This window comes from Syngnathoides biaculeatus, chromosome 7, assembly GCF_019802595.1.
Source record: "Syngnathoides biaculeatus isolate LvHL_M chromosome 7, ASM1980259v1, whole genome shotgun sequence".
Taxonomy (NCBI): Eukaryota; Metazoa; Chordata; class Actinopteri; order Syngnathiformes; family Syngnathidae; genus Syngnathoides; species Syngnathoides biaculeatus.
The window spans coordinates 26043601-26177730 of NC_084646.1; the positions used below are offsets into that span (position 1 = coordinate 26043601).

General features: G+C 41.5%; 2 protein-coding genes, 1 non-coding gene and 1 pseudogene across 11 annotated transcripts; 1 reads left to right on the top strand and 3 right to left on the bottom strand.

Moving 5' to 3' along the window:
• Window positions 1-276: 276 nt before the first annotated feature.
• Window positions 277-68694, bottom strand: LOC133504019 (glypican-5-like). Of its 7 annotated transcripts, XR_009795883.1 has the most exons (12): window positions 68407-68694; window positions 61015-61176; window positions 51206-51756; window positions 48605-48787; window positions 46395-46573; window positions 46159-46218; window positions 45918-46040; window positions 36821-36941; window positions 29716-29857; window positions 7090-7199; window positions 5277-6756; window positions 5057-5134 (listed from the first exon to the last, which is right to left on the bottom strand). XR_009795883.1 is itself a non-coding variant. In XM_061826132.1 (11 exons), the coding sequence occupies exons 1-11, from the start codon at window positions 68573-68575 to the stop codon at window positions 915-917; spliced, it is 1863 nt and encodes a 620-aa protein (XP_061682116.1). In that variant the 5' UTR covers window positions 68576-68694; the 3' UTR covers window positions 277-914. The 7 variants fall into 7 exon arrangements, 6 of the variants coding, with proteins under 6 accessions (XP_061682116.1, XP_061682113.1, XP_061682114.1 ...); XM_061826132.1 differs by lacking the exons at window positions 5057-5134; window positions 5277-6756 and adding an exon at window positions 277-977; XM_061826129.1 differs by lacking the exon at window positions 5277-6756 and having other exon boundaries at window positions 2926-5134.
• An 881-nt stretch (window positions 68695-69575) lies between these two features.
• On the bottom strand, window positions 69576-69648 carry trnam-cau (transfer RNA methionine (anticodon CAU)). Its single transcript has one exon. It is a non-coding gene; the product is annotated as a tRNA-Met (tRNA).
• Window positions 69649-70589: 941 nt separating this feature from the next.
• Window positions 70590-79529, top strand: LOC133503832 (histone-binding protein N1/N2-like). Of its 3 annotated transcripts, XM_061825787.1 has the most exons (15): window positions 70592-70773; window positions 71075-71125; window positions 71232-71345; window positions 73361-73441; window positions 73598-73704; window positions 74737-75069; window positions 75263-75294; window positions 75386-75450; window positions 75523-75596; window positions 77775-77963; window positions 78088-78260; window positions 78351-78416; window positions 78490-78561; window positions 78885-79010; window positions 79364-79529. In XM_061825787.1, the coding sequence occupies exons 1-15, from the start codon at window positions 70736-70738 to the stop codon at window positions 79400-79402; spliced, it is 1560 nt and encodes a 519-aa protein (XP_061681771.1). In that variant the 5' UTR covers window positions 70592-70735; the 3' UTR covers window positions 79403-79529. The 3 variants fall into 3 exon arrangements, with proteins under 3 accessions (XP_061681773.1, XP_061681771.1, XP_061681772.1); XM_061825789.1 differs by lacking the exon at window positions 74737-75069 and having other exon boundaries at window positions 70590-70773; XM_061825788.1 differs by lacking the exon at window positions 78885-79010.
• A 41312-nt stretch (window positions 79530-120841) lies between these two features.
• LOC133504153 (5S ribosomal RNA) lies at window positions 120842-120960 on the bottom strand (annotated as a pseudogene).
• Window positions 120961-134130: the final 13170 nt, after the last annotated feature.

A 134130-nucleotide genomic window follows, 5' to 3' on the forward strand; every position in this document is an offset into this window, starting at 1 on the left:
GCCAGTGGGGAGAAAAGCTCCTTTCTCCTCCCCGGCAGCGGTGTGACAGCACGGGCCAGCCAGCCTCCTGCCCCAACCCACCTCCACGTCAGGTGACACGGTGGCTAACTGCGCCAACCAGCGATATGTCGCGGATCTTTTGTCACGTTCTGAGAGAAGAATTATGTCGTCTGATGCGGATGGAGCTTTTAATTTTTCCTGCTTTCGGAGAAGATGTTTGAGTTTTGTGACAATAGGTCTAGTTAGCTAACATTAAGAATCACAGCACACATTACATGCAGATAAATGTATTCTTTATATTGGACAAAAGATCACAGAGTGAAATAAAAATTCAAATGTGCACAGAAAAAAATGTACAGTACAGTTTGATTTGATACCCCAATATTATTGCATGTAGCTGAAAATGTCTGTGCACAAATCCACTTGGCTGAACCCGCCACATAGTCCAGAAGAAACCACTCTAAATATGTATGCCGCTTTACACAGCAGCGAGCAATATCTGCAAGATCGACAGTGTTCTCTAGAAAAAGTACAGGACATCAAAACAAATATGTATACTTACCAGCTCAAGTCATTCACTGTGAAAGGAATTAGTACTCCAGCGTACAATGATTTACACAAAAGTAGAACTGGTTGACAGGGTAAAATTACTGGCGCAGACATTAGATGAGAAACTGCTACAGACTACACCCAATAACGAATTTGACTTTTAGCGATCCATATTGACCATTTCGAGTCTGTAATTAAACTTTTGTGCCTATTTTTTAAATTAAGCGTCAACCGTTAGGAATGCTCTGGTATGGTCTAATTTTGACAAGTGCTTAATGTTTTGGTCTGGTGCTTTTAAGAAAAATATTAACAAGCTCCAACTTGTACGAAGTAGGTGCTTCTTCATTGCTTGACGAAGGCATGTGTTACTGGCATGCATAATTGACTTCACTTCTGGAGGACTGAGGGGAAGCTGCACTGTCTTGTTCCTAGAAGGTGAATGTCAACCAAACCATGTAATTATTAGTCGAGGAGGTGCATGATTGATATACAGTACTTCCTTCTGTGACTGTACATGTTTTTATGCAGAAATCAGTTTTGTGAACTAATGTATAATTTTCAAAAACAGTATTTGGAAAAGAATTTTTAAAATTATGTCCGTCAGCCAATTATCTTTTGTTCTTTTTTGTTTGACCTCTTCCACATTTCTATTACGATTTGACTTATTACAGTTAGTATTTAGCTGACATTGGATCATCCCCTCTCAAAGACGAAAACAAATGCTAAGTCTCCTATCGATTGTGTTATCAGCACCAGCTTTACAACAACACTATGCATAAATAAACGGTAAACTTTAACGCATCATAACAACAGAGCTCACACAGAAGTTGTAAGGAATTTCAACTATTTCAGGGTGGGCGTAATAATCAGAGTGTTTCAGTGAGTTGGGATGATTCAAGATGGTCACACAGAAACTGATGCATTGCCCTTCAGCAAAACATGTCTGATTGTTTCAGTAGATCCTGTATATTTCTCTTACATGCAGGCAGATGGTGGACTGACAAATTCTTTCAACTTGATTTGCCCTCAGGGTTGAAGGACTAAAATGAGCGAGTGTTATGGGTAATTACCGTTACCAACAGTATCTTGTGCACTCAGGGATGAGAATGATACACAGCAGTAGGGTATTGTGTTTTCTCGAATGTTAAAGCTGTTTAATACTCTTGTAGTTTTAGTTATCTCTTCTTTTAAAACCATGAGGGTGAGCTTGAACCTTTGAGTGAGTGAGTGAGTGAGTGAGTGAGTGAGTGAGTGAGTGAGTGAGTGAGTGAGTGAGTGAGTGAGTGAGTGAGTGAGTGTGAGTGAGTGAGTGAGTGAGTGAGTGAGTGAGTGAGTGAGTGAGTGAGTGACTAGGTACGCCTAGGACTGCTCATCATTCAATTGCAAGGTACACATAGACAACCACTCACACTCACATTCTATGATATATCTATCTAATTTATAGTTTTAAGTTTAACTTTTTGGATTGTGAGAGGCAAAAGCCACTGAACAAAGACCTGAGGTTCGAACCTGGGACCTCTCAAGTGTGAGACAGGCATACTAACCACCATTCTATATGGATACACTTTTCTCTTGCTCTCTCTCTCCAGCACCCTCTGAAAGGATACACCCTAAAATAATCATTAGACAACTGCAGCGTACATGTGAACAAACAACCGCTGGCATTGACTGAGCATTTACATACAGCCAATTTAGAGTCTTCAATTAGGCTCCCGTGTGTGTTTTAGGGTTGTGGGAGGAAACCCAAGTAAAAACCACGAAGGCACAGGGAGATTATGTAAACCCCATGAACGTGAGGCTGCATTAGAACTGTGAGGCAGATGTGCTTCCCAGTCAGCCATGTGAGATAGTTTGTTCCTCAATTTACCTTAAACTCACAAGGAATGACATTAAAATCATGAAACTGTGAGGCTTAATTTACCAGGAGCTCTAATTTCATGTGTGATGTGATGTCATGCTGCAATGCTGACTTCCTTCTCAACTCTTAACTGCATTCGTCCTTGTTTCTTATATACCTTCTTCAACTCCCAGCCCTCCTTCTATCAACCTTTGTCTTCTCTTATTCAGCAGGATAATGTTCCTTTGTTCTTTTGCATCAGGTTTTTTCTTCTCAGAGTTTGAACGAAGGCACTGTCATTAATGAATATAAATACAGGAAAGGACATTTGAGATCATAACTCGGTCACATTCACCAATACGTTTTATAGTTTTACTTGGGTTTTTATAAAAAAGCAAGTCACAGTGAGCTTTACTCATTGTTTTTAATTTGTTCTGCACTTACAGTGAAGAAAACAAGTATTTGAACACCCTGCTATATTGCAAGTTCTCCTGCTTAGAAATCATGAATCATGAAATTTGCATCGTAAGTGCATGTCCACTGTGAGAGAGATAATCTAAAAAGAAAAATCCAGAAATCACAATGTATGATTTTTTAACGATTTATTTATGTGATTCAGCTGCAAATAAGTATTTGAAGACCTGAGAAAACCAATGTTAATATTTGGTACATTAGCCTTTGTTTGCAATTACAGAGGTCAAATGCTTCCTGTAGTTGTTCACCAGGTTTGCACACACTGCAGGAGGGATTTTGGCCCACTCCTCCACACAGATCTTCTGTACATCCGACAGGTTTCTGGGCTGTCGCTGAAAAACACGGAGTTTCAGCTCCCTCCAAAGATTTTCTATTGGGTTTAGGTCAGGAGACTGCCTAGGCCATGCCAGAACCTTGATATGCTTCTTACGGAGCCACTCCTTGGTTTTCCTGGCTGTGTGCTTCAGGTCATTGTCATGTTGAAAGACCCAGACACGACCCATCTTCAATGTTCTGACTGAGGGAAAGAGGTTGTTCCCCAAAATCTCACACTACATGGCCACGGTCATCCTCTCCTTCATAAAGTACAATCGTCCTGTCCCATGTGCAGAAAAACACCCCCAAAGCATGATGCTACCACCCCCTTGCTTCACTGTAGGGATGGTGTTCTTGGGATGGAACTCATCATTCGTTCGAAATTATGACCAAAAAGTTCAGTTTTGGTCTCATCTGACCACAAAACCTTCTCCCATGACTCCTCTGTATCATCCAACTGGTCATTGGCAAACTTAAGATGGGCCTTGACATGTGCTGGGTTAAGCAGGGGAACCTTCTGTGCCATGCATGATTTAAAACCATGAGATCTTAGTGTATTACAGTCACCTTGAAAACGGCGGTCCTGGCTCTTTTCGGGTCATTAAAGTCCTTTCATGTAGTCCTGGGCTGATTCTAAGGCTCATTGAGACCCCATGAGGTGATGTCATGCATGGGACTCCACTCTGATTGAGATGTTTAGCTTCTTCCATTTTGTCATGACTGCTCCAACAGTGGACCTTTTTTCACCAAGCTGGTTGGCAATTTCTCCGTAGCCCTTTCCAGCTATGTGGAGTTGTACAATTTTGTCTCTGGTGTCTTTGAACGGCTCTTTGGTCTTGGCCATGTGTCAAGTTTGAGTCTTACTGATTGTTTGGGGTGGACAGTTGTCTTTATGCCGCTAATGACCTCACACAGGTGCATCTGATTCAGGATAATACACGGAGTGGAGGTGTACTTTCAAAGGCGGACCAACAGGACTTTGAGGGTCAGAATGCTAGCTGATACAGGTGTTCAAATACTTATTTGCAGCTGTATCACACAAATAAATCGTTAAAAATCCTACATTGTGATTTCTGGATTTTTCTTTTTAGATTATCTCTCTCACAGTGGATATGCACCTGTGATAAAAATTTCAGACCTCTCTATGATTTCTTAGTGGGAGAACTTGCAATATAGCAGGGTGTTCAAATACTTATTTTCTTCACTGTACCATGTCTTCATAATATTTTTGAATTGAGAACCAAAAAGCACCGCTTTTCGATAAATTACAAGGGGTGTAGCCTAGGAATCATTCAAATAAACGATTACATTGTGTTGATCATCATTGATTATCACAAGATCATTACATGTTGTTGTTCATTATTCATAATCATTCCAGAGGTTCAAAAAGACTTCAAGAGAATGAGTGGCAAAGGGCAGCCTTGGCCAAAGCCCAGTGAAAATGAATTTAACTTAGTGATGACAATGCAGACCACACTCATTGAAGAACAATCGAAATTCCCAAATCAGGGGGTCTGGTACCCTACACTCCCAAAGCATCCTCCATAGGTCTCCCCGATGGAGATGGTCAAATGCCATCTCCAGGTCTACAAAGCACACATAGACTGTTGGACGAACTCGCGTGCACCCTCTAGAACTGTGGTGAGTGTGTAGAGCCAGTCCACTGCACCATGGCTGGATGAAAACCACACTGGACCTCCAGAATGTAATTGGAACCCACCGATTGGGCCCCCTTCTTAATAATAGGCTCCTCCATCCCCGGAAAGCCAAGACAGTTGCACTAAAGAGACAACAGGAAACAGAGCTGGTGGAAATGAAGATGTTGAGGTTCTTTCTCGGAGTGAGCAGGTTGAGAAGGTTGATGGATTTTGTGAGGGAAGACGTGAGGGCTGTTGATGTTAGAGAGGAAGATGTTGGAGATAGTTTCACATGGAAAAAGGTGACAAGCAGTGGTAACCCCTAACAGGAAAAGCCAAAAATAAGAAGTTTTCAGGCAGAGCAACCAATTGGTGCAGAAATGATTCTACATGCATCTCTGGTAAATCATTCATAGTCATGTTAGTACTCCCACTACGCTAATACATGCTGAACAGTGTGACACCTTTAAGAAGAAGGTCAGTCACCCACTGACAGATATGCAAAGTGTCCTTCAGTTGCTTAGCCTTTTGAATATTTTCATCAGCGATCCACTTGTCTGCCTTGGTATTTGTGGATAGTTTTCGGACAGGCTGGGAACATAACAAAAACCCAGAAGGGTGGAATAATTCTTATTAATGTGAATTACATTCAGTTTATCTTATCATATATTGATTCAGTGTGACTTCAATTATGCTCCATCGTATTCAGGAAAACTAGGACAATCTGATAAAGTTCAGCAAATTTGAAGAAAAACCTGATTATGCTGGATGAGTCCAACAAATATAATCTCTCTATAGTGTTTTATTAATTCATTTGGGAAATCAGCCAACCATTGAAATAAAAAACAAACATGACTGTGATTCAGACATATTTGTCAGTCACGTTGCTGTATTTTACCTTGAATAGCTACTTGTCCTAATTAATTAATGTTATCTAATTTAATTAATTTTATGCATATTTTCAACTCCTTGATAAAGTGGGGTGTTAAGTTGTCATCTTCATGTACAGTACATAGGTCCATATAAAACTGAGAAGAAAATAGTCACTTTTTATGACTAGAAAAATAAAACGTCTGAGAGATTTTTCCACACACTATTAATGAGCCATTCATTGGAGGAGGTCCAATTTTGTGGCTTAATTTAAGTATAACACCCTTGTGAGGATAACTGGCTTGGAAAATTGATTAATGGAAAACGAATTAATCAACTAGCATTTTACTAAAATTTATTATGCTTGTCAAGAAAATTGTAGTTGGAATTGCCTGGACAGACAAATACTTAAATTATTTGATATGAGTACAAGTATAAAAGCACTGTCAATGGATGTTTTCGCTATTTTGAAAACATTTTCCACACCTTTTCAAAGCAATATCTGGGACTCAGTTTTCTTTTGCATTAATCAGTCGATAAATCATCAATGCCGTGAAAATCGTGACTGTACTAGTACGACAACTAACAATAGCTGGGGTCATAAAAAAAAGAACAATTAATATCTACAAATCAGTCTGCTCTCCTCTATACTAAGCATTACTCACAAAAAAAAATTATATAAATATATAATATATAGATTTGTATTTACACCTCTTGAAAAATAGTAGTAGTGCCGTCTATGCTATGAAAGTTAAATATAAGTGAGTACACATAGAGGTCAGTGCAGGGAATATAAAATGCTCACGGTCAGTCAATCGTCCATCATCATCATCATCATCATCATCTTCACCTATCGTTGTTATCCACAAAGAATCGATGAGTGGCTGAACTGTGCTCAAAGATTTTTTTTTAAACACTAAACAAATCCAGACAGAACATGGTAGTTTCTCAGTCCCTGAATCTGTCACTCAGATGTCAACGGGGTTACCACAGTGACGGCAGCAAGAGGAGAGTCGCCAGGCTCAAAGGTAGTAGCTCAACAGTTAGCACGCTGGCTGAACTTGTGACAGACACCTGATGAAGTCGAAGTAAAATGGAGAGAAAGGAAGGTAATAATGGATGAATGGCATAAATATATATATATATATATATATATATTATATATATATATATATATATGTGTGTGTGTGTGTGTGTGTGTGTGTGTGTGTGTGTGTGTGTGTGTGTGTGTGCGCGCATGAAATACTATACATATATCCCCTGCTTACCCTACCTACCAAATTTACATGAAAATAATGAAGGAGACAGTTTTAAAGGGTCCAACATGACTGACTGCAGCTGAAGTCCAGGGTCAAAATCCATAGTTGCATATTCTCTATTATGATGAGGATGTGAGGGATGGCCTACCAATGTTGGAGAGTTGAGATGAGGAGGAATGCGGTGATGAGGAGGATGAAGAACCACTCTGCCTTTCATCACTGGACTGTGACCACTGGATAAATCATCAGTGTCAATACCTAAGCACATAAATAGCCAAGGTGGACATAATTATCTGTCTGTTTAAGCAACTTCTTAGGTGTTTGTTCACTTGTACCACAAGGATGAAGAAAATAAGCATAAGCGTTTAAGGTCAGACATACAACAAAGTATACAACTCAGCTGACAACACAGCAAACATAAGCAAGTCCAAACCACTCCTCGTCTGCTGATTACAGTCATTTTCTTCACAAGTACAGTGTTCCATTTGTTCACCTCTGAAGGAGTGGAATACAAGAGATGCACTGTATATAAAAAGGCATTTTCCAGTAGTCAATTTTGATTGACTGTGTGGGTGATGTATTAATGTATTCAAAATTGTTTTTTGTATTAATAGATTAGTGGGCTTTGATAATGTAGAGGTTGACAGAGCCGGCACTCAGTCATTTTTTTTCTGAAGAGTGAAAATATTCGAGTCTGTCCTCAAAAAGGGACGACATAAACATTTCTAAAGTTTTTTTTTTCATACAAAAATACATTCCTGCTCCAAGATATGTAAGTTGGATGCAAAATTGTGTTACTCATTTTATCTTTATTTTGTTTCGTAGTATTGAACTGAAAATTCAATAAAAAGGGGCATGTGCAAGTCAATAAATTAAAATGTAAATATTTGTCCTCAAGGTCAATTGATGTTTTGCCTGAGCTCTCAGATGCTTGTCCTGAAATCTTTCCCATTCTTGTTTGATGTGGAGCTTCAGGTGTTCAACCGTCTGGTGTCTCTTTTGTCGTATGATACACTTCATGTGCCACAACATTTCAATGGGACACAGTTCTGGACTGCAGACAGGCCAGTCTTATACTCATACTCTTTTACTACAAACCCATGCTGTCTTGCTGAAATAAACAGGGGTTTCCATGAAAAGATGTTGCTTGGATTACCTGTATGTACCTTTCAGCATTAATGGTGGCTTCACAGATGTGTAAATCACCCATGGCATTGGCACTAACACAGACCCATAATATTACGGATGCTGGCTTTTGAACTTTACCTCCATAACAGTCTAGATCAGCAGTCGGCAACCCGCGGCTCCGGAGCCTCATGCGGCTCTTTCATCCTTATAATGCGGCTCTGATTGGCTTGGGAAAATAAATTACTAAAAAATTTTTTTTTGTATTTAATTGAAGTGCGTTTTATTTGTGTTAGTTTTTATATTATTTTAGTTCTAAATTTGAAGATTGTGATCTTGAAATATTAAAATATTAATTAAATTATTTGATATTATTTTTTCGTCGCTCAAAATAGACGTCACACTGCGGAAGCGGGTATACCCGCTGAAACGCCGTCTATTTTGAGCGACTTTCAAGCCCGGCAAAGCCAATGGAGAAACATGCTGCGGTAAAGTAGTAAAAGTTTTTTTTTTCTTCATTTTAGATGTGCGGCTCCCAGTGTTTTCTTTTCCGTGGAAACCGGGTTCAAATGGCTCTTTCGGTGTCAAAGGTTGCCGACCGCTGGTCTAGATGGTTCTTTTCCTCTTTGGTTCGCCGCATGCAATGTCCACAATCTCCAAAAACTATTTCAAATGTGGGATCGCCGGACTACAGAACAATTTTTCACTTTGCATCAGTCCATCTTAGCTCGGGCCCAGTGAAGCCGTTGGCTTTTTGGGTGTTGTTGACGAATGTCTTTTGCCTTGCATAGTAGACTTTTAAGTTGCATTTGCTGATATAGCTTCAAACTTTATTTAGTGACATTGGTTTTATAAAGTCTTCCTGAGCCCGAGTGGTGATATTCTTTACACATTGATGTTCGTTTTTGATGCAGTGCCACTCGAGGCAACAATGGTCATAGGCATTCAGTGTTGGTTTTGGCCTTGATTTCTCCAGATTCTCTGAACCTTTTTATGATATGATGGACTGTAGATGGTGAAATCCCTAAATTCTTTGCAGATGTACATTGAGGAACATTGTCCTCAAACTTTTGGACTATTTTCACATGCACTTGTTGACAGAGGTGAACCTTGCCTGGTCTTTGCTTGTGAATGACTGAGCAATTCAGGGAAGCTCTTTTTGTCCCAAGTCATGGCATCTACCTGTTCCCAATTTGCCTGTTCACCTGTGGGATGTTCCAAACAGGTCTTTGAAGAGAATTCCTCAACTTTCTCAAACTTTGCCCACCTGTCCCAGCTGTTTCGGAAAGTGTTGCAGCCATAAAATTTCACACATGGCTGTCACACATCTGTTTCAAACTTTCAAATTTCAAGGTAATGATTATTTGCTACAAACAAAGTTGATCACTTTGAACATTAAATATTTTGTCTTTGTAGTGTTATTGATTAGATATTGGTTGAATATGATTTGAAAGTCATTGTATTCGTTTTTTTTATTTATGTTTAACACAACATCCCAACTTCATTGGAATTGGGTTTGGATAAATTTACTGTATTTTAAACCCAATACAAGAGATGGAGGATTTTTTTTTAGTCTTGGTAAGAGATATTCTTTATTTAGAAAAAAATATTATAGCAAGTACAATCAACTGGCTCAGTTGAGCACAAACCTCTCCCAAGGTGGAAAAGTGTCCATCAGTCTAGCACATTTGCACTATCGCTCTTTAAACAAAGGTGCTTGGATTAAACAAATATTGTACTCTACGAAGAGTGTCACGATACGGGCCCAAATGCACGACTCCAGAGACAGCAGACAGTACAGAGGAAACCTTTATTCGGTCCGAGGTCTGAGATCAGGTAGACAGTCCAAACAATCCGAAGTACCAGTACGGATGGGCTTACGAGGGTGGTCAGTGGACAGGCGTGGGTCGGTGCACAGAGATCAGAAGTCAGGAAAGCAGGAGTGCGGGAACGAGGCATCAAAAGCAACGATCTAGCAGAGTATTAGTCGTCCCCCGGGTCCTATATGTACTGGGTCTAATCCATGGTCATGAGGCGCAGGTGTGCGCCTTCTGATTAGCTGGCCACGCCCAGCCCGGGCTGGAATCCAGGAGCATGACAGTACCCCCCCCTCAACGGCCGGCTCGGGACGGCCCAGGAGCATCAGGGTGAGCCGCGTGAAAGTCCCTGATGAGGGAGCGGTCCACGACGAAGCGGGAGGGGATCCAGGAGCGCTCCTCCGGGCCATATCCCTCCCACTCCACCAAGTACTGGACCCCCCTTCCTCTGCGGCGGGAAGACAACAACCGGCGCACAGTATACACCAACCCACCGTCGACCATGCGGGGGGGTGGGGGGGACTTGAGCGGAGGAGCCAGCGACGACGTGCGATTCGGGCGAAGTCTGCTGACGTGGAACGTCGGGTGCACCCTCATCGACCTGGGCAGTTTCAACGAGACGGCGACCGGGTTAATAACTTTGGAAACCGGGAACGGGCCAACGAACCTGGGAGCAAGTTTGCGGGATTCCGTCCGCAGCGGGAGATCTTTGGTGGAGAGCCACACTCGCTGTCCCACTCTGAGCTCAGGTGCGGCCCTCCTCATGCAGTCTGCTGCGGCCTTGTAGGCGCTGCTCATGCGCAGCAGTGTCCTCCGAGCTGCTTCCCAGGTCCGTTTGCAACGTCGCACCACAGCCAGGGCCGACGGAACTGTGGATTCTCTGACCAGTGGAGGAAACAGGGACGGAGGATACCCATGCACGACATGGAGTGGAGCCATACCTGTTGAAGCAGAGGGTAGAGAATTGTGGGCATACTCCACCCACTTGATGTGCTGGCTCCACGTGCTCTGGTCCCTGGATGCCAGACATCGAAGACCGGTCTCTAATTCCTGGTTAATCCTCTCAGTCTGGCCGTTAGACTCTGGGTGATGACCCGATGTCCGACTTGCTGAAGCGCCGATGAGGTTGTAGAACTCCTTCCAGAAACGGGCGCTGAATTGCGGACCCCTGTCCGAAACGATGTCCTGGGGTAGGCCGTGGTAACGGACGACCTCATCTAATACCAACTGGGCTGTCTGCTTGGCCGACGGGATCTTCGGAAGCGGCACGAAGTGGACCATTTTGGAAAAACGGTCCACTATGGACAGCACCACTGTGTTCCCTTGAGAAGGCGGCAGGCCGGTGACGAAGTCCAGCGCGATGTGTGACCACGGACGAAAGGGGATGGACAGGGGTTGCAACTCACCAACAGGCCGTAGGCGGGAAGTCTTATTGGCAGCACACACCGGGCAGGCGTTGACGAACTCCCTTACGTCCTTGATGAGGTTAGGCCACCAGAACCTTTGTTCGACCACTGAACGTGTCTTCGCCATACCCGGGTGGCAGACCGTCTTGTTGGTATGGGCCCAGTTGATGACGTCTCCCCGCAGAGATGGGATGACGAACAGGTGGCCCGACGGACAATCCGCGGGTGACGGTGTCTCTCCCAAAGCCTCCTTCACCCGCGACTCGATCGCCCAGGTGAAACCGGCCACGAAGCACCCCGCTGGCAGGATAGTAGCGGCGTCTGAATCCGTGCGCCCTCCCTCGTGGATCCGCGAGAGTGCATCCGGCTTGCCGTTTTTGGAGCCTGGGCGGAAACACACCTTAAAGTGGAAGCGGGTGAAAAATAGGGCCCACCTGGCCTGACTGGCGTTCAACCGCTTCGCGGTCCTCAGGTATTCCAAGTTCTTGTGGTCCGTGTAGACCACGAACGGAACTTGCGAGCCCTCCAGCCAGTGCCGCCACTCCTCCAAAGCGCTCTTGACCGCCAGCAGTTCCCGATCTCCCACATCGTAGTTGCTCTCTGCCGGGGTCAGCTTCCGAGACAGAAACGCGCACGGGTGGATCCGACCGTCTCTGGGATTCCTCTGAGACAGGACTGCCCCGATTCCTGAATTAGATGCATCCACCTCCACCAGAAACTGGTTATCTGGGTCCGGAACAATTAGAACGGGCGCAGCAGTGAAACTTGCCTTTAGTCTGCTGAAGGCCTCCTGGCAGATCCCGGACCACGAGAAAGTGGTGTGTGGAGAGGTGAGCACATGCAGAGGAGCGGCCACGGAACTGAAGTTCCTTATGAACTTCCTATAAAAATTAGCAAATCCCAAAAACCTCTGTACTTCCCTCCTGTTGGCGGGGGTGGGCCAATGCCGCTCCGCATCGACCTTCCCGGGGTCCATGTGTATCTCTCCCTCGGCCAGGACGAAGCCCAGGAGGGACACTGATGCCCGATGGAACTCACACTTCTCCACATTAACGTACAATTGGTGCTGTAGAAGACGCTGGAGCACTTCTCTGACCTGTCGAATGTGAGAGGTTAGATCTGCCGAGAAGATGAGAATGTCATCCAGGTATACAAAGACTGATCTATTCAAAAACTCCCGAAGCACGTCATTAATGAAGTTTTGAAACACAGCCGGGGCGTTGGTCAGTCCGAAGGGCATAATTTGATACTCGTAATGCCCCGTGGGAGTGTTGAAAGCAGTCTTCCATTCGTCACCCTCCCGAATCCGCACCAGATGATATGCGTTGCGCAAGTCCAACTTGGTGAAGATCCGGGCTCCTTGAAGGAGTTCGAAGGCTGTAGCTATCAAGGGCAAGGGATACCTGTTCTTGACCGTGATGTCATTCAATCCCCTGTAGTCGATGCAGGGTTGCAAGGTGGAATCCTTCTTCTTAATGAAAAAGAACCCCGCGCCGGCTGGTGAGGATGACGGTCGAATAAGTCCTGTTGCCATGGACTTCTCGATGTACTCCCTCATCGCCTGGTGCTCCGGTCCTGTCAACGAGAACAGTTTCCCTCTGGGGGGTGAGGTACCCGGGAGGTGTTCGATGGCACAGTCGTAAGGCCGAGCTCGTGCTCTAGACTCTGAGAAAACCTCCCTCAAATCATGATAGCACGAGGGTACTGTGGCTAATTCAGCCGCGGTGCTAAGCTCGGCCACTTGGATCGCTCTATCCTCCCCGGCGACGCCACACTGCTTGTGACAGTCCTCACTCCAAGCCCTAATCCGACCCGTGACCCAATCAATGTGCAGATTCTGTCTCTTGAGCCACGGGCTCCCCAAGATTATGTCACAGTTACATGAATTGAAGACGTGGAAACTTATACGCTCTGTGTGCCCCTCCGGAAAGTCCATACGTATAGTTTGCGTGCGGTGTGTTACACGGCAGAGGAACTTGCCGTTGGCGGCATACGCAACCCGAGGACGCTGCGTGGGGAAGGTTGCCACCCGCAACGCTTCGACTATCCGCGGGTGTATGAGGTTCGCCTCCGAACCAGAGTCAATGAACACGGTCACTTCGCAGGAATAAGCCTCTGTCCCGACTGTGAGGTGCAACAGTGATCGCTCCGTCTTAGCGCCAGTATACCGCACACTCACCGGCGTCGAGATCCCACTGTGCGTTTCGGCCGGGTCGGACAGCGGGCGATTAGATGTCCCAAACGGCCGCAGTAAAAACAGCGTCCCTCTCGTCGCCGACGTGAGCGCTCCTCCGCTGAGCCGCCAAGCCCCTCCACTTGCATGGATTCCGATGAAGCCGACAACACGGGTGGCCGGGAAGCAGAAGCAACCGGACTGAGACTCTCCCTCTCCTCCTCCCTCAGGCCCTCCATCTGCCTCTGCACGGTGAGGCGCTGGTCCACCTTGAGGGCCAATGCGATGAGGGAGTTAAGCGAAGGCGGAAGATCCATGGCAACGAGGTGGCAGCGGATCTGTGGGGACAGTCCCTCGTAAAACGCGTCATGGAGGGCTTCCTCATTCCAACGGCAGCCCGAATCCGGAACTCAATGGCGTAGTCGGACGCGCGGCGACGTCCCTGGCGAATTGTCATGACCGAGGACGCCGCCTGGCGTTCCGGAGCCGCGTACAGGAACACCTGGGTGAGCGCGCAGACGAAGCTCGCCCATGAGCGGCAGGTCTCCGAGTTACGGCTCCACTCGGCGGTGGCCCATGCCTCCGCCCTCCCTGTCATGTGGGAAATGACGAAGGCGATCCGGGAGCGGTCCGTGGGAAATGCGGACGCTTGCAGCTCAAAGTGGAGATCGCACTGCGCCAGGAAGGGCTTGACGTTACCGACGTCGCCTGAGAACCGCTCTGGTCGAGAGAGCGGAGTGATGGCGGCACGGGGAGGCACAGGAGCGGCCGTGCTAGCTTGGGAGGCTAGCCACGGTTCCAGCTGGGCGCAGAGCTCCTGGATCTGGTGAGTCATACCCTGGAGAGCAGCCTCTTGCTCACCCAGGCATTTGCCCTGCACTTGCAGCACACGGCGAATGGCTTCAGAGTCAGCTGGGTCCATGTTCTGGCTAGATCGTTCTGTCACGATACGGGGCTCAAGGGTGGACCCAAATGCATGACTCCAGAGACAGCAGACAGTACAGAGGAAACCTTTATTCGGTCCGAGGTCTGAGATCAGGTAGACAGTCCAAACAATCCGAAGTACCAGTACGGATGGGCTTACGAGGGTGGTCAGTGGACAGGCGTGGGTCGGTGCACAGAGATCAGAAGTCAGGAAAGCAGGAGTGCGGGAACGAGGCATCAAAAGCAACGATCTAGCAGAGTATTAGTCGTCCCCCGGGTCCTATATGTACTGGGTCTAATCCGTGGTCATGAGGCGCAGGTGTGCGCCTTCTGATTAGCTGGCCACGCCCAGCCCGGGCTGGAATCCAGGAGCATGACAAAGAGTACTGTTACGTGATAAAAACATAGCAAGTAAATTAAAATGTAATCATCCAAGGAATTACTCAAAAGTAAGAAAGAACACTGTAAAAAATGGTTTATTACACAACTTTTGAGAAACAAAAAAAATCACAAAATAAAATTCATTAAAACAAGTATGATTCAGAGATTGCTGAATAATATCACTTGATCTCAATTGGTAAATTGTATCTTTGTAAAATAAATTATGAATAATATCTTTATAGAATCAAAAAAATGCCACATTGTTGAATTATCTCACAAATTGATCTGATCTGAAAAACGTATGAATAAATGCTGGAGCATCATTATTAGGGGTCATACATAAACTAATGTGTTTATTTTTAAAAAAGAGTCAAATTAACAATTACATGTATCGGCCTTCTGGGTCAATTCTTGTGGTATTGCAAGGTGCACTTGCCGGACTTTGGTGCAGGCACAGTGGTTTCAGTTCCCACCAATGGTCATCTGTGTCTGTATGTGCCTTGCGACTGACTGGCAACTAGTATTCTTTATCCCTTATGTAACAACAAACCAACATTGAAAAACATTACTTTCAAGTGAGACATGCACCAGTGTAATAAGAATTCTAATTACAGTAGTAATCATATATTATCTTTTGTGTTTGCACCAAACCAGGTGGTAACGTTGAATCTCTTTGAATAAACCCTCTCACTGGTTTAGATCTTAGCAACAAGCTTGTAAAAGCCACATGTAGCAGACAAAAATGACTTTAGATGAGTTGATGAACACTGTCACAGATCACACATGATGTAGTTAAGAATGTCACTACAAGAGTAATGAGAAAGGAGGAACTTCAACATTGAGAAAATAACTGAAGCAATTGAGTTCATTTTATTTGTCGACTACAGCCTCCAGGTGACTTTAGTTCGCGCCAGCCAAGTTTCTGACTTGCATATTAGTTAACACCTTCATTCTGGCACAGCTGGCATCCCCAGGGGAGCTGGCATGAAGGTTCAAATGAAGGACAGCAGTACTTGCTACAAAATTTATTCGGATTCAAGAGGACAGATGGTGGGAAGAAGAAAACACCTATCCAGCAACTTGGCTGTTCCAAACAAATGATTATTTACTCTTCACTAGTGATTTTTAATGAAGATTCCCCAATACTGAAAAAAAAAAAAAATGGAAAGACAATGCTCTGGTGAAAGCAAGGCTTCCAGGTTGGTGAAACATGGCCATTTATCAGAAATTTAGTGACTCACACGAAATATAGTAATCCTTTACAAAGACACATTTAAAAGTTTGAAGAAATAAGCTTGGTTGCTGAAAGAGAAAGTAATACTGGCAAAAGTGAAATGTGATGTTCAGATTATATAAAACACAAACAGAACCGCTTACAACGTTATGACCACGTGTACATTATAATAATATCCAACACAACAGTTTTCATTGTTTTTCAAAACAATAAATTTCTATTCCATTTTGAACTAAAATGTTTGATCTATAAATTATATCTCATTAAAAATAGTCAGTGATGGTAGAGTAGTAGCCTGACTTAGAGCAGGCAGTGTGGGTTCACTTCCTAGTATATGAGTCTTCATATTTTGGGGTAACTCATTCACTGCGGCCACCATTCATGTATACATAGCAACTGAGTGAGTCCATAAGATGCGTTCAGGACACTCTATAAATGGGAGGGAACGTGTTCTATGGTTCCATCCATCCATCGTGGGGCGTGCCCAGAAAACCTTACAGGGGAGGCGTCCGGGAGGCACCCGGAACAAATGCCCAGCCACCTCATCTGACTCCTCTCAATGAGGAAAGAGCAGCGGCTCAACCGAGCTTCCCAACCTATCTCTATTGGAGAACTCGGACACCTTGCAGAGGAAACTCATTTCAGCCACATGTATCCAGGATCTTGTTCTTTCGGTCACGAGCTGAGGAACGTGGATCAACTAGTAAATTAAGAGCTTTGCCTTTCGACTTAGCTCCCTCTTTACCACAATGGACTATTACAAAGTACGCATCACTGCAGACGCAATGTACAGGCGCCAAGCCGAGGGACAATCAGTATAATCACACCTGCTCGGTGCCTCTCGCCATGGTTGACTCCGGAGTGGAAAAAAAGTCCAACCTCTCTCAAGAGGACTGGTACCAGAGCCCAAGCAGTGTATAGGGCGAGTCCAACTATATCTTTGAAACTGTCATAATATGGAATTGATTTTACTCTTTAATCATCATATAGAATAAATAAAATATTGTGTTAATATAGTCAGTCAACCAGAGCTTTGAGAAAATAATTATCAATGTCCTTTCACCATTATTCCTGTGTTGCATGTTTTCGTTTGAAGATAAAGGACAAAACTCCTCTTTGTTCTTGTTAGTTTATTTGCTCTTTGTTCTGAATGTCGTACCAGGGTAGCACCGACTGCCGGAGACAAATTCCTTGTGTGTTGTTAGATACTTGGCCATTAAATTTGATTCTAATTCTGGACTGAATGAGTGCGAACAATGGGGATATGAAAGTATCTTTGAAGGAAATACCCCATCAGCAACATCCATCCATCCATTTTCTGAGCTGCTTATCCTCATAAGAGTCACGGGAGGGCTGGAGCCTAACTCAACTATATTCAGGCAGGAGGCAGGGTTCACCCTGAACTGCTTGCCAGCCAATTGCAGGGTACATGGAGACAAACAACCATCCACACTCACAATCACACCTATTGGCAATTTAGACTTTACAATTAGTGCACATTTTTGGGATGGAAACCAAATTCACACAGGCACGGAGAGAACATGCAAACTCCACACTTACAATTGGAAATAATTAAGGCCTTGCATGAATAAAGATTCTATACACTACATTTTCTTTTAAAATTTGTACACTCAAAAATGCGATGGCCAATACTGTCACGACCCATCGATACGGAGGTAGGACCCAAATGCAGGAGTCGGGATAGGTAATTCGGGAAAAACGTTTATTATTCCAAGGTCGGGGATCAGGCAGACGCTCAGGTGCTGCAGCGGTAGTCAGGACGTCGGGCATGGAAAGCAGGTCCGCGGGCAGGCAGGAGTCGGTACACGGAAGATCGATCAAAGAAGGCAGAAGTGTCAAAGGAATCAGGCTTACGGGGTCGGTCGGAGAACAGGCAGAGGTCAGTACACACGGGTTGTCGATCAGAGATACGGGAGTGCAGGAACGGGGCATGAGTTGCAACGATCTGGCGCTGGACCAGTCGTCCCCATGGTCCTATGTACACCGGGGGAACCCGCACGGCCAGGGCTGGACTAACAGGACCATGACAAATACAACTAAAGTTGCTGCAATAATTGTGGAATAAATCTTTTGTTAAAACTGTCCTGGAAATGTTCTGATACACCTCAAACATGAAGATATACAATCGGGCATTGATCCAGGTAAAGATTATGCACAGAGCGCTACAGTCTACCGAGTGTCATTCTAGTTGATGGACCGAAAGTTAAAATGAAAAATGATAGCTGGGGTGTCTGTAACTGTGTGCAGGATTGAGTACATCTATCCATTAATGCTTGATATCAAATGGATGTGGAGTTTTGTCCAATAGAGGACTAATTATATCCCGATTTTGCTCTCAATTCATACGTTGGGCATTATCTTGCTTTTCCTAAAACCCAGACATCAACAAACCTCACAAACATACACTCAAAGCTGACCTTGAAAGGTGTCTGAATAGGCTAGCATATGGTTTTGTGAAAGTGTGTGTGTGTGTGTGTGTGTGTTTGTGTAAGTGCATGTGTGCGTGCGTGTGCGTGTATGCCTCTGTGTATGCATGTGTGTATGTGCAAGCTTGTGTGGTGTGTGTTGTTTTGTAAATGTATCCCGAGGATTTCTCGCTGAATCAGTGATGGGCATTTCATTACTCAAGCCTCAGTTCCTCTGAGAGGAAGTACATTTGGACGAATGCACACACTCACCAACATAAATAGAGCAGGCGGTAGTTGCAGATGATAGGGCATTTTACGTTCTTGAGTAATGGTCAGAATGAAGGATTTTAAAAGGGCAACAAGAGAAAGAGGTAGAGAAAGAAGGAAAGAAAGAGAAAACTGAAATGTAAGAATGTTAAGTAACTACTACTTCACTGCTTGGACTTTGGACATGAATTGTCCTCTGAATTTCAATTTATGGTACATATATTCTTGCTGTGATATTTCTGTGTTGCTGTTCATCAAATTAATTCAACCAAACAAACATGGACCACTAGAAATCTAAAACTTCTGGAGTTTTAGGCTCAATTCAATTTAGATGGTGTCTTGAATGTTTCTCTTTTGCAGAATAATTAAGAAAACTGTCTTGCCTTTGTGGGATTATACTTCATCGATCCCACTTTTACTGGACAAGGTATGTACAGATGATGGGAGGGGGGGTGCATTCTTATTAGGAGGTAGACCAAACAAAGAACTTGCTTCTTATACACAGCAATCCTAAAGCAAAGTGAGCACACTTCAGTGAGTTATGGAATAAGGAGAGAATACACATTTAAAAAATACATAAAGCCCTAGAATGGTTAATATAAAAAATGTTGTCAATTCAATGAGTTGGATTAATCATAGGTTTCCAAAATAATAACTTATTTGCAGAAAAAAATACATAGTTTTCTTCTAAGAACGTCCATTTCAATTAAAGTTTGGTGTGGTCAGCACACTCACTGTTGTATTATGTATCCCAAAATTAGATCATGTGAAGGTCATACAGTTATGACACACTGTCCCCACTTATTAATTAACTTGAATGAAGAAGAAAGATGAAACATGCAATTAGCATTATGAGCCCTATTTTCATGAACAGTGGAAACTCGATGCTATGGACAGTACAACTGTGCACCAGAGGTGGGTAAGACTGGTTTTGATAATGCATGCATGAATTTTTTATCAACTTTCAGTCACCAAATTGACACTCCGTCGGTGCATCTCCAAGAACATTTTCATTTTTCCTGCAATGTGCCTTGATTTGAGGATTTTTTTCTCAAGAAATGTGTTTATTCCATTCCTACGGTGACTGAGAAGTGCAAACACAAATACAAAAGCCAGTGGTAGTGAAACAATGAATGTCTGTCAACCAACCAACAAATCTGCCCTAGCAGTAAGATGCCAACAAGCTGGTTAAACCAGGGCTTGGCAACCTGTGGCACTTTAGCACCACCCAAGTGACTCCTTGGAGCTTTTTCAAAAATGTATGGAAATGGAAAACGATGGGAAAGAAAAACAGATTTGTTTGATTTAATGTGACTGTAGGATTACAAACATGACACAAACATTATGAATATTTTCCAATCCTATAAAAATCTGGGGAATATATGTGTCATAGCCTGCCACCTGCACTTCTTTGAGCTCGCTGTGGCGGGCGCCTGTCGCATATAAACCAATGGGTGTGTGATGGGCCATGGATCGCAAAGGGAAAAGAGAAATCTAGCTGAGGAGAACAGAGGATTCAACAGTTCTCGAACCTAGTCATTTGCTTTCTGTCATGATCCTGCCGCTCCAGCACGAGCTGTGCGGGTGCCTGCCTGGGTGCGCTGATTGGGGCGCACACCTGCGTCTCATGCGGGCTGATTAGACTGTGTATTTATATCACCCCGATGACGATTGGTCCCCGCCAGTTCGTTGATCTTCATGTCCCGTTCGTGTGCTCCGGTATCCCTGATCGAACCTGTGTGTACCGACCTTCGCCCATTCTCCAACCACCCTTGTAAGCCTGACTCCTTTGATACTTCTGCCTGCTTTGATTGTTCCCCTGTGTACCGACACCTGTCTGCCCGCTCACCTGCTCTCTTCGCCCGACGTACCAACTACCGCTGCTGCACCGGACTGCCTGCTCGATCCCCGACCTCGGCATATAATAAACGTTTCTCCTTGAACTACCTTGCATCGTCCGAGTCCTGCATTTGGGTCCTACTCTCGTTCCGATGGGACGTGACACTTTCATTCCCAGCGCGGAAGGTTTGCCTACATGTCTGCTTTGTCATGAGAAGTTGTCTAATATCATAAAGAGCAATATGGAAATATATCTCTAAGGAAGGCATGTTAAATTTGCTCCCGACTACCCAATTGGGAGTGAAAAAGTCACTCACCAGAAAGCCCAGCTTTCCAAAAACCACAAATGGAGCAAAACTGAAAGCATTGCAACACCTGAGAAACTTGTTTGAAACATGGAATGCTCTTCCTGACAGTAATGTGCACATTTCGAAAAATATGCATTTTGGACTTGTAGCTATCTTTGACATTCAGATATTCGCAGACATGAACTACGGTACATTAAATCCAAATACTGTACAACAACCGCCATAGATGATCACAGATGAGAGCTTGCAGTAATATTTCAAGATTAAAGTTACATCGTGCCCAATATTGAGAAACTGTCCAGTGATGTCTAAAAACAGAAGTCACATTCACTGGGTAGCAATGCAATTCTGTCATAGGCACATATTTAGCAACAAAGTCTCAGTGTTTATAAAGTGATTTCTTTTGTTCAGTATACAGTATTTGGAATAACAGAGGGATGTTCAGTTTTTTTGCCCAGGTCTGAGGATGGCTGCAATGTTTTGTGCGTGACAAAAGACAACGCGATGCTGCTTTTTACCCTGCTTTAAGTTACTTGGCATTTATTGAAAACCAAAGCGGATAGGACACAGAAATAAAAATTAAACAATTTTTAATAATGTACTTTACTTTTTCAAAAGACTGGTATTTATTAATTAAGCAGGTTGCGTTATAATTGCAGACTCATTTATCATAGTCATGAGCAATTGTAGCCCATTCATTTGTCTGTTACCGCCATTAAGGAGAAAGACTGCATTATTTTATTTTATTAATTGAAATGAAACTGGCTTATTTTCATAGTACTGTACTTAACTTTTCAAACGACTGCTGTTTATTTTTTCTAACTGGAGACTGTTTTATTACACTGTTCCCCAGAAAAGAGAAAAAAGAGGACCATTTTATTTCCATGTGGTCTGAAATTAGAGGAGGCATATTCCATTTTTTTTTTATCTTCAAAATAAATATGACAATATGATGCTGCAGGAAAAATTAACACTTAATCATGAATGCTCATTATGTCATGTGGATAGTGGGTTAATATACAGTGAAGAAAATAAGTATTTGAACAACCTGCTGTGCTGCAAGTTGTCCCACTTGGAAATCATGGAGCAGTCTGAAATTTTCATTGTAGGTGCATGTCCACTATGAAAGAGATAATCTAAAAAGAAAAATCCAGAAATCACAATGTATGATTTTTTTAAAATGATTTATTTGTATGAAACAGCGCAAATAAATATTTGCCTGTCTATCAGCTAGAATTCTGACCCTCAAAGACCTGTTAGTCTGCCTTTAAAAGTCCACCTCCACTCCATGTATTATCCTGAATCAGATGCACCTGTGTGAGGCCGTTAGCTGCATAAAGACACCTGTCCACCCCATACAATCAGTAAGACTCAAACTTGTAACATGGCTTAGACCAAAGAGCTGTCCAAAGACACCAGAGACAAAATTGTACAACTCCACATAGCTGGAAAGGGCTACGGAGAAATTGCCAAGCAGCTTGGTGAAAAAAAGGTCCACTGTTAAAACAATCATTAGAAAATGGAAGAAGGTAAACATGACGATCATTCTCAATCGGAGTGGAGCCCCATGCAAGACATCACCTCGTGGGGTCTCAATGATCCTGAGAAAGGTGAGGAATCAGCCCAGGACTACACAAAAGGACTTAGTCAATGACCTGAAAAGAGCTGAGACTACCATTTCCAAGGTGACTGTTGGTAATACACTAAGACGCCATGGTTTGAAATCATGCATGGCACGGAAGGTTCGCCTGCTTAAACCAGCACATGTCAAGGCCCGTCTTAAGTTCACTAATGACCATTTTGATGATAAAGAGGAGTCATGGGAGAAAGTTTCGTGGTTAGATGAGCCCAAAATGGAACTTTTTGGTCATAACTCCACTAACCGCGTTTGGAGGAAGACGAATGATGAGTTCCATCTCAAGAACACCATCCGTACTGTGACGCATGGGGGTGGTAGCATCATGCTTTGGGGGTGTTTTTGTGCACATGGGACATGATGACTGCACTGTATTAAGGAGAGGATGATCGTGGCCGTGTAGTGTGAGATTTTGGGGAACAACCTCTTTCTCTCAGTCAGAGCATTGAAGATGGATCGTGGGTGGGTCTTTCAACATGACAATGACCTGAAGCACACAGCCAGGAAAACCAAGGAGTGGCTCCGTAGGAAGCATATCAAGGTTCTGGCATGTTCTAGCCAGTCTCCAGACCTAAATCCAATGGAAAATCTTTGGAGGGAGCTGAAACTCAGCGACAGCCCAGAAACCTGTCTGATCTAGAGAAGATTTGTGTGGAGGAGTGGGCCAAAATCCCCCCTGCAGTGTGTGCAAATCTGGTGAACAACTATAGGAAGCATTTGACCTCTGTAATTGCAAACAAAGGCTAATGTACCAAATATTAACATTGGTTTTCTCAGGTGTTCAAATACTTATTTGCAGCTGAATCACACAAATAGATCATTAAAAAAATCATACATTGTGATTTCTGGATTTTTCTTTTTAGATTATCTCTCTCACAGTGGGCATGCACTTACGACGAAAATTTCAGACCCCTCCATGATTTCTAAGTGGGAGAACTTGCAATATAGTAGGGTGTTAAAATACGTATTTTCTTCACAGTTGACACAGCATGTGTTGCCTTCATCATAAAGCTCAAATAAGAGTTTAGATTTTTCTTTTTGCGGCTCTAGCCAGATGAGGTTTTTTGTTTTTTGCTCCTATATGGCTCTTTCAACACTTTGGGTTGACGACCCCTGGATTAAACAGTTACTTTGCTACCCATTACAGTTGTTGTCAATGGAAATACAAACAAATTACCTAACATAGTCGACGTAACAAAACTGTTCACATAGAAATAGGGCGGAAATTAAGAACATTCACAGTATCCAGTAGTGTGCTCTCAGTTGACAGTCACTCACTGTGTTGAGACTTTTTTGTTTAGCTATATATTTAAACCACAGAACCTTTTACTTAAAGGTCTAGTGTCATCCCTATAAACATTCTAAAATAGATATTGTAATGAAAAATACATATAACGTTATTCATTTCAATGTCTATACAAAAAAATAAATATGAGCGGAGAGGGCGTCATCCATGCGCAAAATTGAAGAAGTGTCATTCTACGACATCCAAGTGGTCTGTGACGTCACCCCTGACATTCGCCAGTGAAAACACCCGGTGGACCCTACTATGGGAGATGAACACGCCCCTTCTGACATGAAAGCTCTTTTTGAAGAAGAGAACGTCACACAACTGAGTGAAGTTACCGGGGCAACATTACCCTATTGTTTCGAGCCATATTCAGATGATATGAATCACGGCCAAACCCGTCGCTTTACAGCATTGTGGTTGCACGCGGCTGAGTGCTGCATTGTCGGCAGTGTTGTTCAAAGACGCCACCGTCTGCGAGCCCGACGTGCAGCCTTCGCCGAAGCCATGACCCGCGGATGCGGCACCTCGGTCGGTGTGGCTCATTTTTGGCGCCGAGGTGGCTTATCACAGAGTCGAGCTTGGCTGCTTTAGGGCATTGTTCATAGCCGCCGCCGTCCGTGATGAACAACACCGTCAAGCCGGGGTGCTTTATGGCATTGTTGTCGCACGCGGCTGAGTGCTGCATTTTTGGTAGCGTTGTCCAGAGCCGCCGCTGTCTGCGAGCCCGACGCGCAGCTTTCGCCGAAGCCGTGACTGGCGGATTTGGCGCCTCGGCCGGTGTGGCTCATTTTCGGTGCTGAGGTGGCTTATCACGGAGCAGAGCCGGGCTGCTTTAGGGCGTTGTTCACAGCCCCCGCCAGTGATGAACAACACCATCGAGTCGGGGCGCTTTACTGCGTTGTTATCGCACACAGCTGAGTGGTGCATTGTTGGCAGCGTTGTTCAGGGCCATCGCCATCCGCGAGCCCAATGAGCAGCCTTCATTGGTGAAGCGATGCAGCAGCCGTCGCCGGCGAGTTCGCACATCGACACATTTAGCACGCCTGTCATACGTACGCGGATCTTTTGTTAGAGTTATGAGAGACTGATTACGTGGTCTGCCCCAAACTATTATTTTTTTTAGTAGCTGTATTCACACCTACCTGTTATTTGGAACCCACGAAACTCTCGTCCTCTGCACCCGTGCAATCAATTTTTCACAACGAACCGGGTCTTTTGCAAAACTTATGAAGGGTAAATCCATTCTCCCGAGTGTTCAAGCAATGTCCAGCAATGCAACGAGGCTAACACGAAGGAACAACAAGCTACCTTCAGAGGTAAAACTAATAGAAACAAACAAGTTCACTTAAGGGCGGTCCTGCCCTGTATCTCACTTCCTGCTTCTTCTCGAAAACAAATCCCGAGAGAGGATTTTCATGGCGGGAGTTAAAAAAAGCCATATAAGTCAAAATCTTGTGTTGTGGTTAAAAATCGCCATGTGAGCTGCCGTTTTTTCATTAATAACATCCTAAAAATCATACATTTCATGACAGTGCCCTTTTAAGTTATGCAATTTTGGAAACAAAACCAAAATGTATTAAAAATATGTCCCTGAAAATATACCAAAAAACAGCGCCAGGCCGCTGTCACACAAGAATTAAAATGGAAGTGTTTTCGAAATTTAGGACTGCCCTGTAACTCAACTTCAAATATTGATGGAAATGTTTTCAAATGTAGCGTTCCTGTCCACAAAACCTACTCTTTGGATGTTCAACTGCAGAACATCTAAAATCTATATTTTTAGTTCTTCAGTGAAAATGAATAGATCACAAATACAAGCAGTTACACATCAACTGAAATGTTTTCATTTGTAACAACAACTGCTGATTTCTACCTACTAACATTCAAATTCACATTCCGAGGATCTATACATCTCATCCCCGTTTCTGTAGAGCAATTTATCTACAAGGTAAGACATTTTATGGCTATTGCTCACCTTCACAAGACTGTACCAAGTGTTTTATTTAATGTTGTGAGTTTTAAAACTGAAACTCATTCAGGTCACGCTCCTCAAGGTTAATCACACCCTACAGTGAAATCATTGTGGAGACTCGTTCATTGAAGCTGTGCATCAACGCGCAGTAGCAAGGATATTGTCTCCCGGGTATGGAAAGACTTCCAATTGCATATAACATATGTGTGAAACAGACCTCTTTTAAAATGTTTAAAATCTGTTTTAGAACCTCCTTAATAGTTGCTATCTGTTTAAATCTGCATGAGTACACACACACTCAGGTGGGAAGGCAGTGGTTTTCAAAATGGGGGGCTACCAGTAACTACCATCAACACTTTTCATTATTAAATTACACCCAGCTGTTCATGTTTTTGTTGATTCCCAAGGAATAATGTTTGAAGCGGGAAGGGGGATAGCGGGAGGAGGGTGTGGGCGCTGAAAATTAATCTCCTAAAGGGGGACAGTGCTGTGTTAGGTCATGTAACATGTACCCTATTTTGACAATGTGTTGTGAAATCCTCTCTCATCGTATTTTGAGAAGATTTTTATCAACAATGACGAATTTTCAGGGGTGCTGCCATTTTCGCGAGTCACGTGATCTACGTCGGCATATGTGACGTGTACCGTGCGGATCCAAACACTGGATTACATGGGACATCATTATGCCCAGCGCTGATTTCTCTGATTTATCCTCATATGATGAAGAAATGGGAGTATTGGTTGATCGGGAAGATGGAGGAATACTTCCATACAGATTTGAACCTGTGGCTGGAATCAATGTTGAATATTCGCATGGTTCATCGGGAGGAATGACTCGGAGTCTGACTACTCAGAGGCCTATGCACGACATAAGCGCGTAAACAAAAGCCCCCAGGAGCTCTGGGCTGGCAGCCAGGAATGATTCTTCAGACAGGAATGACACAGAGTCTGACGAGCGAGCCGAGGTTCCAGCCGGTGGAGGCCATTAACCCTGCACGCCGAAGCTAGGCTAAAGGCCTCTGCCACCACCGAAGACACAAGCTCCAGCGGCAGCCCCGAACGAGCTTCCAGGCGGCGGAGGCTGTTAGCCCCAGACGCCGAAGCTAGGCTAAAGTTCTCCGCCACCACCGAAGACAGGCCACAAGATCCGGCGGCCGCTGCGAGCGGGCTTCCAGGCGGCTGAGGCCATTAGCACAGACCCCAAAGGTAGGCTAAAGGCCTCTGCCACCACCAAAGGTGGGCCACAAGCTTCGGCGGCAGCCGCGAGCGAGATTCCAGGCGGTGGAGGCCGTTAGCCCCGAACGCCGAAGCTAGGGTAAAGGCCTCCGCCACCATCGAAGCTCAGCTAAAGGCCTCCACTACCACCGAAGCTCGGCTAAAGGCCTACGCCACCCGAAAGCTTGGCTTGTGGCCCACTAGCGGAGTTCGCTCGTCAGACTCCGCGTCATTCCGCCCAAAGAACCATCCGAATATTCAACATTAATTACAGCCACAGGTTCAAATCTGTATGGAAATATTCATCCATCTTCCCGATCAACCAATACTGCCCACGTTTCCCAGTTCACCTTCCGGAGTCCCCTGTACACTCTGCCCACTCCTACCAAGCATTGATGGCAGCAGGAGGTGCCTGCTGACCTAGAGTCGCCTCTCGCTCATGTCTCAGCAGTGCCTGACCTCCAGTCACCACTTGCTCATGCCTCAATGGAGCCTGACCCCTAGCCGCCTCTCAACCATTCCTTGGCAGTGCTCGACCAGCTGCAGCCACATCCTCTCGACCATGTCTTGGTGGTTTTTGACTAGTAGCAGCCGCCACCTCTCTCTTCTGGCTTGGCAGTGCTTCGTCTGCAGCTGTCACCTGCTCGTGTTTAGTTCCTGCTTTGCCATTGTAACCCTCCTCACGGATGTCCACCTGAGTGGCCCCATAGAGACCCCACTGATTGTCTTCCCAGCCAACTTCCTAAACTACTTAGCTCCTTGCTTTGGATGGATGGCCACCATACAGACGGGTGGGCGTTTGTTTGGGGAAATATCTGTCACCACTCCATTACATTCAGGACCCTGTCAATAATGGCTTCTAATGGAGCGACAACTACACAAATTTTCTTTCAAAACCCAACCATTTTTTTGGAAAACCATTGCTTCCTTTTATTATTATCAATACATTAGCTGTTCAGTGCACATAAAGTAATTGCATTGTTGAACTTTGAATCAGACAGAAATGAGAGGACATTGTGACCATTTATATGTGGAAAAACACTTTTGTCCTTGTTGAGCCAAATCCTAATTCATTAACTCCCTATGACTATGCAACACTTTGGGATTTCCAGCACGGCTCTGCTTGATAAGCACACTGATCCTGATTCTGTATATGTTTTCGGCCTCAATATTACAGAGTTTCAATTGGACAAAAAGCCATTTTGATTTTATAGCACTGATCTATCTGAACCAAAGGCTCGGTCTGGGAACTTTTATAGTCACTTGAGAAGATTAGATCTTGCTAGATTCTACTGTTATCCAGTTAAACAGACATGGATGCTTACTAATGTAGATTAAATTTAGCAGCAAATAAGAACTGGAAAATACTGGCATTTCCCTTGAAATACATCATTTAGGTTTTTTAAAGCTTGAGGCATGGACCTGAACTGTAGCTCAGTCCTTGATACTAGAGGGAAGATGTATTTAGTATGCCAATAAGCAGAAAACGTTTCTGCAAGGTATTTTTGAGTATGTCTTGTGATTAGGGACATTTAAAGTATATGAGTCTAACAAAATTAATTACTTTCCAGATATGGCAGAAAATCAATGTTCCCATCTCTTCTTTACTCATGATCATCAAAAAGATCCCACAAGAGCAAAGACCACGTTACAAAGATTCAAACCTTTGTACAAACAATGTCTTTTGAATTTTAAAGACACAGAATCGGTGTGATATGTTCTATTATATAAGATGAGCTGGTGTGTTGAGAAAAAAATGAGAAAAATAACTTTAAAGACTAAGTGACTAAAGTGATGTTACATTTTAAACAACAACATAATAGGTCATGGCTCCACAGAGAATATTAGACAGGAGCGAAGTAGCTGCAATTTCATTTACATTATTGACTTATAGAAAACATCTGGAGAGGGAGAAGGATTGATGAGCGCATCATTTAGGTCTGAGTAGGGAAAAAAATTGATCAGTTTAATCTCTATGAATTCCTGAGGTAGGGCAAATGAGAACTGACAAAAAACCGACAGACATCCTAATGTCATTATTATGGCTAATAAAGCAAACCCTCAAATTACATATGTAGTGGGTCATGAAATTAACAATGGCAAGAAAGAGCAGATTGTGCTGGTGGTAATGTTTACATTGAATATATGATGTATTACTTACTTTTTTATGATTTATAATAGTTATAGTGCTTTAGATTTGCATTTGAAAAGACATTGGAAATGTTGCATTCCTTGTAATTCTAGCTGACTGTTTTGACAAAATATTTTATCATGTAATCTAATATTGCAAAAACTAATTCAATTTTATTAGTGTGATTGAGCAGCATTTTGACTGAATGATCCATCCATCCATCCATTTTCTACACTGCCTATCTTCACTAGGGTCACAGGAGCCTATCCCGGCTAACTGCCAGTCACTGGACACATAAATAACCATTCACACTCACATTCACACCTATGAGCAATTTAGAGTCACCAATCAGAATCATCTTTATTTGGTCCAGTATGTCAAAAACACAAGAAATTTGTCTCTGGTAGTTGGAGCTGCTCTAGTATGACAGAGAGTCAATTAAAAGAGAACACTTTTGAGACAATGAAAACGTAACACTGAGCACAAAAGGTGGCTAGTAATCTGGCAATGACGGTACTTTATTTTATTTTACTTTATTTTGACAAAAGAATTGCACGTCAAGTAGATTAAGTGAATTAAGTTTGCTGATGTGTCTATGTAAAAAGGCACTTCTTAGTGGGACGTACCTTTCACCTCACCAGATGCTTCACAGCCATCTTCATCATCACAATCATATCCACTGCCTGCGTCCGTTTCTGCACTCCCTCCGTCCTCTTCCTCATCCTTTCTTATGGCTGTGCGTGCCCATCCAAGCTCCAGTAAAAGTTCCTAAACATACAAAAATACAACTGCGTATTTTTATTTGGTTCATTATTTGATAGTCCTCCAGTGACGTCACTAGTTTTTATGAATAGAGTTATTAGGCCCCCAAGACATGGAATATTTAGCGTATCTACATGTATATTTCTAGATAGTCTAACCTATTACCATATATAATCATTTCATGAACTGTAATGGCAGTAAGTAAGTCTTTTTCTCCCCTGTAAAAAAAAATAATAAATGGAACTGCTTATTCACAAAATGATGTCAAAACCTCAGCGTATATAAAGTATTTACATTAAATATTTAAACTGTCACAATATAAGACATTAAACACTATTTCCAATGAGAGAGATGTTCTAGTTGTGATTGTGATGGTTTTGTTTTGAAAAAATAAGGATAGAAACAAGAAAAACGTGTGCACTCTCCAGAGAGGATAGTTTGGGCCGTCTTTTCTTCAAGGAGCGGTTGAGGTATTATGTACGTTTAGTTCCAGTAGAAATCAGACATTTTTTCTTGTTTTGATGCGGGGATGATAATCATCACACCCAACATTAAAAGTACAGGGGTGCTGTTGTCATGGGTGCACTAGCTTTTATTCATTTCATTTTTCCAATCTTCACCTGCTTGTGAGAGAGAACATGGCTGGGAGACAACATGTAATGACTACAAGACAAATTTGCTCTTTCACAAGTACACTATGTCAGACTACTGCAATATAATCATTGGACTTTATCTTGTCAACTCAGATGCGACTGGATACACTTGTTACCATGGGGATGAGAACTCAAATGGATCTCACCGACTATGTTATAAGAAAAAATGGGGGGAGTGCATTGGTGGTCATCGGTGCTCAGGACAGGAGAGGACATTCATGTAAGGCTTGCTTGAGGTATGTTCACATGCGATTAATATGATACAGCTCGCAAGCAGACAACAAAATGTTTCGTACCCTATGTGTAGAGAGACTGGGTTAGACTAGTAATGAAGCTATTACTGGCCAAGTTGTCATAACCTGTCATTTAAAAAAAAAGATGTATGCACAGCCAAAAAGCCACTACCCTTTTCTATGTAAGCGTGGCTCTCATAAGGTTGATTATGCATGTTCTGATTGACTGAGCATGTACACACAAATTTTAATTACAAGGATAACGAGTGACTAAACTAGTGGAATTCCATGAAACTGCAAAGCTTGCATGAAACTGAGCCCACTTCTCCAAAGTCTAATTAACAGACACCAGAGAAGAGGTCTAGTGGAAGATGAGAAAGGTGAGGTGAAAGATTGAGAGAGCCACAAACCTCTCAATTAATATTCCACAAATGCATCTTTGTCATATTTAATTCTTATACTCATCCTAGTAATGCAGGTTTGGGATAAGTAGAAATGACAGTCATGAATATTAATGAATTAAATGTTTGAATTAATAACTATGTCTCTCGACTGGGCAAGTACTTGGGGGGAGGATTTTGATTAGAAGGTAACCTCAGAGTTGTTTCTCTCAAAGCTTGTGGCCATGGTGTCCGCTTCCATCTCGTCAGTCTTAAAAAAAACAATAAAAAGACTTGGAAATGTGGAAACTACAATAAAAACCTTTATACTCTGACTCATCTTACACCTCTTACAATTTACTAACAGCTCTTTTTTTGGCATGTATTAATATGGATGAAGTTAATGTTTTCTTATATTTACATTGTTCTTGAATATCTTCCAAGGATTATACTTTCAGATACAAACCAAATACCAGTGAAGTGGAGACATTGTGTTAAACAAAATAACAGAATGCAGTGCTGTGAAAGAGTATTTGCCCCCCTCCTGATTTTTTTTCTGAAGGTTTTAAAAGAAACCAACTTTTACTTCACTCAGAGACAACCCAAGGAAATGGAAAATGCAGTTTTCAAATGACAATTCCATTTATTAAGGCATGAAAAAATCCAAACCTTTCTGACCCTCTCTGAAATGTAATTGCTGTCACGACCCATCAGAACGGAGGTAGGACCCAAATGCAGGAGTACACGGAAGATGCAGAGGTAATTCGGGAAAAACATTTATTGTTCCAAGGTCGGGATTGGGCAGGCAGTCAGGTGCAGCAGCGGTAGTGAGGACGTCAGCCGTAGAGAGCAGGTCAGCGGGCAGGCAGGAGCCGGTACACGGGGGATCGATCAAGGAAGGCAGAAGTGTCAAAGGAGTCAAGCTTACGGTGTTGGTCGGAGGACAGGCGGAGGTCGGTACACATGAGAATATGATCAGAGATACGGGAGTGCTGGAACGGGGCATGAACCGCAGCGATCTGGCCCCGGAGCAGTCGTCCCCATGGTCCTATATACACTGGGGCCAATCAGCCAGCATGAGGCGCAGGTGTGTGCCTCCCAATCAGTGCGACCGCGCGGGCAACCTCGCAGCCAGGGCTGGACCGGCAGGATCATGACAATTGCCCCTTGAACTTAGCAATGGGTTGTTCCACCCTCTGCAGCAATAACTGAAATCAATTGATAATTGGTGATGAGTCTTTCAAATTGATCTTATTTGCAGAATTGTTTCAACTCCGCGACATTAGAAGGTTTTCCAACATGAACTGCTTGTTTAAGCTCACACCACCGCATCTCAATTGGATTTAAATCCAGATTTTGACTTGGCCACTCCAAAATCTTTTTTTTGTTTGTTTTTTGTGACCCATTCCAAGGTGGACTTGCAGTTGTGCTTTGGATCATTGTCCTGCTGCATGATCCAAGAGTGCTTGAATTTGAGGGCACGAAATGATGGCTGGACAGTCTCCTTCAGGATTCTCTAGTACAGTGGAGAATTCATTGTTGCATCAATCACAGCAAGTTTTCCTGGCCAGAGGTAGAAAAGCAACCTGAGACCATCACACTGCCACCACCATGCTTCAGTGTTATGGAAGTAAATATGTGTCACCAGGATTTGAATTAAAAATGCCACTGAAAATTTTATGTTGTAAAATTCACATTGTTATTTCACAGTGATCATATTTTCAATAGCTGTATTTCAGTTTAACTTTTAATTGTTAACAAATTCACCATATAAAAAAAAATTCAACCTTTAAAATTCAAGTCTCCTGAGATTGAACTGGCTACAATTCGCTGTCTGAAATTCACCGTCTAAATTCAGTGTTAAGAAGGCAGGGTTACTTCAGGTCAGAAGCCAACACCCGGCCAATCCAGTTAAGGTTTCTTAGCGTTTGACATCATGTGAATTAATGTCAAACTGTTCATCAAATAGTTAGCTTTGAATTATATGGCTGATACGCGTTTCAAAAAAAGCTGGGACAGGTGGCAAAAAAGACAGAAATTTGAGGAATGCTCTTCAAACACCTGCTTGGAACAGACTAATTGGGAACAGGTGGGTGCTGTGATTGAACATCCATCTCAGGCTAGAGGGGGAAAAATGTAAAATACTTTAACTCAGCTAAGTTGACTACAAAATTTGATTGATGCAAACTTTCTGCCTCAAAGCTCCGCTGGAAACATGTTTGGGTTGCTATTCATGTTTTCCACAGCAAACGTTGTGCAGACACACGCAGTGTTGGATGAATGGCAAAAGTGTGGGATTATCATTTTAAATTAAAAAGCGGCGCACATAAATTCCCATGTAATTAATACAAAATGGAGCTTGCATAGTATTTCTAATGTGATCCGGAATCCAACCAGAAAACACCCACATCAGACTCCAGCTTGCGTGCAGGTAGGTGTTTGTTAGTTTGTTGTTTTTCTTTCTTAGCACATTTTCATACAGTGGACCCCTGCTTTGCAACAGAGGAGGTGATAGGGACTGAGCCTAATGACGTTGCTGTGCCTTTTCTGCTTATCCTCTCAGAAGTTGCCACAGCAACTCATATTACTCCATCTTACAGTAGTCATATTTGTGTTTCATTATCAAATCTATGTGTACTATGTGTGAATGTTAAAAAGAACTCCTGGTGCCCAACACACACAAACAAAAAGGAGTGGCATATTTCCCATTGAAATGATGGATGAAATTATGATGAAAGAACAGTTTCATTGTTCACCATCCATGAAATGATTTTTATGTAAATAATTTTTGTCTTTTTTTTTTTTGGGGGGGGGGCAATGAATGACACTTCGATTCTTTTCAATGAGGAAAATTGATTTGAAAGTTAGAATTATAGCCACTGTAAGAATTCAACTCAACTCAAGGTGCCACTCTTCATCAGCTTGACAGCTGTTCAGCTGAGTCACTGTCAATTAAGAGTCTTGAACTCAACCGATATCATTGTAAATGACCTTGATGGATGATTTATGAGTAATCACCGCAAATCCTGTCAGCATATTACCAACCTGTCAAATGCTTCGAGAGTGCCGCATAAATCTGTTGTAATTGCTGAATTAATGTATTACTGAACGTCATTATCAACATATGCTTGGAATGGTGACATTTAAATGTATTGCATTAAGCAGCACTTCACTCAAGTGGTGATAACACATGATTGAAAGCCAAATGAGGGTGAAGACACATTACACATTTACAGACACATTTCTCCTTCTAAAGTTGCGAGGACTTTTTTGGCATAAAGCATTTCTGGAATCACACTCCTCAGAACTAAAGGCCCATTTATGAGTCCTTATGAGTTCAAAATAAAACTAGTCGATGATCATCATGGGTAAAGGAAATTATCTCTTTGTTGTAAAGGGTGATGTAACGATAAAAACGTGGATGGATTGCAGCACTTGTGAGTTACATTCTTGACTGATGATGATACTGCAGAGGTGGTTAGGGAATCCCTGATGTTATAACAAAACCACTATATATTTGAAGATACCTCCATCCATTCATTTTCTGAGCCCCTTATCCTCACAAGTGTCACACGAGTGCTGGAGCCTATCCCAGCTGTCAACGGACAGGAGGCGGGGTACACCCTGAACTGGTTGCCAGGCAATCGCAGGCCGCAAAGAGACAGACAACAGTGGCACTCACAATCACACCTAGGGGCAATTTAGGGTGTCCAATTAATGTTGCATGTTTTGGGGATGTGGGAGGAAACCGTAGTGCCCGGGCAACAGCCACACAGGCACGGGGAGAACATGCAAACTCCACACTGGGAGGGCCGGGATCGAATCCGGGACCTCAGAACTATGAACCCAACGCTTTACAGCTGACCCATCATGCTGCCATTTGGAGATACATTTTTCCTCAAATCACAATTCATTTTGACCAAGTCATTGATGGTGTACTCCAAGGGTGCCCAAACATTTTTGCCTCAAGATCGACTTTTTAAGCAGCCAACCTTTTGTGATGTACCTTTTTTGGTAGCAGGGACCATAGATTAGATGAATGTGAAAGTGAATGGTTGTTTTTATTTGTGCCCTGTAATAATGGGCTCCATGTTTGTACGGTAAATCAAAGCTGTGCAAAGAAAATATATTTTTATAGTGTTGTCATTGTCTGTGTTTTAGTTTAGATTAGATTTTGTTTAGTTTCAGGTCTTTTTATATCATATATTGTTCATGCCTTGTGTGCTCATTTATTGATGGTGTCCACCTGTTCTTGTCAACCTTCTACCACTTCAAAAAAAGTAACATCTAACCAAACCTGCCCCCTAGTCTTCTCATCCCGTGGCTATTTCAAATCCTCATCTCATGCCACCCATGTTTCCTGGAGCACCTTTGCACATTCCTGTGCACTCTGTTTCTCTTGTTTACTGTGTTCCCAAACCTCTCAGCGGCTGGCTGACGAACCAATTGTAGATCCCGTGCGATGCTCCTTGGCAACGTATAAAGGCTCCCGTGCCACAGTCATCCACAGCCAACACCTGACTTCACTCCAGTGGTGGTGATTGGGTGATGACCACCCAAACCTGCTCTGATGTCGCGTGCCCTGCAAACACCACCTAACCTTTTTTTCTGGCCCCTTTATTACCATTCGGTCCAGCATCATGGCCGTCCACATGAACACCATGTTAGAAACCCTTGTGCTAGGTGTCCTGGCGGACCTCCTGAATGACCCAGCCAAGCACTACAAATCTGGTGGCCTGGACAGCCACCAGACTCGCTTTGAAGGGTCGTTTGCGATTTAGCCAGTGACACATAGTGTACCTCAATAGAATTGTGGTCACCAGGAAACATTGCTCGATATGTCATCTGCATCTATGACAGTTCACATTATGGTTCTGAAGAATTTGACTCAATGGTTGCATATACAGGCTGAACAGGAGAGGTCCAAGAACGGATTTGTAAGGGACCCAATATGTCATTGCCATTTGGTGAGATTGACAAGTCCAGTGCTTATGGAATAGCATTCCTCCAGTTATTGATGCAGTTATTCCAGGTAAGGTTTATGCCACCAAATATTAAAAGTTATTCACTTGAAATTCATTTAATGTTTTCTCAAATAACTTGAAAAGTGGGTGGATTCAAACAAAAGATGCACCGTTGTGAGTTGTTTCACACATCTACATATAAATACTATGAAATAAAACCTGGAGTTCTCAACTTTTTGCGTCATTTGTAATGTCCTGCCCACAGTAGGCTTTTGCGTGCGCTCTCCTTCTCACTCTCTCTCTCTCTCTCTCCTCTCTCTCTCCCTCTCTCTGAGCACTTCCCAATCAGCCATCATCACCACTGCTATTTAAGCATCCCTGTTTCCAGCGATCTCTTCAATCCTAGTCCTCCCCAGTGTTCCTGACACAGGATCTTACTGTACCTGCCAACAAGCCAGCATCTTGTCACCTGCCTTCCAACTGTCCATGCCGCTCGCTGCCTAGACATGCAGAACGTTTCCAAAATGAACTCTTCATTATATTATTATCTCCGGGTTCCCATTTCAAGATACAGATATTTGTGATCTCCTCCCAATCCAATATCAGATCATCTGGGATAGACTCCAGCTGCCCACACCCAAATGAAGAAGCAGTATGAAAAAATGGATGTATAGATGTTTCATACAAATGTATTTCATTTTAATTCATTTTGTCTTGCTCACAATGATCTTGTGTTTACCTGTGTTATCTGCTCCAATCGTTGTTTGGCCGCCCTTAGGACAGGATCCATATTACGGACAGTCATTTCTGGATTCTCCCTCTGGGCTTTTAAAGTGCTGCCAACCACACGACCTGCATAACTGCAGAACATGGGAGAGAGATACAGTAACCAGCGTTATATTAATTAGGTCATATCTTATATCATAAGTATATTAATTTCTGCTCAGATTAGCTAGAGACTAGCTATATTGTATTTTCTTTAAAACATCAGTTTCAGTCACATTAACGGCAAATCAAGTACAGATTGAGCACACAATGCGTCGCTGGGTATTCCGAGTAGAAGGACTGCTTGAAGTTGCGCCTTTGAGAACAGATGATTGTGGCGTGCAAATTCTTAGAGCAGACACCAAATAATCACATTTTTACAAGTCAAGGAAAACAACAGATCAACATATTTTGCAAAGGCAGTTTAGAGTTTATACAATTAGCATGGGCCCCTTGCATGTCAAGTGGAACTTCAGCTCATGACCTTTTTTTGCTCCAAGACTGTTCGCGAACAACCGTTCACAAACTAAAACAATTTTACCATGTAAATTAGGAATAGAATTCTAGTAATCAGCTCGAGGACCAAGTTGCATTTATCTTTTTCTATTTATTAAGTTAGATTGCCTCTTTGTTCTTAAGAATGGTGCAGAGCCATTTCCCCTAATCTGGATGCACAGTGTCACAGTTTGGCTAATTTATTCAAAATGGCTACTCGTCAAATTTATTTCCCCATGATTTGGCAGCTACGCTGGACAAACATTCACAATTTTCAAGCTATGCTCAGAGTCGCCGAACAGAGAAATTTTTCACACACAATAATATCAAACCCAGAATGGTGAGCACAGTTGGAATGCAGCCAGAGTTTAGCGTTAGATAACCGTGGTTTTAACATTAGCTTCAGTGAAGTGACACTTGGGCAACTAAAATGTTTGGTGAAGTTGTCAACATGTTGCGAGGAGGTTTGTTCTTAACCGGTTTAGGGCATACGCCGCCTCCTTTCCGATGATAGCTGGGATAGGCCCCAGCACTCCCGTGACCCCTGTGAGGATAAGATGTTCAAAAAATGGATGGATGGTTGATGAGTTATGGTTTCCCTGTCATAACTGAGGGAATTTGAAATGACAATGTGGCCCACGACAACAATGAGTTTGACACTCCTATGCTACACAAATCAAAATAGTGTAATTTCACGGCTTAATGTTGAAGTATTTCCACCATGAGTAACAAAAAAATGTTTTGGTTTGGCTTCCAGACAAAGACTGGTAAAGAACAAGCTGCCACTTTGGGTTATTGCTATGGCTGAACTTCACTCCTGGTTGTCATGGCAATAAAAGCCACGTTCCACATTGGCCCCTTTTTAAAGGGGTATAGCGTGAGCAGTGGTTCATTTACATGAAACAGGAGCACCCTTCTCAAAATAGACTAATTTTAACAATTGTAAGTTGTGTGACAAGTGCTAAGTATGCTAAGCTCCTGTAGAAAATCCACCCATCCATCCATTTTCATTTCTACCAAGGATAGCGGGAGTGCTTGAGCCTATCTCAGCTATCATTGAGCAGGAGGCAGGATACACCCTGAAGTGGTTGCCAGCCAATCCTAGGGCACATAGAGATTTGCACTCACAATCACACACACACCTAAGGGCAATTTAGAGTCTCTAATGAATGCATGTTTTTGGGATGTGGGAGGAAACCGGAGTGTCCGGAGAAAACCCACACAAGCATGGGGAGAACATACAAACTCCACACAGGTGGGGCCGGGATTTGAACCCTGGCCCCAGAACTGTGAGGCCAACGCTCTAACCGGTTGCTCCACTGTACTGCCGTGTATAGTTTTTGTTGTTGTGATTAATTATTTCCTGTTGTGTTTTTTTTTTATTTGCTCTTGTGTTTTGCACTTCAGGGCCACTATATCAGCGCCCTTTAGATCAACTGCAGATTTTGCACAATTCATTTTCAAATATTGATTGTAATGTGCATTTTGTTTTCTTGTCTTCTTCCAATACCACTCCTGGCATTTCAAACCAAAGTACGGATTTTCTTCTTGCCCATTAACAGACCACAGGCTGTCTCAACCTTAGAGAACCCAAGACATCCAAATTCTCTTTTAAATATGTGACCCCATGGGTTCTCTTGGGTTAAGTACAGTATACAGTGGATGTGTTTCTTTGGTACCATTCAAAACTTTTGACAATGGTAATTTAGTATGAACAAAATAGAACTAAAGGTGAAAATGTATGAGAAATTACTTTTTTTCCCCAAATTTATTTCACTATTTAATCATTTGAAAATTTCAAATCAGCAATCATTGATGCTTTTACAATTTTAAATTAACCTCCATATGTACTTTTTTTAAACTGTCCATTCAATGTGTATTCTTGTTAAGAAATAAGCAGGAAATCCAGATGAATTACAAATATCCTCACACTATGCCAATGGGACAAACAGCTCTGGAGCCGTTTATAGGCATCCTTTCCAAAGAGAGCAGACAAACAACACAGCAGAAAAAAACTACATTTCCCATGTAAACTGCTTATGATGTACTTGAACCACACAAGACAAAATGGCTAAATTGGGACTAAGATTGGCTGTAGAACTAGAGCACTAGGGAATCTTCCAAAACGTTTGACTTGAGCTATTATTGATTAGCAATTCAATGGAAGAGACAGATAGGGCAGCCAGTAAATTGGAGAACCGTGACTCGGGTCACAGCAATCTGCAATTTAAAGCAGACAAACCACAATCAATTTACACGATTTTCACTATGAAAGATGGAATGCAAATGTAAATAAATTATGCAACCCAGTCTAAAAAACGATAATTGTTCTCCTCTCATGGTTTGGGCGCCTTAAGGTGTTCTACAATAAGGAAAAGCCCAACGATGAAGCAGGTTTGGCTCTGAATCAAATTGCTCTTTGCCCGAGCGGCGGGATAGGAGCAAAATGCCTGCTTATTGCTGTCAGCAAGTCCATGCAGAAAAAAAATTGAAGCACACTGTACAAAATCGCTGGCTCTCGGGTGACATTTTGTTATATGCGTCACAATGGTAGTTACACAACAATCAAATTCAACTGCATCATTTGTCGAATTGAGAAAGTTTTGAATAGAACATCTAATTTACCCGTAGCATGCATTTAACCTCTTTTGGTATTGATATCTGTCTCTGGAAGTGCTCTTTGAATGATCCCGTGACCCACAATCAATCCAGAGTGTAGTCCACACCGAACAGGATCTACAAATAGTGTTATACAGATTTATCTATTTGTATTCAATGGACATGTGATAGCCTGCTGGAACCTTGTCAGGATTGTGATTATTTTTCTTGTTTCAGAATGTTGGTAAATGATCATGCTGCAGTGTAACAGTATACTTGACAAGAGCCCAAGAATGAGGTACAAAATACTGTATCATCTGTCGTGTAATCGAATGAGATTGTGTCACTGAGATATCTGGGCTTCAGTTATTGCAGGTTGCTTAACAGTAACACACACACAAAGAAGCAGTCTTTTGCTTCATTCCCTGGAGCAAGTATTTGAAGTGTTGACGTTCATAGATACACAAACAAGCACACACAAGTAGAATGGAAATACTGTAATGACATTTTAGATAGAGATCTGCTTCAATGCAGTGTGATTTTAAGTTGTGCATTGTAGATATACTTACATACACACTATACTTAACACTTGAGGGGAGAAACAACGATACATTGGGTGTGGCATGTGAACGGCTCGTATAACTGTTTTGCTCCAACCAAAATCATGATTAGGCTTCCCTCTTGTGGAGTAAAGTTGCTATTACACTGAAATTGTATGGGGGGGGGGTCTTGATAACAGATATAACACGATGAGTAGCGAAACACACTCATGGGACTCATTTTGATTCAAACCGAAAAATAAGAAGCGCTAAAGCTGTCTCACTTTTGTCACTTTTTCATATACTTTCTCATCAATATTTCAGTGTCATCGGCGATTTACACTCGCTTTGCTCTAGACAAACCCCTGACACAAGTGAATTGGGTCAGAGGCTGGATGGGATGAATGGTGGTCTGACTAGAAGGATGGAAAGATGAATGGCTGGTTAAATACAGAGATGAATAGGTGGCTTGATGGATGAAAGACGGAAGACGGAAAGAGGTCAGAGGGCTACTAACTAGAAACTCCCCCCAGAAGCTGCCTTCCTAGTAAGCTTAAAACAGATTTAGAATGACACATTTTCATTGTTTTTTGTTTCTATTCTGAAACTTGATATGCTAAAATCAACTGTATTTATGTACAGTATGTAACATCCTGCTCACAAGCTTGATGAGACGCCCTGCTTGATAATCATAATTAATTTTGGTTGATCAAAATTTAATAAGATCTGCTTTATCATGGGTGGTCTTTGCAGTTGTGCACTGCACTGTTTCATATGGAGAGCTGGTATTTTGGTTTTCTTGTTTATCTAGATGAGAAGGGGATAATTATGAAACATCCTTCTTTTTTAAGTGTAAGTTACTCTGGAGTAGGAACAGATTTTTTTCAAAAAGGACAGTGCAACGTGTTGGAACGGTGAGCAACTAATCAGCACGTCCGCCTCACAGTTCTGCGGACTGGGGTTCAAATCTGGCCTCGCCTGTGTGCCCATAGCATGTTTTTCTCATGCCTGCGTGGTTTTTTTTCTCGGTAGGTTGTTTACATCCTATAACCCTAAAACTTGTGTGATGGGTTGATTGAAGATTTTAAATTTCATGTAGTTTCATGCAAATGGTTGTTTGTTTGTATTCCGGGTGTACCCTGCCTCTTGACCGATGATAGCTAGGATAGGCTCCAGCATGCCCGTGACCCTAGTGGTGATAAACTGTAGGGAAAATGGATGGATGGATTTATCATACCGACCTGTCATGCAAAAAATGAAAAATACATTTGTTTTTTTATTTAAAATAATAACAATAAAAAAAAGACAAAGGATCATAAAAAAGGAAGTAAGATGTCTCCAGGCGGTGCACATTTAATGTGGCAAGGTAAAGAGACGTGTTTGTGTTCTTGTTAGAGAACACAGACTCATATTCTGATTGATTTGGTTGTTTATTATGTTCCTTTGGCATCTACACACTAGCAAAAATGTATGGGAATGGATGCTGAGTTGGGAAAACCAAAAGGAAAGTGCAGAGTAGGACATTTCAAATTCAGAAAGAAATCTCTCTTAAATTAACTAAACGCTAATTGTTAGAAATATTTAAATATCATGGGCCTTTTAAAAATGGTTATTATAAGAACGTAATTTATGGTGTGACTCATGACCCACAGACCCTAATTGTAAACTTGTTAAATCATTAAGTAACTGTAGCAAATACATATTTTCTTGGAAAACTCAGTTAATTTTCACCGACCACACCCAAATCTGATTACCTCCAGACCTCTTCAATCAAGAAATAATTTCGACAGAACCTGTCTGGGAAAAAAAAAACAAGTTTGTCAAACAAATCTCCAAAATGTGCTACAAAATTCCACAGTCCAGGGAGACTAAAGAAATTATGAGAAATAAAGTAATGGACATCTATCAGTTTGGAAATGGTTACAAACCCATTTCTAAATCTGAAGGACTCTAGTGAACCACATTTTGAACCCATAGTGAACCTCCCCTGGAGTGGCTGACTCATCCAGGATGAAGCCTAGGACAACCTTTAAATAACTCCACTACACAGCCTACATTCATAGTTCGATAACGACGTGGTTGTGCACCATACCAACCATGTGCCTTTACCATCTTTATGCTAGCCAGCGGCTAATCCAAACTATAGCTTCTATATTATTGCCCAACCTTGCTGCTTCATGCTACTAAAGTAATATGCTTGTTGCATTGTTACGTATGTGCGGCACCCAAGCTTTCTATGAGCTACAACTAACATGGTTAAATATGATGGCGAACCATGGAGGCAAATGCGGAAAAATGCTCCTCCTGTAGACTGTCGAAATGATTGTGGACTTCAGGAGACATCCTTCACCACAGCTGCCCCTCACGTTTTCAAACTGTGTTGTGTCAACCGACAAGACCTTCAAGTTCTTGGGAATTACAGTCTCATAGGACATTCAAGTGGGAGATGAACATCAACACCATCCTAAAAAAAACAGCAAAGGAAGCACAGCCTGTCTCAAGAGCTGCTGAGACAGTTCTACACAGCAGTCATCGAATCAGTACTGTGTACCTCCATCACAGTCTGGTTTGGGGCTGCCACAAAAAAGGACAAACTCCGACTGCAATGGACAATCAAAACCGCTGAACGGATTGTCCACCTCCTTCCATCGGGTAGGCATTACCGATCAATGCAAAATTTTTGCCTCTTGTAATTAGGTCATTAAATTCTTGATCACCGACCCTACTAGTTTCTGGCTTGTACCATTATTGGGACACACCCTAACATCTTGACTGTCCAATCGCTATTAGTCTTCTTCTTTTCCTTTCGGATTGTCCCGCTAGGGGTCGTCACAGCGTGTCATCTTTTTCCATCTAAGCCTATCTCGTGCATGTTATTCTCGAACACCCACTGTCCTCATGTCCTCCCTCACAACATCCATCAACCTTTTCTTTGGTCTTCCTCTTGCTCTTTTGCCTGGCAGCTCCATCCTCAGCACCCTTCTACCAATATACTCACTCTCATCTATGAACATGTCCAAACCATCTACCCTGTAAGTCTACTCTCTCTAACCTTGTCTCCAAAACGTCCAACTTTGGCTGTCCCTCAAATGAGTTCGTTTCTAATCCTATCCAAACTGTTCACTCCAAGCGAAAACCTCAGCATCTTCATTTCTGCTACCTCCAGTTCTGCTTCCTGTTGTCTCTTCAGTGCCACCATCTCTAATCCGTACATCATGGCCGGCCTCACCGCTTTTTTTTTAAATTTGCCTTTCATTCTAGCGGAGACTCTTCTGTCGCGTAGAACACCAGACAACTTCCGCCAACCATTCCACCCCGCTTGGACCCATTTCTTCACTTCTTCACCACACTCTCCATTGCTCTGTATTGTAGACCCAAGTATTTGAAGTCATCCACCCTCGCTATCTCTTCTGCCTGGAGCTTCACTCCTCATCCACCGCCCATCACATTCATGCGCATATATTCTGTTTTACTTCAGCTAATCTTCATTCCTCTCCTTCCCAGTGCATGCCTCCATCTTTTTAATTGTTCCTCCGCCTGCTCCCTGGTTTCAATGCAGATCCCAATATCATCTGCGAACATCATTGTCCTAGGGGATTCCAGTCTAACCTCATCTGTCAGCCTATCCATTACTACTGCAAACAGGAAGGGGCTCAGCGTGGATCCCTGATGCACTCCCACCTCCACCTTAAATTCTTCTGACACACAAATGGCACACCTCCCCGCTGTTCTGCTGCCCTCATACATGTTCTGTACTATCCTGACATATTTCTCCGCCACACCAGACTTGTGCATGCAGTACCACAGGTCCGCTCTTGGTACTCTGTCGTAGGCTTTCTCTAGATCCACAAAGACACAATGTAGCTCCTTCTGACCTTCTCTGTACTTTTCCACTGGCATCCTTAAGGCAAATAATGCATCTGTGGTACTCTTTCTAGGCATGAAACCATACTGTTGCAGCAGATACTTACTTCTGTCCAGAGTCTAGCCTCCACTACTCTTTCCCATAACTTCATTGTGTATAGTAATGTATACTATAGACTATCGCACTGTAAACTGCTCCCTTCGCAAAATTGTCATGTCACTGGACTATAACGGTGAACCGCAAATGGGGAAAAAGCTTAACATAATGTGGTGCGTTGACCCACTCAACTGCTCTAAATGCTAGAAAACTGTATCTTCGAACAACTGTGACTCTTGTAAGGAATAGTTTCCTATTAATTGAATGTCTATTGTTCTTCATTCTTGTTAGTTTGTTTATTCTTCTTCTCAGTACTCAGCATGAATGTCGTACCAGGGCGGCACAGACTTGTGAATGTGTTCCTTGTGTGTTGTTACATATTTGGCCATGTGTTGTTACATATTTGGCCATTAAATCCCATTCTGATTCTGAAAATATGATGCCAAGCATGCGGAGGCAAAAGAACGTGTCGTGTCTGTTGTCATCACAGCGTAAGTCACTTATCATTAAGTAGATAAGAGTGAAAGAAAGTATTTTGAATATTATTGTTATCACGGAGTGCAGATGGAGCATATGACAAAAGACAGACAGACAGTAGGGAAGCCAGTTGCTAAGCTAAAATGAACTGAAGAAGTCAAAAGACAGTAAAATAAGTGACTGTGTGGTACTGTACCACTTGTCACACTGGTATGGCTGGAATAGTGTTATAGCAGAAATTAGCCAACTTTGAAGAGCAAAATAGCAGGCAAATTGGAATGTGTATCATACTGAAATAATGTGTATGATAATACGAGACAGCTGCATAGAAACAGGAAATGAATAAATACATCACCGCTGCTATGTCACTTGAGCAAATGGACCTATAAATTTAAAAGTACAGTACATTAAATAAATATTTATATCATAATATTTCACCCTCACATTAGCAGCAATAGCGGATAAAAGAATTACAAAGCAGATGGAGAATTATTTTCATCATACTACATAACGTACTGGAATAACTGCACCATGGTAATATCCTTATCATATTTTTAAAAATATGTAAATCAAAACAAAATCTTTTGGAAGTTAATTTCTATAGGTTGTCAGTCATAGCTATAAATACAATTTTACTTATGATTGTCAGTTTTATCATTTTAAAAACTGTTTTGATTCATTGTAAAATTTTAATGAGAGTGCTTTTTTGTATGAAAAGCACTTACAAATGCAGTGTCATTGATTAGTTTCAATGTTCAGGTTTAGGGCTTTCAGTTTTGGTCAAGAATTTTCATTTCAGTACACCATTAACCACCATCAAACCTTTCCTCAATGATGACTGGTCCCAAACAAAAAAAATCCAAAAAGCAAAATTCAATGCTTAGATACTCACTTAGCTGTATTGCATCTTGGAAAAGGTTTGTTAAGTGTTATGTCACACACAATGTGGCCTCCACCGCTAAGTTATCAAAATGTTTTGAATTTTTGAAACACATACTCACCTCTCTACAACATCTTGACCACTCCAACATGTGTGCTGCTCTACCGCCATTTCACTTTCACAAAGCATCTCTGGTAGCTCTGAGAAAAACAATTGGTATCGCTGGATAGAGCCTTCAAACTCCCTACAACATAAAACATGCAGATGTGTTTTCAAAGCAAGCTTTTCTGTTAAGGAAAAGAAAAATCCCCTTCATTATCTGATAGAATTTCACTTATGGAAATGAATGGAGATGGGTTTACCTTGATAATTTCTTCAGACTACGGCTCTTGTCACCTCTGGATCCTTTGAGAGGGAATGACCTTCAGACAATTACATGTGCAAATTGTTAGGTTTCTCACATTTTCAATGACTGAAATGCTGTTTAGTGAATTTTGGTCAATGTTGGCTTTGAATCTTGAATTTATGATTTAACTCCCAACACAACTCACTACAAATATTGACAACAATATTACCAACATACACATGTACTCCTCACCTCTGAGACTGTAGCTGAACATTTGAATAAGCACCAGAACCCATTGAGAAAGATGTCAAGGCCACCCTCTTTGGGATTCTTTGCGTTAGCCGGGCAGTCGGTGTTGTAGCATGTGAGGAATTAGGATGCCCGCTTACCATCCTAGGATGAGCTACCTGTGGCCCACACACCTTCTCTACCTGAAGAGACCAACAAGAGTGGAAAAATATAAATGATTCACTAGATTCTTTGTGAGTTGGGAAAGGAACATACAGTACTGTGCAGCGCTAGATTTTGCAGTAGATACCCCCACTAATTCATCCCAGTATCACCTGGGATAGCAGAGGCTGGACAGTTCAGCCGAAATATATACAACAGAAACTGTTGGCAATACTGTTCAGAAATGTGTCCTGGGCACGTTACATTTCTGAATACTTGCATGTCTAGTTCCTCAAGCATTGGTCAGTGGTGCTTATTTAGCAGAGAGCATCACGCGTTTGTTTGGCATATTTATTTGAAAGAAATCTGCACTGCAGCATAGATGTTACCACTTCTGCCTCACAGTCAAGAGGTCCAAGTTTGGGTCTTGGCTCAGGCCGTCCCCGTGTGGGGTTTCCATGTTTTCCATGTGGACTTTGAGTTCTCCTCACAGTCCAAAAACATGCATAATTCAAAATTGCCAATATGTGTGACTGTGAGTGTAAATTGTTGCTTGTCTCCATGCACCCTGTGATTGAGTGCAGGCCAGTCCAGAATGTACACCGCCTCTAACCCAAAGTCAGCTGGCATCGGGTGTAGCTCATCGGGAAGGACAAAATGGGCTTTGGATGGATGGAATAGTATGACAAATAAGTGATTTACAACCTGGTGGAGTGCTGGAGCCAATCCCAGCTGTCATCAGGCAGGAAGCATGGTACACCCTGAACAGTTTGCCGGCCAATCACAGGGCACATGGAGACAGACTACAGTCACACTCACAATTACAGCTAGGAGCAATTTAGAGTCTCCAATCAATGGATGTGTTTAGGGGGTGGGAGGAAACCGGAGTATCCGGAGGAAACCCACGCAGGCACAGGAAGAACATGCAAATTCCACACAAGGAGGGCCGGGATTGAATCCTGGTCCTCTGCAATGTGAGGCCAATGCTCTACGGCTCCTCCACCGTGGCACCTCTGAAATACTGTATGTAGCAAATATAGCAAATGGATCTACAGTACAGTGTATATTTTTCAAAATCCTATCTTTTTACAGTTTCTGTTCCTGAAATGTCATACAGGAAAAAAATGTAAAGTATTATACAGGTTATATGTTACCATTGGTTTGATGTGTAATGAATGAAAAAGCTAATAAAACATTTAATGAAGTGGTATTCTCTTATTAGCACGATTACGTCTCTGTGTTTGTTTACTCCCCCGGAATCTACTCCACTAAGTCCACCGTGTTCTCGCAAATGTTGGCCAGCTTCTCTATTGCTTCCTGCAGCAGTGTGTGAGGGCTGTTTGTGTCTCGTCTGTTTGTCCAGAGATTAGCCACAGAAACGTTCTCATCGCTCAGAACTAAGCAGCATTCTTGGTATCGGTTGTCCTGCCAACCAGAGCCTTTGTTTGACGCCGGATTTGAATTCACACGCACATTCGCACAAAGACTGAACGAAAGCCCAGATTCTCTAAAGAGTGACTCTGTTTTTAGCCCATCTAGGTGTGAAGCTTTTGTGAGGAGGTCCAACTGACAAGCTGAAAGAGATCCGGAACTTCAGTGATTCTGTGTCCAAAATTCTAATGACTGGATTTTATATGGTTGTGAGCATGATTCAGTTCTCTCATGACCATGTACTTTAACTGTCCTTAATCAAGTTATGACTAAAAACATGCCAACTTTGATAAATGAATAATAATTTCACTCTCAATAGGAATGGGTAAAATTACTTCCCAGAATCTTGTTATATTTATCTAGTGAATAATCAATTTATAAATTTAACTATGGGTGAACATTTTAATAATAATTCTCATTCAAATTTGAAGGAAATGTTTGGTCAGAAGCTGCGATGTCAAAACAGTCATTTGAATGTAACGAGTTTGGATCCCTCTATATAGCTGTGACATTCCATCAGATCACCTCTAATTCATTGTGCTTATTTTGATACTTAGGAGTAAAAAGAGTTTGTGTCAGTTATTCTGAAATTAAGAGAACACATTTAAACATTACTAAAAGACTTGACATTGTCTCCTTACAATTGCAGTGATACGTGGACCATGCAGCTGGGCGTGCAGAATGGCATCATTCACGTGGTTCCGGACCGCTAACAGTGCTAGCTCCATGCTGTTGTGGTTGCTGCTGGTGGCTAAGGTAGATGCTAACCGTTGGAGAAATACAACCAAATTTCTCCAGGGTGCCGCAAGCTCTGATATCCCAACCTAAACAAAAATCATATAGAGAAATTGAGGTTCATCAGATGAGGAAAATTGGGAGAACATCAAAATCACATTGTACAATGTAATTTCCAGGAACAGAAAGTCCTGACACTGTCCAAATGGAGTGAGAACCATGCCGATCCATGTTTCAAACTGTGTTTAAGTATCAAACAAACATTAGTTTTAGTTTGAATACGTGAAATGTTAGTGCTAAAAATAACACGGGCATCTTCCTTCACTTACCATTTGTGCCTTGATATAGGACGAAAAAGAGAATACAGACAAACAACACTGTCCTAATACACAAAAACTGATTCTCCTTTCTTCCATTCACTTTTTTGACAACCACTACCCCTGGCGCTGTCATCCTATCAGAGATTAGGATTACACATTCACAGCTATGGCAGTGTGCCGCTTGAATTTGAGCAATTAAATTCCTAGTTCTCCTATTTCAATTCCTGCCCAAACGATTCTCAATTCAGATACTTTTAGGGGGAAGGGTCTAAAACGTTTGCACTGTTCAAATAAAGAGTGCCCAAATTCTGAACATCCATTTTCTTTATAAATCAGTAACAATATAAAATCTATGAACTAATGGGCAATGTGTGTGGAAGTAAACCAATTGACTTAGTATTTAATAATGTTTCAGATCAAAGTTAAATATAGCATTGTGGATATTCATTATTTGGGACCTTTGTCACATCAAATGGTCATATGAACAAGTTTTAATCACTGCCTGTTTTACGCTTGTTTCATTCTAAAGAGAAAACACTGGAACTTAGCATGCAGATTTTCTCCGGGCATTCCGGTTTCCTCCCACATCCCAAAAACATGCAATATTAATGATTGTGAGTGCAGCTGTTTGCCTCTATATGCTATGTGATTGGCTGGCAACCAGTTCAGGGTGTATCCTGCCTCCTGCCCGTTGACAGCTGGGATAGGCTCTAGCACTACCGCGGACCCTCGTGAGGGTAAGTGGCTCATAAAAAATGGAGGGATGGATGTGTGTGTGTTTGTTGGGAAAGACTGACATTTTAGTCTTATGATCAGTAAAAATACATTTTATCAGTCCAATCCATGTTTTTGAGCAGGAATGTATGATTTAACATTTGCTTGACCCAAGTGATAACTTGTCATGATTGAAAGGGAATGTACATACATGTCCTAGTACCTTTACACAGCTGTCCTCACCTATGGTCCCACATTATTTTTTCCATAAACTGTATATCTTCGCAAATGAAAATGTAGCAAACATATCATTGGGATATTTCAATTGAAAGCCCAAAACACTTGAACAAAATTATTATTTTTTTTCAATTCATTGTAACTTTATAGAAAAAAAAATCCACCATGTGTAACAATATTGGCAAACCTCTTTATTTGGTTGCACACCCTTTGGCGGAGATGACAGCCTCCAAATGTTTCTTAATTCCATCTATAAGCTTTCTCCACTTCTCAGGTGGGATTTCCTCCAACTCTTCCTTGACAATTTTTCAAGCTCTTGAGTATTGGCAAGGTTCTTTCCCCAAATGGTATATTTCAGATTCCCCCCCAAAGATCTTCAATTGGATTAAGGTCACGACTCATTGCTGGCCATTTTAAAACAGTCTTTTTTTCCTCCCTTTTCAACCATTCCTGTGAACTTTTAGATGTGTTTTTGGGGTCTTTATCTTGTTGGAGTACCAATGCTCTTTGTCTCAAGCTAAATTTTCTTATACTGGTTAATAAATTTCCTTCTAAAATGTTTTGATAATTTTCTAATTTCATGATACCTGTGAATCACTCTTATTCGGTACCAGATGCAGCAATGCAGCCGCACAGCATTATTTGACATTAAGGTTGACTATAGGTTGGGTGTCTTTTTCTTCAAGAGCTATATTGCACAGTCTGTAAACATACGGTTTGTGTGCATTGCGAAAACGCGTTATTTTTGTTTCATCTGTCCGTAACATTGTATCTTATTTGCTCTTTTGTATCAAACAAGTTCACTACAGAAAAAACGTTTTTTTGTTTATTTTTTCAGCAGCTTTTCCTTAGTACTTAAAATTCATGGACGCCAGTGACGGTGTGCATGACTATGTCACTCGCCTCTGGCCTCTAATCACTGCTACATTTGCAGTGGTCATTTATGGATTCATACCCTGTTGCCAACGTTGTCTCCCTTGCCTGTGCATCATCGCCAACTTTTTTCAGCAATCTTTAATGAATGAATAACTCAAACTATTTGTATTAATGAAAGGTGCCTGTGTACATTTTAATGAAAGATGTCTCCCTCAACAGGACCATGAACATCTCTCAGGGTGGAGCTACTGTATGCAAGACCCAATACAGAATTTAAAACTAATCAATTTGGTTATTAGCACTTGCATAAATTAATGACCCCAGGTTAAAAAAAAATAATAAATAGAAGGGTAAACTTACCAGACATCCTCTCATAACATTAACACAGAGTCCAATACAGGGCCTGATCAACGTCAGACCCCTGCAATGGGAACAATACTGCATCCTTACTAAGCCCCGTCCACAATCTCTGGATAGTGTTGCCTTTTCGGTTGCATCCACGACATCCCCAGCCAATCTTAGCAATCGACTCACTGTTCGGCCTACGCCAAGCGCATGAGAAAGGCTGGAGACCAGGAGTTGAGGATGGGGCCCAAATGGACTGATGTCCTGCCGTGTCATTCGTAGGCAATCTTTGTAACTGGTTGAGGAAGAAGAAGAAAAAGATTTGGGTGTCGTGTGGCCAATACCAGGGTTGAGAAGTTGGCGGTAGACAAGTGGGAAGAGATCATTGAAGAAACTCCCAACTCCTTTTTCCAGAAAGGAGTTAGGATCCCCCGAAAGATGACCATTAATGTCATTGAAAAGCTGAAGCACATGGGGTCGACAGTCTGATGCGAGACTGGAGTAGGCGCTATCGAGCAAGGCGCTGGTCAAATTAGATGTAAAGGACACGAGCGAATCAAAGGTGTCTGGAGAAAAGAGAAGAGAAAGCAATTGCAAGCTGTTAAATTATCTACAGCATCTACTAACTCCTCATTCTAATTACATATACAGTACAGTAGTGTCATATATAGTACATATTTGGTCATATGTATTACTTATGTTTACTTCATTAATACACCATCCATTTTCCATATCACTTATCCTCACTAGGGTTGTAGGCATGCTGGAACTGATTCCAGCTGACTGTGGGCGAGAGGCGTTGCACACCCTGAAGTTGCCAGCCAGTCGCAGGACACATAAAAAAAACAAAAATTCACACTTACATTTTCACCTACAGGCAAACTGGAGTTTTCAGTTACCCTACCATGCATGTTTTTGGAATGTGGGAGGAAATCAACCAAAGTCCAGACAGGTGAAGCGATATTTGAATCCTGGTCTGCAAAAATGTGGGGCAGATGTGCTAACCAGTTGTCTACTGTGTGTCTGATGCAGGGGTCTCAAACTCAATTTACCTTGGGACAGCTGGAGGCAGAGTGTGGTTCACGCTGGGCCACACCCTCGGTGCAAATCAATGCGTGTAGTCTAAATTAGACATTTTTTAAAACCCCAATCTTCAAAAACACGTTTTTTAAATTTCGAAACACAAAAGATAAACAGGGAGGACAGCGGTGCAACTGGTTACAGCGTTGGCCTCACAGTTCTGAGGACATGGGTTCAAATTCCGGGCCCACCTGTGTGGGGTTTGTATGTTCTCCCGTGCCTCTGTGGATTTTTCCGGACACTCCAGTTTCCTCCCACATCCCAAAAACATGCATTAATTGGAGAGTCTAAATTGCCCTTAGGTTTGATTGTGAGTGTAAATGAAGAGTTTGTTTTCAAAACGAGACATAGCAATTTTTTTCAGATTTACGAAACTCGCGCCAAAATTATCCAGCTCCGAATGGATAATTTTGGCGCGAGTTTCGTAAATCTGAAAAAAATGCCTATGTCTCGTTTTGAAAACAAACTCTTCAAATGTTTGTTCGTCTCCATGAGCCCTGCGATTGGCAGGCCAGCATTTCATGGTGTACCATGCCTCTTGCCCGAAGATAGCTATGATAGGCTCCAACACCCCCACCATCCTTGTGAGGATAAGAGGAACGGAAGATGACTGAATAAGATGCTGATGAACATGGATGCTGGTGTAAGCAAGTTGTGTACAAAACTACTGATAAAATGCTCCAGAGCAACACTGCAATAACCTGCAGTCATTGAAACATCTTTGTCTGATTGCGTCAACCCAGTCAATATCATGCCCCCAAGAGCTCTATACCCCATCGCGATTGGTAGGTTCATCAGTAAAAGTGCCATTCATATAAAACTCGAACCTTTTTCCCCTCAATATTGGTTAGTGTGCATCTAATTAATTTTGGCAAGTACAGATCATGGAAGTAAATACCCACATAGCCATCTAATTATTTTCTATACATCTTTTCCTCATTTGGCTCATGGGTGACTTTTTGAGGCTGACTTTGGGGTAGATGCCAGTCAATAGCCGGGCAGAGAGAAAAAAGCAATCACTCACATTTATAGTCACACTTTTGGGGAAAGTCTAGCCTTCAATTAACCTAACATGCATGATTTTGCTATGTGGGAGGGAGGAAATGCTCCAAGAATGGAAAAAGATGCAACACAGGTGCAAACTCCACACATCAGGGGCTGAGCCAACAATTGATATGAGACCCACTACATCACCATGATGCCTAGAAGTGATGAGTCAATATGTACTGTACCTTAGGAAATCAATGACATTTTATAGATCAGTTGGGTTTCTGCTCCCAGGCTCCTCCCACAGTTGTGAACAGCAATTTGCAATTTAACATCCATGTTTTCTTAATTGAAGACTGTAAAATAAGTGTAGGCGGTGTGAGTTTGAATATTTTTGTGTTTGTTTCGTCAATATGTGTCATTTAATGACTTGCTGACCAGTCCAGGTTGTAATCCGTCTTTTTCTCTTTCCTAATGTTGCAGTGACCGCATACAATTACTGTTTCGAACATGGGACAAATGCAGGACTCCGAGGCAGTGACATGATGTCGAGGGTGGTTTTATTCTAGGCAGATGTCATACACAGGTGAGCAGTCTAACAAAGGAAAAGGCCCAAAATCAGGTGGCAAAAGGCAAGGTCCAAAAACATTTAAATAGTGGTCAAATAATTACTAAGGAAAAACAAGACTTAACTAGACTTGGCCCTGGTGGTACAGGAACGACGGACTGTGGCAACAAGCCAAATACACTACAAGAAGGTTGTATACTCGTGCAGACTCATGCAGTCTCATACAACGAACTGACAACTAGTAGCACAGCACACAAGGCTTAATTAGAGCCAATGAGACACAGGTGATGAGCTGTTGCAGGAGGCAGCCGTGCACAGGGCAGTGGGCTGGCCATTCTAAATTTTTCAGTAATCCAAAATAGCTTCCCGATTAATCCATCAAGTTGCTAATTTCCGCAACATAGCAATATGTACAAAAAGATGGTAATCGGCCCAATCACAGGATCTGTTGTAGTAGAGTGAACTGTTCCCTCCCATCTGCAGTGACAGTACGTCAGTGGTGTGTGTCTATGTTTGAAATTTGCCATTTGAACATGGTGATGTCAATCTATTGGCATTCTGGCACCCCTCCAGCCCCCAGCCCCATGCACACACAGACAACTGTGTGGGTATAAGGGAGAGAGAGACCCCTATTTACAGTGCTGTGAAAATTTTACCCCCTCCAAATTTCTTTTTTTCTTTTCTTTGTTTTTTTGTATCTGTTGCAAAGGGTCACTGATGGTATAGTGGTACACATGCCTGTCTTTGGCGTGGGCAGCGTGGGATTGATTCCTGCTCAGTGATGGTGTCATTATCTGCCCTGTGACTGATTGGTAAATAGTTCAGGGTGTAGTTTGCCTTTTGCGCGACGCTAGCTGGGATAGGTTCCAGCTTTCCTGTGACCCTTGTGAGGATAAGCGGACTGGATAATGGATTGATGGATTCCACACAAAGGTTTCAAATCATCAAACAAATTGTAATCACTCACAGACAACGAAAGGATGCAAAATGCTGTTTTCAAATGACAATTCCATTTGTAAAAGTACACAGAAAAAAAATCCAAACTTTTCTGAACCTCCATGAAAAAGTAATTGCCCGCAGAACCTAATAACAGGTTGTGCTATCTTTGGAAGCAATAACTGAAATCAAGTGTTTAAGACAATTGGTGATGTGTCTTTTACATCAATCTGGAGGAATTTTGTCCCACTCTTCTTTCCAGAATTGTTTCAACTCCACCATATTGGAGGTTTTTCTTGCATGAACTACCCTTTAAGGTCACACCACAGCATTTCACAGTCACTCACATTTGACGAGCGTGTTCGCACCCGCGCGCCATCGCACTCGCAAATCTGCACAGTCGAACATGAAAAATCACGTGTAAAATTTATGAGTAGAAAAAATAGGTATTGAAAGACGTTGCTTATTTTGTGTAGTCTGAACATTAATTAATTTGTATGTTTCAAAAACGTTAACAAAACAAGCCTGCTCCGAAACAATCAGCTCCGAAACACCCAGAAACAAGATATGCAAGTTAACCATACTGAGCATGTACGGAAGTGATGCCAAAAGCACAGGTTCCGAGGTGCTTCATGTACTGCAAGCGCATTTACGTCGAAACTCATCAACATCATGAGGCATGTCAAAGGAAATTCAGTTACATCAGGGGTGCTCAATGCGTCGATCGCGAGGCAGTTTTGTTTCATCGTGTGACGGCGTGCCCCCCGAAAACAAAAGACGTTCGACGATCATCCACCTCATTGCTTGATTCAGGTGTGGCCAATACGTCGAACGCACGCACATAAAGGCGTATTCTAGCAAGCCGGCCTCCTATTTACGGCAGTCGCGGCAATGCGCGCGTGCACAATGCACCCTGTCACCCCCACCCCGCCGGTCGATCGTGAGAGGCTGGCTACTGAAAAAGTAGATCTTGAAGGGAAAAAATCTGGGCACCCCTGAGTTACACTGAAAATATTTCTGGAATACAACACAGATAATGTTTCACTATATAACTATAATAAGTATGAGATTGTGATTTACTTTGACTTGATCTAAGTTCTAATGTTAAATTATTATTATTATTATATTATTATATTATTATTATTAGTCCATATCATTTTCCCCTGTGGTACCGCGTTATCTTGACATTGAAAACTTTTACCCTCTATAATCTACTGCTATCTTTCATCAATGGATTGACAATAGATAGTGCCATAAATTACGTGAGTTTATAACACTACATCATGATAAAATAAAATGATTTGATTTTATGAATATCAGGTTTGAAATTGAATGTCTATTGACCTGTTTAAAAATATCTGTCTCAGTCTGTGTAGTGGTATTAAATTATGATTATGGTATTGGGTAACAATTACATACTCAGGTGTAACAACTCGGTGAATTATTTTAAGGTCTTGAAATTCCATCCCTAATCACAAGTTGTGGAACTTAATATCTGCGGGCATGACTGGTGGACCACACCCGTAACATTATATCTGTGGCATGACTGACGATACCTGTGCATTTTTCAAATGTGAGTGACTGATTTCAATTGGGTTTTTTATATGGACTTTGAGTTGGCCACTCCAAAACCTTTTTTTTTTTTTTTAGCCACACAGAGATGGACTTGCTGGTGTGTTTCATTGTCCTGCTTCATGATCCAAGAGCGCTTGATTTTGAGGGCACAAAATGATGGCCTGACGTTTTCCTTCATTTTTTTCTTGTACATAATGGAATTCAATGTTCCATCAATCACAGCATGTTTTCCTGTGCCTTAGGCACAAAAGCAGCCCCAGACCTCTGCCACCACTCTGCTTCACTGATGGCATAACGTTCTTTTTATCAAATGCTTTTCCATTTCTACGCCAGATCTAACCGCAAACCTTCCAGAAACTTAATTTTTCACTTGTTAGTCCACAGAATGTTTCTTCAAAAGTATTGAGGATCATCAAGATGTTTTTGGGCAAGTGAGCCTTTGTATTCTTTGCTCACAGCAAGGGTTTTTGCCTGGGAACTCTCCCATGGATGCTATTTTAGGCCAGTATCTTTCCTAGGGTATAGTCATGAACGCTGACCTTAACTGAGGCCAGCGAGGCCTGCAGGTCTTTAAATGTTGTTTGAGGCTCTTTTGTGATCTCGGGGATGAGTCGTCATCGCACTATTGGAAAAATTTTAGTTGGTCATCCACTCCTGGGAAGGTTCGCCACTATTCCCAGTTTTCTCCATTTGTGGACAATGGCTCTGATAGTGGTTTGCTGGAGACCCAAAGCATTGGAAATGGCTGTGTAAGCTTTTCCAGACTCACCTTTGCCAAATTTGTGGTTAGTCACAGTGACTTAGCAAAAATGTGTGGAAGGTAACAATTACATTTTCACAGAGTGTCATAAAGGTTTAGATTTTTTTGGGTGCCGTAATATATTGAATTGTCATTTGAAAACTATATTTTGTATTTCCTTGAGTTGTGTCTCAGTGATATTAAAATTGGTTTGATTATCTGAAACCTTTGTGTTGTGATCGATATGCAAAACAAAAAAACAAAAATCAGGATACTTTTAATACTTTTTGACGGCCCTGTATCTGTGACTTGCACTACTTCATTGTTCAGTTAACATACATCTCGTTGTACAGCTGCACCAACCAAGCTATCCACATAATAAGAGATTTGTTATGCCAAAAGACAAATCATTGGATTTCAAAGACAGTACATTAATTATAAGTTTGTACATTATTCATCTTATGTTCATGAATTACCTGCACAGATGGGTTTATCTCAAAAGAAGTGGCTATTAATGAAGACCAAACTGCGACTTCAGGGGCAAGGATCAAAGCCCACGCACTCGGTGTGAACGTCTGGCCTTTATTTGTTTGCATGCCCACATCTTGGCAATAGTTACTCAAACACAAACAGCATCAAGTGACAAGGCTAAAACTCCTCCAGACATCTGACCTTCTCTCCTGTCTTGGTGATTGGATGACAGCTGTGATGTGGAAGACAGGGCAATGGGGTTTCACAGCGCTAGATAAAAGACATGCAGACGGCATATTCACAAGCACACCCATGAATGCCTACACAACAGGGATTTGGATCTGGAGAGAGTGTAAACGGGCCTGACTATAACTGCTGTGGGCATGTCTCAGTTACTTAGTGGGCTATGAGTGTGTTTAAGAGAGAGGTTCCTTTGTGATTCAGCTAATCGGTTGAAGAAAACTGGGATGACTCCATATTCATTGAATCAATTAAAAGCCAAATTCTGATTTTTAACCAGGCATTTCCAGCCACATCAACAAGATACAGTACAATCAAATGTGAAAGTCTTTGAGTTAAAGTCCATGTTACAAATGTAAATTGTATTCCATTTAGAACCCTTAGCAGACCCTTTGTTTAGGGCACTGGTGTCAAACTCAAGGCCTAGGGGCCACATCCGGCCCGCCGCATTATTTTATGAGGCCGGCGGGGGCAAAACATGTGTATCAACTTCCATGACTTTTTGTTCAAATCTGTACCAAAATTTCAGATTGTCATATCATAAATGATAATGTTGAGATATTACAAGCATTTTTATGTTACCAGACAAGAATTGTTGGAAAAACCCATTACCCTTGATTTCTGTTTCCAAAACTAGTTAAAAAATTTAATGTGTAAATATGATGAGGCAGTTAAGGATTTTTATGGTTTCACAGCCATAACAGCCTTCTAAGGGAAACCACAAGTAAGAATGTGACCCGTGACAAAAATGAGTTTGACACCAATGGTTTAGGGCAACGGTCACGAACATGGTCCCCATACCCAGGTTGACCCCATGGATCACGATTAAAACAATAGCTCACCATGATCGGCATTGTAATTTTCTATAAGAAATTACAATGTACAGCTTTTCTTCTCTATAGGATGACAGGTGCCCTTTGTCAGCAATTGTGTTTGTAACTATGGACAGAATTTGTAGGAGCAGCTGAGGCATTGGGTGGATCTGGTTTGGTGGCCTCAGTATTCCATCTCTTGTTTTGGTAGCTGATGTGCTTCTGAGTGCCATCTGTGGTTCTCAGCCGAGTGTGAAGTGGCTGGGATGAAAATTATTAGCACCTCCAAATCTGAGACCATGGTCCTCAGTCAGAAAAGGTTGGAGTCTCCTCTCCAGGTCGGGGATGCGATCCTGTGGCAAGTTTAGGCGAACAAGTGTCTTGTGGTCTTGATAACGACTGAGGGAAGAATGGAACGACAGGTGGACAGGTGGATTGGTGCAGCGTCCGCAGTGATGCGGACTTTATATTAGTCCATTGAAGGAGCTAAGCTGATAGCGGATGCAAGCACCCAAAATCAGTTTCCTCCGCAGGGTGTCTGTATACACACGTTTCTATATGCCCTGCGATTGGCTGGCAACCAGTTCCGAATGTACCCCGCCTCCTCGCCAAAGATAGCTGGGAAAGGCTGAGATAAGTGGCTCAGAAAATAAATGGATATTTTTACATAGCTCCAACATAACTATTTACAATTGAATCGAAATATGTAAAACAAAAGTTTAAAAATCTCAATTCAGATCACTTACTGATGTTATAGATAACAAACCATTGAGAAAGCAAGTGTCACAGATTTGAGGCGCGGATCTCTCGTTTTAGAGGAGGTTCTCTCAGAAAGGACTGGCACTGCTACCATGTACAATAGTTGGATTAGATACACAGGAATTGTCTTTAATATAAGGTTCAAATCCTTGTCTTTATCTTTGTCATTGCACAGATGCGTGTCTGTCGTGGTTGTTTGTGTAGCCAGCTCGATTTTACACTGCCTTTGCATTATCAATGAAGTTCAACAATCTACACTCTTTGTAACTAATTATGTGTAAGATTCCAACTTACACTTACTTTACTTTGGTAAAAAAAAAAAAAAAAAGTATCCAGGTTCCCAAGCTGTAAACGTGTCAACAGAACAAAAGTAGAGACCTTTTCCACTCCATGGCCAGACAGAACTTCACATCTCAATGTATACTTCAGTTTGTGTGGTAATAGTGTTGTTGCTTATTGGCAGTGAAAACATGAACTAGTGGGGCTTTTGCTGGAAATATATGCGAGTAGCCAATTAAGAAATTAGCAGTACTGCTAACAACTGCCTTGTGTCTGAGCATGTCTGTCATGTCATGACCATTTGCCATCGATAGTTTCATTCTAAGAAAGAGCTGAGACTAGCAGTCAAAATAATAATATTTTTTTAAAAGACAACAGCGAGTAGAACATGCTTACCATGTCTGAGTCTCATCAACTCTAACCCTCTAATAATGTGTGCACCCCATGCATATCTCTCACAAACACTCACACTCAGTGGTGAATAGTGCTGAGAGACAAGTGGACAAGCAAAGTATTCTCTCTCCGATTCAAAGCAGGCAGTTAGAGACCGACTGTTGCCCGTGACAACAACACTTTGGTGGGGATACGCACTGAATGTAAACATTCTTTGGCCGTTGCACTCTCATCGGTCACGAACAAAACCTGATTATTGCAGCCTGAGATGCGAATTGACATATAAAGCACAGAAAGATAGTAACAAAGTTTTCTTCTTCGCTTCTCCCTGAGAGTTTGCTCAGTCAGACCGTCGGGCATCAGTTGTTTGTTTGGCATGTCACTGTGGCGCCTCACTAAATAAACTGGCCTCACAACATAAACCTGAAACTATTTCATGACGTACACACAAAGGGAGAAGGGCACAGGGCTTGTAAGCACTTGACAGAATTGGTCAAGCACCAAAATCCACTGTCACTGAGGTCACTTGACACATGATTTGTGGTTTCAGGTGTCATCAATTCAAACAAAAATATGCTTATGTTTATTCAAAGGATGAAAAAAAATCCTGATAATTAATATATCTTATTCATTCATTGTTTTGTGCAACTTGCTATCCTATTGGTTAGCATGTCTGCCTCACAGTTCTGATGTTGGCTGTTGATATCTTAGCTCTTGGTTTCCTGTATGGAGTTTGAATATTCTCCCCCCATTGGCTGGGTTTTCTCCAGGTACTGAGGTTTCCTCTCCCTTTGCTCCAACGATTGAAGACTATAAACTGTCAACTAGTGTGGCTGTGCGTGTGAATGGTTGTTTGTTTTCTTGTTTTGTCACCAAATTAGTTAGGTTAGGCTCCAACTCACTCATGGCCAGAATGAGGACAAGCACTATAGAACAATTATAGAACGATATTTGATTTATCACTGACTCCAAAAGTCAGTCTCACCTTGGTAGGCTTTTCTGTGTCCAGCAATCAGATATTTCAGCTCAAAGCTGTAGGAACGAATCTTTTGCTGGGTCTCACTGCGAACAGCAGCCATGTAACTGTCCTCCATCTTACTGGTGCAGCAGCCCGGCCCAGAGTGGATACACACTTGGAGGGAGTTATCTGAGTAGATGAAGAAACAGATGTATTATTCCATTTTTTTTTGTAGTCACAAAAATACCACGAATGCTAAATATTGATACAGGATATTAGGCTCAACAAAAAAATTGTGTTTGGTGTTTTTGTTCATGGAGATTTGTCATTCTGTGGAATTACAGAGCAATGTCAGGCTCTAGATCTTGAGTCACCATTCACAGATCATAGTAAAATTATGCTTTTATTACTGTATTTATGCATTGTAGATCTGATTACATAAATTCTTTGTGAACCATTTACTTCAGCTGCTATGGCTTTTGCCTCTTATAAAAGCGAGGTAGTAAAATATTATTAAACTTATGAACTTCTGTGTTTACTATAAATACAAATAATAATGAATACTAAACATCTGTTTAGTCTAGTCTGACAAGATTTTAGTAATCCATCTGTCCATCTTCTTTGCTTATCTGGGATCAGTCACACGGGGAGCAGACTAAGCAGGGAAGCCCAGACTTCCCTCTTCCCAGTCACTTTTCCCAGCTCTCCCAGGTGTGTCCCAAGGTGTTCACAAGTCAGTCAATTTACGCATACATTCCAAATACAAGATGCAAAATTGTGTGTTTACTCTAACAGATTGTGGATGCTGTCGGTGGTCACATCGCGCATGCTTAACTAAGATTGTGATCTTTAACTAAGATCCCAAGTAATGGCAATTAGTAATCGTTGCAAACATCGAAATTTTTTAAAAATATAGAGGGGGTTGCGCTTTAGTTAGAATTGATAGCTTTCACCATGGAAAATTTGAGAGGACTCTGCAATAGCAAAATAAAGTAACAAGTGATGGAATTAGAAGCATTAGTGGAAGAGGAAAACAAATATTAAAGGGGAAGTAAATCCAAAGCATTTTTTGCAAGAACACATTGTATGTGCACCCACTAGTCCAAACATAATGTCCATTTTCCAAGCCGCTTATCCTCACTAAGGTTGTGGGAGCATATCCCAGCTAACTTTGAGCGAAAGGCGGACTATACTATGAACTGGTCACCAGTCAGTCGCAGGGCACATATTGACACCATCATTGAGCAGGAATCAATCTCATGCTGCCCCCAACAAAGTCAGGCGTGTGTACCACTACACCATCAGTGTCTCTCCAGACATAATATTCTAATTAATTATGAGCTTGTAGAATAACGATTCAGTAGTCGGCGAAGGATCAATGATGAGCCAGAGTCAGGCAGCGCCATGCAGGCAGGGTGGGGACTTAAGTGAGCTTTGGGATTCATTCAGTGAACTGGTGTACTAGTGAACTGAGGCAATGAGGAACTGAAGAGTTATTCTTTGATTTGTGACCCGCTATGGATGAGGGAACCTTTGTTGAAGGAACAACGTACTACGCAGTGACCATACTCAAACGTGATTTTAACCGGATGTCCTGACGTCCTTGCGGGGATAGCTTTCACTAGCAGCCGTTTCTTCAAGCTAATTGCTAATTTTGAGTCAGCCAAATATGAAAACAAGCACACATATTTAAAATAATTGATTAAATTAATAATAAATGTACATATGTATGCATACATATTGTTCACATCTGTCGCTAATATGATTATTAAAGCATTTTTCTTTCATTATAATAATAATACATTAAACTTATGTAGCTCTTCTCAAAACTCAAAGACATTTTCCACTAATCAGATGACAATAACGCTAAGGTGAGTGAGCAGTAAGCCCAGGTGTCAGATGCTGTTACCAGCGATGCTGTCCATCGGTGGAATGCAAAAAAAGTCACGCCAGCTGGCAAGGGCCTAGCTGGACGTCAGGGAATCGCATTATGGTTGGTAGCTGAGCTTGCTGTGCATAAATGTTCAACGAGTCACAACAAAAACCAGGCGTTCAAGAACTTGCTAAGAGAGAGCGTCATAAGTAGGTGATAATCCATCTGTAGTTTTTTGTTTTTAATCTCCTGGCCATTCTTACTCTACAATACATGAATAAAACAATGCATATTCCTTTGGTGAACATGTTGAGTGAACGTGAACCTCAGGGATGGATCAATAATGGAATGAGGAAGCACGTGGATGAATTAATAAAAAGAACTGAGCGATTTTGGGAATAAATCTTTTGAACGAATCTTTTAAAAGAACTTATTCAAGTGATGCAATAAACTCAATAGAAGTGTTGTGCCCATCACTAATTCAAACAATCATCTCATCAACTTTTAGTTATGCTGGTTGCAAAAAGTTGGGGGCAGTAGTTCCCCTTTAATTACTGAACTACAGAGATGAAAGTTATGCTCCAATAAATAGTCAGCAACCACATGAAAACGAGGGTTTTTTTTATTGAGTTTGTGTGAATTTCTGTCACAATCCTGCCCATCCTGATTGCATTGGACTCAAAACCTGGAACAGCAACAACCCTGTGAGGGGCCTGTGCCAGTTTAAAGGAGTTTTGTCACAGCCAAATAAGCCCTTAGAGCATTCAACCTTATACATCAGCTAAGGCTCCTTCCCTGCCAGACAACTGACATTACATCCCCCGACACACACACACACACACACACACACACACAAAAAATACTGCATATGACCCCATGGAAATCAGGACCAAAGTTCTCTCTTAGAACGATGGGCCTACCGTAAGGCGCTCGCAATCAAGCCCTCCCTCCAGGATGGAAGGTCCCAGTGACCAGTGTCCGGGGAAGGGAAAATGTATTCCTCTGTTTTTGACACATCATAACGGGTATCAAACTAGTCTTTGTTGAGTCCCTCACTTCGGACCTATTTGTCATGAGTGACCCTACCACGGCAAAAAGACCCTGACACCTTACCTGCAAAGGTCATTAGGACACACAAACCTCCACCACAGTAACTTCACATGCCTCAGGATGGGGGAGCACATTTACAAGAATAGTAAACTTTCATTCCCATGTAATTACAGAATGTCTCATAGGCTGATAAAAAAGGAATGTATTCATTTGTACTTTTTAAACCTCTCTGAGTAAAATCAGAACCACAGTCCGAGCCAATTGTTTAGACATGACAACAGGACATGTCAAAAATTCGGAAACTTGACTCAATGTGATATAGCGGTAACAGAAATCTATTACCACAATCACATTACCGTATATGGAGTCAGCCTCCTTTTTGGGATGCACACTGATGACCTCATTCCTCAGTGAACACGGAAGATAAAGGCAACAGTCGCACTGTCTTAGATTACGGTTGCAGTCAGCGTAGCTCTGCAGGAAATTAAAGTAAATAAGCAGTGTCCTCAGAGGCGTGTGGTTGTGTATGTGTGTGCGTGTGTGTGTGCGTGTGTGCGTGTGGTTGTATGCACGTGTGCATGTGCGTGTGCCTATGTGTGCGTGCACGTGCGTGTGCATGTGTGCTCGTGTGCATGCCTGTCTGTGTGTGCCCTTGCCAAAGTATCAGGCAGCTGACTAAGATCAAGGGAGAGAGTGATGAGAGGAATGGACTGGTAACCAATGTATGACCTAACACACATGCACCATGCAAACACACGAGCGCAGACACACAATCTTCAGCTATTCAGTGACATAATGCAGTCCACATCCTTGGTTTCATAATCACTATCAAATCACTTCATTTTTCCTTTGAATGTTTATTAGACAATGTAAATAAACAGAATTTCATTTTTATAGTATGCTACAGTATGAATCATTAACTGAAAAATAATTCAAAGAGATGACTCAGCTTTCATACTGTTCATGTTACTATAGGTATATATATATATATATATATATATAGAGAGAGAGAGAGAGAGAGAGAGAGAGAGAGTATTCCTTTGTATTCTTTGCAGGAGTTATATAGTATTATTATATAATTACAGAGTGTATCTCAATGAGCAGAATCATTTATGAACCTGTATTAATGATTTAATGAGACATGATGTCTTTTGCCTCATTGACTAAGGCCGTCAGTTACTACGAGTATTGTATTTGATGATTAGGTTTTGGGATTTTAATGAGTTTTCAAATGCATATTCAAAAATATATTACATTACATATGTAAGCTTTTTATCCAGGAGTAGTCCACTGATATATAAAAATATAATTTTCTCCAATCGTACTACTATGTACAGTATAGTAAATATTTATAACAGTGGAATGCTGACGTAACATGGGCACTGGCACCTGCACAAACACACGCACACAAAATGGAGAAAGGGACATACTTAAAAAAATTGAATATATAAAATCAAACACACTGTTCTGGACATATGTTCATTTTAACAAAATCAAAATTTAAAATCTCAAATTGTCCCAATAAATGAAATGAAAAGGCATCCATCAGCAATTTATTGAAAATGGCAAACAAATTCTCATGTCATATAAAAAAATATAAATACAATTATACAAAAAAACTCTTGCGTATTGTAAACATACAAGACTTATCTCAACAAAAAAATGAACTTTTATTTCATTGCAGTTGTAATGTTTTTTTTATATATCTGATTATTTTAATTGGGTGATCAAAAGTCTCCATCTGGATCATTTTGCAATTGAATATAGCAGTGCAAAGTTCTTTTTTCCCACAATTACCATATATATGTATGTTCTTCTTTTCCTTTCGGCTTGTCCCGTAAGGGGTCGCCACAGCGTGTCATCTGAGATGAACGCAAATTTGTTTGGCACAGTTTTTACGCCGGATGCCCTTCCTGACGCAACCCCTCTGCGTTTAGCTGGGGAGAGAAGCTTATAGCACCTGGTATTCCCAGGCGGTCTCCCATCCATGTACTAACCAGGGCCAAACCCCCTTAGCTTGCGAGATCTGACGAGATCTGGCATTCTCAGGGTAGCATGGCTTACAAGGTTAACTAAGCCTCTTGAATACCACAACAATATTCCTGGTTTTTACACCAAAAAATTTAATCTGGACCTTTTTAAATTTTAGTTGAATACTCCTGGCCTACATCAATGACACAAGTCCAAACAGTCATTGCAATGACACGTGTTTCATAACTCTAATGGAATATGTATATACAGTGAAGAAAAGAAGTATTTGAACACCCTGCTACATTCCAAGTTCTCCCGCTTAGAAATCATGGAGTGGTCAAATTTTTTCATCATTGGTGCATGTCCAATGTGAGAGAGATAATCTGAAAAAACAAAAACAGAAATCACAATGAATGATTTTTTTTTAATGATTTAATTGTGTGATAGAGCTGCAAAAAAAATATTTGAACACCTATCAGCTAGAATTTTGACCCTCAAAGACCTATTAGTCCACCTTTAAAAGTCCACCTCCACTCCATGTATGAATCAGATGCACCTGTGTGAGGTCGTTAGCTGCACCTGTCCACTCCATACAATCAGTAAGACTCAAACTTGTAACATGGCCAAGACCAAAGAGCTGTCCAAAGACACCACAGAAAAAATTGTACAACTCCACATGGCTGGAAAGGGCTAAGCAGCTTGGTGAAAAAAGGTCCACTGTTGGAGCAATCATTAGAAAATGGAAGAAGCTAAACATGACGGTCAATCTCAATCGGAGTGGAGCCCCATGCAAGATATCACCTCATCTCACTGATCCTTAGACAGATGAGGAATCAGCCCAGGACTACACAACAGTACTTGGTCAGGACTACACAACAGTACTTGGTCAATGACCTGAAAAGAGTTGGGACCACCGTTTCCAAGGTGACTGTTGACTGACACTAAGACGTCATGGTTTGACGCATGCATTGCACGGACGGTTCCCCTGCTTAAACCGGCACATGTCAAGGCTCGTCTTAAGTTTGTCAATGACCATTTGGATGACACAGGGGAGTCATGGGAGAAAGTTTTGTTGTCAGATGACACCAAAATTGAACTTTTTTGTCATAATTCCACGAACTGTGTTTGGAGGAAGACGAATGATGAGTTCCATCCCAAGAACACCATCCCTACTGTGAAGCATGGGGGTGGTAGCATCATGTTTGGGGGTGTTTTTTCTGCACATGGGACAGGACGACTGCGTTGTATTAAGGAGAGGATGACCGCGGCAATATATTGTGAGATTTTGGGAAACAACCTCTTTCCCTCTGTCAGAGCATTGAAGATGGGTTAAGATGGGTCTTTCAACATGACAATGACCCAAAGCACACAGCCAGGAAAACCAAAGAGTGGCTCTGTAAAAAGCATATCAAGGTTCTGACATGGCCTAACCAGTCTCCAGACCTAAACCCAATAGAAAATCTTTGAAGGGAGCTGAAACTCCATGTTTCTCAGCGACATACCAGAAACCTGTCTGATCTGGAGAAGATCTGCATGGAGGAGTGGGCCAACATCCTTCATGGACTGTGTGCAAACCTGGTGAACAACTACAGGAAATGTTTGACCTCTGTAATTGCAAACAAAGCCAACTGTACCTAATATTAACATTGGTTTTCTCAGGTGTTGAAATACTTATTTGCAGCTGTACCACACAAATAAATTGTGAAAAAATCATACATTGTGATTTCTGTTTTTTTCTTTTTAGATTATCTCTCTCACAGTGGACGTGCACCTCCGATGAAAATTTCAGACCCCGCCATGATTTCGAAGTGGGAGAAATTGCAATATAGCATAGTTTTCAAATACTTATTTTCTTCACTGTATATATATATATATATATATATATATATATATATATATATATATATATATATGTGTGTGTGTGTGTGGTGTGTGTGTGTGTGTGTGTGGTGTGTGTGTGTGTGTGTGTGTGTGTGTGTGTGTGTGTGTATTTATGTATGCATTATATCTATACAGTCTATATATGAAGAGTTCAAACGCAAAAGCAGATATATCCATTTATATATCATATAAATCAAAGAATCTACAGAAACAACAAAAATTTATATCTGCTTTTATGTCTGAACTCTTCATATACAGAATATATACAAATAATACAAATCAGATGATATCTGATCGGTTAAGAACTTGATATATAAACTTGGTTCTGAAAAGTGAGAAAACCACTTCACCACAAGCAATGTGTCCTTTCTATATGGCCCAGGCTATTTACGGTATGTCCATTTTCAACCAAAATAGCTTCTCGCTTTGAAGTTCTGCCCTCTCAGCACAGTGATGATACCCTCAATTTGGAAAATTGTAAACTCTGAGTTGGTTTTCATTCTCATTTTCACTGCAAGATTATCTTAAAAAGAATGAGTAGTATTTATAAGGAATACATTTATGCTGTGTCAAGATAAAATGATGAAAGCCTACACAGCATTATGTTGACCTAATAATTGCTATGATAAAAGAGACACACTGACCTGTTTGGGGATTCTCTGGCACCAGTTCCACCTGGCCTATTTGGCGCATCATGTATGCAGTCTTTACCTCATGACAGCCGTCTGCATTGGCTGATCCACAACCAGATGTAAGAACTAAGTAGAAAATCACCCGACACAAATCCGCGTTTTGTAAGACAGCTCGGAACATTGCAACATCTCAGTAAGAAATAAAGAAAAAACAAGCAAGAGAAAGGTGGCCACCACACAAGGTTTCGCTGTGCGCACAACTATGATTGAAAACTGTAAGTGAAGCCTGACACCGCCTGGAGTCAGTTTCTCTCTCTCTCTCTCTCTCTCTCTCTCTCTCTCTCTCTCTCTCTCTCTCTCTCTCTCTCTCTCTCTCTCTCTCTCTCAAACTTACCCACTACTTGATTGCATAATTGACATGCACGTTCAAAATGTCGTTCTGCAATTGCATGTGGCTTAAATTATTAGAAATCTAAGGAAAACGCAACTGTGAATGTTTTTAATAATGTAAGACAGTAGGCCCTACAGTAGCATAGTTCCTACTTTTGTTCAGAGAAAATTATATCATGTATGAAAGGAGCGCATATGATTAAAAAGTAATTAAACCATCTGATTAACTTCACACATCGACCCTTCTCAGTTTTTTTCAATAGAAACACTAATAAGGAGACATTTGAGCATGACACCACCTACTGTTTACTTTGAGGCATAGCATTATTTTATGTACCTACTATGACTTGGATTATTTCATGGTTATCCATCCATTTTATTAGACGCTTATCCTCACGAGGGTCACGGGAGTGCTGGAACCTATCCCAGCTGTCAACGGGCAGGAGGCGGGGTACACCCTGAACTGGTTGTCAGCCAGTCGCAGAGGACATCGAGACAAACAGCCGCACTCACAATCACACTAAGAGGCAATTTATGACAATGAACTTTCCATCTGATCCACCATGCCTCCCTATTTCATGATTACTAATTCAGAAATTCGCATTATTCTTCACAAAATGACTTGGGAAAAAGCAGTAAAAAAACGGACATATCACAATAAGTATTTCTTGAATTCTTTCTCACGTTTGCATTGTATTGTTTTAGCAGGACACAATTTAATGAATTTGGCAGCTAAACCAGTCACAGTGTCTAACGCTTTGAATCGCTCATACCGTAAGTAAGAAAAGACATGCCCCGAGTGAGGATCGAACTCACGACCTTCAGATTATGAGACTGACGCGCTGCCTACTGCGCTATCGAGGCATGTGGCGTGTTTGTCGGACATACTATTACATAGCTTTGTTTAAGACGTAAAACCATACACTGGGTTACATTTTCAGTAGCCTCGCTGATCGAAGGTTTCACTCAAAACCTCACGATACATGGCCATAGTCATTTTTTTTTTTCAACATGGATCAGTAGTTCTGGTTCCCTTGCAGGAAACCAGCCCAAAACATGTTTCCACCGCCATGTTTCACAGTAGCTGTAGTGTGTCATTGGTTCATGGCCTTTCATTTATTCTTTGGATTCTAAAATATATTTTAGAGTACTGTATGGGGGAAACATCTGCATATTGTATTGTAATGACGGTATAATCTCTATTTGGTATGAATGAACAAAACACTTGAATAACCGGTTTTGTTAAATTTTATTGCTTTCATAGGAAGCCAGTGCTTTAGTTTAGGGGATCTCTTTAGAGGTTGCTATGTTTAGTTGTCCACCAGATGTCACAACCACTGAACTATTCCGTAGTTTGAGCTCTCGTTGTTCGGATAGCGACCTGACGCCATAATATTTCCAGCTTGGTGCAGGCCTCCAATCTCTTTTCTGGCTTTGGTCTTGGCCATCGTGACGTTGGGAGTGTGAATGTATGAGGTTGTGGACAGGGTTCTTTTATATTCATATCGAGTTCAAACAGTTGGCATTATTACAGGTAAGGAGTGGAGGACAGAGGAGCCTCTTAAAGAAGTTACAGCTCCGTGAGAGCGAGAAATTGTTTGCTTATAGATGAACAAATACTAATTTGCTAATGAATGTTATAAATATCAGACAATGTAATTTTCCGGATTCACCCACTCATTTTTTTTTACACCGGGGATAGATGTCACTTGTGATACTTATTTTTTTCCAACGCCCTTGAACGCATCACGAGCTGTGTTGCGGCCCCTTTAAAGACATCTCCCGCGTTCCTAGCTGAGCGGAAACAGAAAGATTGCTTTTCCTGTATTTAAGCGCGCCAACAAAGACTTCGCCACAGGACTTGAATCCGTGTCCTATATTTGACACGGCTTGCGGCTTTTTTTTTTGTTTGTTTTTTTCTATCCGTGTCGTCCTTCCGAGCGTCGGAAAGATGCCTGAGGAAACGTCCGTCGCGTCCAACTCTGGGAGGTAAATCTCGTCGTTTGGCGTTTTGGCACGATAATAGCGAAAGCTGATAGCCTCGCATTGTTACCATGGTTTCGGTTTATTTGTTAGTTTGTGGTCTTGCAAAGAAACTGGCTTCCCAAATGCACTCGTTAGCCGGTAGAGCGCTAACAATTAACTAGCCATGAAGCTAACAACAACCTTGGCTACCGTGCCACGGCGTGATCCAGTTAGGTTAACGCCGCCGTTAAGTTGAGGCTACGTCATGTTGAGGGGCATTGGCGAATAAAGTACTGACTAAACTTGTGCTGAACACGATTTACAGCAGCTTGGACGAGAAGCCCTGCTCGTCGTCGTCAGCAGCTGCGACAGACAGGTGAGTCTCTTAACGTCCTCGGTCCTTGCAGGGCCTTTTACGGCCTCTCGATGTTTAGCTGTACACATACAGTGTTTGTATGTTTTGTTTTATTGTTTTTAAACAGTTCTGTGGACGTCATGGAGGAGGCAAAGAAGCTCATCGGCACTGGGAACAGACATCTCGTGATGGGCGACGTCGTCTCTGCAGTCGGTGTCTTCCAGGACGCATGCAGCATGTTGTGAGTACATGTTGGTCACGAAATGGGGCTTTCTTCACATTAATTCGCTGCGGTGCTTCAAAGAAAGAACTGCTTTTGTTCCATAAATTTTAATCTGTCAACTTCACTATAAGACAGTGAAAAAGCATAAAAAATACTTTTTTTTTTTATCTTTTAACTATCCCACATCCTTTTCAACAAGTTTGTACACAAATGTATTGAAACATACACAAACATATTTTACCCATAAACAACTTGGAGGCTATCAAATTGCTTTGAGATAATGGATACTTAGAGCTTCTTTGAATAAGAGGCAGTGTCACTTGCATTTAGTTTATAACGACACAATGTTAAACTCTGTGGTTCCCAAACTTTGTTTTCCAGGCCTCTTGTTTTTGGAGGTGAAATTTTCACCCCCAATCACTGCAAATTGTCAGTGCTCCTGCTCCCCATAGCTTGCATAATTATTCCTTGCAAATCAACAAAAACATGAACAGCTGGCTGTTACCCAATAGTGTTCATGGTGCCCCCGTTTTGAAAACCATGGGTTAAAACTATTTTGTCCACTGTCATAGCTTAAAGCTCAGGCATGAGGATTTCGGCAAGTATGGTAACCGATCTTTCGGTTCCGTGGATTTTTGTCCTGGGAAACGATTTTTCGGTTCCCATTGATGATGCTCATGGGAACCGGTTTTTTCATGTACTTCAAAATAAAGCCTTAGCAGGCTTTTGTCTTTTACGCTTAGCAACCGACATGTTTGACTAGCGTTTGAGTGACCCGGATATGAATAACTCGACCTTGCGCATGCGTAACGCAGAAGTCGAAAATGTTTGTAAACCACGCTGACAAAGCTGAGCGTTGTAATCATTAAATATAAAGGGGTTCATGTAGGTTTGTTTTATACAGATTGTTGTATTTCGTTGAGAACTTGTTTTACATTCCACACATGGGTGAATTTTATTAAAAGTAAGCCCTGAGATCTGGGAAACGGACTTTCGGTTCCGTGTTTTCTCAGGCTGAGTAACGGAACGATCGTTCCCGTGAAATGCGCATGCCTGAAGCTGACATCACATAATGTGATAGTTGGAACTAAAGCGAATTAGTACAGGCATTATGGTAAATGTAGACTGTCAAACAGCTGCTACTTCAATGTCGGTGTGTAGCAAGACATGGAGCAGGGTCTCAAATTCAATGTGCCTTGGGGCCGCTGGAGGCTGGGCCAGAGTACAAGTTAAATTACAAATAAAATCTTCTCAAATGTCTTTTGCAAAACCACTAAACAAAAACTTTGAGGCAACTGTGCTGTAACATTCACTCATTGAAAAATGTTTGTGCTTGCATCAAGCCCTGTTGATGTCACATCCCCAAGAGCCATCATGATTGGTAGGTTCATCTCTGCACACAATACTGCAAAAGTCATTCATATTGAACTCAGGGGCCTCACTAACATTTAAAGCGGGAGCCGCAAAATCTTTTTACAGGCCGCCAGTTTGAGCCCTCTGACGTAGCGCAAACGGCAGTACTCTAGCCATCCATTTTCTTTGCCGCTTAGCTTCGTGGGGAGTGCTGGAGGCTTTCCCAGCTGTAATCGAGCAGGAGGCAGGGCACACCCTGAACTGGTTGCCAGCCAATCACAGGGCCCATGGAGACAGACAACAGTTGCACTCATCACATTTTAAGGGCAATTTAGAGTCTCCAATTAATGCATGTTTTGGGAGTGTGGGAGAAAATCCGCACTGGGAGAACATGCAAACGCCACACAGACGAGGCCAGGGTTGAACCCTGGAACTCAGAACTGTGAGGTCAGTGTTTTACAACTGCTCCACTCTGTTGCCCTGTGGGAACAAACATGGAAAGGACATCTGGTCATGCGCCATAACATAATATTTTCAAAATAACCTTACTGGTGCCTTGTGTGTTGTGGTGGTAAACTGAAAGAGAGCAATGCTAATCTTTTTTTGTTTTTTGTGTGAATGGTAAAAACACAATTACAGATTAGCAGTGTGACAGGTTTGATTCAGTTTGTGCATTTCAGAGCTGCCAGGTATGGAGATACTGCAGATGAGTGTGGCGAGGCATTTTTTCTATGTGGGAAGTCTCTTCTTGAGCTTGCCAGGTAACTCGGGCGGAAAAACATTTATTCTGTTGTTGATTTGAAGTTAATCTTGCAGTGATTGTTTAGCTACCATTGCTTGCTGTCAGACCAGTATCGATTGTGGCCACTAGGAAAAATATTTGTCTTCCTACTATTGTCTTTTTTTGTGTGTGTGAGGATGGAGAATGCTGTCCTTGGCAATGCCCTTGACGGAGTCCCTGAAGAATCTGAAGAGGAGGAGCAGCCTTGTAACTCAAATATTGAAAGTGCCAATAACCTTGATGGTAAGGATTTCAGATTAGTCTATAGATTAAAAATTTAGACTACAGTCAAGTGTCAGACGTTCTTAAACTAATCAATCACACGTTGAGTAAGATCCCCGGAGGAAAATTGTATTCATCCCATGACTTGAGAAATTCCCATGAATAGCAATGCTCTGTAAAGTCTTAGTCATACAGCAGCAAAAGAAAGGGAACCAAAACTTTTTTTTGCTTGTCTGTATTTTGTATCATATAGAATACTGTGCACATGACTGTGGTTGAAAGTGACTGAAATGGAGATTGCAATAAAGTTGCGGACTCTCCTTTACACATCATGCAATTAACCCTCAGTTACATTCGCGCAGACCACTGGCTTTTTCCGGGCATTTATTGAGGTTCCACATACACTGTTTGAAACAGAATGCATGGTGCAATTCTCAAGGGAGAAATTTTTATTCGGGCCAAAGCTTGAGCTATACGATTCCAAATGGGTGAGGGGTTGTGGAAACTGATACTCTTAAGTAGATATTTGAGGCCTTTGTGCCCTTTCTTGACTCCACTCATTCATTTGTGATGAACTCTCCAGCTTGGTCCCACCCCCCTTCCATCCACAGGTACCTATAGTTGTTGTAACCTGTTTTTGTTGTAAAAGTTTACCTGATGATGAACAAAATATTTGCTTGGCTCTTACAGCTGCAATGTTGTGATGTCCTTTTCATTTTGACTCTCTGCAAAAACTGTGGCTGACTGTCTGCCATGTTTAGTCTAGTTGCCGAGCCCCGCACACTGTGCACCCGTTTAGTCATGAGCCGGTCTAAATAATTGTAAATAATAAATCTGTGCACAAAAGTCACATCTGCATTTTTATGGTTGCATAACTAATAAATGTTTTGGGCTGTAATAGTTGCTCCCTAAAGCTTGTCCAATATCTGGCCTCAAAATGCTGCACAACTTCCCCGCCAATGAACATTGTCAAAAGTTAAAGCAAGCTATCAGGTAAATAGAATTCTTAGAAAAATGAGCCAAACTAATCTCCTTCATGCCACTCTGGTGCAGAAAATATTCACGATGAGCTACGAAAGCAGGTGTATGATGCCATGGCAGCGAAACCTGAGGCGGTAGAACCCAAACAGCAGTCAGAGGATGGTCAGAGCAGCATTGAGGTGAAGCCGGAAGGTGGTGTTGCAGAGTCTCCAACCAAGCCAGCTAAGGGTGACTTTGGAAACTACTCGACTTCACAATTAAATGGAGTGGAGAAGAGTCTGGCTGTGGAAGTGCATTTGAATGGTGCTGAGGAAAGCCTTTCAGACTCTCCTGGCAAAGACCCTGTGGTAAAGACTGAGAGTGATGAAGAAAGTGGCAACTCCAAACCTGAGGAAGAAGCTGAGGGCAGGCAGTAGACCTTTTGATACAAAGCAAAAACTAGTTGCATGATGGGTGCTGCACAATTTTATTTTAATCCATTCACATGGTGGTGTTAATAGGAACTAGAATATGTAAACTACATTTGGGAAACTTAATTTATTTTTTTGGGTTGTGGTTTTGTAAACTGCTTGTCACAGTATGAACTGCTTTCACCCAGATGATGATGGTGGTGATGATGATGATGATGACGACGAAGATAAGGACGGTGACAAGGTAATTTCTGTGTTGGGAATGTCTCCATTTAAGTGTCTGACTTTATGTATTCCACACTGGCCAGGATGATGATGTTGGCAATTTGCAACTGGCTTGGGAAATGTTAGAAGTGGCAAAGGTCATCTATAAGAGGTGAGCACAAGATGCCGTTGATACACTGTTTTGTCTCATCCTTTTTAATGCTGGTTGTCTGAATTCCTTTAGAAAGGAAGGCAAAGAAGACCAGCTCATGGCAGCCCAGGCTTTCTTGAAGCTAGGAGAAGTTGGTGCAGAAACTGGTCTGATTTTTTTACTTTAACATTTGCGTTATTCTTGTGAATGGATACCTTTGATTTAAAACCAGTAATTCATCATGCAAAATCCTCCCCAAAAATAATTATAGTGTATAGTAAACCTTTAAGAATATACGATAGTAAACATTTAGTAAAGTAAAACAAAAATTCTTCATAATGAAATGGTTGTATTAGTGAATGTTTAGAAAAGATACAATTTAGTTTTGTAGAATCATTAAAATGTTTCAATTCTAGCTACATTTAATAGGACTGTTAAAAAAAAAAAAAGGCAGAGTAATCACACTTTTGGATTTTGATTAATCACGAGTGCCAAATACCAGTATACCCTTTTTAAATAAATCTTGCACCAAGGCTCAAAATGTCATCGGGGAGCTTGACTTTGTTTTACAGTACATTGTACAAGATGGCTCATGTGCCACTGGCCACGTAGGAGTTGAGAAACAGTATTCCTCACAGAGTTGGGGTTACCTCACACATTATAAACTTTTCAAACGGGCATTAACAATTTTTCTCATTTAAACTCTTAAAGTTCCAAACCTTTGTAGAATGGGGGGACTGTCTTCTGGAATGAACTAAAGATCAAAACCTGTTTCAGGCCCAAACATTTGAGAATTATATAAACGTCCTACCATCCATTTTTGTTTTGGTTTTTTTAAATATAAAGAAATAATCATGATCTGAGGTTGGAATTATTTAAAAAAAAAAAAAAAAATCAAATTATCACCTCGGGTATATTTTACAGTTGCTCCCGCCTGGGGTGGCTCTGCTGAAGCACCTTGATGCAGGTGTTTGCAAGTGGAAAAACAGCTATGGGTTGTTTTTGGTGTTCTTCTGGGTGAGAATATTCTTTAGAAACAGACATTCAGTGTTTGAGAACTGAAGCTACATCAAACCGTTGTGTGGCAGGTTTGCTGCTACCTGTACATAGGGTGGGCGATCGCACAGGAGCTACAAGGCACATTTTACAATTCCAAAATAATAAGTGGATACATTAATTACTGCAAGTACTTTCTGCCATCTAATACAATTTATTTGTTCATGACCTCTCACTGCCACAATAGAGGAATAAAGAGTAATTATTTCTTGTAAATGATTTTATTTTTGGGGTGCAATAACTTATTTGGTCATTTACCATGGCACACTAATGTGCCCCGACACGGCGGTTGGAAATTGCTGCCTTAGCCGGTCAGGATGTGGTACATGAGTTTCCCATGATGAATTAGGATACAGAACACGGTGTGCATTCATGCACTCTTAAAAAAAAAAAAAAAAAAAAATTAAATCTGTGTAATAGCGAGGTCGCGTGAACTGCGTAGTAGTGAGGGAAGCCTAACTCAAAGCTGCAGTCTCAAGACCAAACACTAGGGTGTGAGTATTTAAAGAAAAAGAAAAAAAATCCAGCACTTTTTGAGTCGCTTGTCATAAGGATTGTGGTAAGATTATATAAAACTGTTCAGTTGATGAGAATAGCCATTTATTGTGTATGATAAAACATTCAATTTTTGGTAATACTTACCCTCACTGGGGGTGAGGGTATGCTGGAGCCTATCATCAATGGAGAGCAAATTATTGCTGTCAAATTACATGGATCATGGAGTTTTCTTGGCTTTGGTGGTCAATGTTGGACTGTTTTGTACTTGACATAATTAATTGGTATTTAGAATGACTGTCCTAGTCCTATGATGCATGGAAAATTGTTTTCCTAGCAGCCAAATCTTAGGCATCAATAACAGAGTTGCTTGCTCACAATCCCGTTTTTGAAAAGAGCAGCTCAAAACATTGGCGCTTGTAATTTCCCACTTGATGAATGGTGACTCCTTACGGGGACTACTCTGTAAGAAATTAAAATTATTTTTTTGTTCAAATTAAACCTGTCTACTTCTCCCTCAACAGTGATACCAGTTTATGTGGGGTTTCTACACCCACATGTGATAGAGCACTGAACACTGAAATGTATTGCATATTCACTCCTCTGTGGGAACGAGTATTACTAAATGTGATTCACTGAATAGGTCAAAATTACCTCTACTGCATTAAAGATGTTGAAGCTTTATTTCTTGATGGGGGGGGGGGGGGGGTTAAGTTTGACGTTGACAAAGGTGTTTTTGATGAAACTGTCATTGCGTTATGCAAACTGTTTTTTCTCTGTACTTTGTCCTACAGGCAACTATCCTCAGGCACTAGAAGACTTCCAGGAGTGTTTGACCCTGCAGCTCAAGCACCTTCCTCCACACAATCGTCTGCTGGCTGAAACTCATTACCATGTTGCCACAACGCTGTGCTACATGGATCAGTACAGCCAAGCCATCCAGCACTACAACAGCTCCATAAAAGTGATTGAAACCCGTCTGGGTGAGACTAGTCATCTTTGTCAGTGTTTATGTGGTTAACATTACATACATTTAAGGTCAAATACTAACCTGATTTCAAATGCTATTGCATTAGTGTTTCAGTGCTGACCCCTGTGTTTGTGTAGCCATGTTGCAGGACTTGATTGACTCTGCAGAGGGCACCGAAGGGGTGACTGAGGCGACAACTGAGCTGGAAGAACTGAAACAGCTTCTGCCTGAGATTCGAGAAAAAATAGAAGATGCTGAAGAGACCCAGAAAACAGCCAGTGCTGCCTCCCAGGCCATCAAACAGGCACTCGTAGGTCCACAGTAAAATTTATGAAAATGCTTGACATTTTGTTTTTATATTGAGGGGTCTCATTCAACTCTGGTAAATAACTTTTTGCAGAGTGGTGAGTCAACCTCGTCAGCATCCCTAAGTGAAAATGGGTCACCTTCTGCTCCCCCCACAGAGGTGAGGATGTGGTTTTCAGCATCCAATGGTAAAATTAATTCCAATTTACAGCTAAATTAAATTCAAATTTCAGGTCCTGTCTAAATCAACTGGTGGGATGTCTTCCAAGGTGGCCTCAGACATCTCTCACCTAGTCAGGAAAAAGGTGAGACAAGCTTACAATTCTCCCCGTGCTAAAGTGTGACATGGCATGTTTTTCTATGAAGTGAAATGCTGAGAACTGGGTACGCGCACCTGCTGGCTGTGTTTTATGATCTAAAGCCCCTTAAGGTTCAGAGCAATAAGATTATCAACTGCTGTTTGGAGTGACTCTGTTTAGGGAAATGCTGAGTGCATGTTTTGTAGCTGTGCTTTGAGCTGTTGTGCATGTGATGCATTAAATGGTTGTGGTGTTATTTTGCCCCTGGAATATAGTTGTGAGGCTTTATTTCAGTTTTGTCTTCTTTCCATACTTTTATTTCTACACAGCGGAAACCAGAAGAGAACAGCCCAGTAAAGGACACTGATGCTAAGCAGGCCAAACAGGAAGCTACGGTTAATGGCAGTGGAAACTCTAGTACCAACAATGGAGTTGAGGAGCAAAATACACAGGAGGCGAGTGTTAGGCTTAGGCTTGTATTGTTCCACAATACACTGCAGCTTCTGCTAATCTCTGGGTGTGGATGGTGCCACTTTGTTAGATTGAGTCTCACTTAGAAATTTCTGCTTCTTGGTGAGGACTTTTTTTTTTTTTTTTTTTTTTTTTGGGGGGGGGTTATGGTGGTGTAAACTCAACTGGTTTACTTGGTACAAGTTTCATACAACTGAATGTTGCCATGTTGTGCGACGCAATTCTATGCCACAGTTAAATCGTCCTGGTAATAGTGGCAGAATGCAAAGAAATATGAAACAAACGTTAAGACATGAAGCTGCAAATGTGCTTAAAGATTTGTATTCCTTTCCTGCAGCCCCCTGTCCAGTCAGCCTCTGCCCAATCTTCAACGTGAGGAGTTGATCGTTCAAGACCGGCATGCTTACCCAACTGGGTTATTCAAGCACTTGTAAATAAGATCCATTTTCATAGATTTGTCTGTCCAGTTTTGTATACTTGCAATAAAACGTTTTGCAATTGCATGTTTATCATTTTTCTTCAAACCTCCGTGTTAGGTTTAATTGACATACAGGGTTGCAGCCCCTGTGAGCCAAAAGACTGTTATGGATCTATTTGCAATATCTAATTACTAAACATGTTCTTTAGGGTCTGATGGGTTGCACCCTACAGTTTGAGAAGCACTGCCTTAAGAGTTAATTTAAAGCCTTGCTCACTGGGGCCTCTACTCACCAAGAGTGGTTGCGTCAGGAAGGGCATCCAGCGCAAAAAGTGTGCCAAATATGATGTTGCGACCCCTAAGCCGAAAGTGTGTGTGTGTGTTTGTGTGTGTGTGTAAGAAATTAAGTATATCAACACCCTGCTGTATTGCAAGTTCTCCCACTTAGAAATCATGGAGGGGTCTGAAATTTATCATAGGTAAATGTCCACTGTGGGAGAATAGAAAGGAAAAATCCACAAATCTATTTTTTTTTTTTTTTTTTTTTAAATGGATTGTTTGTACAGAGCTCCTAAAAGGACATTGGAGGAAGGGGGGAACTTTACTCATTGCAATGAGTAGCTGGTCCATTAAATGTGTGCATGTATAAAAGACCCTTTTTCATTTCAGTTTACGTTTCTACACAATGACAATACAGGAGTTCAGTTATATTTCGATCTAGGACTTTAGTATGAAGACATTGCTGCTTTACTTGCAAGTCGTCACCATGATGTGTCTGAAAGACACTTAAGAATTTTGGAGTCTTTTAATCTGGTTCGGCGCAAAGAATACACCACTTTGGATCGTGTAGTTCATTTTATCCAAGAACGTTTACAAACCTCTGGTCAGCTCTGTGGGTACAGGTGGATGAACACAAAATGCAAGGAGGATGGATTACATGTCAAGAAAGAACAGGTGCGCTTAATTTTAAAAGAACTTGATCCAAGAAATGTTGAACTCAGAAGGAGACTCCTCTATCGCCGAAGCTATTTCGCAAAAGGTCCCGATTACATTGGCATTTCGACTCATACGATAAACTGAAACCATTTGTGTTATGTATTAACGGCTGCATTGATGGGTTTTCCCAGAAAATCATCTGGATGAATGCGTTCACAACCAGCAGTGACCCAAAAATCGTCGGTTACTACATGGAGGCAGTCCACAGGATTGCAAGAGGCGACCGCGGCACAGAGAACGTGAAAGTCAGAGACTTTCAGCGATATCTCTGTCGCAACATTCACGATGGCACCAGTATTGATAAATACACCGAAGGCGCAAGCACAGCTAATCAGCGCATAGAGAGTTGGTGGGGCTTCCTCAGAAGGGAATCAATTGAATTCCACATCTCTCTCTTTACTGACCTGTAAGACCGTGGTTTGTTCGACGGGACATATTTGGACAGAAATCTCATTCAGTTCTGCTACCTGGGAATAATTCAGGTAAGATGTCTAATTTAATGTTCAATTTTCAAACAATGAAAATGCTTACCCATTCATCCCGGATCCACAGCAGAAAGTTACATTAACAAAGTAGTTGCTCTTGTATTTAACTATGAGTGGATATATTCATTTAAAGTAGAGTAGTAAATCAGATGCATTTACAATTGATTCAATGATTATGACCTTCTGTGTTACCTAACTAAAGGGTTCAGTGACTTTTGGCCAGCAATATTTTTGCCCCAATAGTTGTTTTCACATCAGGTCCAGAGCGCTACACGGTAGTGACACATCTAAAGCTATGCATCTATTTCTCAGCTCTTGGACATTTTATTTCATGTTATTCCGCCCCTTTATTTGCTTAATAAATTAGCAACTTTTAAAATGATTTGGTTCAATATATCCTATCACCAAAATGCCAGACATAATATGAATAGTAAACTGTTACTATCTATAATGCAGTATCAATACCCTTCCCCAGGATAAATTAGATGAGACCATCCGTGTGTGGGATGCACACATCATCAGACCGTCGAAGAATCCCAGCGTATCCAGTGGCCGTCCCCAAATCATGTAAGCGTTCCCAGAACTCTACTCAACTTGTGACTGCATATCCCCAGTTGACAAAACAGATGTAGAGTTGTGTTGGAGTGACTGCAGATTTCGTCCAGCAGTCCCATGTGACACAGACATCTACATCTGCAATATTGTGATGGTGGAGTCACAGATGCATCTTACAGCTGATCCTTATCAGGCATTGGATCTATACCTCCATTTGCGGCATGAGATATTAACTGCCCTCTAATTTGAGACCTAACTACCTTTAGACTCCTTAACTGAACATTTGTTTGAACAGGTATTCACAATCCACTATGGTTTATTACAGGGGTGTCAACTTTTTTGTTGTTGTTGCAGGCCACACTGTGGTTGTGGTTTCTTCTCAAAACATCATTCTCATTGTGAATCCCCATTAATGTATTATACCTATTTTAAAATATATATACTGGCCCAGCAATTGTTTTTGCTTCATGTCTATGTAGATTCTCATGCATCCGGTCAGGATAACCCACAAAATGTTTTATTGAAACAACTGGGTTCCTCTGATTTTCTAAACATCTAATGACCCGAGCAGTATTCCATTCAGCGAGCATCTGTGAGAGTAACAAAAAAAAACAGCTATTAATAGCATTTTTGAAAAAAAAAGCTGCCATTGTATGTGTATCAAACATTTATTTTAACTGCCTTTAAACCAAGTGAACAATTGAATAAAAGGAGCAATAAAAACGTGCTAAATGTGCAAATGGTGCTTGAAAGAAGTTAACATCACTTTTTGAAAGCCTTTCACCTTCTTTTAAACCTGAGCAAATTGTCAATTACAGTACTCTGTTGTAAGAAAGTTTATGTAAACAATTTGAAAACAAAAACCATTGTCCCATATGAATGAATAAAGTGCTTTGAGTAACAACCATAAGAACTTCTTGACATGTATCCCTTGCATTCATTACAAAATACCTATTGTGTAGGAACGCAACAACACACGTAGTTAACAATGTAAACAGTTTGAAAGAAAAAAAACCGTCACATATAAATGAACAAAGTGCTTCGAGTAACAACCATAACAACTTCATATGATATGGATCCGTGGCATTCATTACAAAATATCCATCGTGTAGCAATCACCAGAGTGGCATTCATTACAAAATATCCCTCGTGTAGCAATCACCAGACAGGACATTGTCAAACTGCCATTTTTGGGGAGAATAGTCTGGCCTTAGTCTGGGAACTCGTTCATCCTCCCCCTTACACTGTTCCAAAAAATCTTCCCAGAATGCAGAATATGCCTCTCTGGATAACCATTAATGTCCACCGCTTTTTCACTTGTGAACTCTATTCTCAAGTCACTATTTAGGACTTCTGGTGCCATAAAGACACTAAGAAAATCGTCAACTATGATTGCACGTCTTAAGTTTACAATGACTTGGCTCTTATTGGCATTTGATGATGCTGCACCATTGCTCGATGACAGAGACTCATCATTTGGTGTAGAGTACTGTAAGATATTGGAAAAAAAAACATACTTATCAGTTCATCCAATAGTGAACAATATATTAGTAAAGAAAAAAAAATATTGTCCCCGTTCCAAATTATTGTATTTTTGCATTGTTTCATCACTTAAATCATCCAAGAATGTAAGTCGACCAATGTAACCGGTAAATTAAAATGCTGTTTTCAATGGTGATTTTATTTATTAGACAAAAATGTATCTTGGGCCTGTGTGTAAAGTAAATAAAATAACTGACATCTACAAGTTTGGAAAGGGTTTCAAAGGCCATTTCTAAATCTTTCCAGTGAACCAAAGCAAGAGTGACTATCCTCAAATGGAGAAAAAAATGGAACAGTGGTGAACATTCCCAGAAGTGACCGGCCTATGAAGATTACCAATAAAAATGGCAATTGCGATCGAGGATGCCACAAAGAAACTCAAGAAAACTTCTAAAGAACTGCACTGTATTAGAGACGGTGGCACTGAAGAAACAACAGGAAGCAGAACTGGAGGTGGCAGAAATGAAGATGTTGAGGTTCTCGCTCGGAGTGAGTAAATTGGATAGGATTAGAAATGAGCTCATTAGAGGGACAGCCAAAGTTGGATGTTTTGGAGACAAGATTCGAGAGAGCAGACTTCGATGGTTTGAACATGTTCAGAGGCGAGAGAGTGAGTATATTGGTGGAAGGTTGCTGAGGATGGAGCTGCCAGGCAAAAGAGCGAGAGTAAGACCAAAGAAAAGGTTTATGGATGTGGTGAGGGAAGACATGAGGGCAGTTGGAGTAAGAGAGGAAGGTGCAGGAGATAGGCTAAGATGGAAAAAGATGACACGCTGTGGCGACCCCTAACGGGACAAGCCGGAAGGAAAAGAAGAAGAACTTCACTCGGGTGTGGTGTTGTATCTCTGTTGTTCGGCTTCCATAGTAGCAGGCACTGCACGTTTTCAACAGCGGAAGTGACGATAACGTCAAGGACAGAGGACGCGACTAATATGGCAACCACTTGGATGTAGCGGGACACTCAATTGCGCAACTTCGCGCATGGTTTACACATGATCCGATCACATACATTTTTTCGTATAGACATTGAAGTGAATACTGTTATATGTATTTTTCATTACAATATCTATTTTAAAATGTTTGTAGGGATGACAGTCCCACTTTGAGATCACTGTTTATAACAACAAGAAAGAGACTGAACAAAAAGGAACCCATGGCAGAGTTCGAAGGCCAAAACCATTGATGCTCAGGAAGAACATAAATGCTTCTTTTACTTTGACAGAAAAACAAAGGATCTGAATGATTCCCAAGACTTTTGTGAGAATATATGGGGTGATGAGGTGAAAATTTAGCTTTTTAAAAAGGTATTTCATATCCGATGTACAGGTAGCATATCATGTCAAAAAAATATACTATCAGGAGTCAAACATGGAGATGGTAGTGCAATGGGCTGCTTTTCTCCTTCAGGACTTTGGAAAACTTTATGTGATTGATGGGACCATGAATTCCACTCTTTACAAGAAAAGGCTGGTGGTGAATATTCAGCCATCAGTTTGTGATCTCAAGTTGAAGCGTACTTGGATTCTGTAGCAGGAAAATGGTCCAAAATAAACAAGCAAATCGACTTCTGAATGGCAAAAAAAAAAAAAGGAAATTAAATGTATTGCCATGATCTTAAAAAAAGCTGTTCATGTTGAACTAAGACAATTCTGCAAGTTAGAACAAAAATATATTCACAGAGATGTAAATACTGATTGTCAGTTATAGAAAATGCTTGATTTCAGTTGTTGCTGCCAACTAGTTTTAGGTTTACGGGGCATTACTTTGTCACACAGCTTCAAGTAACTTTGAAGATTTTTTTTCATCTAATACATGAAATCAGCATTTAAAAATAGCAATTTAAGTTCACTTTGGTTATATTTGATTAATATATGGGGAAAATGCTTCTCCTAAAAAGTGTGAGGGTTTGAGAAGAGGACCAATATTTTTTCACAGCACTATAGGCAATATATTTCTTTTTTTTTTTTTTAGCAATGTTATGACTTCATTCAACACCTACTATACCTGCATCCTGTTTACCTCATATGGATTCCAGGGAAGGGTGGAGTCTTGGTCATCGTCATCGCCAGTAATTGTTCCAAACTGTACATCATCATCAGGGCATGCTTCTATGGCAAGGGCAAGTGGTGGCTCGAAAATTTCACCGAACCATTGTTCACCATCTTCATTTGACACAGTCATTAATTGGCCTCCCTCATAACCATGCATGCCTCCTGACTGTCCGACAGCTACAGAAGATAGAGGATGAAGGGCTTCTGTGTCGGTCATCTCAGACGCTGAACTTGAGTGATTCATTTGCTCTCCTCTCTGTTATTGATTACAAGAAAAATACCAAAAAGCATATCAAAAGTGAAGTGACATGAAAAAAAAAATTCCTCACAAAATCCAATCCCATGGAAGTTTTGCAATGAACTCAAATTTATTCCAAGAACAAGCACATTTTTTTCTTCTTTTTTCCCATGTCACATTATGGGCTCCAATTTGCTCATGTGTAGTGTAGATGTAACCTAAATGTCACTACACGAAACTGAAACTTTTGATTCATTTTTGTTGAAATTTTAAAAAATATTGCTTCAACAATTTGGCAAGAATTATTACAATACCCGTTCCATACTCAGTATGTCACAGACTATTCCATGGTTTACCTGCATTGAGCAAGTGGGTGCTGGATCTACAGCAAAGGAGCTTTCTGAGTGAGTAACTTGGTTGTTTCTAGTCCTGCTGTGCCGATGTCTGTAAGATCGTCTCCTCAAAGATCGTCTCTGCATTGGCAACAATAAAAAAAGTTGTTAGCAGATCAAGGTGACGGGACAGTCAACGACAGATTAGAGCATCTGCCTCAGAGTTGTGTAGACTGGGGTTCAAACCACTGTAATTCATGCCCCAAACGCCAAACTTAAAATGGTATCTTTACTATTTTAATATGTGCAAAAAATTGGTGGATCATCTGTGGGCTCGAAGTTCGAGGATAAATCAGAGAGCTGTATTACTTTAGTTTTGGAGGTTGTGTAAATGTGCAGCATGGCTAGTTTACTTTGCTCGTATAGCTGACCGACAGTGACATCGCGAGCCACTAAATTATGACTATAATCACGTATATCAAAAAAGTCTTCACATGGTCCTTTGAGCAAACGTCCATTTGGAAAAAACAAGTCTTTGCCTGTTTCCAGCAGCTCCGCCATAGTCACTGTTTTGTCAACGGACAAGTGCAGTGTTCCACCTCCACCTCTTGCTCTGACTTGATGATACGCGCCGTTCTGAAAGTGAAGCCACCCCATTACAACACGGCGCGTGACTTTGACGGCACCTTTATTTCTAATAGTGCCGCGGTTGGTCGTAGCTCTTCGTTCGTTCCCGAATCCTTCTCTGATACGTTCCATAAGCGTGTATTTCACACCCTCCATTCCACCCTGGTTTTCGTCTGTCACGGTTCTCCGACGACAAAATGCTCTGAGTGCAAGTCGGTCTCCATCTTCTTCTTTTCCTTTCGGCTTGTCCCGTTAGGGGTCGCCACAGCGTGTCATCTTTTGCCATCTTAGCCTATCTCCTGCATCTTCCTCTCTAACCCCAACTGCCCTCATGTCTTCCCTCACCACATCCATAAACCTTCTCTTTGGTCTTCCTCTCGCTCTTTTGCCTGGCAGCTCCATCCTCAGCATCCTTCTACCAATATACTCACTCTCTCGCCTCTGAACATGTCCAAACCATCGAAGTCTGTTCTCTCGAATCTTGTCTCCAAAACATCCAGCTTTGGCTGTCCCTCTAATGAGCTCATTTCTAATCCTATCCAATTTACTCACTCCGAGCGAGAACCTCAACATCTTCATTTCTGCCACCTCCAGTTCAGCTTCCTGTTGTTTCTTCAGTGCCACCGTCTCTAATCCGTACATCATGGCCGGCCTCACCACTGTTTTGTAAACTTTGACAAGTCGGTCTCCATATCTGACGAAATATCGTTCTAACTCTTCATCTGTCATAACACATATGACGTTAATATCGATCTGTAAGAAGAAAGACGCGGGTTACAAATGTCAATCATTCTAGCCTAGCGAGCAGAAGTGATCCCTATACTGCTATATTTGTGTGATAAACGTTTACTGTTATACTCACCTTATCTTCTTTGAGTTGATCAATGACGCTGTCAGGTATATGCCTTGTTTTGAGGAAAGAGACCAAGTCCTTTTCTGTTGCCATTCTCTCAGCTTGTGTGCTCAAAGCAAGTTGTAATTTAGGGCTACCTAAACTCAGGAAGTTACCGCTAGCTAGCAGGTCAATAAGCTACGACCCATATGTACACGTTTCTGACACTTACTCATTGCTATGAGTAAGTTACTCATTGCATTGAGTAAGTTACTCATTGCATTGAGTAAGTTACTCATTACAATGAGAAAAACAAGTAAGTTTTTTTTTTCAATACGTTTTTTTTTCAATGTCCCTTTAGGGGCTTCGTATTTGGGTGATACAACTGCAAATTTAAGTATTTGAACATCTGAGAAAACAATATTGCTTGGTACAGTAGCCTTTGTTTGCAATTTACAGAGGTCAAACATTTCCTGGAGTTCACCAGGTTTGCGCACAGTGCAGGAGGGATTTTGGCCCACTGCTCCACACAGATCTTCTCTAGGTCAGGCAGGTTTCTGGGCTGTTGCTGAGATACACGGAGTTTCAGCTCTCTCCAAAGATTTTCTATTGGGCTTAGTTCTGGAGACTGGCTAGGCCACGGCAGAACCGTGATATGCTTCTTATGGACCCACTGCTTGGTTTTCCTGGCTGTGGGCTTTGGGTCATTGTAACATTGAAACACCAAGCCATGACCCATATTCAATGGTCTGAAAAGGTTCTCACAATACGTGGCTGCGATCATCCTCTCCTCACAATACATGGCTGCGATCATCCTCTCCTTAATATAGTGCAGTCATCCTGTCCCATGTGCAGAAAAACGCCCCCAAAGCATGATGCTACCACCCCCATACTTCACAGTAGGGATGGTGTTCTTGGGATGGAACTCATCATTCGTCTTCCTCCAAACATGATTAGTGGAATTATGACCAAAAAAAGTTCAATTTTGGTCTCATCTGACTGTAACACTTTCTGCCATGACTCATCTGTATCATCCAAATGGTCATTTGCAAACTTAAGACGGGCCTTGACATCTGCTGGTTTAAGCAGGGGAACATTCCGTGCTATGCATGATTTCAAATTGACGTCTTAGTGAATTTTCAACAGTCACCGTGGAGACTGTGGTCTCAGCTCTTTTCAGGTCATTGACCAAGTCCTGTCGTGTAGTCCTCGGCTGATTCCTGACCTTTTTAAGGCTCATTGAGACCCCACAAGGTGATATTGCATGGGGCTCTTCTCCGATTGAGATTGACCGTCATGTTTAGTTTATTCCATTTTCTAATGATTGCTACAACAGTGGACTTTTCTTCACAAAACTGCTTGACAATTTGTCCATAGCCCTTTCCAGCTGTGTGGAGTTGTACAATTGTGTCTTTGGACAGCACTTTGGTCTTGGCCATGTTCAAGTTTTAGTCTTACTGATTGTATGGGGTGGATAGTTGTGTTTATGCCGCTTATGACCTCACACAGGTGCATCTGATTCAGGATAATACATGGAGTGGAGGTGGGCTTTTAAAGGCGGACTAACAAGTCAACCAGAATTCTAGCTGGTAGACAGCTGTTCAAATACTTATTTGCAGCTGTATTACACAAATCATTAAAAAAATCACACATTGTGATTTCTGGATTTGTCTTTTTAGATTATTTCTCTTTCACAGTGGACTTGCACCTACGATGAAAAATTCAGACCCCTCCGTGATATGTGTGTGTGTGTGTGTGTATATATATATATATATATATATATATATATATATATATATATATATATATATATATATATATATATATATATATATATGTGTGTGTGTATATATATTACTAATATTGATTGGACCAGCAGGATGTGAGTCCATGTCCTAACATGGCACAAAGGCAGAAAAATAGTCGGTTCGCTGAGCAAAAATTTAATGACTTAAGTGCCAGAGGGAAAAAAACTATTCGAATGCCTGCTACTTTTGACTTTCATTGATCTGTAGCGTTTTCCCGACGGAAGGAGCTGGAAGAGCTGGTGGCCAGGATGTGGAGGGTATGAAAGGATCCTCCCTGCTCTGGACCTTGTTCGACAGTGGGTACCGTTGGGGCAACAATCCGTTCAGAGGTTTTAATTGTCGGTTGCAGTCTGAGTTCGTCCTTTTTTGTGGCGGCCCCAAACCAGACTGGGATGGAGTTCACAGTACTGATTGGATAACCGCTGTGTAGAACTGTCTCAGTAGCTCTTGTGACAGGCCGGCCGTGCTTCCTCAGAAGCCGCATGAAATACTGTGCTTTAATGCATTAAACTCCACCACATACAATCGCTGTAGACGAGAGTGATAATGGTTGCCTCACCTGCTCCCGGCTGGTTGTCAGGTTGTGCAGCGGTGGGGGCCCGCCCCCACCCGCACTTTTTGGGTGCCACATTCGTCCCGGCTCTCTTTGTGCCCCTGCCCGTCAATTTGTCAGTGGCATCCCCCTGTTTGAATCCTCTGCTGGACGGGGCTCACTTCATTTCATTAAACATCATTTCAGTCGCCGGTGTGGAATGCAGCCCTATGGGGGCACAAGCCAGTGCAGGTCCCAAGCCCGGATAAATGCAGAGGGTTGCGTCAGGAAGACCATCCTGCATAAAACTATGCCAAACAAATATGAGCGTTCATCTAAAGAATCCTATACTGGATCCGTTGTGGCCTGGGTTAATAACGCCCGCTGCTGGCACCGCTAACCAGCAGGGCGTTGGTGGAAATTCAGCTACTGTGGGTCGAAGACAAAGAAGAGGAGGAAACCAGATTCGTCAGCAGAAGAAGAGGAATACACAGAGCCTACAACTGAGTGTAGGGACTTTGAATGTTGGGACTATGACAGGAAAAGCTCAGGGGTTGGTTGACATGATGATGAGAAAGGTTGATATATTGTGCATCCAAGAGAGCAGGTGGTAAGGTAGTAAGGCAAGAAGTTTAGGAGCATGGTTTAAATTATTTTACCATGGAGTAGATGGAAAAGGAAATGGAGTAGGTGTTATTTTAAAGTAATAGCTGGCTAAGAATGTCTTAGAGAAAAGAGTATCAGATCGACTGATGAAGCTGAAATTTGAAATGGAGGGTGTTCTGTATAATGTGTTTAGTGGCTATGCACTACAGGTAGAATGTGACCAAGAGATGAAAGAGAAATTCTGGAAGGAACTAGATGAAGTAATTCTATGCATCCCAGACAAAGAGAGAGTTGTTATTGGTGCAGATTGTAATGGACATGTTGGTGAAGGAAATAAGGGCAATGAAGAAGTGATGGGTAAGTACGGCATCCAGGAAAGGAACTTTGAGGGACGGATGGTGGTGGACTTTGCATAAAGGATGGAAATGGCTGTAGTGAACACTTTCTTCCAGATGAGGGAGGAACATAGAGTAACCTACAAGAGTGGAGGTAGAAACACGCAGGTGGATCATATTTTGCACAGACAATGTCACCTGAAAGAAGTTACTGACTGTAAGGTAGTGGTAGGGGAGAGTTTAGCTCGACACCATAGGATGGTGGTGTGTAGGATGACTCTGGTGGTGGGTAGGAAGATTAAGAAGGAAAAGGTAGAGCAGAGAACCAGGTGGTGGAAGCTAAGAAAGGAAGTATGTTGTGCGGGCTTTCGGAAAGAGGTGAGACAAGGTTTCAATGGACAGGTGGAGCTCCCAGAAAACTGGACGACAATAGCTAAGGTGATCAGAGAGACAGGCAGGAGAGTACTTGGTGTGTCTTCTGGTAGGAAAGCGGAGAAGGAAACTTGGTGGTGGAACCCCAAAATAGAGGAAGTCATACAAGGAAAGAGACTAGCGAAGAAGAAGTGGGACAGAGAGAGGACTGAGGAGAGGCGAAAGGAATACATTGAGATCCAACGTAGGGCAAAGGTAGAGGTGGCAAAGGCTAAACAAGAGGCATATGATGACATGTACACCAGGTTGGAGATGAAAGGAGAAAATGATATCTATAGGTTGGCCAGACGGAGGGACAGAAATGAGAAGTATGTGCAGCAGGTAAAGGTGATTAAGGATAGAGATGAAAATGTGTTGACTGGTGCCAATAGTATGCTAAATAGAATGAAAGAATATGTTGTCAAGTTGAATGAAGAAAATGAGAGAAAAAGAAGAATAGAAGAGGCAAGTGTGGAGGACCAGGAAGTGGCAATGATTAGTTAGGGGGAAGTTAGAAAGGCATTACAATAATGAAAAATGAAAGGCAGTTGGTCCTGATGACATCCCTGTGGAGGTATGGCAGCAATTTGGAGATGTGGCTGTGGAGTTTTTGACTAACTTATTCAAAAGAATACTAGCGGGCGAGAAGATGCCTGATGAATGGAGGTAAAGTGTCCTTGTTCCCATTTTTAAGAGCAAAGTCGATGTTCAGAGCTGTGGGAACTTTCGAAGAATAAAGTTGATGAGCCACACAATGAGGATATGAGAAAGATAATGGAGGCCAGACTCACGACAGGAATAACTATCTGCAAGCAACAGTATGGTTTCATCCCTAGAAAGAGTATGACAGATGCAATATTTGCCTTCAGGATGCTAGTGGAAAAGTACAGAGAAGGTCAGAAGGAGCTACATTGTGGATCTCGAGAAAGCCTATGACAGCGTACCAAGGGAGGAACTGTGGAACTGCGTGCGAAAGTCTGGTGTGGCGGAGAAATATGTTAGAATAGTACAGGACAAGTATGATGGCAGCAGAACAGCGGTGAGGTGTGCCATAGGTGTGACAGAAGAATTTCAGGTGGAGGTGGGACTACATCAGGGATCAGGTCTGAGCCCCTTCCTGTTTGCAGTAGTAATGGATAGGCTGACAGATGAGGTTAGACTGGAATCCCCTAGGACTATGATGTTCGCAGATGATATTGGGATCTGCAGTGAAAGCATGGAGCAGGTAGAGGAACAATTAGAAAGATAGAGGCATGCACTGGAAAGGAGAGGAATGAAGATTAGCCGAAGTAAAACAGAGTATATGTGCATGAATGAGGGGGGTGGTGGGGGAAGAGTGAAGCTTCAGGCAGAAGAGAGAACGTGGGTGGACAACTTCAAATACTTAGTAAACATTTCAGAGCAATGGTGAGTGTGGTAAGAAAGTGAAGAAACGGGTCCAAGTAGGTTGGAACAGCTGGCGGAAAGTGTCTGGTGTGTTATGTGACTGAAGAGTCTCTGCTAGAATGAAGTACAAGGTTTATAAAACAGTGGTGAGGCCGCCCATGATGTACGGATTAGAAACGGTGACACTGAAGACACAACAGGAAGCACAACTGGAGGCGGACGAAATGAAGATGTTGAGGTTCTCGCTCGGAGTGAGCAGGTTGGATCGGATTAGAAATTAGCTCATTAGAGGGACAGCCAAAATTGGATGTTTTAAAGTCAAAGTGAGAGAGAGCAGACTTCAATGGTTTGGTGTCCAGAGGTGAGAGAGTGAGTATATCGGTAGAAGGGTGCTGAGGATGGAGCTGCCAGGCAAAAGAGCAAGAGGAAGACCAAAGAGAAGGTTGATGGATGTTGTGAGGGAAGACATGAGGGCAGTTGGGGCTAGAAGATGCAGGAGAAAGATGGAAAAAGATGACACGTTCTGGTGACCCCTAACAGGACACTCCGAAATTAAAAGAATAAGTCAGTCACTGGTTAAGAGCTTGTGTTCTCAGTGCTTAGCTCCATCTGCTGCTGTGTATTTTAATAATGAAGTATTCATGGTAGCCCCACACCCCATTGTTATAACGCCATGCCCCCCAGTTTGAAAATCACTGGCTTCTACTAACAGATCCACTCACAGGTTCTTAGTTTTTTAGACAGTAAAAAAAAGAATCCCATCGCACCAGTTGCTGATTTCCCACCTCCTGTCCTTCCCTTTTTGTCCTCTCTTTCACTTGGTTAATTATTGCATGTTCTCACCAAGTCTCCATTCCAAATTGACAAATGACTGTTGTAATGTTACTCATGTTCAAATATCTAGACGTTCTGACTATTGTTCTGTTGTGGTTTTCACCCCTCGTCCCCTTGTCCACTCTGTCCCTCTGTTTGTCCCCTAAAAGCGTTTTCTGTCTGGCTGAATTCTCAATAAATATCAGAATAATTAAAATATTGCAAAATACTCCTTTTACAATATTTGAATATGGTTAACCATATGGAGTATTTCAAAGTACCCTGTTGCACAGCAAAACTGATACAGAGCTACCTTTCTGCAAGGCCATGAAGCTGAACAGAACAGGTTAAAATAAAAATAGCTGAACAAAATACTTTGACTTGTGGTATCAAAATGAGCTATCCATAAATGTGTTCTGTATGTAAAGGTAATATGATGACCCAATTAAACATTTATTTCCAGTCATAAAGGCCATCTGGGGGAAATCAGAACTACAATGTGGCCTGTTATATTTTTAATACCCCTACGTGTAAATGTATCTGTACAAGAATTAAAACAAAAACTAACAGTACCGTACTGTATTCAGTATTTTTTAATGGGTATCAGGGAATATTTTTTAAATACTTGCTTAAATAGCTTTTACACTATGTGTGGACAGCAGAAAGAACTGAATATATATAATATATCCAATAGATTGCCAATTTTGCAAACACAAAATCTAATCACCATAATGACTTGCTGAACAGGAGAAAGTTGACAGATAGTTCAAAGTACTCATAAATTACGATAAAGACATTTCTGCAATGTTACACCAGCTCATCTGATTCTTCAGCCCCAGATGAACAAATTTGTGTCTGCCCTGACTGCAGACTCATGACAGCCCTCAAGGACAAGTTGATCTTGAACAAGGGAGTTTTACACCTAGCTAGACGGGTGTGGCATCCAGAAAGCTGATGACCTTTTTCACCACGGAGAGAGCAACAGACATTTCTGTCAAGGTCATCTATAGCCAGTCGGTAACGTGGAAAATCCCCAAGGACATTATATAACAATCAGACAACGCAGGACCATGTTTCACATGTTATAGTCATCCATTTTCTTAGCCGCTTATCCTTACGAGGTTCGAGGGATTGCTGGAGGCTATCCAAGCTGTCAACGGGCAAGAGGCAGGGTACACCCTGAACTGGGTGCCAGCCAATCGCAGGCCACTTGGAGACAGACAAGAGTCGCACTCAAAATCACCTCTAGGGGCAATTTAGAGTGTCCAATTAATGTTGCACATTTTTTAATGTAAGAGGAAACTGGAGTGCCCAGAGAAAACCCACACAGGCCCAGGGAGAACATGCAAACTCCACACAGGCGGGTCTAGGATTGAACCCGGGACCTCAGAACTGGCAGGCCAACGCTTTCCAGTTGATTCAGCTTGTCGCCACATGTTATATTACTTTATAAATACATGTAGATGAATTTGCGCCTTTTTTTGTTTTAATTTCCTTCAAGGAATGTCTGTTCATTTACCTCAACCATTTTGAAGTTTTTCAAGTGTTTTACTGTAAATGAAAAACTAAATGAAAAATGTTGTCTAGACAATTCCTACTTAAATATGAAAGTGTTACATTTTGTATCTCCTTCTAGTTTATAACAATCAATGCCATATATTATGCTTGTTCATGGATTGTATGTTTAAAACAAGAAATATCAAACAAATTCATGTATTTGAAAATTGTATTCATTCGATGTATGCTTTGTTAATTTACATCATTCTAAGAGGTATGTCCGGTTTCCCGCGCTGGCTCGTGTCACTTTAATCTTGATCGGCCAGTGTCCTTCTGAAAGAATCTCCCATTCTCACGGCATTAAATACCTTTCAGATGCAACTCCAAAATAATAATATTCAGGTTGTTGTTGTGTATGATGACATTGTACATATTTTATATTATCATTTCTTCTAGACAGGCATAAGATTGAAGTAAAAACTCTCCTTGGCCTCTGCTGAGTTGATTTTGCAACAACTGAGTAGATCATCAGGCCTTAGCTGTTGTAATCTGCAGCAGGTCACTGGTGACAGACAACCTGTGGGTCCATTTTATTTTTATTGGTTTAGTTGTAAGGGACAAGAACAGAAGGGAAATTGACAGTTGCAGAGGTTGTATGAGTTGGACCTTATGTTTTGCTCATAATGGTACTTGATATTTGTGAGCTATATGGCAACAATTCCAGCTCTGCAGTGGACCTGAGAAAAAATGGAGACAAAGAGGAAAGTAGTTTGGCCATATTGATTGGCAACGGTTATTCAAATAACGCAGAGACGAAGTCACGAGTGTAGGTAAAAAAAACAACTCAACAAGTCAAGGTTGAAAATCTGTTGAAAAAATATTTTGGGTCAGTGAATAAGTTTGCTGCCTTTCTCTTATAGCACTAATCCACAGCAAACCTCTGTATTTTTTTTTCTTTTTTGTCTGTTGGAAAAAGTAATACATTATGTGATGGGATACCCATCAACTCTCACTCAAAGGCAGATGTTTATGAATTTTATTTTGATGCTGGCGAGGCAGTTTTGGATGTATTTTAGAAAATGGAGTTTAGTATGTCATGGAATTCCCTGTTCTTTACATCCCTCAACACAAGAAAATAATCAGTTCAACAGGCTGGGGCAGAAAGGACATTTTAGAAAAAGGCACAAACTAATATATGGTAGCTGCAAACAAATGAATGTGTTTATATTGAAATACCATTCGACACAATCAACTGTGGAAAACAACATTCATCATGTGCATTTCTGAAGGCGTTGATGGAAGTTGACTTCCACTCTCTCCAACAGTGCTCTGATGATTTAGATGACTTTTTTCAGTTGCTATAAACCAGGGGTCTGAAAGTCACAACTCGCGGGCCATTTGCTGCCCCCAAGATGATATTTTGTGGCCCCCACCTTACTATGAAAATTAAATAGTGCGGACCTGAAGTTTTATATGAATGCCACTTTTACAGTGTTGTGTGTGGAGATGACAAACCTGCCAATCACAGAGGGGTTGTGGCTCTCAGGGACATGACAGCGACCAGGCTTGATGCAGAGAAACATTTTTCACTGAGTGAAAGTTACAGTGGTGTTGTTGCCATAGAGAGTTTCATGAGCAGTTGGTCTGTATTCTCTATCATGGAGACTTTTCAAATTCATCCATCCATTTTTTTTTTTCTGCTTAGTTGTGGGGGCAGTATCGTTCGCAGGGAAGCCCAGACAGCCCAAGATGTTTCAACTCCAAGAGGGGAAAGATCTCCTCCCCGACCTGGCAAGGGCACTCCAACTTTTTCCAACTAAGGACCATGGTCTCAGATTTGGAGGTGCTGATTCTCATCCCAGCCTCATCACACTCGGCTGCAAAGAACTGGTCTTGTGAGAGTTGGAGATCACAACCTGTTAAAGCCAGCAGAAGCACATCATCTGCTAAAAGCAGAGATGCAATACCGAGGCAACCAGACCAGACACCCTCATTGCCTTGGCTGTACCTAGAAATCCTGCCCATAAAAGTTAAGAACAGAATTGGTGACAGAGCGTCCTTGGCAGAGTCTAATCCTCACCGGAAACGAGTCCGGCTTACTGCTGGCAATGAGGATCAAACTCTGAATCTGTATTTAATTAAAGGGGAAAGAATTGCAATGCATTGAAAGCTAAGCATTTGTGAGAAAACAGGATGAGAAAGATGTTCCTGCCAGTTGTAGTGTTTTCTGGCAATTGTTCTCTGCCTGTGATTACAGGCTCCACTTGTGGATGTTGGCCATGGTCAATTTGCAGTCTTTGTCAGCAAATAGAGCTCCTGCTACTACAGTAAATCTTGTTTCCTTCAAAATCCCACGTACACCTTTCAAGGTGTCTCCTGGTGTTTCTTCAATGCTCCTTAGACTGTGCTAGGAGAACCAGCAAACCAGGTGGCCAAGGCACCTATGGATGAGCTGTCGTGGAAACGATGAGGAGGGGGAAATGCAAAAAACATTCCTTGCTAAAAGCATCTCCTCTCCACCTAATTTCCATTTATTTCTATAGTAGCAACTTAATAGTTGGGCAGGTTCCTATCGAGGTTAAGTAGGCTATAATTGATTTGGATTTGATAAAGTGTCCCCTTCAGTTTTTGAGCAGTTATATTATACTGCAGCGTCAACTTGATACCCCTTTTATACTGTCACTTGCAACAGTACTATTACATTAACTGTTGAGGATGTGCTCAACACGAGGTGCTGCAGAGAACTAAAATATTCAACACACCTCTACTGAGAGTTAAGCCCTTGAACTCCTTCCTCTCTCTCCCACATCTCTGCTGTGGCGGTATACCTTCACATGCCTATCTGTTGCTAGGCAACTATAAAATAAAGGGTGTGAAGTCATAGAGGAGAGAGGGAGAGACCGAGAATTCACAAGTACTGCAATTCGCCACTGTTTGTTTGGCTCTCCACATGATCCCATCACAGTTTTTAGTATCCATCTGTGGATCCATTTGGACTTGTGACTCCTGGTTCGCCATTGGGCAACCAATCAGGACAAGCTAGGGGCGGGCCTGGTGGTTCCCAAGGTTACCCGTGTGATTGACGTTCAGTCTCCTGCAGCGGAGCGCGCAGCAGTGTATCACTGATGCTCACGCTTTCCTCCCGAGACTGGGAAGAAATCTGGAAGCAAGGAAGAAATGACTGGAAGAAGGGTGCTTATTATTTAAAAGCTGCTCTGTTTTGCTGCTTTCCTTGTTGGAAGAGATATATCCAGGAGCCCTGGAAAAAGCCGGCTAAGGAGAAACAGGAGGAAGAAGAAGGAAGATTTGTTGGTGAGAGTTGGTTCTGTCTGCCTTGCCTTTTTTGTTGGAATTGTTCACACCAGTGCGATGACTGGTTTTCCCATTTTGCATATGTGGGAGTGAAGAAAGGTTCTCTGGTGTGTGGGTTTTGAAATCCTTTGCACTCTATTCCAATTATAACAGCTAAAAGAAAAGACACCGGCCAGACAAAATACAACTATTCTTCCAACAGCTACACTAGATCCATATATTAAGGTTTGATGTCAAGGCTCATCAACTATCTGCATAGGAGGAGGGGGAGTATCAATTACATAATGCTTCATCTCTATCAGGGAGCTTAACATAAATATGCAACACTTGTGTGTCCTTTTTGATTCATTGCTGTATGGATGTCTCTGCTTCAGTCTGTGTCTCCCGTGTTATTTGTAATGGTCCATGATACATCAGGGCCGATCATATGAGGTGCTCATGTAGCAAAATCAAGACTCCATTGGTGTCATCGGATTCTGTAAATTTGCACTATAAAGCATTGCATAGTTATGCATCTGATTTGAAGTGCACGTAGCATGCATGGTACCAGGCTTCCCTAAAAGTGCAAGTGACCTCGAGTAAGACAACAGCTGCTTCCTCCATGCCCTAAGGACTCAGTTTTGCACCATCAGGGACTTTCTGCTTAGCTGCTTCCCCCAGTGGGAGTCCTATTCTCCACTATCTGAGGACACTCGACTTTGGGATCAGGTGTGCTAGTGCCACAAAGTCTTTTTTTTTGTCTTTCTTTTTGTTGTGTAAGACAAGCTGCATTTAGCGCTATTTTTGTGAAGAATTTCTTCAGGTACTTCACAGCTTTCAGTCACTCTCAGAGGTGTGTGTTTCAGTCTCTGTAGAGCTACTGCTTGTGAGCAGAGGAGGAAACAACACATCTTCACAGATCTGTCTACTGCAGATATCTGGGCTTCTTTTCTGCTTCAGTAAACAGTATGCAGAGCAGTGCCATAGAAGAGGGCTAGAGCGATCAAACTGTGAGTCATATTCGAGCCCACAACATTCCACATGTATGCTATTCACCTTCAGGAGGTATGTTAGTGGTGCAGTTTTGAGATAACAGTACCAGTTTTTACCATCAAAAGTTCTGCAAAAGCTACCCAAAAAAAATCAGCAATAAAAACAAAGAAATTGATGGACAAACTAAATATGACATGTATGTATGTCTGGCTAAATAAAACCCTGAATGTGTTATATTCAATAAGGCATGAGTTATGCTTTTCCCTACAATGTTTTATAGATGATGATGATCATGGACTGATCTAATTCAAACACAAACACCAACCACCCTGATTTCCATTTTTGTCAATGCTCTGACCATAACCCTTTGTAAGGTTGAACAGTCAACATTGGTGAAAGACATTTGTGTTTGTAAGCACAATAGATGCTTCGCGGCTCATGGTGGAATCGTCGCGAGGGCATATCATATCTTCATCCACAATGTCAACAAAATTTGGTTAGTTTTGCTTAAATCCACGTTGTGCCATGTATCGTATTTATTTATTTGGAGCAATGCTATTCTCCATCAAATGATGAATAAATCGGAAGGCTCAAGGAAATTTAACTCAAACAATTTGAAAATGAATAGGGCAGCTGTAAGGCATTGGCCTCAAAGTTCTGAGGTCCAGGGTTCTATCCCGGCCGGCTATGTGGACTTTGCATGTTCTCCCCATGGCTGTGTGGGTTTTCTCCGAGCACTCCGGTTTCCTCCCACATTCCTAAAACATGCAACATGCATTTTAAGCACATAAATTATAGGAATGTTTGAAGTGCGACCAGATTACATGTTCTTATCCGTATGGCTGGATGTCCATTGCTCCGTCGTAGGTCATTCTTGAAGAATGGGGGGAAAAGACATTCAGACAAAACTACAACAAATGCTGCCAACCTATAAGGCTCTACTTTCACAGTCAACACATTTGTTGCGGGGCAAATGTGCTAATGTGTTTTTCTTTTTTTATGTAAGTGCAAGGCTCATTGCATGATTGGGAATTTGGCAGACCAGTTTGCACCAAGCAGTGAGGGTATGTCCTTGATATGGCAGATATGGGCAGCATTCAGCACACACTGACCGTGCCGCCCGGTCTGTTTGGATCTGCCGGACTGGTCTGATTTTACGAATTTACCAACACTGGTCTAACCTGGCCCTGGTGCATAGTTGAGCCGCAAGTTATGAAAATAGGGCTCAAACTGTTGAAGTCACGATGTAACCTGATATGACCTCAGAATACGAGTCTCGGAAAATATTCATGCCTTGGTATTACTATGGTAACCACTGATCACCTATTTTCGAGGTCTTTGATGATGGTGGGCCAGTGCAGGCATCTCCTTTTGCACCATTCTAAAGAGAAAGAAAAAAAAGATCAGATGTTTATTTTGATATTTTGACAGTGAAGAGTTTTGCTATTGCTCATTTTTTTATCGTGGCTACAACATTTTTGGCAAACAAATGCATATATATGTATATGCAAATGCATGCTGTTCCTGATCTGTATTTACTGTAAATTGCACAGGAAGATTAAAAAACAAAATCGTAAAAGCCGACAGTAAATATAAGCATGAATTAACTTTCATCCTTCAAGTTGACAAAGGAGATTTTTTTTTTACTGGTGAACGATGTTTTTATCTGCTGCATGAACTGGGGATGTTATGCATCATTCTAATAACCGCTTTGTCAAATTAGTGTGACGTGTGAATAAATCTCACCAAAACCTATTTGTACTCATCAAATGTACAGTATTGTGAATCTGCTTCTTTCGGAAATCTATATGGTGCAGTCTCAATTGTGTTGTTGTTGTCTTTTTTGTTTGTTTTGTTTATTATGCTGGTACTATTGAGTCAGCTAATCATACCAAAAGTATATTGTTTCTGAGTACTTACATGCATTTCTGTGTGGATCTGTGTATAGTTACTAGTTGGTTGCATCATTCTTGGTAGGATTATGAAATGGTGAGCAATAAACAGGGAAGTGACGTGTCACCAAACACCGGAACACAAAAGGAGAGACAACTGTGAAAACTATAGCCTGGTATTTTTTTCTTGTTTTAAAAATAGTGGGCCTTGCTCATGAGTACCTCACCTATAGTAAGCATGCAGACTTGCATTTCAAGCATGACCCTTCAGTAACCCATCTCATATGAAATGCAACGCTTTTTGTGACTCATGACCATGTTGTCATGCCAGTTGCATCAGACTAGGAAACATTCATCTTCCCTTCTGCTTATCCTCACAAGGGTCATGGAAGTGTCAAAGACTCTCTCAGCTATCTTCGGGCATGAGGCAGGATAGACACTGAGCTAGTCGCCAGCCAATCACAGGGCTCAGAGAAACAAACAACCAATCACATCGAGGGGCAATTGTGTCTCCAATTAATGGATGTTTTTGGTATGTGGGAGGAAACTCACCCACGCACGTGGAGAACTTTCAAACTCCACACAGGCAGAGCTGGGATTTGAACCTAGGTCCTTAGAACTGTGAGGCCAATGCTTTACAGCTGCGTCACCGTGCCACGCCTTCGAAAGAGAATATCAAAATATACCAAGCTGTGTTGGTTGAACAATTTCCTACTTTTTGCCCTTAAAATGTGTTGGTATGCTCTACAAAGTGAATCACTTTTGAACACCAGATGTTTGGAAGTTTAGTCATCTTAGTTTATTTGTGTGTGTGTGTGTTGGCACCTTTGTAAAGAGTTTGTAGAGTAATAAACCCTAACCTTTTGACACGAGGCAAATATGATTTTAATAATGTCAACAGGTCATTTAAAAGCCAGGATACAGCGCATTTACCTTCACAGTCGGGAGTGTGAGACTTTTAAGATTAGGAGTTGATCTGGAGAAAAAGTCCTGTGAAGCGCCATAATCCACAAGTAGCAGGTCAGAGGTGCTCACAATACATTGTTGTCTTAATCCACTATTCACAGAGAACAGGATGGGAACTCGCACTCCGTTGTCTTTGTGGGAGAATCCCCAAAATCCACTGTAACAGGCAAACTGCTAAGTCAGAACTCGTGGTTGGAGTCAAAAGCCAGAGGGGATTCACGGGTTCATGTTGCAGTGTCTTGCATGAATGACAATCTGACAATGAATGAGTTGTCAACAAAGCCTTCAATAGGAGGGTGCGCCTGATTGCCAGGTGGGCATGGATTATTTCAGGATGAACGCGTTGGTCACAAGCACATCGTCTGGCTCCTTAAACCGCTGGCGGCCTCTTGTGAGCAAAAGTCTGACTCAGTGAGGGTGCACTGAGGATTCATAGACACGGAATAATCTGAGTGATGAAAAAGTACAAAAAGTGTTAGTGGCAGTGACAGGGAAGCTTAGTTGACAATATTCTTAAATACTGGAATTTCAGTTGTCTTGGTCACTGTTTTCGTTTACCAAAAATCAAACACTAAAGGAAAAGATACATTAAATAGAAATTAAAACATTAAAATCCAAATGTACAGTACATAAACAAAATATACAACAATGCTTTTCTGCGATGGTGCCACATTGTTATTCAGTATTTCTGAACAATGGATTTTTTTACGATCATTCTTTTTCTTGCATTCACATATTTCCCAGCATGTGTCTCTCGTTATATACGTCTTACACCAAAATTATTAAACAGTGTGGAGCCATGAGTGTTCCAATGCATGCTGGGAACATGTACTACAATACCCTTACCCATTGCTATACATTCTACCGGTATTTATCACATACCACATAAATAATACCATAAAGTATAGTAGTATAGTTTTAACTGCGTCATGAGATTTTTTTACAGTAAAATTATCTCTGTCCTCAAATGCTATGGGTTTGTCTCACATTTCACAACTTGGACAGTACTTACTGTTCCTCATTTTTGCTGCATTTAACTGGAGCTCACTGTTTATGTTGTTAAGTGGGAGTTAGCTGACATTCCATTTTTGGAATTTTTAGTACTCACTACAGTGAGCTGGATTATGGCACACAAAAGGCATACTGTGAATGTGTATTTTGAGGTGCGTGCTGTATTCAAACTACGGGAAGTTGTCTTAGTAGTGTTACAATACATTTATTTTATGAATCCAATCCATTCTTCTTTTGCTGTATCTCAACATTTTGAATAACCTTTATCATATTTGATGCTTTAGTCACAGACATTCTGAAAAAGGATTATTCTTCTCTTTCTTGAATGTGGGAATGAAATTGGGTTAAAATGTGCATGGCATTGAAATGTATTTTGCCTAATTGTAAGCTCACTAACACTAAACCTTTCATCTTAGAATCCGCCCTGGTTTCAGAGATGTTTGTCCACATCTACGTTTGCCATACACTTTAAAATGAACTTTGTTAAGTTGCTGTCACATGTCTCGACTTCGCGCTTCACCTATTGCGGATTCAGTGCATTGCGCCCCCACCCCCAACAAAAAGAGTACAACGCGGATTGATACAAGGCAGGTCCCCAGCGCATCATGTTGAACGATGAAGCAAAATTGTTTTTGATTGGTTGCTGGCTAGATATCGACCAATGAGAGCACGAGTGGCAACTTCCCTTGTCCCACCCATTTCCTTGTTGTGCTCTTTGACTCGTCCATACTGTTGACTGGCTTGCATATGTACTGGATCTTAGTGGCTCTATTTGAAAGCACTTTTATCCTTTTTGGGAACCAGCTGGAGGAATCAACCACTTTGTGTAGCAAATGGCGTTTATGTACAATAAACTCTCCAATGTGAATATTATTATTATTACATATATTTTGGACATTAATTGAAAAATAAATTGAAAATAAAGAACATTTTTAACCTCCCGTGGGGTCAACCTGACAGGATAAAGCTGTGGCTGTCATTGTTGAGACTCGTTCATCGACCGGGGAAATTTACACGCATCTAACCATTACTGGTTATTAGCCGCTAATCTATAGCCTCTCGTGCCTGTACTGTAAAAGCAACAACATACTTAATGAGGCGGCACGGTGGAGCAGCTGTAAAGTGTTGGCCTCACAGTTATGAGGACCCGGGTTCAATCCCGGACCTCTGTGTGTTGAGTTTACGTGTTCTCCCCGTGTCTGTGTGTGTAACCTGCCTCCTGCCCAATGACAGCTGGGATAGGCTCCAGCACTCCCGTGACCCTTATGCAAAAAAAAGAAAATAGATGGATGGATATATACGTGTAATCACTTTAGGGAAGTCCTAATTTAATTTTTTTGCATTTTATATTCCAGATATAAATAAACCATGATATAGTCCTTCACTGTACTCAGAAAATAATCTCGCATTTTTTATAAATGTTGGACTCACAAAGCATTCACATAGCATTCACACAGGATTCCAAGACTGTTAAAAATGTGTACTCACCGATTTTCCACTGGATGTACAAGTGGTCCTTTCATCAAACTGTCATAGATCATAAGTAAATTGATACGTAACACGTCTACGTCCAAACAAACAACTTTGTATCTATTATCTAGTATCTATGTTATGCAGACATTGATCGTGATCCAAGTTCATTCCGATACATTCCATTTTTTTGTTTGACCTTTTCAAACTCACGACAACACTGGCATTCTGCCACAGTTGGCATTAGGTCACAAAGAGAACACGAACACCAGTCTTTCGAAACGAGCCTGTCTGGAACATCTATGAGGTCCATGCTATACCCCTCCATTAGCGTCACGCCCCCTCTCCAACACGTCAAGTTCTGGCTGTGTGTATTCTGGCCCAAACGCTTGAACATTGTACATTGTTATTTTTGTTTTGTATGCTCAATGGCGGGAAGTAGTAATAACACGGAACATCGACTTGCTGTTATACTCACTTTATTGGCTCTTAGCACACAACTCTTCTCGGTGATTCCTTGGTCTCAAATATGTGAAGTATCAATACGGTTTATATTTTAATCATTTTGGTATCCAGATATACATGCATGAAAATTCCCAGGCTGTGTCTTGGGGGTGGGTGGTGGTTGGTTGGGGGTTCTTCTATGCGGTTTTTCACATTTCGCGAGGGGTTCTGGTCCCCATTAACTGCAAAAAACTTTCCAAATGCCTCACCTGTTACAATCAGTCACAGAATCAGGAGACAAGAGCATGAGCAGAGAAGTAGTGTACTTTCATATACAGCGGCTAAGCATTTAACGCATCAACATTTTTCCTGACTAACTATTTTCCAAATGTGTTATAATCATGAAAGTTTCACCAGATGTTAGGAACAACCCAAGTAATCCACACATACAAAGAACCTACAAGGAAAAAGTACTGAACCCATGAAGACAGAGAGGAGCTAAAAGGCATAAAAAGCCAAGCCAACACCTAAAATTAATCAGAAAGAGCAATCCAGCCCCTTGTCAGTACCAAGGAATATCAGATGGTTGAGTCCTAATTGATGGCCTACAAAAAGTTCTCATTGCCAAGGTGTGAGTCAAGACATCTCATGATGGGTCAGAGAGCAGAGCTGTCTCAAGACCATTGCAAAGCAACTTTTGCAAAACATAATGATTGCATTGGTTACAGGCACATAACTAAGCTTCTGAATGTTCCGGCAAACAGGGGCCATCATACTTAAGTGGAAAGCCAATCATACCACCGTAAATTTCCCTCGGCACAGATTCCTGACAGAAAAGTGGAAAGAATAACTAGAAGATTTGTCCAGAGCCAAGAACCACTTATGAAGAGCTATAAAAAGACCTGGAATTAACAGGTGCTATTGTCACAAGTGAAACAGTGAGTAATGTCCTCTGCTGCCATGGTCTGTATACACGCTCCACCAAGCAAGGCCCCATTGATTGTGGGCATGGGGGGAAGTATGTCAAAGCTAATATAAAGTTTGCTGAACAGCAACTCGGTAAACGCTGGAAAAATATTGTCTGATCGGATGAGAGCAAAATTGAACTGTTCAGTTGCCATAATGCACACCACATTTGGAGGAGAAATGCCATTGCACATCACCCTAAAAACAGCATACAGACGGTGAAGGTCGGCGTCTGGGAACACAATGTTCTGGGGCTGCTTTTCACCAAATGATACTGGTAAAGTTCATATGATTGAAAGAAGGATGAATGGGGAAATGAACTGCGATATCGTTGACAAAATTCTGCTGCCATCTATGAGGATGATGAAAATGAAACGAGGGGGGACATTTCAGCAAGATGATGTTCCGAAACATACTGCAGAGGAAACTCTCAATTGGTTTCAAAGAAAACTAAAATGCTGCTACAACAATCCCACCCAAATCATCGGACTTGAACCCAATCAAGAATCTATGGAAAGAACTGAAACTCAAGGTCAATAAAAGAAGTCCACAGAACCTTCAAGATTGAAGACTGCTTGAGATGAAGAATTTGGCAAAATCTAAAAATAATGCATGTGAATCCTTCCTCTATACAGGCAGCGTCCTGGATCTATCTTTGCAAGCAAAGGCTTTGGTACAAAGTATTAAATACATACCAGTTCAGTACTTTTTCCCTGTGCCATTTCACATTATTATACATAACTTAGTTTCCGACTATAATCATTCTAATTTCTTTATGTATAGATTTTTTGGGTTGCTCGCAACATCTGATCAAATTCCATGTCATTGTCACCTTTGGAAATATGTTAAGTGAGAAAAATGGTGACGTTAAACACTTATTTCATCCGCTGTATAATTTCATTTGTAAAAGATGCACTGATGGTAAAAGTGTCAAAAAATCAAACATAGTGAAAAAAGGAATTTAAAGTGCATGTTAATGTTCATTTTAGTTTTAATATAAAGAAATTCACTCACAGTATCATCTTGTGCACTTCTCCACAGTGTTTCTAGGAGCAGAATCAAGTGGGATCACATTTTTTGATGTTTTGAAATTCAGCAGGTAAGGCTTTTTTTGGACACCTTTTTTACACCAAGTCTTTCAAACCTCATCAAAAGGGTGTTTTTGTTTTGACTTAGTTTTCTTACGATATTTAACTTCCATCCATTTTCTGAGCCGCTTATCCTCATGAGGGTCACGGGAGTGCTGCAGCTTATCCCAGGTGTCAACGGGCAGGAGGCGGGGTACACCCTGAACTAGTTGCCAGCCAATCGCAGGGCACATAGCAATAAACAACCGGTAGCACACGCAATCACACCTAGGCGCAATTTAGAGTGTCCAATTAATGTTGCATGTTTTTGGGATGTGGGAGGAAACTGGAGTGCCCAGAGAAAACCCACCCAGGCACGGGAAGAACATGCAAACTCCACACAGGCGGGTGTGGGATTGAATCCAGGACCTCAGAACTGTGAGGCCAACGCTTTCCAGCTGATCCATCATGCCGCCTCAATGTTTAACTTATTTTGGAAATTGCATAAAAGTTAAGTATGCCACTATAGCTTTAATTTTTTCTGTGTAGTTAATTGAGGATTTATTATGGTAACAGTGTGATTCTGAATGGATGCATTGTCATTATTTCCAGAAGAAATAACAGGGTTAAGAATATTGGAGATCCAACACCATCCTAATTGAAATCAAAAGAAGGTATTTAATACTCCACCTGAATTCTGAATATAGTGTTCCCCTCCTATTAGGGACCGAGCCTTGCCACAAAAAGCGAAGATCCCCAAGTAAAAAAGGTTTGTTTTTTGCCTATAGATGCCATGAGATTAGGCAAAGTACTACTTTTTTTCAAATTAAATTATTCAACTCACATCAGCATAGTTATTTGGCACCATGATTCCACAAGATGCCAGCAAACTACTACTTTTTTAAAAAATGACAGCTCCTCACGTCACATCAAAATAGTTCCATTCCACCAAGATGCCACAAGTTGGCGGCAAAGCACTACTGCTGTTCAAATTCGGGCTCCTCAATTTACTTAAATGTAGTTCTTTGGCACACAAGTTGGTACCAAAGTAATATTTTTATTTACTTGTTTTAGCCCGAACCCAAAACCAGAAAATGTATGTTTTTTTCAGCATATAAAAAAGGAAAATCAGGTCGAGTGGGAATCACCGAATACATTTGGGGTTCAATTAACTTGCTTTCGGTAAGTTGTCTTATTGAACCATTTTTTTCTATTTTCACACTCCTACAATATCCCTTGCATCTGCCTGTCCAGCTTGTATGCTTCCATAGCACAGAGAGATTCATCCTACACAGTTTCTCCTCAGTGTGACCGATTCTTTTTCTCTTGGACTCTAGTCAGCTATGACGTTCCTCTTTTTGTTTTCTTTCATGGCCATTGGAGGGTTCAGCATTGTGTGCCAATGCTGCCTTTTCATCGTTTCTATAGCTCATGGTCATGATAAATGTTCCAATGTGCGACATTTGCGTTATTTGATACTTGCTTCTGAATATGCAGATATGTTCTGTTCTACAACACAACTCTGATCACATGCTGTCCACCCACATACAGGATGCCTGTGGACATACACACACACAGATTGGGAACCACAGGAGTGAGCTGCCTCTGACTGGCTCTTCAGACCTTTAAAATTGGTGAGGATTTTCACACTGTGTGTGATGTCCTCTTTGAATCTACAAAGTGTTCATAACGTGATTTGATCATGATACTTTCATGTACTCTCTAACAGAGCCGCGGTTTGTGTAAATTTCCACTTTCATTTGGCTAGATATTGAGAAGCGTTTTAACCTTTGGTTCCAATAGTCAGCTATGTGAGTTAATAACGGAAAATGTTTTTGTATTCTCACATAAATGGTTGTATTTTCTTTAGATGGGCAGAATTTTTGATAAAGCTTTTCGATTGGATGTGATTTAATGGACAAGGTCGCTGCCAGTGAATGTATATGTATGTATTATATATGTATGTATATAATATCCAATCTGCAGGAAATAATATGGTCGTTAAACAATATTTGTTTTTTTTAAAAACCATTATTATAACTAAGTAAGTTTCTTTCGCCTTGTACCAAGTCAAAACATTTGAACAGTTCAGACTGTAAAATCTGGTGAGTTAGTAGTGCAGAAACGGAATCAAGCACTTAAAATTGGTGGAGAGGCTTTACACAACCCTTCCGAGTCACAACAATAATCCAGACTCGGTAAAAACATCCATCCATCCATTTTCTTACCCACTTATCCTCACAAGGGTCGCGGGGAGTGCTGGAGCCTATCCCAGCTGTCAACGGGCAGGAGGCAGAGTACACCCTGAACTGGTTGCCGGTCAATCGCAGGGCACATAGAGATAAACAACCGCACTCACAATCACACCTAGAGGCAACTTAGAGTGTCCAGTTAAAATTGCATGTTTTTGGGATGTTGGAGGAAATCAGAGTGCCCGGAAGAAACCCATGCAGGCACGGGGAGAACATGCAAACTCCACACAGGCGGGTCTGGGATTGAACCAAGGACATCAGAATTGTGAGGCCAACAATTTACCAGCTATCCACCGTGCCGCTTTGGGTTAAAAAAACAAAAAGGAAATTAAATATTATGGGATTTGGGATTTTTTTCAAATTATTGTGGGACAGACCAATTACAGTATTTAGATTAAATTAAGATTGTTATAAAGCACCCTGGGCATGTGTAAATTTTCTGTGAATACTTAAAAAAAAAAGTCTTATTCGGATTAGGATATTTTTTTTCTGATTTATTTTTTTTTTCCTAATTTTTTATGTGCACAAATTCCAGAAGTAATATTTAACATGAATTGTACTGCATTGTCTTGCTACTGAAGCATAACAAACTAGGAAAACAATTTCAAGTACTTGACGTTTGAGTCATGATCCTGCAGTTGTGAAAATTAACCCTTTCATGGGCAGGGTGGCACTTTTTTGCCTTATTGAGATAAAAGTCTCCTAACAGGCCATAATCAAGGAAATAACACTTCTTTTTCGTTTAACGCATAAAACAAAGGCTAAAAAAGATGTACCCTCTTGCGGGCAGCGTGCCAAAACTGGGACGGGTATGTTATCAATTCTGTGAAGTGGTACGTACTACAGATATGTTTATTAATTAATTCTTATTCTAGAACGACACGCATTAATAATACTTATGGATGAGCATTTTGAAAGCAAACTTAGATGCATACTGACCTTTCTCCCTTTCTTCTCTTGGAAAACGCTCCATGTGTACTTGAGGCAGCCATGTTGGGTCAGGAAGGAAAGGGAAATAACTCCGCTGCTAACTTTGACCGATGAGTTATCCTCTCCTGATACCAAATTATGGCTTTAAGTATTTTTATATACTGAAGGATATAATGCGTGAAAATCATGATGTCCCAAAAATGGGACGCTACCCACGAATGGGTTAAGATCTTTCTTTGCATGCTCTCAATATTTTATCTTTATATATCAGAGTAATATTTAGATTAGAATACTATTTAAAAATATTTTTTTCAACATTTGAATGAACTAATCAGATTACTGGTTAGGAGCTCATTAGTATGGACAGTATAGCAATAGGAATTATTATTTCTTGGCAGTAAATTATTTACAACAAATACGAAATGAGTAAAAAAAAAATGCTATTGATCGCAACTTGCTGGAGAAAATATTTGCCATATTTACTTCACTTGTGCTTACGACAGCCACAGGTACACATTTGCTTCGTGTATCAACATATTTTCTGTTCACTTTGATGATTATCATTCATAAGCCTCGTTAGTGCAGTTCTCCTTCTCACGCCTCTCTTCTCTGTGCTAATTAGTTTCCTAGGTAACAGAGCATTGCTGTGCTGATTGTACATACAGGCTGCCCACTCAGCCTGCATCGCTATGAAACTCATACATAACTCCACACAAATAGCTATTTACACACACACACATGCGCGCGCGCACACACATGCGCGCGCGCACACACATGCGCGCGCGCACACACATGCGCGCGCACACACATGCGCGCGCACACACATGCGCGCGCACACAAGCACACGCACACACACAAGCACACGAACACGCACATAAACACGCACACACAAATTCACTACAATTGTACTCATTGACGCAGAGCTACAATCACCAGTTTGGAGCTACATTCTATCTTCTCCTTTTGTTTATATACATACGGCACTGGTAATTTTTTGTATATTGCCCTTACTGGTTATAAGAGAGAGTGCACACTACACAAAAACTCGCTTACCAGCCCACTCAGGGCAGTGCAGAGACAAAGACAGAAAAAGAAATACCAAAGTAGGTTAGAGCAAAGCATTCTGGGAACCCAGGATACCCCCCTGGGCCTCTGCGAGACACACTCGTCTTTCTTCTTTACATTGCTTCAAGATTTCACTCTTTCTTTCCCATTCTTCCCTTACATTTCCCCTACATTGCACAATTTCCTGATTTTAGCACTACCTTGTTGTGATGTAACACATGCGTGCACTAGGAGGAAATGAGAGAACCAAGTTATCCCTCTTCCAGATTGTGCATATGTCCAAAATCATGATCTGATGCTCTAGTGCAACTTGATGGAACGCTTTCTCCCTTCTCTTGACATGAAGAGACGTTCTCACGACTGCACCGTTATGCTGTTCCACTTTGTGCCACTAGGTGACGTCGGCATCTTTTGAACGGGCCACGATTTAAAATCCACTTTCACCCATTAAAGAGTCATTTCGAAATAACTTCAGACATAATAGGAATGCAACACCGTTAAATTTCCTTTGATAGGAATTTGAAAGTTATCCTTGAGAAAACTCAGGACAAAAAGACAAAAAATGATTCTGTTTACAATAATTATTAATATGTCACCAAATGTGAGCTAATTTTTTTAAAATGGTACTTATAAATCACACTGTAATACAGTACAATACCTTATTTTACGATGTTAATGTCCCTGATCATTATAACTATCAGCCTGAAAACCTGTGGCAGCTATTCTATTTGTGTTTATTTTATATGCAATACACTCTTGATATTATTTTTGTTAGTTTAGTTTTGTTACTTTCTCTTTTGACACTGTCACAAGCTGATACCTAGAAAGAACCACCATCGAGTATTTGACTGCTCCTCACGTTGCTCTTGCCCCCCACATTCTTTCAGTGTCCCTCTGCTCTCCAGCTATAGACAGGCTGATGATGGGCTGTATATTTTTTTTTTCCTCTCACCACCCCACTAACACGAAAAGAAAAGTGGCTTTTTTGGGCATGTGGACCATTCTTTTGTTTATAAGGGTGTGTGTTTTTAAAAGTATTCGGTTATATTGTGTACCACTGTCTGTACATGTGTGTGGGGGTGGGGTGGGGCTGAGTTTGAGCACTTGGTCATTTCTCTATTAGACCGTCCCAGAAAGATAGACCTCAGGGATGTATGTTCCATTTTAATTCCTTTATTAATTCACCCATCACTGCAACGATGCTGTGATGGATAGGATGAAGAGAACAGGAGACAGAAAGATGGATGTATGAAAAGACAGAAGTGATGAGTTTTCAAACACGCCTCTATAACGCATTTCTGTAATACAGTACTGCCATGTTAAGTGGTGTCTTAAAGAAAAAAAAAGAGATTTTATGATTGGGGATTTGGACAAGAATAACTGAATAATATAACATGTCATGTGTTGATGGATTTCTTTAGAAGATTATTATTATTTATTTCTTTTTTTTACAATATTTGGAGTGTTAGCCATCATACAGGTAAATTTCAATTACAACTTTGCTGCAAAGAGTGGAATTTATTTGAGTTCAGTTCCAAACATGAAGCTTACAGTATATATCATGTGCATGTGCTACACGGAAAGTTTAACGCTCATGAGGTTGCTTGTAAATTTCTGGATTATAATTTACAGATAACAAAACCCCAGAATGCACCATCAGAAGAAATTGCAATACAAAATACAAAAGGACTTTTCTATTTTAGTAGGACATATTTTTATGAAAGATTGTCATGGTCCTGCCGGTTCAGCCCTGGCTGTGCCGGCAGGACCATGACAAAGATTATGTTTATGGAATCTGTATTTTATGAAAAGGAACAATACAGTGTAATGTACATTTTGAAATTTGAATATCATTATCATTGGCACACCTGTAACTGTTGATAAGTCATTTTATAACCTTTCTGAAAAACAGTCCAGAGAAAAGACTCCAGTTGATTTGATTCAACCTTTTTAATTACCATGACCTGAATGACTGAAAAGATACACAAAGAAAAAACACAATATTTAGCAAGCACAATACAATTTTTTGAGATTGAGATTCTGTCAGTAAATTACAATTGACTGACAGTAAATAGCAATTATGCAACTTGGCTAACCAAGTACGACACTATCCATTAATATTATTGGCCTCTAACGAGACAATCCCTGATGATGCAGTGGTTTACTTGCTTGACTTAAGTGGAGGCTTTGTGGGTTCATTTCACACTGTGAGACAGTGTGGACGTGACTGTGAATGACTGGCTGTCTCGATGTGTGCTGTATTTGATTGGCCAACAGTCCAGGATGCAGTCTGCCTTCACCCTGAAGTCAGATGGGCTAGGCTCCAGCCCCCCATGACCGTGAATCCTGGCTGAGCAGTATAGAAAATGGATAGATGAGCAAAAACAACCAAGAAAACACCCTTTTACTTTTTCCGAACCACAAATTATTTCCAATTTATATTTGACTATTTAAGTTGATGTCCATTTTCGTATACTTTGTGGGAAGTCCTATGGGCAGAAAAACAACCACAAAAAAATACTAAAAGACACCACGATCGTTGTAGGTGTGGGAGCTCAAAATATGTTCTTCTTTTTACACAGGTCACCTGTATGAATTCAGCAGGATCAAACTGTGAGACGACTGCTGCTATAGGAAAGTCATTAAGAGACCAAGTTGCATTCAACATGTACACAAGAGCTTGGTACCCATAACCCCATGCCCGGGGGCGATGGGTGGAGTCATAAGGAGGTAGAGATGAATCTGACCAACCACAGGCCGTGACCTGGCGATATAAGCTCCGACGATCACTGATCTCCAGGGTGACAGCGACCACAACCACAGCCTACACCAGAAGCTCGTTGGCCAACAGTGCAGGTAGGAGACAACAACTTGAGCTTTTGTTTTTTCACATTGTGGTTTGTTAAAATCAGCACCTATCTGGTTCACACCTTGAGCTGAGAAGGAAGATTGTCATTTGGAGTGGGATCTTGAAGAAGATATGCAGCACATGGATAAAGGTGTTGCAGAAATTAAAGGTAAAGAATGGGACAAATGGTAGATGGGAAGTGTTCTACTAGATTTCCTGCTTCAATATACTGTACATGATGATGGTTTTAAAAATCTTGGTTGAGATGTATCCAAATATTATCCAGTAGATTTGGGTGAAGGTGATGGTAGATGAGCAATTTTTGCTGATGTATTTAGATCTTATGGCTGTACAAAGAAATCTATGACATTTTGCCAGTCCAAAGACGTGCTGATGTCGTACCGTGTTTATTGCCAATGTATCCACATAAGTTGCAATAGTTGAAGTATTTGCGGTTGAGCAGATGAATTATTTAGTCGTTCGTGTGAGTGAATGTAAAGTATGTGGCATCAGACATTTGGGGAGGTGTTATACCGGGAAAACCATAGCACTTCCTTTTAGTGTCAGCATTGACTCCCCACCCAACCTTCTCCAATATCCCCATTCCAAGTCTTTTCCAATGGGAGTGTTATTCAGTAAATCACAGGAGCATCCATCCATCCATCCATCCATCCATCCATCCATCCATCCATCCATCCATCCATCCATCCATCCATCCCTTTCCTATGGTACTTATTTATGGTCACAGGGAAATAGATTAGTTCACACTTAACAATAAGCATTGTTGCACATATAGTGGATTTAACACGAGAGAACGTTTACACGTATAAATAAAGCCCGCCACTACAGCCCAGGTACCAAGAGAAATATTTTACTTGATGAAAATAATCTTAAAGTACTCTCAACGATTCAAAGGAATCAGACTTGAATTTCCAGTGTGTCTCCAGTGACAAGTTGCAAAACAACTAATGCAAAAAAACACATGGCCTTGAATTCAAATGTATTTTGAACATTATGAAGCATAAAATGTACGTGATGAACCTAATTTTTTTGGTATATTATTTGCAGGATAATTATACATATCAATGTTCATATAAATTAGTTTTTATATGAGTGTAGTGGGGGACACGGTTGAGTGTCTGGTTAGAGTGTTGTTCGTTCTGAGGCCCGGGGTTCAAATCCTGGCCCCTGTGTGGGGTTTGCGTGTCTGTGTGGGTTTTCCCTGGGCATTCCGGTTTCCTCTGACATTCCGAAAACATGCGTTAATTGGGGATTCCAAATTGTCCCTAGGTGTGATTGTGAGTGCGACTGTTGTCTGTCTCCATGTGCCTGCAATTGGCTGACAACCAGTTCGGGGTGTACCCTGCCTCCTGCCCGCTGACAGCTGGGATAGGCTCCAGCACTACGGCGACCCTTGTGAGGATCAGTGGCTAGGAAAATGAATGACTGAATGAAATTGAAAATATTGGCTACTGATTGCATATATTAATTAGACCCATTCTTTTGACAATAATGGCCATTTTCTGCTGACCGGTTGATCGATTTTGATTTTATAATTCGTCGACGTCACTGATCTCAGATTTACAGTACACCGCGTCGCCGTTGTGCACAATATATCTGAATGCAAAAGCTAGTTTATTTATATATAGTAGTATTTATATCAGTTTTTTTGTGTCTTTTGACATACACGTATAACTGCAAATAACTGATGGCCAATAAACTCCAATAAAATCTTGTATTCCCTGACCGCATCCTGTTTTTTTTTTTACGATTAGTGGGCTTTTATCTGGTCAACTCAAATGCGAGCAGATACACTCGTTACCGTGGGGATGACAATGGCAGTGGATCGTGCCGATTGTATTATCAGAAGAAAATGGGGCAAAATGTGTCCTGGTGGTTACCAATGCTCAGGAGATTGGAGGACTTTGGAGTAAGGTTAGGTCTTGAGGCATATTCATGTACTTTTAATACGATATTGCTCGGAAACCATCCACAAAACCTTACATAGCTTAGCAAGCTAATGCTAGTATTCGTGGTTGTGTGTAAACATGCTGCCTTTCTGTTGAACAGATGACCTGACCAGAGCGGCGAATTCCAACATTTGTGGAGTCAAGGTACATACTTTACAACTGAAAAATCTCATGGCCGTGATGTGCCGTGAGAAGTAGATACAGGAATTGCTATATGTACTGACTGCTATCTAACAGAAGACCATGCATTTCTTCTTTTTGTCACTATGTCTCACTCACATTAATACATGAACAAATGTAAATTTTGGGGGGTCAATATTATCTTTTTTGAATAATTAAGTACCCAAGTGTATAAGAGTCAATGAACAGGTCAGCCCCGCGATTGGCTGGCAACCAATTCAGGTTGTAACCTGCCTCCTGCCCATTGACAGCTGAGCTGGGAAAGGCTCCAGCACTCCCCTCGACCCTTGTCAGGATAAGCGGCTAAGGAAATGGATGGATGGATGAACAGGTCATTTAAATAGACTCATTTCTCCATTTTGTAATTGGATTGGCGAATGGTTATCTTTTTTAAAACTCGTTGATCGGCTCTAAAAATCCTAATCGTGTAAAGCCTGATATGAGATAAGATATGTTTTCGAATTGTATCATCATTTTCGATTGTGTCTTATTGATTACTTTTCTAAAGATAAATCAATGTTGAAAATAATACCGGGGTTGGCTTCCCATTATTAATTAATAATGTTCTGGTACGAGCAACACCATGAACGTGTGATCTTAGTATTTAAGTGGGTGTTTGGCTCAACATGTAAACAGTGGAGCGTCATATTCTCATTGTCTAGGTTTATTCTCTTCATGTCCTTCCTCTCTCCTTCTCCCTCGCTTTCATTATCTGCTGTTGCTATGGCGACTGTCCCCAATCATGCAGTTAGCTGAGTCAGGAAAAGGAAGACCCTTTCCACCTGGAAAGATCCAATCTGTATCACTAGGTGGCATCTCAGTGCCATTCACCAAAGAGCACAGAATTTAATGTTCCTGTTATCCTCGTTGTTCAAGTTTCTCCCAGCAGGTTTTATTTACACCATTTTCCATTTATGCTGTGGGCTGGCTCTTTAAAAATAACTCCTTTTGTGAGTGGAGTTTGCTATAATTACTTTTTTCCTCATGAGAAGAGTGCAGAGAATAGTTCATGGTAGATGAAGCACTTGCAAATGATTCTTTGTGACTGCACCTTCAGTCTGTGCTGCTCCATGGTTTATGTACGGAAGAAAAAACTGAGTGAGTCACCACTGGGACCACATTTAAAGAACACCCAAATGAGAAAATCCTGTCTTAATCCCACTTTGAGCAAGCAATTTAGAAATGTCCCAGACCTGAGTACTGTTGGTGAATTCAATCAATGTTGTCAATTGTGCCGGAAAATAGCTATTTGCAAACTACCCTCGATCCACTGCCAATGTATCTAAAATTGTTGAAGGTGGTTCATGATTGACTCTGCCTACGTTATGTTTTAGGAATACCAGAATATTTTAAAACCTCATCACCAAATAGAAAAACTTTATTGCTGACTTAGATTGTTGAAAAGAAACATGAATGATGTGTGCGTTACTCAACCTAATAGGGGCTGTACCACTTTATTTTTATCTTGGAACTGCAAATGAACAGCAGTAACTGCTATCACAGGGGACTCTTGCAGTTAAAAGATATTGTCCATACATTCATTTTCTGAGCCACTTATCGTCCCGTGGGTCGCGGGAGTGATGGAGCCAATCCCAGCTGTCATCAGCCAGGTGGCAGGGTCCACCCTGAACTGGTTGCCAGCCAATCGCAGGGCACATGGAGGCAGACAACGCAATTACACCTAGGGCCAATTTAGAGTGTCCAATTAATGTTGCATGTTTTTGGGATGGTGGGGGGAAACCGGAGATCCCGGAGAAAACCCACGCAGGCAGGGGGATAACATGCAAACACCACACAGGCGGGGCCGGGATTGAACCCTGGAGCTCAGAATTGTGAAGCCAACGCTTTACAGCTGCTCCACCGTGTGAATGTGTAAAACTCAATTAAAGTCACTCACCCTTTGATGTAAACTAGACAGCGCCAAAAAAGAAATGAGAAAGAAGAGTCAATTTGGTGCATCTCCCTTGAAAAAAATAACAAGGTTTCAGATTTACTCTTTGCTTTCTAAAGATAGTGAGTCCAGGTATCGTAATTTCCGGCCTATAAGGTGCGACTTTTTTCACATGCTTTCAACCATGTGGTTTATGTGGTGATGCGACTAATTTGTGCATTTTTTCTAACGGCTGCAAGGAGGCACTTGAGCTGAAAAGGTATGAGTGAGACGGTTGAATCAATGTGGCAAGGAAGTGACTTTTATCCGTATGTTTTTATTTAACCAACCCTGTTAGCACCGCGCTAGCACTAGCGCCACGCTCGCGTCTTGCTGCTGTGTTACTGCTGTGTCTCAGTGATTTGTAACGGTATTTTTTTTTAAAACCGGCCCTGTTAGCGCCGCGCTAGCGTGTTGATGCTGTGTTACTGCCGTGTCTCAGTGATTTCGGTATGTTTTTTTTTTTTACCGGGGCCTGTTAATGCTGTGCTACCGTGTTGCTACTGTGTAGCTGGCACAGCTATTTTTTTTTTTTTTTTTTTTTTACCGTTATCTATTTTTTCAACAGCCCTGTTCGTGCTACCGTGTTGTTGCTATGTTAAGCTACGCTAAGGTATTAAAACTTTGAAAACTCTTTCTGTGTACCGTCTTTCTTTGTAAATATCTCGTGTTTCAAAGTGGATTTCAATCTGGGCACTTGCGGCTTTTACACAGGTGCGGCTTATGTATGTACCTAATGGTATTTCCTTTACAAATGTACTGGGTGAGGCTTATAAGCAGGTACGCTCTGTAGGCCAGAAATTACAGTATTTACTAACATCCATCCATCCATCGATTTTCTACTGCTTTTCCGGGTCGGGTCTCGGGGGAAGTAGCTTAAGCAGGGATACCCAGACTTCCCTTTCCCCAGCCACTTCTTCCAGCTCTTTCGAAGCGTGTCCTGGGTCGTCCCTGGGGTCTCTTTCCAGAACACCTCACCTGGGAGGTGTCCGGGAGGCATCCAAATTAGATGCCCCAGCCACCTCATCTGGCTCCTGTCAATGCGGAGGAGCAGCGGCTCGACACTGAACCCCTCCTAGATGACCGAGCTTCTCACTCTATCTCTAAGGGAGAGCTCGGAGACCCTGCGGAGGAAATTTCGGCTGCTTGTATCCAGGATCTTGTTCTTTCTGTCACGACCCACAGCTCGTGCCCAGACCCCAAGATACTTGAACTCCTCCACTTGGGGCAGGATCTCATCCCCGACCTGGAGAGGGCACGCCACCCTTTTCCGACTGAGGACCATGGTCTCAGATTTGGAGGTGCTGATTCTCATCCCAGGTGCTTCAGACTCTGCTGTGAACCGCTCCAGTGAGAGTTGGAGATCATTCCTTGATGAAGGCAACAGAACCACATCATCTGCAAATAGCAGAGATGCGATGCTGAGGCCACCAAACCGGACACACTCTATGCTTTGGCTGCGCCTAGAGATTATGTCAATAAAAGTTTTGAACAAAATCGGTGGTGCAGTCCAACTCTCACCGGAAACGAGTCCGACCTATTGCCGGCAATGCCGACCAAATTCTGACAACGGTCGTACAGGGACCGAACAGCTCGCATCAGTGGGTTTGGTACCCCATACTCCCGAATAACCTCCCACAGGACTCCTGGAGGGACACGGTGAAACACCTTCTCCGAGTCCACAAAACACATGTAGACTGGTTGGAAGAACTCCCATGCACCCTCAAGGATCCTGCCGAGGTTGTTCCACCTATAGGTTGAACACATCCTCCAGTCACCATTCTTAAAAAGGGGGACCACCACCCCAAACTGCCAATCCAAAGGCACTGTCCCGCTGTCCACGCGATGTTGCAGAGGCGTGTCAACCAGGACAGCACGACAACACCCAGAGCCTTTAGGAACTCCGGGCGAATCTCATCCACTGCCATCATGTGTGTCCACATCCCGCTGCCCCTCTCAAACCCCTGAAGTTTGCAGATGACACCAGTAATCGGACTCATCAAAGACGGCGATGAGCTGGCATATCACTAGGAAGTGGCGAGGCTGGAGCTTTGGTGTGGCTGACACAACCTAGATCTGCATGCACTAACCTTTACTGAACTTGAGTTTTGATTATTATAGCTATGCCAATGACACATAGTTATTTGTAGCAGTGTCTCCAGATGACTACAGTTCAATGGAGGTGTTGTGCCACAGGCTAAACCAGATAAATAACTGGATGAGCCAAAATTTCCTTTAACTACACCACAACAAAACTGAGATAATTGTTTTTGCCAATAAAGAAAAAGGGATTGCTGTTAGTAAATAACATGGAAGGGCATGATTGGGAAGAACGTCCCCCCTGAACAGAACCCGAGTGCTGTTCTGTTACTGGACTTCTGTGCTCATCACGGATTGTCCATAACGAACACCATGTTCAGGCATAAGGGTGTCCACATGTCCACCTGGCACTAGGACACCCGAGGTCCCACTTTGATCATCAACTTTGTGGTCGAGTCATCGGACTTGCGGCCGCATGTCTTGGACACTCAGGTGAAAAGAGGGGCAGAGCTGTGAATTGATCACCACCTGGTGGTGAGTTGGCTTTGATGGTAGGGAAGATGCTGGGCCAATGGGGCACGCCCAAACGTATTGTGAGGGTCTGCTGGGAGCGGCTGGCAGATTCTCCTGTCAGAAGGAATTTCAACTCCCACCTCCGAAAGAACTTTGCTCACGTCCCAGAAGATGGCAGGGCTTTTGGGATGTTGGAGGAAACGGAGTACCCAGAGAAAACCCACGGAGGCAAGGGGAGAACATGCAAAGCCCACACTGGCAAGGAAGTTTTTTGAACCTAGGTCGTCAGAACTGTCGGGTAGATCTGCTAACCAGTTGTTAACCATGACACCAACTGTCATAGTATGGAATAAAGAAGACTAGATAAGACAAATTATTTTATCTTCTTCTTCTTTTCCTTTCGGCTTGGCCCGTTAGGGGTCGCCGCAGCGTGTCATCTCAGATGAACGCACATTTGTTTGGCACAGTTCTACGTCAGATGTCCTTCCTGACGCAACCCCTCTACAATTTAGCTGGGGAGAGAAGCTTACAGCACCTGGTATTCTCAAGCGGTCTCCCATCCAAATACTAACCAGGGCAAAACCCGCTTAGCTTCCGAGATCTGACGAGATCGGGCGTTCTCAGGGTGGCATGGCCGTAAGCCCAAGGCAAATTATTTTATATATAATATAATGTAGGCGGAGTCAGCACGGTGGATCAGCTGGAAAGCTGAGGTCTCGGGTTCAATCCCGCTTGTGTGAATTTTGCATGTTCTCCCCATGCCTGCGTGGCTTTTCTCTGGGCACTCCGGTTTCCTCCCACGTCCTAAAAACATGCAACATTAATTGGACTCTAAATTGCCCCTTGTTGTGACTGTGATTGCGGCTGTTTGTCTCAATGTGGCCTGCGATTGGTTTGCAACCAGTTCAGGGTGTACCCCGCCTCCTGGCGTTGACAGCTGGAACAGACTCCAGGAGTCCAGCGACCCTAGTGAGCATAAGCGGCTAAGAAAATTGATGAATAATATAGGCAGCAGGGTAGCACAGCTGTAGAGCATTGGTCTCACAATTCTGAGGAGTTCTAATCTCGGCTCCACCGTGTGGAATTTGCATGTTCCCCCCGTACCTGCATGGGTTTTCTCCCAGCACTCCGGTTTTCTTCCACATCCGAGCCTCTAAATTGCCCCTGTGTGGGATTGTGAGTGGAACTGTTGTCTGTCGCTGTCTGTGCCCTGTAATTGGCTGGCTACCAATTCAGGGTGCACCGTGCCTCCTGCCCGATGAAAGCTGGGATTGGCTTCAGCACTCTTGCAGCCCTCGTGAGGATAAGTGGTTCATAAAATGGATGGATGGATGGATGCATGCTACAGACACACTAAAGGGGAGTTAGGGTTAGTCCTTCTGCTGTCCGCCCTCATTGGCCCATTGAGGAAGGTCCAGTGCATCAGCTTTGGTCTTCTTCCATAGCAACCATCACGACAGTTATAGCTACGTATTTATTCATATTGTAAGTGAAATTTAGGGAACATATTGTAGGTTTGTCAAACTGGAGGACATCATATAAAACATCATAACTACAAGTCATGATCAAGTGGCACACTATAGCAAAATAACAAAATACATGGGTCAATCAAGCTATTTTTCTCAAAGAACACAGCCTTTACGTAAAATCTGTTTACAAGACAACCTAAAATCCTTGTGTAAACACTCTTCTTGCATGTGCAGATGTATTTTTTTGTTCTGCTGTCTTGTCGTCTTCTCAGGTATCTTTTCTTCTTTGGTGATAGCAGTAATGGTATCCTTAGCAACATTGGTTACAATGAAAGGAATGGAAAAAAAGGATTGGAAAATAGATGAGGAAACAAAGCATATGACACCCTCACTCTCCTTTTGTATTTAGTTAATTAATTAATTGTTTTGTGGGTTAGTCAATTAGTTGTTTGGATAGTTGGTTAGATATTTTCAACAGTTTAATGTCCTAAATCTTCTCTCAGAGCCATCTGTTCCCTTACATCATTTGACATTGCTTTATTTTTCCCTGTGACTGTCCTCGATTGCATGGTGAATTTTAACATTTGGGTCTGAGAAAAGAGTCTTATGACACGTTGGTATGGTCTATGATGCCCTAGACTGTGCTACTATACTGTATGTGCAGGAATGCTTCCCAAGGCTCCACGCTGAGGGTCACTCTTTAAGACTTGAACACTTTATTTTGTCCACCAGTACAATCTAATTGGATCAACAACAACTGATGCATCAAACCTATATAATTCTATATTTACAAAGCTAATAATGTTCAGTTTTTATTGACACTTTCAGACAGGTATTCATTTATTATACACATGAACAGTTTGGGTCATCTAATGTAGGTACCCTGCAATACTGAAGAGCTGCACCACCCACGGTTTTAAGTATATGGTTTAATGTTACTCTCATGGTGTGAAAACAATCAGACTGTTGTCTTGTGAAGTAAGTTTTTGATACAGCGCTTCTCCGGGTGCCTGTGCCTAAGTTGGTGGATCGGGTTATCCAGTGACAGAAGGGTTGGCGGCTTCGACTGTTAAAATGTCCTTGGGCAAAAGAAAAGAAAAAAGGAAGATATGCCCTTGGGCAAGACACTGAACCCTAGATTGAACCCATTGGGCCTGACAGTGCCTTGCATGGCAGCAGTTTCCCAGTGGTCTATAACATATGCTTGAATAGGGGAATTTAAGCCTCTTTATAGGCTGTATTTTAGGCACTCTAATAGTGAAACTAAAGTACTATAAAATGCACTCCAAACAAAACTAAAGTAAACTGATTGGTCTGAAATTATATATTCTTTAATTCTTATTGTAAAGATTTAGATTTTGTTCTGTTTTGTTTTGGCACTACCCATCTACTCTCGTCCCTCCTGGTTAGAGTCTCCCTCCTCAAATAAAGCATTAAAAAATGCATCCAAACATAATAAGACAGTGTCATGTATGTAAGTTAATATAATATTTGGTCAAGTAATTATGTATAAACTGTGTGGATGACAAATAGAGTGTGTGTGTTTTTCTTTTGTAATCTCATCAACAGATACAAGTTGCAGACGGAAGTGCAAGGGAGAGGTGACATGGAAGTGAGAAGCAGAAATCTGTAAGCTATAGTGCAAGCGGAGAACCGCTGTGATATCCAGCATACATTAAACATTGAAGATTCTTTGGATGAATAGTGAGTAGTAGATCTAGCTAAAGAAATGCTTGGAAAATGAAGCATTTCAGCAGCTAGAAAAAAGGATAGAGGTGTGATTTATTTCTCTTCTTCTGAGTCATTTGGTGACATTGTGTTAATTGTAAAATACACTCACTTTCTGCCAATATCATTTTTTAACTGTACAAAGCCCCTAGTTTATAACACGCATAGAGTCAGGTAGGCTAATTAGATTGATAGATAAATATCTAGCTAGATAGACAGACAGACAGCCAAACAGACAGACAGACAGACAGATAGATAGATAGATAGATAGATAGATAGAGATAGATAGATAGATAGATAGATAGATAGATAGATAGATAGATAGATAGATAGATAGATAGATAGATAGATAGATAGATAGATAGATAGAGATAGATAGATAGATAGATAGACAAGAGGTAACGCTATGATATAATGTTGTCCTGTTACCAAGCAACTCCAATTCACAAAGTGCCCAATAAGGCGATAGCATTATAGAGGCTCAATATACAGTACTTTCAGATGCACTCTCACAATAATAAGAAATAAACAAAGATGACTTACCAGAGAGGAAATAACCCAGATAAAGTAATTTTTATACATTCTCTACTAATCCTTTGCACAGTGTAGCAGAAGTTAAAAAACATCAAAAGCAAATTGATCGCTCTGCAGATTGGATTTATGACCAAAAAACGAGATTTTACCTCATAAACTTGTATTTTTGTATATCAGCTTGTGCAGTAATACGTATTCATGTAAATTCTGTTAAAAACAATGTTCTTTCACATCCTGCTATCATACAGTCTTTGTTCTTCTAAAAGCAGGACAACTGTAATAAAAAAACATGTGTAATGGAAATTTTTACTTTTTAATTTTTTTACATTTTATTTATTTTGTCATTGGAAACAGTTTGGTGGCAGGGTGACTAACTGCTCGGCAAACCTACATCAAAATTCAAAAGCACTCGGGTCCAAATCAAGTTTGCGTGTTTTTCCCCCTGCTTGTGTGGGTTTTCTCAGGGTAATCCAGTGTCCTCCCACATCCCAAGATCATATTGGGCGGGCTAATTGAAGAGTAAATTTTACATAGATGTGATTGTGAGAGGTGGTTGTCTGTTTATCTATGTGCCCTGCCATTAGCTGGTGACGAGTTCAGGGTGTACCCACGTTTTCCCCGAAGATAGCTGGGATAGGCTCCAGCACACCCCTGACCCTAGTGAGAATAATCTGTACAGAAAATGGACGGAAACTGTTTGAAAATGAATTATAGGGTTGAAAATAGTAATCTGCGTGTGTACCACATTCTTTTATAAGTACAAATGGTCGATGGGGTGTCCACAACCCATTGTCGAGGGGCCAACACACAGCTCCGCTTCCTATGGTCATGCCAAAGCGATCACATATTTTATTGGATAAAAGTATTCTTTACCACCTCCACTTCAGCACCTCTGGTTTACATATGTCTCCGCCACTGGTTCCGTTCTCCAGCTAACCACAAAGATGCTTCCATTTTCCACCATGTTTCTCCATAATCCCGTTTCAGTGTGTTGGTCAGCCATGCCAACACGTCAAACAGCCAATGTGTAATCTCACTGGGATTAGACCAAGTCAGGCTCTTCCTACACCTAATACCTAACAGATCTAATGGATTCAAATTCACACAGTGGCACAAGGCAGATTTAGACAGTCTATCTTTTGGGCCAGCCAATATTCAAAATCACAGTACTATGTTTCCATGGAAACAATGTGGATATTTCAAGACAGTCATACAAGACCTCGTGCTATTGTGTGCTGCTATTGTCTCTTCTCAACTCTTGTTTAGTTGTATCATTGTTGTGTCAGAATTCCTGAGTGACAGGAATCGCTATTTATAACAGCAAACGTGGAATAATGACAATCCGTTGTGAAAATAAAACCCTTTCAAGTCTGCAGAACAGACACTGAAATTTCTATTTAACCTTAACATGGTAAAGTCTAGACTTTCCACTACATCGCACCTTTAAATTTCTTCAGAGCACATTCCAGATGACTTTGGGTACGAGACTGGGTAAATCCTGGATTGGTCGCCCACCAATCACAGTTTTTGAATACAATGATTTATTTTTCTTTACATATTATATATTTTATTTTATTTTTCAATAAACTTGCACATTGTTTATGCGGATACTGGCACATGCTGCTGTCAGCCCCATGTACAGAAACTGTAACACTGCTCTAGGCAGAGCTTTGTTAGGCTTCATTTGATTACATTAGCATTTATTAGCAAACATTAACACTAGCAGCAATTATATATCTCCTTTCCAGCAAATGTGTTTTCGAATGAAAGTCTTTCATTTTGCCTAGCTGTTTGATTTGTAGTCTGTAGCACATTTAACTGATTAAAAAAAACTCCATGCATTATTTATTATTTGTTGTTTGGGGTACTGCTGTCCATTTAATACTCTTGAGCAGCAATTGGTATGATGGGGGGAAAAACAAAATGAGAGAAAAACTTAATATTTGAACAAATCCAATCACTGATGTAAAAAAAGAACAAGTGCTATTCTCTAAACGTAACCCATTTCTAAATATGTACAAGGTTAACTTTATCTTTGGTTGGACTCAGATGCTGCAAAAGCTCAATGTAATTTCCCGTTTGTTACAGACTGTTGTGTTATGCAGTGATGAATGGGTGGCAAAGACTCCAATCAAAATAAAAAACAAGGACAAAACAACAGTCAATTTTCAAAAAAAGTGACAGAGCTGGATAATAATTGATAAACAAAAAATGGTCTGTAAAATGTAACAACAAACGCACCATGTTGCTCGCTTAAGGCAAGTGTTTTTTAAGGCAATAAAAATATCATAGGATGGATATTAAATAAATTATTAAAATGCTATTGTAATATTCACAAAAATAAAACCAATCATTTCTGCTTTGTGCATTATTCTTATTTATGAAAAATTACCCCTTGGTGACACGACCTGCGTCCCAGAGACAGGAAAGCCTCAATTTCCCACACTCTGCTTTGAATTGATGATGATAGGCAGTCCAGTGCAAGCGTTTGGCATGGTATTGTACATCAAAAGGCAAAAAATAAGAAAATGTGCAATGTGTGGACCATTGAAGTACGTACTGTATTTCTGAGCAGGAGTGATTTCTTATTACACCGCATACTGTACATGGTAGAGCAGGTAAACCTTTTCCATGTTGATTTGTCTTTAAAACGAAGTCCTTGCGAGCAATTGCTCCCCCAGCTATTCACTTCTCCAAACGTACATGAGCTATGTGAAGTGTCAGAGAGAAAATAGACCAAATTATTCGTCAATTGATTTTTATCCATTCAAACCGTCTGACTGCAACAACAACAAAAAAAAACATCAACATGTACCTATAAATATGCCAAAGCTCTCTGAGTCTCATGGTTGTTGTTGCTATGCAACAAACAAAATCAGAGCTTTTGCATACCGTAATTCCTGGCCTACAGAGTGCACCTGGTGATAAGCCTCACCCAGTAAAGGAAATACCATTTGGTACATACATACGCCGCAGCTGTGTAAAAGCCGCAAGCCCACATTGAAACTCACATTGAAACACGAGATTTTTACAAAGAAAGACGTTACACAGAGAGACTAACGCTTATGCTAGCGCAGCCGCCCGAACGCTAACGGGATGATTAAAAAAAAAAAACAACATACCAGTAAAAATCAATCAGACATGGCAGTTACACGCTAGCACAGCACTAAGAGGGGCGGACCTATAAAAGTCACTTTCTCAGCACGTATATTCCACCGGTCTCACTCTTACCTTTTCTGCTCGAGTGCCCCCTTGCGGCCATTGGAAAAAATGCACAAATTAGCCGTATCACCGCATAAACCGCAGGGTTGAAAGCGTGTGAAAAAAGTCGTGGTTTATAGGCTGGAAATTATGGTAACTCAAATTCACCTAAAAATGTAAGAATGATTCCAATTATGAGAATAAACACTGATGGAGATGATAATATTGAATTGGAGATTTATCAATCTACATATGTTATATGTTATATACAGTGAAGAGGGGGGCGCTGTCGAGCAGCGAAACAAGATGGCAGCATGATATCGAGGCTCCGCTCAACTCCGCATAAAAACATTTAACTACCCGAATACAAGCGTAAGAGTGACTTTGAAAAAAGTCTGAGACCACATCAACTACCAGCGGTAAAAGCTATGGCCGGACTCGTGGCACACAAAAGCCAAAATCTAATCAGCAGCACGGAGAAGAGCATGAGGAGGCCTGTGAAAGCGTGGCAGACATGGCGGCTCTGCTAATGGAGCTAAAAGCCCTCCGCTTGGATTTTGCTTCCAGGTTGGACTACATAAATTGCCATTTGAAAGACATGAACAACTCTATCAACGCTTTGGAGCAAAGCATGGTTGAGGTCAGGAACAACGCAGCCTACAACACAACGCGTATAACTGAAGCCGAGGAGCATATATCATCTCTGGAATATGATTTGGAGGTGGCTAAAGCGGAGCTAGCTACTGCTGCCGAACGCATCACTCTTTTGGAAAGGTGGATGATTTAGAGAACCGGGGACACCGCAAAAATCTTCGTCTGTTTGGCCTACGTGAAAATGCTGAAATGAATCGGTCCTTATTGGAGTTTGTGGAGCACGAGTTACCAACATGGTTGAAACTAGGTGGTGACAGGAGCTTCATTCTTGAGCGTGTACACCGGACTCTGGCGCGGCCAAAACCAGGCCAAAGTTGAGCTGTGATCATTCGTTTTCTGAAGTTTCAAGACAGAGAATTTGTTCTGCGCACCGCTAGGCAGCTCAACATGACCCATGAAGAAAAGAAGCTCACATTTGCACCAGATTTGTTGGTCGAAACCATGCGTCAATGCAACGCGTTCAATGTGGTGAGAAAAAAGTTTGTGGAGAAAGGGCTTTACCGTGGATTCCAGATTTACCCCTGCAAGTTGAGAATCCTACATAAAGGAAGAATACAGCTGTTTGCCACGCCTAGAGAAGCTGAGAACTTTTATCAGACAATCACTTGAACATTATGGCAAGCTTCATGATACACTCTTATGTCAGACCTTTACAAGTTGTGCCATTCTACCGGTTTTTTGGTTTAGCTTATTTAGTTATTGCTCAGTGTGTGCTTGGTCAACATTGGTCATTTTTAGTTAGTTTGACCTATTACTTTTTCTTTTGATTTTATTCATTTATTTATTCTTGTGGAGGGGTAAAAAGAGTAGTAAGTTTCGGGTATGCCAGATTTGCTATTGTATTATTTATTTATTTTTGGGGGGGTTGGGAGGATGCCACCATTTATGTTTCTTTCTGTTTTTCGTTTGCTTGAATAGTTTTACCACTCCTCCTTAAGGTGGATTGGTGTTAGTCCCCATATCTGTTTCATTAAAAAAAAAATAGTACTCCTTCAGGAGAGTCATTTGACTGATTCAGATATCAAAAAGCTTAGAAATAGGTGGCCTGGAAATGTACTATATGCATCATACAATAATTATGCACGGGGTGTTTTAATTCTTGTTCACAAAACTATACCATTACAAATCACTAATACAATTCAGGATCCAGCAGGGCGATATGTGATAATCCAGGGTACTATTTTCTCTCTCGCATTAAATTTGGTATGTCTATATGGTCCAAATGAGGACAATCCGAAATTTTTTTAAGACCTTTTTCTCACAATTTCTGCTTTACATGGGTCAGTTATAATTGGCGGTGACTTTAATTGCACATTAAATCCTGTATTGGATCGTACTACAGGTTTAAATCCAAGTAAAGCGAAAACAAGGAAAATTTTAAAACAATATCGTGTTGATTTAAATTTAGTTGAAATTTGGAGACATTTTAATCCTTCTAAAATGGAATTTTCATGTTATTCAGGCTCCCAGAAATCTCGATCACGCATTGATTACTTTTTTGTCTCTCAAAACCTTCTGTCAAAGGTTAAAAACTGCTGGTATGACAGTATAGTGATTAATGAAAAATATTATTTGTAGAGTACAACTCTGTCCTGGTTGCTCATAAAATGGAGTCACACATACAGTTGTCAAAGGTTCAATAATTGTTTTATTTTTGTTTTATGAAGCCGTTTTTGACTTAATTTTAGATGACATCGATAATTAAGAATAATACAAAAATGTCACTTCTCTCATTGGTACTTCAGTTCATAACGGATATATCGTCACCTTTCTCCGGGGAACCTTGACAGTCATCATGAGGCAAGCGATCATTTCTCCACCATCGAGTTAGTTCGCAGCAGTTCGAACCAGGTCAAAGCTCAGGAGTGTACTGGCTGATTGATCAGCGCAGAACCAACTGTGTTTGAGCTTGGAAGTTCCACTGTACTTTGACACTTAAACATAGCCAACAATTTGATGCTATAAATGAGAGGACAGCAAGTAAAACCATAGGTCTTAGTAAGTTTGGAAAGTGAAAAAATGAAATGTGTTTGTGGAGTTTTGCAGAGCTGAAGAAAATATTTCTGATACTGTCATCAGTATTATTGTGGCTCGAAGCTTCCCTTCATCCAAAGTTACAATGAAAGACATGCACATTTAGGCAGCAAGCATCTATTGCGGATTTGACTGCACATAAGATAAATGTCAAGCAAAGTGTTAGACTGCGGCAACTGTTCACATCACGTGACACTGGATTGGAGTGGAATATGTGTCAGATTTAAACCCGTTCATCTCAATACTGCACTATTTTTTGAGAAAAGGTGGAGTTTCAATCACAAACTCTTATATCTGTCAATTTTTGTTTACCATATTAAAATTTTTAAATCTTGTCTTTTGTAAAACGCTTTAAACCTCGTTCTTCTATGTTTCAATATGTTATAATTTGTAAAGTAAATGCTTTTGTTTGTAAAATATCTTATCCCAAAAACAGAGGAGTTTTGGTTGTAAATATTAAGCGGATTCAGTGTTTAAAATTGTTTGCCCCGACGTATTTCGGACTCTTCGGAGAATTTCACTGACCACACCTCCCACAGTAGGTAGACTGCTGTCTAACACAATTTTGATTACTTGGAATGGACCACAGACAAATTCTGAGCTCCGCTGACATGTGGGGTGGATGTCAGATAGATGTATTATATTTAAGTATGTGAACAGGGAGTATCAAATCCTCCGCTTCAATGTAAAAATCAATTCAGTGAACACATGATGATAAAAAAACAACAATAATTATTATTATTACTATTATCACCAGCTTCATCTGTATTTAATAGGGGCACCCACTCACATTGTCTGTTGCTACACCAGCCAAGAGCAGTGACAATGCACAAGTCACTCTGATTTGTTTAAAGTCATCTGATCTTCTGCACAGAGATGTTTATATGCGGGACTGTCATTACGCCACATTTAAAGGCAAATAGAGGAGTCATTTTGATTGGGTCTAAATTATTTTGGCTGTGTTCCACCCTCTACAATGGCAAAGACTGCCCTCTTTTAAAGCCCGGGTGTCATCCCTATAAACATTCTAAAACAGATATTGTAATGAAAAATACATATAACATTATTCACTTCAATGTCTATAGGAAAAAATAAATGTGAGCGAAGAGCATGTCATCCATGCGCAAAGTTGCAGAAGTGTCATTCTACGATATCTAAGTGGTCGCCATTTTGGCTGCGTCCTGCGTCCGTGACGTCACCCGGACATTCGCAAATGAAAACACACGGTGCACCCTAAGTATGGGAGACAAACGCGCCCCGTCTGACACGGAAGCTCTTTTCGAAAAGGAGAACACCACACAACCGAGTGAAGTTACCGGGGCAATATTACACTATTGTTTCGAGCCCTCAGGCCAATATTACACTATTGTTTCGAGCCATATTCAGATGATCTGCGATCACGGCCAAACCTCATCCCCGTCTGATCCAATTCCGCGGCGAAGATGAGACATCGCATCAACGCGCACCCTTCACAGAAGTGTGGTGGCAAATAAGGAGGAGGCGGAGCCGAGCCATGCTGTCCTTGAGGGTATGTTGAACACCGTCGAGCCGGGGCGCATTAATGCCTACCTGTTATTTGGAACCCACGAAGCTCTCGCTTCGAAGCGCTCTAACACGAAGGAACAAAGAACTACCTTCCCGGAGGTAAAACTAATGGAAACAAACGAGTCTACTCCGGGTGCATCTGTCCTGTACGTCACTTCCTGCTTCTTCTCGAAAACAAATCCCTCGAAAGGATTTACATGGCGGGAGTTGCAAAAAGCTGTATACGTCAAAATCATGTTTTGTGGTAAAAAAACGCATGGGACCATGTTGGCTGTGGGTTTTTCATTAATAATATACCAAAAATCATCCATTTCATGACACTAGACCTTTAAATATACCGGTTTGTGCTCGCTTGGGCCTCAGCGCATTTAAATTGGTAAAAACCTGACTCCTTGGAGACTCCAGAAGAGGGGGCTGGCTGCTGAGGTTTTTAGCTCAATGTTCAGTGCACTCGACTTCTTACTAGTGACACTGAGACAACGTGGTTTCGAGACTAGGTGTGGGTGTCTGGCCCCTTTCTTGTTTCTTCTTGATGTCTACAGGTTCTCTGGCTTCCTCCAACATTCGAAAAACATGTAAGGTTCAGGGAAGACTTTAAAATCCCAGGGGTGAATGACCTTAGTTGGTTGTGCCCTGTCAGGGTTGGACCTTGCCTCTCACCCAAAACCCAAAGTGAGCTTGATAAGCTCCAATGGGGACAAACTTTGTAGTAAGCCTGGGGTGTGTAGGACTTGAGTTGATGACAAATCTCTTTTGCTTCTTCACCAAGGGGGTCACTAATAGTGTGAGATCGTGTATAGCTATTCTGGGTCAAATTAGATTTGCATTTTCAAACTGGGTTATTTTTGTTCTCATCACAAATCGTTGTATCGTGTGTGTGTGTTTCAGTGAGAGGGACCAAGATGGAAGAAGATTGATTCATTTTTTTATTCTCTCTCTCTCTCTCTCTCTCTCTCTCTCTCTCTTTCTCTCTCTCGTTATCTCTCTCTCTCTCTCTTCTCTCTCTCTCTCTCTCTCTCTCTCTCTCTCTCTCTCTCTCTGTCTCTGTCTCTGGCATGCACATGCACACAAGCTTGGCCGTGCACGCTGACGCGCAAACAGACCTTCCAGGTCCTTGTTCCATCTTCATCCATTTCGCTGCTCTCTCCTTCTCCTCCTCCTCCTCTTGGCAGATAGATGGGAGGAGACGCTCCCGCAGAAGGACATAGCTTTCCGCCGCGCTGGTTTCCATGATCTATTGCCTCCCCTTTGGCGCATCTTGAATTGTCTTTCATGGACGCGCCACGAGCACTGTATAACTATTTTTCTACATAGAATTTACTGACTGGAGGAATCTGAGTGGTGCCACTGACTGGATTTAAACCATCTAGTGTCGCTGGGCACAAGCTGGACCGATGAGCTCATCTCCGCGGTTTCTGACTACGGGGGCGTTAAAGATGCGGCTTCTGGACTGGGTCAGTGTACCTGTCTTCGAGTCACGCCGGCTCGGTTCATCTGATTGATCCTGTCCAACGCCGGCTGTCAATAGGGACCATTATATATATTTTTTAACCTTTTTTTTTTTTTTTAAATCCCATTCTTCTGGATTGGATCCGCCACCTTCAGCCTGAAGGATGGATAACTATTCTACTTTGCAACGTAAGGCACCACTTTTATTGTATACATGGGTTGATGATACATCATAAAGGATTACATAGAATTTCACATGCACAGCATATTGCACATTTTTCCCCAATTTAGCATGTGTTGGATAATTAGCAAATGGTGCAGAGTTCAGACGCAAAAGCAGATTTATTCATTTTTATTATTTCTGTATATAAATCAACAAATCACCAGAAACAAGAAAAATGGACATATCTGCATTTGCGTCTGAACTCTTTATATGATGCTCTCTAGTCACAATAATAATACGCAAAATCAAGTACTCTATTCACCATTATAGGTATTTGTAATCCAGGTTGATGCACATGTTTAAGGTACAAAGTGATTCTCATGTTCATTTTGGTATGGTTTAGCAACAAGCTCCAGAATTAGTTATTATTGTGCAGATATACATTGTACAGTACATGTCTTTCCACTTATCTCTTCAGCACCAACATGTTCACTTCGCATGCATCCTTCAGAAGGAACCATGGCTGCAGGACGAGTGTGTATTTGGTTTTCGTGAGGGAATTTGATTTGTAATTTTACCCTTTATCTTTAACATGTAACCAAGCAAAGATGCTCCTGCAGTTTTTTCCTAGCACACCTGTTACATGGTGAATCTACCTGTCTGAGGTTTTGTAGCTTGTGAGCTAATATTGCCATATTTGTCCAGTTGAGCTTAATTGCCACTCATCTTAATAGTTTATGGTACTTCAAGTTAAAAGCATCCCACCTCTGTCCAGGTAATGCTTTGTTTCCTTGGATCTTGCGGTTTGTAGTGAGGTAGCGTACTCTTCTTTTGGATTAGCTTGAGTGTAGTAGGCTGACTCGCAGGGCACTGAAGCAACATGCACAAGAGGCTCCTTTTAATCAAAGGGAATATTTCATTACTATCTTCATTGCAACATATTACAAGGGCCCTCTGTCTGGATCGCCTCACAGAGGGAGTCTATTAATACATACTTATATCTATCTAGGCCTTTATACTTGCTTGTAACAGCCT

Bases quoted from the DNA above. Each gene is read 5' to 3' on its own strand.
- LOC133503832 (XM_061825787.1), top strand. From the start codon at position 70,736: ATGCCTGAGGAAACGTCCGTCGCGTCCAACTCTGGGAG. The intron at 78,417-78,489 runs GTGAGGATGTGG...TTCAAATTTCAG, and splicing joins CTTCTGCTCCCCCCACAGAG to GTCCTGTCTAAATCAACTGG. The intron at 79,011-79,363 runs GCGAGTGTTAGG...CCTTTCCTGCAG, and splicing joins AGGAGCAAAATACACAGGAG to CCCCCTGTCCAGTCAGCCTC.
- LOC133504019 (XM_061826129.1), bottom strand. From the start codon at position 68,575: ATGTTCCGAGCTGTCTTACAAAACGCGGATTTGTGTCGGGTGATTTTC. The intron at 46,574-48,604 runs GTAAGGAGACAA...TGGTCTCTTCAG, and splicing joins GTCCACGTATCACTGCAATT to GTAGAGAAGGTGTGTGGGCC. The intron at 36,942-45,917 runs GTGAGTATGTGT...CATGTTCTGCAG, and splicing joins GGTCAAGATGTTGTAGAGAG to TTATGCAGGTCGTGTGGTTG.